The following is a 143,523-nucleotide window of genomic DNA, read 5'->3' on the forward strand; positions in this document are numbered from 1 at the left end:
TAACTGCCCCACCAACACATGTTATGGCCCCCCTATGTCACTTCCCCATCTCATGTCACAGTCCTCCCCATGTCAGGCCACCCCATCCTCACCCCACATGTCAATGTCCTACCCATGTCACACCCCCATCCTCCCCACACATCATTGTCCTCCCCATGTGACTGGCCCCCACATGTAACTGCCCCACCAACACATGTTATTGCCCCCCCCCCATGTCACTGATCCCCCCACATGTGACTGTACTCCCCATGTCATCGCCCCCCCACCATGTCACTGTCCTCCGCATGTCACTTACCCACACCTGTAGCAGCAAGATCAGTCCCCCATGAAGATCTGCCCCCCTTGTCATTCCCCCCCAGAAAGATCAGTCCCCCGTGAAGATCTGCCCCCCTTGTCATCCCCCTCCCCAAGATCAGTCCCCCGTGAAGATCTGCCCCCCTTGTCATTCCCCTCCCCAAGATCAGTCCCCCGTGAAGATCTGCCCCCCTTGTCATCCCCCTCCCCAAGATCAGTCCCCCGTGAAGATCTGCCCCCCTTGTCATTCCCCTCCCCAAGATCAGTCCCCCGTGAAGATCTGCCCCCCTTGTCATTCCCCTCCCCAAGATCAGTCCCCCGTGAAGATCTGCCCCCCTTGTCATCCCCCTCCCCAAGATCAGTCCCCCGTGAAGATCTGCCCCCCTTGTCATTCCCCTCCCCAAGATCAGTCCCCCGTGAAGATCTGCCCCCCTTGTCATTCCCCCCCAGAAAGATCAGTCCCTCGTGAAGATCTGCCCCCCTTGTCATTCCCCCCCAGCAAGATCAGTCCCCCCATGAAGATCTGCCCCCCCTTTTCATTCCCCCCAGAAAGATCAGTCCCCCGTGAAGATGTGCCCCCCTTGTCATTCCCCCCAGCAAGATCAGTCCCCTGTGAAGATCTGCCCCCCCTTTTCATTCCCCCCCAGAAAGATCAGTCCCCCGTGAATATCTGCCGCCCCTTTTCATTCCCCCCCAGAAAGATCAGTCCCCCGTGAAGATCTGCCCCCCCCCTTTTCATCCCCCCCCAGAAAGATCAGTCCCCCGTGAAGATGTGCCCCCCTTGTCATTATTCCCCAGCAAGATCAGTCCCCCGTGAAGATCTGCCCCCCTTGTCATTCACCCCCAGCAAGATCAGTCCCCTGTGAAGATCTGCACCCCTTGTCATTCCCCCCCCCCCCAAGATCAGTACCCTGTGAAGATCTGCACCCCTTGTCATTCCCCCCCCCCCCCAAGATCAGTACCCCGTGAAGATCTGCCCCTCTTGTCATTACCCCCCCCCCCCCCCAAGATCGGTACCCCGTGAAGATCTGCCCCCCTTGTCATTATTCCCTAGCAAAATCAGTCCCCCGTGAAGATCTGCCCCCCCTTGTCATTCCCCTCCCCAAGATCAGTCCCCCGTGAAGATCTGCCCCCCTTCTCATCCTCCCCCAAGATCAGTCCCCCGTGAAGATGTGCCCCCCTTGTCATTATTCCCCAGCAAGATCAGTCCCCCATGAAGATGTGCCCCCCTTGTCATTCCCCCCCTAGCAAAATCAGTCCCCCGTGAAGATCTGCCCCCCTTGTCTTTCCCCCCTAGCAAGATCAGTCCCCCATGAAGATCTGCCCCCCTTGTCACCCCCCCCCCAGCAAGATCAGTCCCCTGTGAAGATCTGCCCCCCTTGTCATTCCCCCCAGCAAGATCAGTCCCCCGTGAAGATCTGCCCCCCTTGTCATTCCCCCCCGGCAAGATTAGTCCCCTGTGAAGATATACCCTCCTTGTCACCCCCCCCCCCCCCAAGATCAGTCCCCCATGAAGATGTGCCCCCCTTGTCATTATTCCCCAGCAACATCAGTCCCCCGTGAAGATCTGCCCCCCTTCTCATCCTCCCCCAAGATCAGTCCCCCGTGAAGATCTGCCCCCCTCGTCATCCCCCCCGCAGGATCAGTCCCCCGTGCTGATGTGCCCCCCCTGTTATTATTCCCTAGCAAAATCATTCCCCGTGAAGATGTGCCCCCATAGTTATTACCCCCCAGCAAGATCAGTCCCCCGTGAAGATCTGCCCCCCTTGTCATTCCCCCCCAGAAAGATCAGTCCCGCGTGAAGATCTGCCCCCCTTGTCATTCCGTTCCCCAAGATCAGTCCCCCGTGAAGATCTGCCCCCCTTGTCATTCCCCTCCCCAAGATCAGTCCCCCGTGAAGATGTGCCCCCCTTGTCATTATTCCCCAGCAAAATCAGTCCCCCGTGAAGATGTGCCCCCTTTGTCATTACCCCCCAGCAAGCTCCGTCCCCCGTGAATATCTGCCCCCCTTGTCATCCCCCCCCCCCAAAATCAGTCCCCTGTGAAGATGTGCCCCCCTTGTCATTCCCCTCCCCAAAATCAGTCCCCCGTGAAGATGTGCCCCCCTTGTCATTCCCCTCCCCAAAATCAGTCCCCCGTGAAGATGTGCCCCCCCTTGTCACTCCCCCCCCCAAGATCAGTCCCCCGTGAAGATGTGCCCCCCTTGTCATTCCCCCCCCAGCAAGATCAGTCCCCCGTGAAGATATACCTTCCTTGTCATTCCCCCCCAGAAAGATCAGTCCCTCGTGAAGATCTGCCCCCCTTGTCATTCCCCCCCAGCAAGATCAGTCCCCCCATGAAGATCTGCCCCCCCTTTTCATTCCCCCCCAGAAAGATCAGTCCCCCGTGAAGATGTGCCCCCCTTGTCATTCCCCCCAGCAAGATCAGTCCCCTGTGAAGATCTGCTCCCCCTTTTCATTCCCCCCCAGAAAGATCAGTCCCCCGTGAAGATCTGCCCCCCCTTTTCATTCCCCCCCAGAAAGATCAGTCCCCCGTGAAGATCTGCCCCCCCTTTTCATTCCCCCCCAGAAAGATCAGTCCCCCGTGAAGATGTGCCCCCCTTGTCATTCCCCCCAGCAAGATCAGTCCCCTGTGAAGATCTGCTCCCCCTTTTCATTCCCCCCCAGAAAGATCAGTCCCCCGTGAAGATCTGCCCCCCCTTTTCATTCCCCCCCAGAAAGATCAGTCCCCCGTGAAGATCTGCCCCCCCTTTTCATTCCCCCCCAGAAAGATCAGTCCCCCGTGAAGATGTGCCCCCCTTGTCATTATTCCCTAGCAAGATCAGTCCCCCGTGAAGATCTGCCCCCCTTGTCATTCACCCCCAGCAAGATCAGTCCCCTGTGAAGATCTGCACCCCTTGTCATTCCCCCCCCCCCCAAGATCAGTACCCTGTGAAGATCTGCACCCCTTGTCATTCCCCCCCCCAAGATCAGTACCCCGTGAAGATCTGCCCCTCTTGTCATTACCCCCCCCCTCCCAAGATCGGTACCCCGTGAAGATCTGCCCCCCTTGTCATTCCCTAGCAAAATCAGTCCCCCGTGAAGATCTGCCCCCCCTTGTCATTCCCCTCCCCAAGATCAGTCCCCCGCGAAGATCTGCCCCCCTTCTCATCCTCCCCCAAGATCAGTCCCCCGTGAAGATGTGCCCCCCTTGTCATTATTCCCCAGCAAGATCAGTCCCCCATGAAGATGTGCCCCCCTTGTCATTCCCCCCCCTAGCAAAATCAGTCCCCCGTGAAGATCTGCCCCCCTTGTCTTTCCCCCCTAGCAAGATCAGTCCCCCATGAAGATCTGCCCCCCTTGTCATTCCCCCCCGGCAAAGATTAGTCCCCTGTGAAGATATACCCTCCTTGTCACCCCCCCCCCCAAGATCAGTCCCCCATGAAGATGTGCCCCCCTTGTCATTATTCCCCAGCAACATCAGTCCCCCGTGAAGATCTGCCCCCCTTCTCATCCTCCCCCAAGTTCAGTCCCCCGTGAAGATCTGCCCCCCTTGTCACCCCCCCCCCCCCCGCAGGATCAGTCCCCCGTGAAGATGTGCCCCCCCTGTTATTATTCCCTAGCAAAATCATTCCCCCGTGAAGATGTGCCCCCATAGTTATTACCCCCCAGCAAGATCAGTCCCCCGTGAAGATCTGCCCCCCTTGTCATTCCCCCCCAGAAAGATCAGTCCCACGTGAAGATCTGACCCCTTGTCATTCCGTTCCCCAAGATCAGTCCCCCGTGAAGATCTGCCCCCCTTGTCATTCCCCTCCCCAAGATCAGTCCCCGTGAAGATCTGCCCCCCTTGTCATTCCCCCCCAGAAAGATCAGTCCCCCGTGAAGATCTGCCCCCCTTGTCATTCCCCCCCAGCAAGATCAGTCCCCCGTGAAGATCTTCCCCCCTTGTCATTCCCCCCCCAGCAAGATCAGTCCCCCGTGAAGATCTGACCCCCCTTTTCATTCCCCCCAAGAAAGATCAGTCCCCTGTGAAGATCTGCCCCCCTTGTCATTCCCCCCCAGAAAGATCAGTCCCCCATGAAGATCTGCCCCCCTTGTCATTCCCCCCCAGCAAGATCAGTCCCCAGTGAAGATCTGCCCCCCCTTTTCATTCCCCCCCAGCAAGATCAGTCCCCAGTGAAGATCTGCCCCCCCCTTTTCATTCCCCCCCAGAAAGATCAGTCCCCCGTGAAGATGTGCCCCCCTTGTCATTCCCCCCAGAAAGATCAGTCCCCTGTGAAGATCTGCCCACCTTGTCATTCCCCCCAGAAAGATCAGTCCCCTGTGAAGATCTGCACCCCTTGTCATCCCCCCCCCCCCAAGATCAGTACCCCGTGAAGATCTGCCCCTCTTGTCATTACCCCCCCCCCCCCCCCCAAGATCGGTACCCCGTGAAGATCTGCCCCCCTTGTCATTCTCCTCCCCAAGATCAGTCCCCCGTGAAGATGTGCCCCCCTTCTCATCCTCCCCCAAGATCAGTCCCCCGTGAAGATGTGCCCCCCTTGTCATTATTCCCCAGCAAGATCAGTCCCCCGTTAAGATGTGCCCCCTTGTCATTCCCCCCCAGCAAGATCAGTCCCCCGTGAAGATCTGCCCCCCTTGTCATTCCCCCCCAGCAAAATCAGTCCCCCGTGAAGATCTGCCCCCCTTGTCTTTCCCCCCCCAGCAAGATCAGTCCCCCATGAAGATCTGCCCCCCTTGTCATCCCCCCCCCAGCAAGATCAGTCCCCTGTGAAGATCTGCACCCCTTGTCATCCCCCCCCCAAGATCAGTACCCCGTGAAGATCTGCCCCTCTTGTCATTACCCCCCCCAAGATCGGTACCCCGTGAAGATCTGCCCCCCTTGTCATTCCCCTCCCCAAGATCAGTCCCCCGTGAAGATGTGCCCCCCTTCTCATCCTCCCCCAAGATCAGTCCCCCGTGAAGATGTGCCCCCCTTGTCATTATTCCCCAGCAAGATCAGTCCCCCGTTAAGATGTGCCCCCTTGTCATTCCCCCCCAGCAAGATCAGTCCCCCGTGAAGATCTGCCCCCCTTGTCATTCCCCCCCAGCAAAATCAGTCCCCCGTGAAGATCTGCCCCCCTTGTTTTTCCCCCCCAGCAAGATCAGTCCCCCATGAAGATCTGCCCCCCTTGTCACCCCCCCCCCCCAGCAAGATCAGTCCCCTGTGAAGATCTGCCCCCCTTGTCATTCCCCTCCCCAAGATCAGTCCCCCGTGAAGATCTGCCCCCCTTGTCATTCCCCCCCCCCAGCAAGATCAGTCCCCTGTGAAGATATACTCTCCTTGTCACCCCCCCCAAGATCAGTCCCCCATGAAGATGTGCCCCCCTTGTCATTATTCCGCAGCAACATCAGTCCCCCGTGAAGATCTGCCCCCCTTCTCATCCTCCCCCAAGATCAGTCCCCCGTGAAGATCTGCCCCCCTTGTCATCCCCCCCCCCCCAGGATCAGTCCCCCGTGAAGATGTGCCCCCCTGTTACTATTCCCTAGCAAAATCATTCCCCCGTGAAGATGTGCCCCCATAGTTATTACCCCCCAGCAAGATCAGTCCCGCGTGAAGATCTGCCCCCCTTGTCATTCCGTTCCCCAAGATCAGTCCCCCGTGAAGATCTGCCCCCCTTGTCATTCCCCCCCAGCAAGATCAGTCCCCCGTGAAGATCTGCCCCCCCTTTTCATTCCCCCCCAGAAAGATCAGTCCCCCGTGAAGACGTGCCCCCCTTGTCATCCCCCCCCCCCCCCAGAAAGATCAGTCCCCTGTGAAGATCTGCACCCCTTGTCATTCCCCCCCCCCCCCAAGATCAGTACCCCGTGAAGATCTGCCCCTCTTGTCATTACCCCCCCCCCCAAAATCTGCCCCCCTTGTCATTACCACCCCCCCACCCCAGGATAAGTACCCCGTGAAGATCTGCCCCCCATTGACGCAAGCAACCCCCCCCCCCCCCCCAAGCAGCAGCCTCACATGCAGATCGCCCCCCCCCCCGCTTGACGCAAACACACACCCCCCTCAGTCCCCGTGAACATCTGCCTCAGTTGACGCAAATCCCCACCCCCATGTGACTGACCCCCATTTGTAACTGCACCACCAAAACATTTTATGACCCCCCCCCATGTCACTGATCCCCTCACATGTGAGTGTACTCGCCCTGTCACAACCCCCCCGCAGCTTGGCGACATGTTGCTGTAGGATCGTCATCGGCAGTGATCCCAGGGATGGGATTCAGTTGTTAGTGTAATTGCAATCCAGCATAAAAGGGGTTAACAGTGTGACAGAGCGAGATCCCCGATCGTTTGCTAATGCCTGAAACTAGCACATGCTCAGTTGTGTGAAGGGGGGCAGATCTTCACGGGGGACAGATCTTGCTGCAACACACCGGTGTAGCGGCAAGATGGGCAGCCTGTGAAATTATGTATCCCCTGAAGCAACTGCGCCTGTGCCGGTTTAGGCCGAAGAAGCCGATCACCGATCTCCGACTGTAGCACAGAGTTGCTACAGTTAACTCCTTACAGATGGCACACTGATGAAGCTGATCCCACGGAGCACTATGGGACAGTGACATGGGGGGGACAATGACAGTGGGGGTGGGTAGTGACATGGGGGGGGGGAGCGTGATATAGGGAGGACAGTGACATGGGGGAGGGGGCAGTCACCATGGGGAGGCCAGTGACATGGGGAGAACAATTACATGGGGGACAGTGACATTGGGGGGGGGGCAGTGACATGGGGAGGAGAGTGTCAGTGACATGGGGGGGCGCAGTGTCAGTGACATGGGGGGGAGGTAGTGACATGGGGAAGACCGTGACATGGGGAAGACCGTGACATGGGGAGCGCAGTGACATGGGGAGAACAATGACATGGGGGGTCGCAGTGTCAGTGACATGGGGAGGAGAGTGTCAGTGCCATGGGGGTGAGGTAGTGACATTGGGAAGACCGTGACATGGGGAGCGCAGTGACATGGGGGGCAGTGACATGGGGGCGCAGTGTCAGTGACATGGGGAGGAGAGTGTCAGTGACATGGGGGGGCGCAGTGTCAGTGACATGGGGGGGGTGGCAGGCACATGGGGAGGACAGTGACATGGGGGGGGGGCAGTGACATGGGGAAGACAGTGACATGGGGAGGGCAGTGACATGGGGGGGCATTGACATGGGGGGAGTCAGTGAAATTGGGGGGGCAGTGATAGTGACATCGGGGAGGACTGTCCTCCCCAATGTCACTATTACTGTCCTCCCCATGTCACTGTCCTCCCCCATGTCACTGACACTGCCCCCCCAAATCACTGACACTATCCTCCCCATGTCACTGACACTGTGCACTCCCCCCATGTCACTGACACACTGTCCTCTCCCCCCCCCCCATGTCACTGACACTGCCCCCCCCCCATGTCACGGACACTGTCCTCTCCCCCCCATATCACTGACACTGTGCTCCCCCATGTCACTGACACTGTCCTCTCCCCATGTCACTGACACTGTGCTCTCCCCCCATGTCACTGACACTGCCCCCACCATGTCACTGACACTGTGCTCTCCCCCCATGTCACTGACACTGCCCCCACCATGTCACTGTTCTTCCCATGTCACTGGCAAATGCGCAGTTGCTTCAGGGGATACTGCTTTTCATGGGATATTCATCTTGCCGCTACACCGGAAATCCTCCGTGTTCACCCGGATAGTATTCCCTGGCCGCCTGCCTCTCATCTCAGTGTATTGTAGGCAGTGGTGGTGTGTCTTGTGTTCTATATGGGTCTCTTCCTAAAAGATTCCTCTATATATACAGTGTTATATACGGGGGTCCTCCTTAGGTATAATGTGGTATGCATGGGGGTCCTCCATAGGTATAATGTGGTATGCATGGGGGTCCTCCATATGTACAATGTGTTATACAGTAAGGTAAATAAGTATTTGATCCCCTGCTGATTTTGAATGCCCACTCACAAAGAAATGATCAGTCTAAATATCGAATGGTAGGTGTATTGTAACACTGAGAGAATAGCAACAAAAAATTCAAAACAAATGCATGTCTAACAAATTATGCACTGATTTGCATGTTCTTGAGGGAAATAAGTATTTGATCCCCTATCGTTCAGCAGGATTTCTGGCTGCCAGGTGTCTTTCATACAGGTAACAAGCTGAGATTCAAAGCAGTCTCTTAAAGGGAGTGCTGCTAATCTCATTTTGTTAACTGTATAAAAGACACCTGTCCACGGGAGCAATCAAACAATCAGATTCCAAACTCTCCACCATGGCAAAGCCCAAAGAGCTGTCCAAGGATGTCAGGGACAAGATTGTAGACCTACACAGGGCTGGACTGGGCTTCAAAACGATCGCCAAGCAGCTTGGTGAGAAGGTGACAACAGTTGGTGCAATCAATCGCAAATGGAAGAAACACAAAACAACTGTCAGTCTCCCTAGGTCTGGTGTACCATGCAAGATCTCACCTCGTGGAGTGTCAATGATCATGAGAACAGTGAGGAATCATCCCAGAACTACACGTGAGGATCTTGTCAATGATCTCCAGGCAGCTGGGACCACAGTCCCCAAGAAAACAATTGGTAACACACTACGCAGACAAGGATTGAAATCCTGCAGTGCCTGCAAGGTCCCTCTGCTCAAGAAAGCACATATTGAGACCCGTCTGAAGTTTGCCACTGAACATCTGAATGATGCAGAGGAGGACTGGTTGAAAGTGTTGTGGTCAGATGAGACCAAAATTGAGCTCTTTGGCATCAACTCAACTTGTCGTGTTTAGAGGAGGAATGCTGCCTATGACCCCAAGAACACCATCCCAACTGTCAAACATGGTGGTGGAAACATTCTGCTTTGGGGGTGTTTTTCTGCTAAGGGGACAGGACAACTGCACCGCATCAAAGGGATGATGGACGGGGCAATGTACCATCAAATCTTGGGTGAGAACCTTCTTCCCTCAGCCAGGGCATTGAAAATGGGACATGGATGGGTGTTCCAGCATGACAGTGACCCAAAACACACAGTCAAGGCAACAAAGGAGTGGCTCAAGAAGAAGCACATTAAGGTCCTGGAGTGGCCTAGCCAGTCTCCAGACCTTAATCCGATTGAAAATCTGTGGAGGGAGCTGAAAATTTGAGTTGCCAAACGTCAGCCACCAAACCTTAATGACTTGGAAAGGATCTGCCAAGAGGAGTGGGCCAAAATCCCTCCTGAGATGCGTGCAAACCTGGTGGCCAACGACAGGAAACACCTGACCTCTGTGATTGATTTGCCACCAAGTACTAAGTCATGTTTTGTGAAGGAGATCAAATACTTATTTCCCTCATGAACATGCAAATCAGTGCATAATTTGTTAGACATGCATTTCTTTAGAATTTTTTGTTGCTAGTCTGTCTCTGTGTTACAGTACACCTACCATTCGATTTTTAGACTGATCATTTCTTTGTGAGTGGGCATTCAAAATCAGCAGGGGATCAAATACTTATTTCCTTCACTGTACATCTCAGATTAGTAATGCACCTGGCAATATTTCCCTGTCATTGCGAGACTTTGGCCTGTAGACTTGACTTGCAGGAAACTGTATACAAATCAGATCATAATGTATTTTGCTAGCAATGCATGCCCATCTAAAAAAAAAAGAACCATTACTACTCCTCTAGCAGCCTGAAATTGACAAGCTAAGGACAGCAGGAGTCTGGTTGCTGTACAATACAAATGTATCTCATACTAGTAATACTTAGGTTTCATTTTGACTTACATTCTTGTCCAACGCTGTGTTAGAATGGAAAATGCAGCGTTTGACAAGAATAGTCTGTTTGACTTGTTTTGTCTACAGTTCAATTGCACTTCAACAGGGCATGCTGCATCAAAAGAAAGGGGCAGAGCAGCACAATGCAGGTCAAATGCATCCCTTGAAATGCACCGCCACATGTAATGCTAGAGGAGCGGTAATGGTTCTCAAAGATTTGAATGGGCAATGGAATTTTGTTGAGTTGCAGTTAACATGTGTTGCAAGGCCTGGTTATGGAGTGCTTTTTTTTTTTAGGCGATTTTTACACTACTGTGGTTTCTGGAGGAGAATACTAGTTTGGGGGACACCTGAATTGCATATAAAATGCATACAGATGTAAATCTGTGAGGCACAAAATCGTACTGCATCCCACGAAAGTAACACAGGACCCTTCCCCAAAGTCGCACTACCCACTGTATAGCCCTACATGAATACTGATGTTCCCATTGCCGTTCTATATACATATATATGTCATTCTTTATACCAATTTGGCTATTCCCCACTGGAGTGCACTGTTCTTCTGTATCACAGTAGTTTTTACCCTATGTTCCTCCCTCCCCCCCTCCCTTTTTCACTCCCATTTGTCAGGGGGGTAGATGGTGGGCACACCACCTCTTTGCTGGAGGCACTCCATGGGTATCTGCGGCTGGAGTGCATCCCATAGCTGCTCTTCCAGTCCGGTTGTGTCAATGCGCACTCCAGCGGGGGATTGGAGGGCCGGGACGACGCTCGCAGTGCCGCCTCACGCATGCGCGGGGGCCCGTCGGACATGCGTTTTAAAGATGACTCCGACGAGCCGGTGTAGTGGCAAGATGAGTTCTCCCATGAAGATGTGTGTCCCTGACACATCTGCACATGTCACAGTTTCAGTCACGATCAATCGATTACTAAACTGCTGCATCCGACCTTCTTGAACTAACCCGTTCGTGCCAATTTCTTAACTAATTAATTCATAATTATAATAATTTGTGAACTGTGGCAGTTCTGTGCTATGGATGGTGATCGTTGATCGTCTACTGCTCCCGAAAACCGTGACATGCGCAGATGCGCCAAGGACACACATCTTCATGGGGAAACTGATCTTGCAGCTACACTGGCTTTCCTACTGCGCATGCGCCTTCACTACCACGCACCCATCGGCATGCGTTTCACCTACATTTGCTAGCAGAAGCCATATTTTGTAATGAATGCAGTAGAACTCCCTCTGCTGCTGGCCTGAAAACATTACCCAAGATCAATCAATCCTTCCATTTAAAGCCAAAAAGACAATGACATGCTGAATTACTTTAGACAGCCCTAAGTAAGCACATTCTGGGTGCTTGATGGAATGTAGGTATTTTTAATTTTATTAACATTAATATCCACTTTCCATTAAGAGATATACCTCTAAAAAGAGTTAAAAGTCAGGAGCTTTGTAGCAAATATCAACCCTGACTATTATTAGTTTTGAATCAATTCTATCCATAATCACGTCTGCTTATGTATTTATCATGCCATCCTTGGTGCACGTATCAATACTAATATGACGTACTATCTATATACATACTATACACATTTTATATGCTATTGTACATTTTTGCAATTATTAATGATCCTAATGTTTGTTTTTATATCTAAGGATATTTTAAATTATTCACTTCAACTACTTGTATTGTTAGTATGTTTTGATGACACCTTTGCCCCTCCTCCCAGCCGGAGACTGCCCAGCCCAGGTGGGATGGTTCAGTTCCAGTCCCAGGGTATATATGGTAGAGAGTACTCATTTAGTTAGCACTGATGAAGGGACCCCCTTTGAAACGCGTCAGCCGTACTTTGAGAGCCTACCCCTGCGATGTGACTCGCACTGGCTCTACACTCCTACAGTTCCTTTGAGGACTTAAATGCTTGATTTACTTCATAGTTTGTATTATTCTCAATTTAATAAAATCACGTTACTGAGGTAATGCATAAGGTTGGTGCGCTCTCTGTTTGTTTCACTTTGTAACATGTTGCGTTCAGACTGGAACCCACTCCCCCCCCACTTTGACAGCTAGCGGGGGGATCTTCTCCCCCTTGCTGTCAAATTTTTTAAAACGAGCCTGTGCGAGGCTCCGCCCACACAGCCGCGTCGTTCATTCGCAGTCCTCTGTGAATAAGACACTACAAGTCCCGACAGCCTGAGCGGCTGTCTGTTTGTAGTCCTCAATGAATTACCAGCATGAGGCGCCATGGTAGTTCATTCATTCTTCCTGTCAGAGTATCTGCTTGTTTGTACATCCCTGTATGGCAAACGGATATTCTGACAGGTCTTCACGGGACCTGCATGGCATCAGCAATCTACTGATCGCTGGTGCAATGCTTTCCAGGCTTTTGCAGACAAAAATAATACATTTTTTTTACCTGCAAAAAAATGTGCATTTATTATTTTTTTCTAAAAGGTGAACTTATCCTTTAAAGAAGGGAAAAAAAAACAACAACTTTCCATCCAGATCAATGGGTCAAAAAAAACCAAATGCTGCCACCACATTGAAGGATTGGTAAACTGCAATATGTTAACATTTTTTGGTTTCAATGCTGCTCTAAGATGTTGGTGTAATTTACTGAAAACAGTGGTCCCAATCAAATCACTGCAGTACCTACAGTCACTGGGTCCCATAGACACAAAAACTGGATCTTATAGTTAGAAACCACTTTTTATAGGTTTGCTAGACATTGCATGCATGTTGCAGAATTGTATTTAAAAGTAAAATTATTCTTTAAAGGATATCTAAACCCAAGAATCATGTTTTGCAACATACCGGTCCTAAGACGTGGTGGCTCCATTAGTGTTCATTTTTCAAGTTAGGGACATTTTCAGCAAGTACAGAAAATGCATGTAAATTATGCCAGAGATGCAGAAATGTATTTACCATAGGCAAATATAGGCTGATCATTTTGCAAGGGAATTTTCCCCCGAGTGAATGCGTTAAAAAACTTAATTTGCAAAATGATATCCAATTACATGCAAAAAAAACCCCAAACAGTATTTTTGCTTGCACATGATTGGATGACAGGAGTCAGCAAAGTTCTGGGGAAAATTCTCTTGCAATATGAACAGTCTATTTGCCTTTAGTAAATCAACCTCCGTGTCCATGTCACTTCTCCGAATTAAACTGAAATCACAAGTGTTACCTTCCTTCTAAGCTATCTTTTGTAAACTACACTCCCATGTAATGGAGATGGAGAAGTAGAAGTGTTTATAGTCCAAAACAGCAGAAAAGCCTAGTATTACACCATGGCCCTCCCCACAGAAGCAGTGAAGTGACCATAGCCACCCTGGAACATAAAGTGTGTTATTTGCAGGACCACCTGCAGGGAGAAAAAAAAAAAAAAAGGCCCAGTTACAGAAAATAAATTGCAGCCATCACATCTAAGGACTGTCAATCTACAATATTTCAAAAACTGTTTTGTGGATTTAGATACCCTTAAGTTTTCAACTATACATAGCTTTAAACCTCCCAACACATTTTCACTTTTTTTTTTTGAGCTGCAAAAAAAGAGACAGTGAAGCTTTTAGAAAATGTAAATTTTAATTTAATTTCCTAAAAATGAACACGAGTTATTTTTTTTTAATTAAAGAAAAGAGAAGTACTTTGTGTATTTATTATTAGCACACAGCAAATTAAGTACAGATTTTATCTGCAGATGATGAAATTGCCTCAGCAGTAATGAAGGCTTTTCATTCTTCCCACACATCTCCATATTTGTTCTTTTTTGCTGAAACACAGAAAATATCATTGATAAAACATTGATGAGGAAAATTATCTATCAACGCTCCTATCCAAACCCTGATCACTAAACCCCACCTGGTTCACAGAAAAGTGCTAAAAACATTTAGTCACCAGTCACAGTACTGTAATTTAAAATTGCGCGAATTGTGTGCAATTTCTGCGTGAGTTCTGAAGACTTTATTGTACTTGTGAAGATTTTCAAGGATTTTGTGCAGTTTGAAGTGCGATTTCCATTATATTATACGTATGTGAAATCGCAACAAAAAACTGCAGAAAAATTAATGCAAGAACTTCTTTAGAAATCACACTGCAGTAAATTGCAAATTTTAAGACACTGACATTCACATCTATTAGATGTGATATAAGGTGCAATTTTAAAATTCCCAAATCGCACCTGAAATCGCACTGGATGACCAGACACTAAGTCACCAGTCACACCACTGCGATTTAAAAATCGCATGATTTTTGTGCAATTTCAGCACGATTTCTGAAGACTATATTGCTACTTGTGAAGATTTTCAACGATTTCTTGAAACTTGCATTGCTATTTCCATTATATTGTACGTATGTGAAATCGCAACAAAACTACAAAAAAAGTCATGCAAGAACTACTTTAGAAATCACGCTGCAGCAAATCGCACACGTTAAGACAACAACATTCACATTCATTATGTGCGATTTCAATTCGCAAATTGCACCTGAAATTGTTCCGGTGTGGCCGGGCACCTAGTCCTTATGGACCACAGACATACCAATCCATTCACCCATGTCAGATGCACAGCTGTTCCATCAATGACAGTGTGTTCAAATCAATGACTAACAGGCAGCTGCACAGATATCAAAGCCTATACCGGAATGTACAGTGGGGAAAATAATGTTTTACCCTCTTACAAAGAAATGAAGAGTCTATAATTTTTTTTCATAAGTGTATTTTAAATGATAGAGACAGAATATCAACCAAAGATCCAGAAAAAACACATGATACAAATGTTATAAATTGAGTTGCAGTTCAGTGAGTAAAATAAGTATTTTATTCCCAAACAAAAACACAACTTGGTGGGAAAATCCTTGCTGGCAAGCAGAGGTAAGAGCGATCTTGATTGGTTACCAGTTTTGCACACCTCTCAGGAGGGATTTTGGTCCACTCTTCTTTTACAGATATTCTCTAAATCCTTAAGATTTCTTGGCTGTCACTTGGCAACTTGAAGTGTCAGCTCCCTCCATAAATTTCTTATAGGATCAAGTTCTGGAGACTAGCTAGGCCACTCCATAACCTTAATGTGCTTCTTCTTGAGATACTCCTTTGTTGCCTTGGCAGTATGTTTTGGGTCATTGTCATGCTGGAAGACCCATGCACAACCCATTTTCAGTGTTCTGGCTGAGGGAAAAGGGTTCTCTTCCAAGATTTTACAATACATGACCCCGTCCATTGGCCCCTCAATGCAGCAAAGTTGGCCTGTACCTTTAGAAGAGAAACAGCCCCAAAGCATAATGTTTCCACCTCTCTGCTTGACTGTAGGAATGGTGTTCTTGGGGTCATAGTCAGCATTATTCCTTCTCCAAACACAGCAAGGTAATTCCAAAAGAGCTCAGCATTTTCTCCCAAAGCTTCTCTGAATCATTTAGATGTTCGTTGACAAACTTCAGATGGGCCTGTACATGTGCCTTCTTGAGGAGGGGGACACTTGCAGGCGCTGCAGGATTTCAATCCATGGTGGCGTATGGTGCTACCAACAGTTTGTATGGGGACTGTAGTCCTAACTGCCTTGAGATCATTCACAAGCTCCTCCCATGTAGTTCTGAGCTAATCCATCACTTTTCTCATGATCATCCTTATCCCATGAGGCATAATCTTGCATGGAGCTCCAGACCGAGGGAGATTGATGGTTATTTTGTATTTCTTCCATTTGCGAATAATCACTCCAACAGTTGTCTCCTTCTCACCAAGCTTCTTCCTGATGGTCTTGCAGCCCATTCCAGCCTAGTGCAGGTCTACAATCTTGTCCCTGACGGCCTTTGACAGCTCTTTGGTCTTGCCCATGATGGTGAAGTTTGAATGAAAGAAGGAGATTCTGTGGACAGGTGTCTTTTATACACAAAACGAGTGTACCACATGAGTACATAGCCAGTCTATGGAAGCCAGAAATATTGTTGGTTGGTAGGGGATCAAATACTTATTTTACTCACTGAACTGCATCTTAATTTATAACATTTGTATTGTGTTTTTTTTCTAGATTTTTGGTTGATATTCTGTCTCTTATCATTTAAAATACACCTATGATGATAATTATAGACCCTTCATTTCTTTGTAAGCAGATAAACGTATAAAATCTGCAAGGGATCAATAATTATTTTTGCCACTGTACTTCCACGCCAGTCCGATGCATGGGTCAGGACTCAGTCTCTCTCTGTCTTGATCTGTGCATTGGACACAAAGGGATGTACATACCAAGATCCATGCAGCTGGTCGCTTATTATTGATTTGAAGAGGTGGTCAACACCGAACACCTATACATCCAACGTAGGTAAAGACGGCCATTCGTACAGGTGTACAGATCAGTACTCACATGTGAATGAGACCTTACAGGTATAACAGAACATCTACAGTCCCTGACATCTGAACAGAGATCCTTTGCCAAGCACAGGTGAGTTTTTCTGTCCCACAATCATACAAAATGGCAATGTGGTTACCCTACTCTTCAGTCTCAAATCTTAATATGCTGTAATGAATATATTCTTTACATAGTGAATGTGCATATTCTATTTAACTATCAAATTATGAGGAATCTACAGTGTATGGTTAAGTAGCTATATTCCAAGATGTAACAATTATCTAAAAGCATTTTTGTTGTGACAATAACATTTTCATACTGCTTCCCATTTCTCTATGACCATATTTCTTACACAGAGCTGTGACTCTTCCCTCTATTAGACTTGATGATACAGAATCGCTGAAACCATTTCCGAAATACAAAAATAGGCTCCAGAGAAAATTTCCTGAGCCAACATTGAGAAGCAAAGTAATGTACGACGACTATGTAGCACTACCAAGCATAAAATGCTCCCAGCGTATGTTTTATGTTGGCCACTCCTATTAATGTATATACAGTATGTATAAATGATAGACCTTAGCTGATCACAGCCTTATAGACTCCTTCAAAATGACAACCATCTGAATACCCATGGCCAAATGATCACCCTTAGCCGCCTTCTGCACTGAAGAGCCACTATGCACACCCTACTCCTAGGACAAAGTGTCACACATCTCTGGGACATTTTGGGTTTAATGGGCAGCACAGTAGCTTAGTGGGGAACACTTCAGCCTTGCAGCACTGGGGTCTTCAGTTCAAATCCTGGCCAGGAGTCTATCTGCATGGAGTTTGCATGTTTCCCTGTGCTTTGGTAGGTTTCCTCCCACACTCCATAGACATGCTGATAGATTAACTGGCTCCACAAAGCACAGCCAGTTGGATGATACCAATTACTTTATTACAATCATAGGCTGTAGCTTAGCTTCCACCCCTGCCCTCTCCTTCTCATAGTCTACTGCACAGGGGATTGCAAGCGGCTGATACCAAGTCAAATTCAGATATGTAAACTGGTTGCAAAAAAACAAACAAAAAAACACTTGGATAAAAAAAAAAAAAAAAATCACTGAATGATGTTTTGGGGTGCCCTTCACAATGAATTTCACTGTAATATACTGTTACCACATGCATTTTAGACATGCTTCTACCACATGCCACAACACACAAGTGGGAATGGGCTCTGACGATTTTGCACAATAGAGACATGGACGCTCTACGTGACAGCCATCTTGTTAGGCCTGAGCCATTGTGTCTCTTTTCTTCCCTCCTCCCTCTTGAAATGGAATTTGTGGCTGTAAGTTGTAACGGACTTCAAAAGGGCCTCTTATCTTAAATAAAACACAGATAGATGAAGCTCCAGCCTAAACCGCTAATTAGTATGGTGCAGGAGTTCTGCTTTGAAAACCACTTTCCTCTGCCCGATTGTAAAACAATAACTCTAGAATGCAGAGCATGCCATAAAACGTCCATTCCACATGTAACCATTTCACATACAATTCATAAAGTTCAGCAGGAACTGAGCACATTAATATTAGGTATATATTTGGATACGTCATTTTAATGCGAGTCAAACAAGGCCATGCATGACTATATTCGCACACAGGAGAGAGAAGAAAGCAGTCTCGACCCTCCTGGGTGACAAGGGTGCGCTGTGTTTGGTATCCCTGGATTTGAAATATAATTCTGAATATTAATCTGCCAGTTGCTAGGATACCACCTGCACATACTGGAAGTTATTAATATTAATATGAAACTGCAGTTGGGACTTGGTCATTAACTTGAGCGCAGCCTAGCACCCATCCCCAAACTGGATGATTGGTCATTTGTTCTCAGGCAACATCGCTTTAATATCATAGAAAAAGACTGAAAGGCCTGGAGAAGAGAGCTCAGCGTTTAACATCAATCAGGAAACATCTAATGGACTTGAGAGCGAAGGCAACCTTTTTGCTCGGACAATTGGACTCTGCTTAAACCAAGGACTTTGCAAGTATTTTGCCTTCTTAACTCCTCTCTTTTATTTCTCTGTTTTATTGCTCTCTTTATATCTTTGTAACATATTTTTCTAAATATTTTAATTGCACCATTTTTCCCTTTTTTAGTAATGAACCCTATTTTAAAAAAAAGTGTTGAAATTGTCTCTAAAGCTTTTAATGCAAACTAAAGAATCCCTGTCTCGAGTGCTACTGTATGTAATAATCCTCTGAACATACTTGTCTGTGGTGACAGTGTGTGTTACAGACACTTATGCTAATATCATAGTGTTATAGCTAGGATTTGTGAGTTTCCTCCTCTGTAAAAAGGTGGCTGTGGCAGTGTAAAGGGTTAATTGCATAATTAATCTAATCCAGTGACAATCACTCTCAGGCTGCTGGCACATAGAGTGTGGTCCCACGAGCTGCAAAATCTTTGTGCAGGGCGCAGCTGAGAGTGACATTGTTGCGCAAATGACAGTGCGGTGCGATATCGGCTGGTCCTTCGGTCACAAGTTGGTGAGAAGGGCAGAGGTTGGATTCCGCATTTCGTCACAGGCTGATAATGATTTGTTTAATGAATAATTAGCTGCATTCATGTGTCTGTTGTATCTGCCGGGAATTCTGCTTTAACTGTAGATCTTCATGGGAACACATTGATACATGGGTTTCCAGACATTTTTCACAGCACAATAGGAGATAGCCCATAGGAGGCAAGCATTAATCAGCTTTCATTGATCTGAATTAAATGCCTGAACACTAACTGGTTGGGTAGGAGAAAAGCAGGTTTTGTACACAGTGCTAACACAAGCCATAATGAGTTCTGAAAATTATTTTGCTAGGATAGAATAATAAATAGAAAACCTTCAATTGTCGGTGTTCTGCGCTGTATTGGCCTCTCTGGAGTTTGTGGTTTTAGTACATCATAGACACCCCTGTTTTTGTTCCTCAGCTCCTCGTAAGTCACAGATGGTGGTTTACCTTGTTTCTCCTCATAAAATTCAGGCCCTGCATACAATATTAAAACATGGAACATTCACTATAAAAAGGATTTCTACAGCATGTTTGCAGTACCATTTTCAGTAGTCTTACATAGGCATTGTATCCAAGCTATAGAGGACATTAAATATTCCAAAGGCTTATATATTTTAAGCCTAATATAACACTGTTCCCACACATGGTGGATCAGCAGAAGAGTACAGAAATTTTAGGTAGAAGAAGTCTCATTACCTTCACCTCCAATGAAAAAAGCCTTTCAAAATGAAGACCCAGGTCACTATCTCATATATACCAGCCAATTATTTCAGGATCGCAAATAACAATATTACCAGCAATGTTCTACTTTGAGAAACCGGTTTGTTTTCCCAGGAAGGACTATATGGAAGACATTTGATTAGGGCTGTGATTGTTTAGTATGCTTTATCCTGATTTTATGTTTTTATATTTTGAATGACTCCTATACCAGGACCTGTGTAGAAGTGATAAAATAAAATGGTACATGATCCTCCACAATCTTGGAAAGCTTTTTAATGTGTTAATGCTTTAAAATTGCCCACTAGAACGGAACCACTGCTTTAAATGAACTATATAGTGTATCGAAAGATACAGTAGGGATCTACCAATCTGATAGCAGGCATTTTAAACAAACCTTAGCATCATTTAGGAGGAAATAGTGTGGGGAAGGAGCAGACTAGCACCACCATAGCTGTAATACTCCAAATTGGCATTGTTACTAAACAATTTGAGTACACTGCTTCTGGTTAATTACTTTTTTCCCTCTCATTAACTAAATTTTAATGAATATGCTTAACAAAAATGTTCATGTACTCCTGACACCATACTGTAACTTGCAAATGGCTCTTTTGAAATACCTAAATTTATTAAAGTGTTACTAAACCCAAAATCAGTCTGTATATGCCGCCTGGCAGTACTAGGGTCGTTGGTTCGAATCCCAACCACGGCACCACCTGCCTGGAGTTTGCATGTTCTCCCTGTGCCTGCGTGGGTTTGCTCCGGGTACTCCCGTTTCCTCTCACACTCCAAAGACATGCTGGTAGGTGAATTGGCTCCTGTCTAAATTGGCCCTAGTACGTGTATGTATGGATGTGAGTTAGGGACCTTAGATTGTATGCCCCTTGAGGGTTAGGGACTGATGTGAATGTACAATATATATGTAAAGTGCTGCGTAAATTGACAGCGCTATATAAGTACCTGAAATAAAATAAAATAATAATATGCAAGTAAAGTACGCTTGTTATACTCACTGTGGATTTTAAGGGGTTATTCCTCTGCGTTGTATAAAAAGGATGTTTTATCCTGTCTTCTCGGATCCTCCCCTTCTTTTGCTGTCCCCACAATCTATCTGCCATAGTTAGAGCAGTGGCAAGTCTGCACATGCTCTGTTTGGTGTATATTGCTAGAGTTTTTTATTTTTGGTAGGGTGCATGTGATTGGCACAGGGCCAATCAGCCAATCCAGACAGAGGGTCAGGGGTTATGAAGCCCCATATGACAGAGGAAAATTAAAACACCTCCTACAAGATTAACTAGTGCTCACCTGGACACTGATAGAAGTCACAAGACTACTACATACTATATACTGTAAGAAAAGGTATTTAGCAGTTTAGATTTACTAAAATAATTGCATTTGCATGTTCTATGCACTGGGTGCAGGGTCCTGGGTTTAGTAACACTTTAAGAGCTGCATCTATGGATTAATGTTATTGCTTCACCTTAGTTACAGTTATGTACAGTATGCTGAATATGCAGTTTTTATACTTTTGCACACAGGGCAGGGTGTTCAAATATACAGTGGGGCAAAAAAGTATTTAGTCAGCCACCAATCGTGCAAGTTCTCCCACTTAAAAAGATGAGAGAGGCCTGTAATTGGCATCATAGGTAGACCTCAACTATGAGAGACAAAATGAGAAAAAAAATCCAGACAATCACATTGGCTGATTTGGAAAGAATTTATTTGCAAAGTATGGTGGAAAATAAGTATTTGGTCACCTACAAACAAGCAAGATTTCTGGCTCTCACAGACCTGTACTTTCTCCTTTAAGAGGCTCCTCTGTCCTGCACTCATTACCTGTATCAATGGCACCTGTTTGAACTTGTTATCAGTATAAAAGACACCTGTCCACAACCTCAAACAGTCACACTCCAAACTCCACTATGGTGAAGACCAAAGAGCTGTCGAAGGACACCAGAAACAAAATTGCAGACCTGCACCAGGCTGGGAAGACTGAATCTGCAATAGGCAAGTAGCTTGATGTGAACAAATCAACTGTGGGAGCAATAATTAGAAAATGGAAGACATACAAGACCACTGATAATCTCCCTCGATCTGGGGCTCCAAGCAAGATCTCACCCCGTAGGGTCAAAATGATCACAAGAACGGTGAGCAAAAATCCCAGGACCACACGGGGTGACCTAGTGAATGACCTGCAGAGAGCTGGGACCAACGTAACAAAGGCTACCATCAGTAACACACCATGCCGCCAGGGACTCAGATCCTGCAGTGCCAGACGTGTCCCCCTGCTTAAGCCAGTACATGTCCGGGCCCATCTGAAGTTTGCTAGAGAGCAATTGGATGATCCAGAAGAGAATTGGGAGAATGTCATATGGTCAGATGAAACCAAAATAGAACTGTTTGGTAGAAACACAACTCGTCGTGTTTGGAGGAGAGAGAATGCTGAGTTGCATCCAAAGAACACCATACCTACTGTGAAGCATGGAGGTGGCAACATCATGCTTTGGGGCTGTTTCTCCACAAAGGGACCAGGACGACTGATCCATGTACAGGACAGAATGAATGGGGCCATGTATCGTGAGATTTTGAGTGCAAACCTCCTTCCATCAGCAAGGGCATTGAAGATGAAACGTGGCTGGGTCTTCCAACATGACAATGATCCGAAACATACCGCCCGGGCAACGAAGGAGTGGCTTCATAAGAAGCACTTCAAGGTCCTGGAGTGGCCTACCCAGTCTCCAGATCTCAACCCCATAGAAAACCTTTGGAGGAAGTTGAAAGTCCGTGTTGCCCAGCGACAGCCCCAAAACATCGCTGCTCTAGAGGAGATCTGCATGAATGAATGGGCCAACATACCAGCAACAGTGTGTGCCAACCTTGTGAAGACTTACAGGAAACGTTTGACCTCTGTCATTGCCAACAAAGGATATATAACAAAGTATTGAGATGAACTTTTGATATTGACCAAATACTTATTTTCCACCATAATTTGCAAATAAATTCTTTCCAAATCAGCCAATGTGATGGTCTGGATTTTTTTTCTCATTTTATCTCTCATAGTTGAGGTCTACCTATGATGCCAATTACAGGCCTCTCTCATCTTTTTAAGTGGGAGAACTTGCACAATTGGTGGCTGACTAAATACTTTTTTGCCCCACTGTAGCTGTAGTTCTTTTTTACCCAAAGTCTTTTTTTTTAATAAAGAAAAAAAAACACATTCCTTTTTCCTGCAGTCTTCTAGTCAGTCCAGTGATGTTGCAGGAGAACCTTATCTTTATCAGCAATGGCAGCCATTCCTTCTGGACTATGCAGTGCTCAAGTAATGTGTGAACACTGCTTAGTCCTGAGTATGGTCAACCAAGTCTGAGTTATAATCACCCCTAAAAAAGGACTGTCAGTGACAGGCTGGACTGACAAGAAATGGGCAGAATTAATTGAGCCTCGTTCTGCCCAAAGAGGTGGCACTAGAGCAAGGAGGAACTGGGGACAGTACTGGAGCATGAAGAGGGGAAGTAAAGTCAAAGACATGCTAGCAGGTTAATTAGATCCTGTCTAAATTGTCCCTAGTATGTGTATGTATGAATGTGAGTTAGGGACCTTAGACTGTACACCCCTTGATGATTAGGGACTGATGTGAATGTACAATATATATGTAAAGCGCTGCGTAAATTGACGGCGCTATACAAGTACCTGAAATAAATAAAGCCTGGGTTCTTTTTAGAGACAGTAAAAATAAATAAATAAAAACTGTAAGATATACCTTAAAAGGGACTGTAAAGTCTCAAGGCTTTTTTTTTAACCTTCCATGCCTAGAGGTAAGAAACCTTGTGTGCAGCAGCAGTCCACCCCAATACCTACCTGAGCCCCATCTCAATCCAGCAATGTGCACTAGAGCCTCAGCTGTCCCAGGTCTCTCCCTCCTCCTTGGCTGAGAAAGCCATTAGCTCCCACTGTCAATCACAGCCAGGGAACCAATGAAAAGACAGCAGGGGGGGGGCCTGGGCCGAGATGCGTCTGTGTGTTAAAGGGAAACATGGAGCAGTGGCTTGGGTGCCCCCATAGCAAGTGGTTTGCTGTGGAGGAACTTGGCAGGAGGGAGGGGCCAGGAGCATCGACGGAGAACCAAGAAGTAGGAGCATCCGGTCTGGCCTGTGCAAAACCACTGCACTGCACTGGAGCAGGTGAGTATAACATGTTATTTTTAAAAAATGCCTTTACAATCACTTTAATAAAAGAGAATGTAATTACCTTGTGCAATGTTATCAGAGATCCCTGTGGGGGAAGATTCGCTCATGGAAGTACCAAATGGTACATCTACAGCACTGGATTCATACTGATTTGAATAAACACTGGAAGGAGATTCAGGCACAGGGGCTGAGGATCCATGGAGTGAGGATTGTTTGGTTGCAACATCATGGGAAAAACCTGAGCTATGCACATTTCTGAAAGCAAAAAAAAAAAAAAAAAAAAAAAAACAAAACACAAAATGTAAGGTCAAAATGCAAAACACTTTACAGACTAGGCTGCTACTTGGGGCACCAAACATTTTACCATACAGATTACACCTACTACATGTTATAATAAAATAAACTTGGCACATACCAAGGAAACTCAGAGTAAGCATACAATGGAAAAAAATAGGATATCAAACATACAGTACAGGACTCAGACAAACTTTGCTTTTACAATTAATTTTATTATAGACAGCACAGCAAGAAAGAAACAGTGAGAGACAAGCTCATTGACACAAAAAAGTAAGGTGTACAATTCTGTTAGTGAAGGACATAACAAATGCACTGAAATATTAACATGGAGAGAAACGGAGTACAAAAACACAATCTATAAAAGGATGGAATGAAATAAATTGCGTTAACAGCAAACAAGTAGTGACCAATGAACTAGCGGGCAAAGGCCAAGGATAGTCACTAAAGTCGCATACAGATGATAGGAAAAGCGGAGCATGAAGTCTCTCTGGACACACATCGGAGCTCTACACCAAAGGACTCTCAAGAAAGTCCGAACGGTGTATAAAACAGGCATGATTCTCTAGGGGCATCACAATCAGCGCATGTACCATAAAAACTGACAAACAAAAGAAAGAAAGGGAAAGAAAAGAGAAAAGCGGAGAAAGGAGAAACAAGAATAGTAAAGACAATAAAACGGGCTCCACGGGATCGCGCCAGGAGAGTCTTATAATGACAGGAGGGTGTGGTCAAATCTACACGGTTGAGCCACTTCAATCCAGGGACGCCAGATCTGCAGAAACTTAAGTGTGGATGTCTAACAGCATAGCCGTTAGCTTCTCATTAACCACTATAAAATTCATCTGATTCTTAACGGCTTCAAAGCTAAGAAAGGGGGTTTTCCAAGCTCTCGCGATCATCAATTTGGTAGCCATAAATAGATGCGATGCTAACTGCCACTCAGGACGGAGTAGGCCTACTAGTGGTTTAAATAATAGTGCCTCATATCGGTTACGCTTAATATCGGTGTGCAGCATAGTGCAGAGAAGGGCATAGACCCTAATCTATAGTCTGCATACCTTGGGGCAAGTCCACCAAATATGGGCCATGGTACCCATTTGTTGACAACCCCAAAAGCAAGTCGGAGAATATGAGGGAATAAAACGAGCCAGTCAGCAGGCGTATAATACCATCTAGAAAAAGGACCTTATAGGCATTTTCTAGTACAATAACATTTCTTGAGCATTTAGACAATGCTTGAGTCATGATCCGCCAGTCTTGCTGATCTAGACAACCCCCGAGTTCCGAATGCCAATGCGGATAAGAGCAAACCAGGGTTCTCCTATAAGAAATTACAACGGAGATCAAGCCTGGCACATGAGGCCTGTGCCTGCAAAGACTTTCTAAGGGGGTCAGCCTATAGGGGCCCGAATGGGCTTGTAATAATGTAGTAAGAAAGTGACGGAGTTGGAGGTAGCTAAAATGTTCCCTCAACGGGATATCATGAGAAGAACGCAAAGTCTCAAAAGTGAGTATCCGGGTAGGAGAGAGCAAGGAGTGTACATCATTGAAGCCATGGGCTGGCCACCATGCAAACTGCCCAGGATTGTCAAGGCCCGGGGGAAACAATGGGTTGTGGAATAGGTGCATCAAGGGTAAGTGAGCAGATATAAGACCAGCAGAATATTTAATGGAGTCCCAAAGTCAAAGCATATGTGTTAATGTCGGAAAAAAAGATGAAGGGCGATGAACAGGGGGGAGCCACAGCAAAAAAGAAAGTGGCATCGGGTGGGAGTCCATCAGATCCACTGTGGCCCACAGGGGAATATTGTGAGACGCATGAAGATGGGCGAGTGGAGCTATATTCGACGCTAAATAGTATGCATGAAGATTCGGAACAGAAAATCCACCTTCGTTCCTATGGGCAAATGAAATTATTTTATTAATTCTAGGGCGTGAGGAGCCCCAGATGAAACACAGAAGCTTCCGTTGATGAATGCGTAAGATATGCAAAGGTACAGTGATCGGTAAAACCCGAAACACAATTTTGGGAGATAAGTCATACGGATCGCATTAATTCTACCAAACCACGAAAGCGGAAGATGAGCCCAAGAAGACAACATTTCCGTCAAATCCTTAAAGACAGAGGGGAAATTAGCCTGATACAGTCCTTCGTAAAATGGGGTGATCTTAATCCCCAGGTATGGCAAGACCGAAAACCACTGAAAAGAAAACGATTGTTTCAGTGTTGCCAGCAGCATGTGGGAAAGGGTAATAGACATGGCTTTAGATCTAGCGGGATTGACAGAGGCCTGAAAGAGCAGCAAAGGAGTCCAGAACCGCCAGTAGGTTGGGCAGAGTAACCCCCAGATTAGTAACAGACAGCAATATATCGTCTGCAAACAACTACAGCTTATGCTGGGAACTGGCTATATACAAGCCCCTTAATATCAAGATGCACATGGATAGCTACTGCTAGGGGCTCCAAAGCCAAGATAAATAATATGGGAGAGAGCGGGCAGCCCTGTCTAGTTCCTCTACTAATCGGGAACGTCAAGGACTCAAAACCATAGTATTTAAAGTTTTGCTTGGGGGCACGTATATAGCGACGAAATCCAAGAAGGGACCAAAATGGTGAAAGACCGACATGAGGTAAGGCCAGGATAAGGTGTCGAAGGCCTTATTAACATCTAGGGATAAGAGCATCACTTCAATTTTGCGAGTGTGAGCCTGGTGTTGTAACTATTCGTCTGATGGTGTCCCCTGCTTGCCTATGGGGGACAAAGCCCACCTGGTCTTTTTTGATTAGATGAGAAAGGAAAGAGTTCAAAACGGGTAGCTCAAATATGTGTAAGCATTTTCAAATCGACGGTAATAAGAGAGATTGGTCTACAATTCGCCCAAGAAGAATGGTCCTGATCCGGTTTCGGAATCATAACCAAATTGTCAGTCAGCAAGTCGGGGAAAAGGATGAACCTCCTTTCACCGCATTAAACATGGCTGCGAGGTGAGACACCAGAACATCAGCCAGTTTTTTATAGTACAAGGCGGTGCGGCCATCAGGTCCTGAATGTTTGCTAGCATTCAAATTAGGCAAACTTTTCATAGACCCTGTGTTAAAGGCTCATACCTTCAGGTAACTGGACACTGGCAAAGTCATCCCCCATAACCCTGCCCCATTCTGTGAGTCCTGTTTGCCACTGTCCTAATGTGGTGAACCCACTCTTAGCTTAGAATCAACTCTTCAACCATCCCAAGCATGGTCTTCTTGTTACAAAAAAAGCAGTGCATCTGGATTGGAGCAATCTTTGCACTTACTGTGCATGTAGCCCTTCACTACTTTCTTCCATCAAATCAACCAAAAACTGCTCAATACAGTCAAATTTACATAAGGCCCTGAACCATCCCATGTCCCAGGGAGTAGTTCTGCCAGTACCCCCTCAAAACAGGTTCAAAGGTTTCTATTCAAACCTGTTCATGGTACCAGAGCCCAATGGGGGTATTCATCCTATTCTGGACTTAAAATCCCTCAATATTTTCAAATTCCCAAATTTTGCATGTAATCTGCAAGGTTGGTTATTGCCATTTTGAAACAGGGGAATACCTGGCATTTGTAGACATCAATATGTCTATCTTCATATCCCCATTTATCCACCTCATCAGTGGTTTCTACACTTTGCAGTAGGAGACAATCAATTCTAATTTGTCAAACTGCCTTTTGGCCTATCCTCTGCTCCCAAATTATTCCTAAAGGTCCTGTCACCTCTTCTCACCCTTTTAAAAATTTGGGCATCCAGGTCACAGTTCATCTAAATAATCATCTCTTAAAAAGGACTCATCTCCCTTTCACCTTTCTGCAAATGTCCACAGGACAATTCAGTCGCTTCATGCCTTTGGCTAGATGTCAAATTTTCAAAAATCTGCCCTCCAACAATCTTTTTCCCATGGAATACTTGGATCTGGTCCTAGACACGTCCTAAGCAAAGGTATTCCTTCCAGAGAAGAAAATTGCCTCTCTCAGATCCCATTACTTGAGAACTGAAGTCAAAGAGACACTTAACAATGACAGTCTCTTTGAGAGTTCTAGGCCTCAAGGTAGCCTTCTTCGAGGCTATATCGCTCGCCCAATTTCATTCAAGATCTCTCCAACATGAGATCTGGGACCTGGTACAAACATGCTTCTTCTCTCAACCTACTGATGCTCCTGTCCAACCAAGCAAGGAATTACCTAACTTGGTGGATCTCCAGTCCAGCCTTATATATAGGGAAGTCTTTCACTGGAAAGTGATAACAGATGTTAAATCGGCCATAGGCAGTTTGAATCTCAGCCGCTTCAGCAGGAACCAGTCGAGATTAGATCCATGTAGGGGCAGGCTGAATGTACCCAAGTGATCGATCAGCTGGTATAGCCGCCAGCAATAATCACGGTCTTCTCCTGGTAAGTGTGTGTGTGTGTGGGGGGGGGGGCAGGGGGAGAAACTGCTGGGAGAACACAGTGCCTTGGCGGGAGGGATTCCCCCGTCAACACTATCTGTTGGTTGCAGAAAATAAATTTGCTCGGTGTATGGCCTGCCCTAGGCATTCAGGAGATGGAGGAGTGTTCCAGTTCCTCATGGTCCAGGGAATATGGTCACCTGTGGAAGTTAACCTCCCCATTAACATCTTGGAGCTCAGAACAATAAGGATGGCTCTACAATACTGCACCCTTCTACAGACTCCAGTTGAGAGTGCAGTCAAACAATGCCATGGCTATGACCTACCTCAACCATCAAAGGGGCACCAGGAGTCATGCAGCCTTGCAGAAAGCATACCAGATAATCTCATGGATGGAGACTCACTGTCCAGCCATCTCTGCAGTTCACTTTCCAGGAGTTGATAACTGGAAAAATGTTTACCTCAGCGCTTTAGCACTAGTTTTGGATGCATTGATAATTCCCGGTCTAAGTTCAGGCTAATCTAAGTCTTCCCCTAGTGTGAATTCTACTTCATCTGTTCAAAAAGATATAGCGAGAGAAGAAAATGGTGATGTGCATTTCATCAAATTGGCCCAGAAGAACCTGGTACACAGTTACGAGCTCGGACATCTGGGAGAAGGCCACTGGCCTGTTTCCAACACTGGCCTGTTATCTTGGGACCCTCTATTCCAGGGCTTGAAATTTCCGCTCGCTTGCTAAATGCGAGGGGAAATCCCTTTGTGGCGAGCACAGATGGAGCGGATGGCTTGCAATGTGATCCCCAGGCCCCGGGGTTTGATTTGCGTTCCACTTGCGCTCCAAGCCTTGTTGTGAAGCCGACATCCGGTTTCTGACTTCCGGTTAATTCTCCGCCGCGGGGGACACAAGGAGAGGCCCGCTCTCCACCACCTTGGGGATACGAGGCCCGCTCTGCACCGCCTTGGGGGACACGAGGAGAGGCCCGCTCTGCATTACCTTGGGGGACACGAGGAGAGGCCCGCTCTGCACCGCCTTGGGGGACACGTGAAGGAGAGACCCGCCAACGGTGCACATCCCTACACCCACCAGCTTAAGGTAAATTACATTTTTTGTGCTGCGCTCTAGGCACTTTTTCTTATGATATACCTCTGTAAACTAAACTTCCATCTTTTAAAAGAGACTTTAGTTACTAAAGTCTCTTTTTAAAGATGCAGGAGATAAACAAAAAAATACAAAATGTTTACTACAGATTTAAAGCTGTAAAACTTGATATTTTGATTGCATCCTATTGCTATTAAGCTATTGCTGTTATGTTTAAATTGACATAATAAAGCTATGTTATAATTGCAGTCTTTATATTTTGGATTCTTTATTCTAAAGAAAAATGTAATTTCATAAGCTTTAAGGGGGGCGTGGTTGGGGGACAGGCCGGGGGTGGGGTTGGAGGCGAACCTGGGCAAGGTTGGGTGGGGCAACTGGTGGAGAGTAAGGTTTGTGCCTGGCTAGTAGGTCTAGACTCAAAATTTTAAGCCCTGCTCTATTCCATCCTGCTTCTCAGTCTCTGATGGCATGACTTTTGAAGATAGAGTCTTATGAGACAGGAGGTTTCAGCTTTGTCCATTCTTTTAAAAAAAAAACCTCTGGCTTTGCTCTCCCTTGTCAAAAACAGTACTGTCTGTGATACTTTTTTTTTTAATTTGCACTAACATACATTTTTCAGGACAAGCTTTTGGGGTATGTCCCCTTTTCAAGGTCCAAGCAGTACCACTTCAGAAAGTTTTAGGAGAATGTTAAAAGACAAAACAAAATCTCTGAGGGAAAAAAAAAAAGCAGAAAAAACACAAATGTACACAGCAATGGTTATAAAATTAGGATTAGACTAAAGATAAGACAGAGCAAAAGCAAAGACAATATGGTTTACAATCACCCCCCCTTGTCAAAACCTTTGTTTTTCAAGGTATATCTTGCATCAAGCCCCCTCTTGTAGCACCCTGTGTTTCCTTGGTTCTCTCTGACCTTCAAAACACACCCTTTGAAACCATCAGGGATATCCCATTAGATGACCTCTCCTACAAAGTGGCCTTTTTTGGTCGCTATCACATCTGGCAGATGGGTCAAGTTGGGGGCTCTCTTTTGTGAGGAGCCATTCCTCATCCATCAAAGCGACAAGGCAGTCCAACACCAAAGACCATATTTTCTTCCTAAAGGTGTTTACCGTGTTACACCTAAATGAAGAGATAGTCCTACCATCTTTATGCCCTGTTCCAAAGCATCAAATGAAAAAGGGACACCCTGCTTCTAAATCCACTATTGCCCAATGGATAGGAAATCTGATTATTAGAGCTTACAGTCTCAAGGACAAATCTCCTTCTGTGCTTTTACAAGCTCATTCTATCACATCGGTGGGCATTTCTGGTGCATTCCTGCACCTGGCTCTGTACCCAGATGTGTAAGGCCACCACCTGGGCATTTGTTAAAACCTTTTTAAAATTCTACCAGTTGCCGGTCTAATCTTCTATGGATGCAGCTTTTGGCTGCAGGGTTCTTGCTGCAGCATTCTGAAGTTGGGTCTTTTGACCTTTATTGTTGGACCTGTTAGCACACTTTTTTGCCTACCCTACTCATTCATTGCTTGGGGGCAATCCCAGGGTCTACAAAAACTTTGCCTTTGTCCTGTACTGCAGAATTAAGATAAGAGGAATTTCGACTTACTTGTAAATTCCACATCTTGGCGTACAGTACAGGACACAGGATACCTTTCCCTTCCATTCCTTGGCTACTCTGCATTGCTTGCTAAAAAAAAAACTGAGGACTGACAGAGTGAGGTAGGGTTATGGAGAGGTGCCCAGGGAGATTGTACTCAAAATCTTTGCTAGTGTCTAGTTACCTGAAAGTACAAGCCTATATCCCAGGTTCTATGAATACTTTGCCTGTGTCCTGTACTGTACTCCAATATGAAATTTACAGGCCAGTCAAAATTCCTCTTGACTTACTACTAAAATATCTTTCCTGTAGTACAATACAGGATTCCGGTTCATTAAATCATTACAAATGGGTTATATGCCACTACTTTCAGGTGATTAGACACTGGAAAAAGCAGGCTGCATAGAAATCCCCATATATACCCTCTCCCATTCTCAGCTAGATTCAGTTTTGTAACAAGCAATAGAGTGGTCATAAGGACATAGGGGAGAGCCCTATACTGTACTCCAGGAAAGAAACTTTACTGGCAAATGAAAAATCCTACCTTCGTGCTCATACAATACAGGACACAGGCTTCTTTTAATCATTGTAACTGGGATGTCCCAAAGCAGTACAACCGAGGTATGGGCAGCACAGCAAACAATGTCAACAAAACAACAAAATAAGACTCAGAGAGCAGCTTGTAGCACTTTAGGCTTGAAACTGGCATCAGAGGAGTTCCCATTTAGTTTGGGAACGGTGAAGAGGTATGAGCTAAAACCCTGAAAGCATTTTACTGTTGGTATAAGGGCATGACCCCTTAAAAAGCTGTTCAATAGCAGAAAGCAGATCTGTCCACTGGATCAGCTTTTCAAGTTAGAAACCATCAAGCAGGCAAGAGGTGGAATGCAAGAGAGTTTGTAGCCCCAGGAAACAACAGTCTGCACCCAGGTATCTGAGAATTTCTGGCACTAGAAGGCACAGAAGGCCAATAGACTTCTTTCTACTTGAGAGGTAGGGGCACCCTATCGCTCACGTTTTGGCTGATTTGGAAGGCCATGCCTGCTTGCAAATGCATGATCCTGTCTTAACATTGGAACACAGAAAGGGATGAAAGGAACCCTTCCTAACCTCAGGAGCAGAAGACTTGCTAACATGGGCAAAGGAGAGTACACTTACCACTTACAACTATCCATCATGGGGGCACCTTCTGAATCTGGTTAAGGTAAAAAACGACCAGATCTAGCAAAAGATTTGCCCATTTCTTATGGAAATTTCCTCAATAGGATACTGTTGGGCAAACCATTTTGAGTGAGGCCAGTCTCTATATAGGCTCAACCAGCACATGAATTGGAAACTTCTTGCTTGTGCAGGAACTCTGCAAACTTTTGGGCCCCCATAATAGAATTTTTTGGGCAAGCAGACTCAAGTTGGCTCAACGCCAAACAAGAGCTTACAACTTTAATACCCATAGCAATAGTTTCCTTGAGTTTTGGCAAGATCCTGATTAATGTCATTCTGATCAGATGTCTCAGATGTCTTCCTCAGCTGATGCTTCCTCCTCTGGCAGTGTCTGGATTCGAGCACAGACATATCTTATTTCCTTTGCAGTATAAGTCAGTGACCAGATCTGAGCTCTCCTACAATGGTGTCTTAATTGCCCTATATTGGCACTATATTCACTTAAGTATAAAATAAGCAGGAGCGTGGCCTAGTGCGACATGGAGTAGGTCTTGAGTAAGCAGAGCTCCGCCGAAGATTTATCGTTTCAGCTATCCTGTGCATCACACAGCAGCCTTCCTTATTATATCTTTAATTTAATTTTATTTTATAAAATGCATAAAACAACCATATATCTTTTATCACATCATAAATATCCACATTAAACCCCGTTCCTATCCCCCCTAGACCCTCTCCTCCCTATTCCTGTCCAATTGAATTTTATCATCTCTTTTCCTTTCCTGTTTATCTACCATATTTATGAACTTATTTTCTTAATTCTCCAACTCTACTACCAGGGCCCCCCTCACTTTTTTATATTTTTCAGACGTTTTAAGTTCATACCACCTACTCCATTCTTTTCTAAGTTCTTCCATTTTATCTTCCTCTATATGGCATAATTCCTCCATCCTATTAACAGTCAATTCTATCTATCCAATCCTTCATTGTTGGAGGGTCCTGGGCCTGCCAAATCTTAGGAATCAAACTCTTTGCCGCACTAATCAGATGGTATCATATACTATTTTTATATTGCTTCACTGACATCTGTCTTATAAAAAAAAAAAGACACACCCACAGGTCTTTCTGAATAGACATCTCCCAGATCTCCTTTATATACTGGATTATTTCTTGCCAGAACACCTGTATTTTTGGGCAATCCCACCATATGTGGCCCATTGTTCCTACTTCCCCTCCAACACAATGGTCATATTTATCCTCGTTGTCTGTGTGCCACACTCGGTGTACAGTACCATATAGACAAACATTTATAATTAATTTCAACTGTGTTCACATTCACTACACCGTGCATTAACCTAAACTTTTTAGTCTTCTCTTGATCATCTATTTTTGGACCCAATTCTTTTTCCCATTTATCCAGGAACGACGGAGGTTCAGCTCCCATCAAGTCACTTAGGATCTTATAAATCCTAGAGGTTATATGTTTACATGCTATCTTAGAGCTCAACATTTTTCAAAAGGAAGCATATCCTCCACCGTCCTCAATGGTTGGGGGAGCATTGAGACAAAAATGTCCTAATTGACAATATCTCAATTCATCTAACACTAAAAATAAATCCTTTTGACTCCTCAATTCATAAAAAGTGCATAACTTTCCTCTATCCACTATATCTTCCAAACGTGCATTTCTATCTTTAAACCATTTCCCCGAAACATTCCCTCTCCCTGGGGGAAAGAAATCTGTGTCCACCAATGGCAACAGTAGTGAGTTATACTTCCAGCCCATAGACTTGTGCAAACCATCCCAAATTCTCAAAAAACCTCCCGTGTCAATGTACTACTATTTGCATCTAAACCCTGAAACTTAGATGGGATCCATATGATCCTCTCTAATTGTGTATTGCTTAATATACCTTCCATTTTAACCCAACTTTTAGGTGAGTTATGTGTCCAGTCAACCACCATTGATAATAACACCGACATATAATACTTCCTCATATTTGGCAGATGTAATCCACCTCCTTGTTACAGCATAAGGTTTCATACCCAATTCTTGGTTTCTTATTAGCCTATATAAACCTCAATATCAATTTTCCTATTATCCTAAAGAAGGATCCGGGTAGATTTATTGGAAGCATTTGAAATTTATACATAATTTTTGGGACTATTACCATCTTAACAGATTAATACGTCCAATCCATGAGGCCCACCCCCCTGAGAGTCTTCTCAACTCATCTTTGATTTAATTTATTAATGGGATATAGTTGATTTGGTAGAGGTCCTTTATAATCGGGAGTTAACTTTATTCCCAAATAACCTAATTCCCTTTCCCACCAAATAACCAGATTTTGTAGGGTTTATCTTTAGATTTGATAACTCTCCATAATGTTTTAATAGCCCCATTAAATTAGGCAGTGTTAGTCTAGGATTTACGATCTAAAACAGCATATCGTCCACGTACGCTGCTACCTTATGTTCCACCCCTATCTTTATTCCTGTAATATCTATATTCTTTCTAACCAACGCCAGAAGTGGTTCCAGGGATAGTACAAATAGTAACGGGGATAGTGGACAACCCTGCCTGGTTCCCCTATACAATCTAAAGGTTCCAGACAGGGACCCATTAATCTTCACGGCTGCTTAAGGGCCATTATAGAGCTCTTTTATCTACTTCAACATTTTTTTCCCTTATTCCCACTCCCTCCAATGTATTTATCATGAACCCCCAATCTACCCAATCAAAGGCTTTTTCTGCGTCTATAGAATTGTCGGCTGCCTACCTCTTTTTGCATTTTGCAGAAGGAGCAGTGTTCTTAAACCGTTATCTCTTCCTGGGATAAATCCTACCTGATCTAAAACGTATCCATTCCGGCATAAATCCTTTCAACCGGGTAGCTAATACTTTTGCGAACAATTTAGTATCAGTATTTAGTAATGATATGGTTCTATAACTAGCACATTGTAAACTATCTTTCCCTTCTTTAAGAATTGCTATATGTGCATGCAATAACTCTTCTCTCATTTCCGTACCCTCTCCTAGCGTGTTCATATACAGTATCTACAAAGTTTAGGGACCAATAACACTTTGAATTATTTATAATACCCCACCGTAGAAGCATCAGGGCCAGGGCTCTGTTCTCCCACCGTACTCTTCAGTGCCAACCTGATTTTGTACTGGGAAATAACTTGTTCTAAAGATATTAATTTATCTTCTGCAATTTTTGGTAAATCTGCTGCCATTAAAAATTCTTGCCTTCTCCTCCTCTTCTCTTCCTCTGTTACTTTTGGATTTGTAGGGTTAACCTTGTACAGCCTGCTGTAAACCTTTTGAAACATATCGGCAATACCAGTGGTGGAGTAAACCAGTTCCCCATTTTCATCTCTAATTTTTTCTATATAATTTTCTGATTTATTTTCCTTCAGTCTCTTCATCATAAACTTCCCTGGTCTATTCCCCCACTAGTATCTCTCCTCTTTTGATACTCTATTGAAATTTTTCCTTGTTTCCTGTTCTAATAGGTCCTTCAATTCTTCTCTTTTAAGGATAATCTTCCTATACAAATCTGCATCTTGCTTTTATGTACCTGTTCTAATTTATGTAATTCTTCAGTAAGCTCTTAATTTCTTCTCTCGATCTCGCTTTCTTTTTTGATCTTGCTGCAATCAAAATGCCTTATGTGCTTCCCATATAGTCGCCACCGATAATTCCTCTGTTTCATTCACAGCAACAAAATTGCTCTAGATCTTCCTTTAACCCAGTGTTTCTCAACTCCAGTCCTCATGGACCCCCAACAGGTCATGTTTTCAGGATTTCCATTATTTTGCACAGGTGATTTGATCAGTTTCACTGCCTTAGTAATTACCACAGCTGTTTCATCTGAGGGAAATCCTGAAAACATGACCTGTTGGGGGTCCATGAGGACTGGAGTTGAGAAACACTGCTTTAACCTTTCCTCTATATCGGGATCTTGTATAAGTGTCTCATTTAATCTCCACATAGCCCTCTTATTTCCTTCCTCTCCCATTCGCAGTCTCACCTTGACAGGGGCATGATCCGATATGGTCATAACCTATTAGATTTAACCATGGATTCCAGCTGTCTGTGCTCTATTAATACATAGTCCAATCGTGAGTACGATCTGTGCGCAGAGGAGAAGGTGGTATAATCCCTTTCTCTGGGATGTTTTACTCTCCAAGTGTCTATTAGTTGATTTTGATGGAACCCCCTTTTCAATCTTCTTAGTTTTTTTCCTCCCTCCTTCTGCGCACCCAAAGACGCATCCATCCAAGGATCCAAACAGCAATTAAAGTCTCCTGCCACGATCCGACTGCCTAGCTTAAATTCCTTAATTTTCTCCAACAATTCTAGGAGGAAATCCTCTGGATTTTTATTTGGGCAATAAATGTTTACCAATGTATATTTATGTCCCTGCATTTTCCTTGTTAAACCTAAATATCGACCCTCTGGGTCCTCCAATTTTCTCTCAACCTCAAAATTTAGATTTTTAGCGAATCCTATTGCAACTCCTTTGGCCTTCTTTATTGGTGAATCCGCGTAATACCAGGTTGGATGGTACTTCAAATATAGCTACACATTTGTATCATAAGAGAGATGGGTCTCTTGTAAGAAAACCACCTCCATAGAATGTTGATGTACTCCCCCAAGTATCTTGTGCCTTTTAGTCCGAGAGTTTAAACCTTTCACATTATAAGTCATAATATTAATCAAACTCATATCTTATAACTATTTCTCTTATTTACAATTCCATTTACAGGTAGGGAAACAAACTATTCGACTCATGGACAACAACCTTACCCCATATTCCCCCACCACCCCGCTACCTTCCTCATCCCTCCTCCCATCCCACCCCACCCCATCCATAAAAACCACCTGGCCTATATATAGCCCTAAAATCTGACATGGGACCCCCCCCCACTAGAGATTCCTATTATGGGATATGACTTTGAATATGCACACCGTTCTTGGTCCCCTGTTCTCATTATAAAGGCTTCCCTTTTTCAATGAGAAAGTAAATGGGGATGGGCCAAGAGAGAAAGAAAGAAAGGAGAGAAAAAAAAGGTAAGAAGTGGAAAACCACTAATTAAGCTCCTTTTCCCTCTCCTCCCTCATCCCCCGACCCACCTCCAACTACTTTCCTCTTCTATTAACCTGCTGCCATTTCTCACTTCTTAACTCCGTCCTCTCCTTGGATCCCTCTGGCCCACTATATCAACACTCTGCAGTTCAAATTTTTCACAGAAGTCTCTTAATTCCTCCAGGAACTTCAATCTTGCCGACTTCCCATCTTTCCATCCGATCAGACATGCCAGGAACCCCCAGTTATATCATACTCCTTTTTCTCTCATCTGATCTAATAAAGGTTTCAGTACTCTTCTTCTAGATAGTCTCAGAAGCAATATCTGCAAAAATCTGTACGTTAGTTTCTCCAAATTTTATTTCAGGAGTCTCATGCAATTTTTTCCATATTCTCTCTCAGTCCTTGTAGTTATAGAAGCGGACAATCACGTCTCTTGGAAATTCTGATGTGATTCCTGGTTGGCATCTAATTCTGTGCACTCTCTCAATGTTTAGAGGATCTGTGTGTGATCTATGTAACAGGGGGTTAAATACAATCTTCATTTTTTCCCACAAGCCCTCTTCTCTTGTATCCTCTGGTAGGCCCCGGGTCCTCAGGTTATTTCTCCTCTCTCTATTTTCTTGGTCCTCTAATTTATATTACAATTTCCTCCGTTCCTTTTTCATCTCATCAATGCGTATTTCCAATTAAACAATATGCTGAGCCTGGGCCTCCATTTTCCCTTCTACTTTTTCAATTCTTGATAACATTCGACCTAAGTCTTTATGAATCACTGCCATTTCATTTTTTATGGAGCATTCCAGTTTTGCAAACATTTCCGCCAGCTAGTTTTTAGTAGGCATTTGAGATAATGTTCCCTGTTGATCCACCACATTTTGTTCTAACATACTTTCATTGTTTATGGATTCATTAGGCAGATTTCCCTCTCGAGTTCCAAATTACAATCTGGATTGCTCCCCATCCGACTTTCTATTTCTTTCCTTTTGATTCTCAGGTCCTTGTTTCTCAGGACTTTTTTCTTGTATTGGCCTATATTTCTTAATTGTACTCATATTTGCGTTCGACTGAGGGGTCTTTACCGCTCCTCCCTTTATTAGTTCTGCTCATGTTAATTGAACTTATCCACTCAAGTACAAACAAGAAAAGGAAATATCACTTATGTGTAAGACCCCTCCTCATAGTTGGTCATTATCATATATACAGTTCTGGATACTTTTGTGCAGATATGTGGTATTATCACCTTCCTTTAGGTGCACTTTCCTTGCCCTTCTGAGACCACCTAGCGCCTTCTTCCTCTACCCGTCCAGACCCCTTTCACAGATGTTAAAATGTCCTGTAAAAGCGATAAAACAAATATTGATATATATTTAGCCTTTGTCCACAGCAACTCACCATGTCCCTCCAATCACAGCTCTCCGGTTCCCTGTGAGGTGGCTTGGGTGGGAGGTCATTCAATTCAACAAATCCCGAAATCCTGTATTGGCGGCGGGTGTCTCTGGATCACAACTCATAAGATGATAGTCAACCTGTAATCCCTTCAGAGTCCCTCCAGAATTTATCCATTATCTTCCAGGAGCTCCAGGGATCACGGTGCCAGGCTGTGCTGTGCAGTACTGTGCAGAGCTACTTCTCCAGGATCAAGGTACTGGGCTGTGCAGTACTGTGCAGAGCTACTCCTCCAGGATCAAGGTGCTGGGCTGTGCCGTGCAGTACTGTGCAGAGCTACTCCTCCAGGATCAAGGTGCAGGGCTGTGCCGTGCAGTACTGTGCAGAGCTACTCCTCCAGGATCAAGGTGATGGGCTGTGCCGTGCAGTACTGTGTAGAGCTACTACTCCAGGATCAAGGTGCTGGGCTGTGCCGTGCAGTACTGTGCAGAGCTACTCCTCCAGGACCAAGGTGCCAGGCTATGCCATGCAGTACTGTGCACAGCTACTGCTCCAGGGATCAAGGTGCCGGGCTGTGCAGTACTGTACAGTGCTACTCCTCCAGGATCAAGATGCTGGGCTGTGCAGAACTGTGCAGAGCTACTCCTCCAGGGATCTCATCCACACAGGCACTCTTTGCATATCCTTAACCTGGAGAGCTCGACAGCTTTTCTCCACTGCAGAAAGCCCGGCTTCCTGTTCCCTCCACTGCTGGCAGATGTCCCCGGGATCCACCACCACCTTGGTACCTCTCTTCCTCCTTCCACTCTTCCTCCTTCCGACCACTGCTTCAGCGTGGAAAGAGAGCCAGTCCTCTCCCATCCACCTGGCGCCAGGTAAGAGGGCAACCCGGATGGGATGATAGTAGGATGTCAGTACAGTATCCACCCATTGGTCTATTAGCATCTCCACTGCTGGCATCCGGAGCTACTCTGCCTCACGGCGCCATGTTCAGGCCCCTCCCACAGTCACACACAGCAGCCTTCCTGACCAGATTTATCACTGAAGGGTCAACCTAATAGCACGAATCATGTCTCCCCCTTGGAAAACAGCAGATGCCTGTGTTAAGCTGGACAAATACAGACATAAAGAACAGGATGCGTCAGGGGAGGATAGCGGCTCCTCTACTGCTCTGGAATCCACATCAGCAGAGACGGCTAGGGTGTTGGAAGCTATCTCGACCTGCCAAACATCACTTACATCTAAAATAAAAGAAGTTAAGGTGGATATTTCCCTTATTCGGCAGGATCTTCAGAAGCTCTGGGCCCGTGTATCTGAACCAGAAGATAGGGTATGTCGTGTGGAGGATGCTCTCCCCCACTACAGGACTCCTCTGAACAGGCACGCCATCTTCTATTACAATTGCAACAGAAGCAAGATGACCTTGAAAATAGGATGAGGCGTAATAACCTCCGCTTCACTGGCCTTCCTGAAGGTGCAGAGTGAAACAATCCGGCAGAATTCCTGGAAAACCTTCTTATTTCCACCTATGGTAGTGAGGCCTACTCAGCTATGTTTGTAGTGGAGCGTGCCTACCGGCTAAACCACCCCCTCTGGGAGCCCCGCCACGGGCCTTCATTGCTAAATTACACAAATCGGGATGCTATACTGCGCCTTTCCAGGGAGATGGGTAATATACCTTTTGATAACACGAAAATTGCCATTTTTCTGGATTTCTCTACGGAGATAAAACGTTGTCGCAATAGATTTCTAACTGTTAACCCTTTGAGGACCGTAAGATTTTGGAACGCCAAAAGAATCAATTTTTTTGTTTTTAAAGTTTGTACACTTCAGTTGCTGTAACTAAGCCATTTCATGAAATAATTGGCAAAAAGCTAGATCCATTTGTTGTTTGTTGATAACTAATATTTTGACTCAAACCAAGAAAAAAAAAAAAGAAAAAAAAAAAAAGTTTTAAGTTCTTAATCAGATGATAAACGCAATTAAAAACATGGGACAAATACGTCCCTTGGTCCTCAAAGGGTTAAACAACGCCTTAGCATCCGCCATCTTAAGTATCCTATGTTGTACCCGTCACATTTCCGCGTGGTTGGAGAAGACCGTGTACACTTTTTTGAGGAACCGGAGGCTGCCAATGACGTGGCTGGATCAACTGGATCCCTCCTGAGATTTTTTTTTACCCACATTCTCTCTCATCTTCTGGAAGACATACATAGCCACCACGGGGCATCCTGCTTCACAACCTCTTGAATATTGGGGATAGCTCCTCATCTCTGCTATTTTGGGTGCTATATATGTTTATAGGACATTCGTCATCTGTCACCCACAAACATGGAACTACCCTCTCATACCCCTCCCTCATCTACACTTCCTAGAGGGGCACTCCAGGACCACCTTTGCGCTATATTTGATGCCGTAAGCTCCTTCCATGACCAGTGTTTCCTCCCATATGGGATGGATGCGTGCTTGTTGGCTCCTGAACCTACCACCTTGACTTGTTTTTCAGAGATTATTCATCTTCTTAGTTGTTTTTTCTAGTTTGCACATTCAGATTTTTGGTGCACTGTTTGGGAATAATGCTCGCACAAATTGGGGTATGGGCAGAGCTGGGAGGGCTAGGGTTTTTTACATTTTAGTGACAATGTATGAGATATGTATGATATGTTATTTTGTGTCTGTATGTGCTGCAGTGGTGGGGATATCCGCTGAGCGCATTTCAATATCTGCTTAACTCACTTTTGAGGGTCCTGGCATGAATACACTGGCTCTTGAATATTTCTATGGCATCTTTATGGCTCAACTAAAATGTCTCACTTGGAATGTCTGTGGTCTCTGTGATAAATTGAAACGAACTGCGGTGTTGACTTACCTTAAAAAACAAAGGGTTGATATAATGGCCCTAGTTGAAACTCACATACAGGTGAAACTCGAAAAATTAGAATATCGTGCAAAAGTTCATTTATTTCAGTAATGCAACTTAAAAGGTGAAAACTAATATATGAGATAGACTCATTACATGCAAAGCAAGATAGTTCAAGCAGTGATTTGTCATAATTGTGATGATTATGGATTACAGCTCATGAAAACCCCAAATCCACAATCTCAGAAAATTAGAATATTACATGCAATCAATAAAACAAGGATTGTACATAGAACAATAACAGACCTCTGAAAAGTATAAGCATGCATATGTACTCAGTACTTGGTTTGGGCCCCTTTTGCAGCAATTACTGCCTCAATGCGGCATGGCATGGAAGCTATCAGCCTGTGGCACTGCTGAGGTATTATGGAAGACCAGGATGCTTCAAATAGCAGCCTTCAGCTCTTCTGCATTGTTCAGTCTCATGTCTCTCATCTTTCTCTTGGCAATGCCCCATAGATTCTCTACGGGGTTCAAGTTAGGCGAGTTTGCTGGCCAATCAAGCACAGTAATCCCACGGTCATTGAACAAGGTTTTGGTGCTTTTGGTGGTGTGGGTAGGTGCCAAGTCCTGCTAGAAAATTAAGTCAGCATCCCCATAAAGCTTATCTGCGGAAGGAAGCATGAAGTTCTCCAAAATCTCCTGGTAGACAGCTGCAATGACCCTGGACTTAATGAAGCACAGTGGACCAACACCAGCAGATGACATGGCTCCCCAAATCAACACAGACTGTGGAAACTTCACACTGGACTTCAAGCATCTTGCCTCTCCATTCTTCCTCCAGACTCTGGGTCCTTGGATTCCAAATGAGATGCAAAAGTTGCTCTCATCAGAAAAGAGGACTTTGGACCACTGAGCAACAGACCAGGTCTGTTTTTCTTTAGCCCAGGTAAGATGCTTCTGACGTTGTTTGTTGTTCAGGAGCGGCTTGAAAAGAGTAATACAACACTTGAAGCCCATGTCCAGGATCCGTCTGTGTGTGGTGGCTCTTGATGCACTGACTCCAGCCTCAGTCCACTCCTTGTGAAAGTCCCCAACACTTTTGAATGGCCTTTTCCTGACAATCCTCTCCAGGCTGTGGTCATCCCTGCTGCTTGTGCGCCTTTTTCTTCCACACTTTTCCCTTCCACATAACTTTCTATTAATTTGCTTTGATACAGCACTTTGGGAACATCCAATTTCTTTTGCAATTACCTTTTGAGGCTTTCCCTCCTTATGGAGGGTGTCAATGATGGTTTTCTGCACAACTGTCAGGTCAGCAGTCTTTCCCATGATTGTGATTCCTACTGAACCAGACTGAGAGACCATTTAAAGGCTCAGGAACCCTTTGCAGGCGTTATGGCTTAATTAGCTGATTAGAGTGGGACACTTTGAGCCGAGAATATTGCACCTTTTCACAAAATTCTAATTTTCTGAGATTGTGGATTTGGGGTTTTCATGAGCTGTAAGCCATAATCATCACAAGTATGACAAATCATGGATTGAACTATCTTGCTTTGCATATAATGAGTCTATCTCATATATTAGTTTCACCTTTTAAGTTGCATTACTGAAATAAATGAACTTTTGCACGATATTCTAATTTTTTGAGTTTCACCTGTAGATGGTCACCTGCAGAAAGCTTTACGGAGGCCCTAGATAGGATGGACTTTTCATGCTACGCGCACTAGCTATTCTAGAGGAGTCTTTATACTGGTTGCTAAATCAGTACACTTTGAGCCATTGAATATTGTGTTGGACCCTGAGGGTCGATATGTTTTTTTACATGTGTGTAAATCTCGGATAATCCCCTGCTATTGTAAGCCTGGTATGTCCCTCCCCCTTTCAATTCTGCTGTACTCAGTGACGGTTTTAGTTTTATGTCTCAGTATGCCTCAATACCTGCGATTTGGATGGGGGACAAACACAGTCCTCAACCCTTCCCTGTATTGATTTAACCAACCAACACCCCCTCCTTCAAACACACGGGAAACGCAGTTCAGTCGTTTATTGACTTTGGTCGCTTTGATACCTGGAGACATCTATATCCCCTACGTAGGGAATACTCCTGTTTTTCCACCACACACTCCACTTTTTCCAGGATTGATTTTAATCGCTTTATCCACAATTTTAGGTTCCAGATGTAAGGAAGGTTTTTGTCCCAGACTATTGTCAGACCATGCCCCTTATTGGGTTACTCTACAGGTATACAATAGACAACCTATCCCAACATGGAGACTAAACCCTTCTGGCTTACAACCATATCTGATACTGATACACTTAGTAAGGAATGGACCCATTTTTTTTACAATAAATCATGATACCACCTCACCTCTAGTGGTATGGGAAACTTTCAAAAAAACTTGTAAAGCTTATCCTTACTACGTGTATATCTAGCATTAAATGTACTTCCAAACTAGTTCACATCTTGCTAGTCTCCAGGATCATTATCTTACGGATCCCAGGCCTGATCGGCTAACCAATTTGAAACTGCACACTAGATTAGTGGAGCAATTAACTTATGAAAAGGCCAAACAAAAATTCTCTTTTTCAAGCGTCAACGCATTTTTGAACATGGCGAGCGCCCCGGTAATGTGCTGGCATACTTGGCTCATATGGACTCCAGACCTCCTGTTGTGATCACATTGAAATATAAAATAAGTAAGTAATTTGCATTTTGCATAGAGCATGGACTGGCCAGAGAGGGATTACTTTGACACAGCTGACCAGCTTAAACATATACTGCAATGTATGTGAACCAAAAATCCCTGTTTTCATGCAAATTGTGCTAAAAATGTGTAAGGATGAATAGCAGTGTGCAGAGGGTTGACTCAGATATTTTGGAGTTCATGAGTACACACCCCATTAGCACCTAATGGGAGAGATTTATATGTATATTAAAACTCTTCCGTTCTCCCAGGATGTGATGTATAATTTCAAGCAGTGTACAGATGATCTTACGTTTTGAGGCGATTTCGACGAATGTGTTCACCCAGTTTGGAGTTCTCCAGTTTCATTAATTTGTCTTCACAGGTTTTAATGTATGACATTACTCCTGTCATGTACCCCAAATATCCGACAACTTTAAAACAAACACAAAATAGCTATCAATAGAGTGCACACACATCTATACAAAGAGATCCAAGGTAAATAGTTAAACTTGGCAGATAGTGAGAATCTTATAATTGAATGACCCTCCTGTGACACTGGCTGCGCTGTATTTCTCTCATTTGTATAGATCAGTGGTGGGCAACCTTTTTTTTCAACTGAGCCAAATCTCGCCAAAACCACGATTGAAATTTATTTTGAGAGCCACAATTTTAAAACTGAAAATACATAGGATGGTACACTGTTTTTTAGTTTCAATAAGTTTTTATAGTAATTCATCCCCCATATAGTAATTCATCCCCCATATAGTAATTCATCCCCCCTATAGTAATTCATCCCCCATATAGTAATTCATCCCCCCTATAGTAATTCATCCCCCATATAGTAAATTATCCCCCATAGTAATTCATCCCCCATATAGTAAATTATCCCCCATAGTAATTCATCCCCCATATTAATTCATCCCTCATATAGTAGTAGTAAGTAAGTAGCAAGTAGTAAGCCAAGTCCCCCCTGTGTCAAATCACTTACCTTTGCTCCGCACGTTCCTCTCGCCGTGTTCCCACGCCGTTCCGGTCTTCAGGGCGGACTGTGAGAGGAGCCTAGCTCCTCTCACGTTCGTCACGCTGCCCCGCCTACACACATCCTGACAGCCAATCACTGGCTATCAGGATGTGAGTGGCAGCGAGACTGGCCAATCATTGCATTTGAGCGCGCTGCCCTGGCTGGTTTTTTTTTGGATCACGCTGCAGAGTCCCTGCCGCCCGAGAGGAGGGAGGGGAGCGGCGCCCGGCACACAAGAGCCGCATTAAAGCGTGTAAAGAGCCGCATGTGGCTCGCGAGCCGCGGCTTGCCGACCACTGGTATAGATGATTGAGAATACAAAATGACCATAAGAGCCTTCCTGCCAGTATTCCAAAGTCAACCACACATGCGGTCTTCTGACCATACAATATCCTGTAAATCAGGGGTAGGCAACCTTAAAGAGGTGGAGATTTACCTGAACACTATGGGAGAAGACAAAGATCACTGGGCACAGTGTCGCTTCCGCACACCTGATTGAATCCATTAAATTGATGTACTACCATGTCACAATTGCGTGCATTGCACTGCAATCATGATGCGCGATATGTTGCCTCCTCACCACCTGTCAAACACACTTGGATCGCTTTTCAGAGGAGCAGCAATGCCTGCTGCACTTGTAAATGAGCCCTTAGTTGCAGTTTAATCGCAGTTTTAACACCCCCAATTCTTACCCCCTTTAGCTGCTGAGGCAGCAGCCAAAGGTGTACACATGCCCCAGCAAGAATTAAACCTCCTGCTGCTTTTGGTGGGTGCTACCGCCTGCCAGACGTGACCCATTCAAGTAAATGGAGCCACTATGCAAGCGCCCTGCAACTGCATGCTTCTGCAGAGTACAAGGGGTTAAAGCAGGTGGAGAGAAAGCAACACAACACTGCCTGCTTTTACCCCTTGATTCCTGTACTGCACAGGGTTGCAGGGCACTTGCAGAGCAGCCTCACTCACTTGAATAGGTCAAGCTTGGCAAGTGCTACACCCACCATGACAAGGTGTATAACTCCTGCTGTGACTGTGACATATGTACACCCCTGGCCACTGCAGCTAAATGGTTGCAGTAAAAACATGTCTTAACTATGGGGTTTTACCACCCTCCTAAACTACAAATGTAAAAGAAACCGTACTGTTCTGAGCCCCCTATAAAGCTGCTTTCACATGGATGTGCTGAAGTTTACCTGCACCCCGGGTACAGCACAGTGCATCTGCGACTTTCCTGGGCTAGCTTAGCTTTGTCATAGACTTCTATTATATCCTGCAGCTGTGGTGCACTTTCTGAAAGTGCACCAAAATTCCTGCATTCAGGAGTTTTGATGCGCTTTCAAAAAGTGCACCAAAACCGCAGGATATATTAGAAGTCTATGGCTAAGAGCAGTAAACCCACAGGTAAGCTGCAGAAACACTGAACTGCACCCACGGTACCGCAGCACATCAGTGTGAAAGCAGCCCTATACTATTATTCCCAGTGTATGGCTTCACACTGACCTGAAGATCTCTTCTTTCCTGCTGCTGGCACCACTCTGAAGACCATAGCCAGGATAAGAAGTGACGTGCTGTTGGTATCACTCCACATGGGACAGGAGCCAGCAATACAGAGGAGGCATCGGCTTATGTGGCACTTGCTCACTACTACAGCTCCAACAAGTAGTCCCTCTGCATTGCACTCTATTTCATACTCTGGCATGGCAGGTCAGCAAGCCCAGACCGCGATCTACCAGTCACCTGGCCACAATCTACAGGTTGCCTGTCTGGTTGGATGCAAATTCTTTGCATGGTTACAATACAAGTTGCTTTTTGTGGAATTTGCTTATACTGACTTTCCCAATACCCCTTTTAATATCACCGTGAGATGGGGCTGCAGGTAAAACTGAATGACGTTCTCATAGAATTAGAAAGTTGTAGGAGCACTGAATAAATCACTGCTTCAGAGGGACTTGTAGTTGTAGTTATCAATGGGACACAAATGTGGTGTGGTGTACTGCACTTGTAGTCCAATGACACTTCCTCCAGCTCTGCAACCAAAAGTCAACACTTCAGTACAGACATGGAACTGGAAGAAGAGTCAGCAACAGCCTCTGCATTGCACCTGTGATCCACAAATTGTGGCTGCAATGCTTTGCCGTCTCACATGCAAAAGAAATAACAAATGCATTTTTTTTTTCTGAAAATGTGAGTGCATTTATTTGCAAAAGGTGGACTTGGCCTTTAACAAACCTCTTTAAAGCAGCAACACATTTCACAATAAAACAAATCTTTTCATTTAAGGAACTTTATGCCCAATAATGACTGTATGATTTTGGACAATAGTAACTCCCCTTTTAATTTCTTACTGCAGCCTTAAAGTGGTTGCAAAGGCTGAAGTTTTTTTACCTTCATGTATTTATGCATGAAGGTAAAAAACCTTCTCTGTGCAGCATCCCCCCTCAGCCCCCCTAATACTCACGTAAGCCCCCTCTCGATCCAGCAATGTGCACTGGAGTCTCAGCGATTCTGGGACTCCCTCTTCTCATTAGCTGAGACAGCAGCAAGAACCAGTGGCTCCCGCTGCTGTCAATCACAGCCAGTGAGAAGAGAGAGGGGCGGGGCCAAGCCGCAGCTCTGTGAGTGAATGACCTCACAGCTGATCTTGTTCATTTTCATTGGCAGGGCAGATGCCAAATATGTACACTAAGCTGCACGTGCGCAGTGTACACAGCAGTCAGCCAAGTAAAAATCTTTAATGCATAAGAGACATATAAAGTTTCTTCTTCATTAAAAAGCCTGCAATTTAATTACTTTTTTTTAATTACAATTCCATTTTAAACACTCAGATACATAAATGTATATTGGGGCACTGCAAAGATAAAATATGATGTGCAAATATCACAAACCATTGCAGCCAAACAGAACTGAGCTCATATCAAAGTGTGTTGAGCACTTTTACTCACTACCAGGCCAACCCAAATAGATAAAGAGGGAATTCATAAAGAAATGGTGGTCACACACATCACTGTAAAAGAGGTGCACAAAAAATTCCTTTAAGAATGACTTACTTGCAATTTTAGGGAATGAACCTAATCTTGCCGATTTTGCAAAGATTCCTAAAACAGATTCGAGAAAAACAGAGAGTTATTTACCTTGTAACTACATTCCCTGGAAACTTTCAGGACAGTATATGAGAGAGAAAGGCTCGGGCCACCTGAAACACATTACCCATAATTATAAAACACCAGTACCAACTAATAACCTTAGTAATAGGCAACAACCAACGTTAACAAACCACAATGAAAATGTCATACCAAATAACTACCAAGAAAGTAAGAATAGGGCTGGAGTCCTGGAAGATTTCTGGAAATTGAGTTACCAGATAACTGACTGGTTTCCCCAATCATATTCCAGGATAGCATTATAAGATGACAAACAAGAACACCTTGGGGAAGTTAACAGCAGCCTGCAGAACCTTCATGCTGAATGTTTGGTGCTGGATAGAGAGAAGATCAATGTAGTAATGCTAAAGTAAGGTCTGAAAGTCCATCCAGGTGCCTGCTTTACAGATCTGCTCAGGAAAAGAATTAGCTTCTTCAGCCCGAGAGAAGGCCATGGCGCTAAGCTTTAATGCACTTTGAAGGTTTAATCAGATGAGCCCAATAGAATTCTGAAATAGCATTTTTAACCATTTAACTATTGCACTGTTTCCTTTCCTTGGTCCTGAAAATTGCACAAAAAGGTTGTTGGATTTTCTCTAAGCTTTGGTTACTTCAAGATGCCTCATAAGACAGAAGCAGTGCCCCTAAAAAAGCAATGATATGAACCAGCATCCAAAGAAGAGGACATTCCTTCCAAGGGTACCTCATACCTGTGCCACATTAGAGCCACTGGTGCACAAATCTGCAGGATCTGTTGTTGCCACAGTCAACCAGAGGGAGTCTGACAAAAATATGCCTGTGGATCCCAGCACCAAGGAATAATTCCCCCTCTGGTGCAGGTTCCCTCAAGTGCGAGGAAACATGTGGAGCAACAAGGCCACAACGCACCCCTGTAACATAGTATGTTGCCCAGAGGAAGATCACCATGCCCCAAGACTTGCCTGAACTCTTTATCCCACTATCTGATGGGCTTCCTTTTGGGTGAGAGGGGAACCAGGGCACAGCCGCTCACACTCTCTACGGTGGAGTCAGGGCCCACAAGAGAAGATGCAGCCTGGATTGCAAAGGGGACCAAGTTGGCTGCTGAGATCTCCCCCACTTGCCACCCACTGACCAGAGGTAGCAAAGGAGAGGAAAAATGGACAGTCTAGGAGGGAAGGGACGGTTCAACTAAAACCCTTGCGTCTACTAAGGCAGTTGCTTCTCAGGTGGAGAACAAACTTCGGGGCAAATGAAAAGTGGAGTCGGGTAAGATGCTCCTCACCAGATAAGCACAAAATACTGTATTTATTCAAGCAAATCCCAGCCATATAACCACCCAAGCCAACTGTCTCTGAGAACATGGACAAGCATATACTGGGAGGTCAAATATAACAAAATATGGATGTTCCAGTTAGGTCGAAGGAAATACAGATAACTGCATGTTGTCCCTCTGCCTGCGTGGGTTTCCTTCGGGTACTCCGGTTTCCTTCCAAACTCCAAAGACACGCTGGTAATTGGCTCCTGTCTAAAGTGTCAATTAGGGACCTTAGATTGTACGCTCCTTGAGGGTTAGGGACTGGTGTGCATGTAAAATATATTATAGCAAAGCTCTGTGTAAATTGACTGCGCTATAGAAGTGCCTTTATTAAATAAATAAAATAAATATCTGAGTTGACTAGTTGGTACTAGTTTTTATAATTGTGGATACTGTGTTACCTATATAGTAAACATATGTGATCGCACTCAAAGGTAAAGCAGCTATGTACAAAGGCAACCAAAGTAAAAACCTCAAAAGAAATAGTATAATGGTAGTGGAGCGCTAAAACAATATTAAGATCATAAAATTGTTAAGAATAGCAAAATGGTTATTGTAAAAATGCTGTGACAAAAGTTTGTAAAAACAATAGTAATAAAGTTCATAAAGTGACTTTCAGTGCTCTTAAAGGTGCTTGTTATTCTGGTACGTCTGTGCTTGTGCAGTGATATGAAGAGAATTGCGCACTCACCAGATAAACTGGTGCAGTAAATATGCACCAGTATAAATATATCCTGAAGTCATCAAGGTAGGTATGATGTTAGGGTAACTTCCCTCTGAAGGGTAGGGTGGTGGAACAATCAGATCCTGGGACTTTAAGTGCTGACCCAACACAGCCAGAGTTCCCCTTAAGGGATAGGTGGATGCTGCTTCCTGGATATGCAGGATGATCCCTCTGGGTACTGGGATGGATCATTATCATGTACATGGCAACTGAAAACTATTGCTCCAATCGGGAGCTCAGACACAGGAATATGCCCATAGTGTAGTAGGTTAAATCTTCAATCGGCGATCCCCTCTGATGACGTGTGGGTGCACCAAACGCGCAAGGAGGAGCGAATTACACCATGACATCACGCTGCCGGAGCAACGTGGAGCTCCGGTGGCCATCTTTACTGAAGGAAGGTTAGTCCTGTTTCTCATTGTGATTTTACCTTGTCTATCTGAACACAATTCTCAATAAATGAAGATTTAACCTACTACACTACGTCTGGTGAGTGCGCAATTCTCTTCATATCACTGCGCAAGCACAGACATCCCAGAATAACAAGCACCTTTAAGAGCACTGAAAGTCACTTCATGAACTTTATTACTATGGTTTTTACGAACTTTTAAAATGGCATTTTTACAATAACCATTTCGCTATTCTTAACAATTTTATGTTAATATTATTTTAGCACTGCACTACCATTATACTGATATTGTGTTACCTGTTTCAGGTGAGCGGACAATTCCATCCACCGGCTTTGGGGGAGAGGTGTTTAGTAAAGTAGATGTAAAAGTATTAAACTACAGTTATAAAACATGTCAAAGTCAAAAGTCTCACTCTAAGCACCTTATGACATTTGTATGAAAGCAATATTGTTGATTCAGCTGAAATACACTAAATAAAGACACAAAAATGGGTCAGTGATAAAACGAGCAAGGGTAATACTTTAGTGTTTGTCTTTTATAAAGAGGAAGGGTACAGTTGTGAGTACAGCGTTGTGTACAGCTGTATTTTATTTTTAGAACTGTACCATCAAAATTATAACAGAACACACTGAAGAAGATAACATATATAAAAGTGTAGAGGCCTAGAAGTCACTTGGGGCCCACTTTCACATACAGGTTCGTACTGTTCCACCATGATAGTTGATGTGGATGTAAATCCTAACAGAATTAGATTTTGTTTACCAAAGCGCTGTTTATCAAACAGTTGTCTCTTTTGCAATAAAATACATGCTTTTAAACTTTTTTCATCCTTTGTTAAATCTCAGTGCTGTTGGAGTCCTGCAGCCTCTTTGCAATGAATACCTGTCTACAAACATACACTCCAGTGATGGCTGCATGTCACTCCTCACAGAAACAACACTGGACCATGCTGGAGTATTGTGTGCTGAAGTAGCCATTTTCTGGTCTTCATTGGTAACTCCATATCTCAGAATGACAACACAGGAGCACAACTGGAAAACAGGGACAGAGTTGTTATCTATAAAAGGAATTTCTTGAGCAAGGTTTTTATTGAAGTTTGAAATACAGTACAGCTGCATGGATGCATTTTGAAGTTGAAGTTGTACAGAGTATTTCTCACCCCCTTTTTGAAACTTCCTTACCAGGTTGTATGGGAAACGGACCTGAACATATCCCCTGAGCTGGTGGATTGGCGGGTCTGGAACACTCGTATATACAAGGGTGTTATGAATATAGCCTTGGTGGAAGAAGGGTACAAAAAAGTATACGCTAGATGGTACCTAGTATCTGAATGACTAGCAAAAATGTACATGGGCACCTCTTCCTCCTGTTTCCGGGGTTGTGGTCAGGTGGGGTCAACCCTTCACATTTGGTGGACCTGTCCTAAAGTCAGGCCCTTTTGGATGGGTGTCCATTCACCAATTTATTCAGTAATCATGACAAACATCGTCAAAGATGCCCGGATAGCATTGTTAAATGAACCAGTTGAAAATATCCTTAGACACAAACAAACGCTGATCTATTTTATCTTTTTGGCGGCCAAAATCACAATACCACTGCAAAGAAAAGTCCAGTGCTGAATCTCACTTTGCTGAAGCAAAAGCTGACCTGGATTATGCCTCACGAAAAGATGGTGAGGGTCTTACAGGATAAACAATAACAATTTAAAAAAAAATATGGAACCCCCGGCTCTCTTATCTACAGGTACTGGATACCTAGAGGTGATCTCCTTGACAAGAGGACATTGGCCTCCTGGATGGACACTTGTCTCCCCTATTCCTTTTCTCTTCTTTTGCTCTTTTGAGACTTTCTTTCCAAACATCCCTCAATAATAGTGCCAGGTCCTCTATCTCAACTTCTGGTCTCATTAGTTGTTTACCATATGTTCTACATCACAGTACAGAATCTGCCATATCTTAGAAATTGCATTGTTAATAATGTTACTTATGGGAATCAGGATTTATTCAGGATTTATATAGCGCCAACAGTTTGCTCAGCACTTTACAATATAACGGGAGACGATACAGCCACAATACAGTTCAATACAAGAGGGTTAGGAGGGCCCTGCTCCTTGGAGCTTACAATCTAAGATGGAGGGGCTAGTGGTACAAAGGGTAGTAACTGTGGGGGATGGACTGGTAGGAGGAGTAGAAGATTCCATTATTAGCTGAGGGCAGGATAGGCTTCCCTGAAGAGGTAAGTTTTCAGAAATCGCATAAAAGTGAGCAGAGTAGGAGATAATCTGATAAATTGGGGTAGAGAGTTCCAGAGGATGGGGGTAGCTCTGGAGAAGTCCTGGAGACGAGAATGGGAGGAGGAGACGAGGGAGCTAGAGAGTAGGAGGTCGTGCAAGGAGCGAAGAGTACGGTTTGGGTGATATTTGGAGACAAGATTTGTGATGTAATTTGGGGCAGAGTTATAAATGGCTTTATATGTTATTGTTAATGTTTTGAATTTCATTGGTTGGGTAATGGGAAGCCAGTAGAGGGATTAGCAGAGAGGGGTGGCAGATACGAAACGGTTAGTAAGGTGGATGAGTCCGGCAGCAGCATTCATGATAGACTGAAGAGGGGATAGCCTGCGGTGAGGTAGCCCAATGAGGAGGGAGTTACAATAGTCAAGGCGAGAGATAACAAGGGAGTGAATAAGTTGCTTAGTAGTTTCCAAGGTTAAAAATGTCCGTATCTTGGAGATGTTGTGGAGGGGAAGTCTACATGATTTGGACATCAATTGGATTTGGGGCTGAAAGGACAGATGGGAGTCTAGGATGACGCCTAGTACACTGGCATGAGGGGAGGGACTGATGGTTGTATTATTGGTATTGATGGAGAAGTCAGGGGAGGGGGCACGGGCTGGAGGGAATACTAAGAGCTCAGTTTTGGAAAGATTTGGTTTGAGGAAGTGGAGTGACATCCATGCCGATATGTCACTTAGTAGGTTAGTAATGCGAGCGAAAAATGAAGGGGTGAGGTGAGGAGTAGAAAGATAGATTTGTGTGTCATCAGCATAGAGATGGTACTTAAAGCCATGGGAGTTTATCAAGTGACCAAGGGAGGAGGTGTAGATGGAGAAGGGAAGGGGTCCATGGACAGAAGCTTGAGGGACCCCTACAGAAAGAGGGAGTGGAGAGGAGGAGCCAGAGTTATAGGTAATGCTGAAGGAGTGCTGCGATAGGTAGGAGGAAAACCAGGAGAGAGCAGAGTCTTGCAGACCAAGAGAGAGTGGATTTTTTTTTTTTGAGGAGGAGGGGATGGTCAACAGTATCAAAAGCCTCGGAGAGGTCAAGCAATAAGAATACGGAGTAGTGGCCATTGGTTTTAGCAGTTAGTAGATCATCAGTGAGTTTTAGTAGGGCAGTTTCAGTGGAGTGGAGTGGAGTGAGCGAACTGTAAAGGGTCAAGAAGGTTGTTGTCAGTGAGGTAGGAGCTAAGGCAATTGGAGACTAAGTGTCCTAAGAGTTTAGAGGTAAACGGGAGCAGGGAGATGGGTCTTACGTTGTTCAGGTTGGTGGAGTCCAGGGAGGGCTTTTTAAGTATGGGAGTGATGTGCGCATGCTTTAGAGGGGTGGGGAAGGCACCGTTAGAGAGGGAGAGATTGAAGATATGAGTGAGGGAGCATAGGATGGAAGAAGAGGGTGACCGCTGTAGTTGTGAGGGGACAGGATCCATGGGGCAGGTGGTAAGACGGACTTCTGAGAAAACCTTAGTGCCCTCTTCAGTAGTAGCAAGGTCAAAAGAGGAAAGTGTTGAGGGAGGTTTAATACAAGGTATGCCAAGTGGGATGGATGTCTGTACAGTTGAGATGACCCTACGAATTGCATCAATCTTGTTTTTGAAATGATTTGCAATCTCGTAAGCAGTGAGTTACGGGGTGGAGGTGAAAATGAAGAAAGTAGAGAGTTAAAAGAAGAGACAACAAGGACTGGATGACAAGCTATTGATGAGAGTGACAAAGTAGGCTTGTTTGGCAGCATGGAGGGAGGAATTGTATGTTAAGAAAGCAGAGTTATATAGGGTGAAAGCTTGGTGTGATTTGGTTTTACGCCACATTTGCTCCAGCGCACGACTAGGTCTCAAGATTTCTGGTGTCGTCAGTCTGCCAAGGTTGTAATGGTTGGGGCCTGATGCTTCATGTGGTTAGAGGAGCAAGCGAGTCTAATGTGGATGAAAATTAACGGTTGTAGACAGCAGTGGCCAGGTCAGGGCAGGACAGGGGAGAGATTCTGTCATAGAGGTGGTGAGTTGCAGAGTAGAAAAGAGAAGGGTTAAAGTTGTGAAGGTTTCTGCGGGTAACTGTTTGCTGCTTGGAGGGATAAGCATTTGAAGACGAGGAGACTGTGCAGGTGATGAGATTGTGATCAGAGAGAGGAAAGGGGGTGTTTGTGAGGTTGTAGGGAGTGCAAAGAAAACAAGGTCTAATATATTCCCATCAGTGTGAGTGGGGGACTGTGTCCATTGTGTTAAGGCAAAAGATGAGGTTAGGTTGAAGAGTTGGGATGTAGCTGGGTTAACATTAATGGGGTTGTTAAAGTCTCCAAGAATGATAGTGGGTATTTCAGAGGAGAGAAAGTAGGGTAGCGAAGCAGAGAAGTCATCAAGAAAGCGGGACAGCGGTCCAGGAGGTCAGTAGATCACTGCAATCCTTAGAGAAATAGGTGAAAACAGCTGAATGCAGTGAGTCTCGAAAGAAGAGAAGCATAGAGCGGGAGAATTATGGAGGACTTGAAAGGTGCTCAGTGGGGATAGAAGCAAACCAACTCCACCACCTTTCCAGCAACTGGGCCTGGGTGAGAGAGTCCAAAGAAGGCCTCCAGAGGAAAGTGCTGTGGGAGAAGCAGAACCTGCTGCTTGAAGCCAGGTTTCTGTAATTGCTAGTAGATTAAGGGAGCAGGAGACAAAAAGATCATGGACAGAGGCGAGCTTATTAAGAGACAGAGTGGGCATTCCAGAGCGCACATGAACAAGGGAGGGTGGTTATTAGGAGCATGGGGATTGATATTAAATGAAGCGGATTGCGGCTATTTCCAAAGGAAAGAGGGTGCTTGGTGTGGGGGTGAGATACTGCAGGACCAGGGTTTGGGGAGATATCCCCAGAGGTTAGGAGAAGAAGGAGGGTGAGGAAAGTAAGGTGGGAGCGGGATGTATATGAGTGCACATGCCTTCCTGTCCTGGTGTTTGGGTCAGCAGGTAAGTAAAGCATCAGCAGGAGGTGATGAGAGCAATAGTAGAGAGATGGTAGCAGTGAGGGTGAGATGTATAAGCTATGGGGTGGAGCAGAGGGGTGAAGAAATGAGATTTTGGGAACACAGGATAGTAATATGAAAAGGAGGAGCATAGGTGGCATATTAAAAAGGTACATGGAGTGGGACTCAGACTTGTAGGAGATGTTTCCCAGGGTGTTTGCTTGCAGTCCATCCAGCGTGCAGTAGAGTTCTTTGTTGTATCTTACTGCTGCTTGAGTTATCCTGCTTTAGTTCAACTGCATCTTCACACTCCAGCATCAAACACACTCACGCAGAGAACTGTACCCCGTCTGACTGGGCCCCCCCCCCCCCCCCCGTCTGTGACCTCCCCCATGAGTTGGTCTAGATTTATAGGGAGATGGTCAAATGAGCAACTCTTCTCCGCCCCAATTAGGAACTGATAAGGATCACATGAATTGGGGGGGGGGGGGGTGTTTCTCAAAGACAGACAAGCCACAGGGTTAGTCCCTTGTTCTTATATGACTCCTGGAAGAGGGTCATACTAGCTGGATTGTGCACTGGAAAGACAGGTGCAGACCGGCCTGTCTCTTCTGCATAGAGCCCCAAATGGTCCTCATTTTAGTTCATTTGGTCTGCTTTTTAAATATATGCCTTCTTTTCCTTTTGAGTCAAGATTGGTTGATATTGCAACTGTGGACTGTTTACGGATAGCTCAGCAGTTGAGTGTTATTAGATGGAGATATGGGACTATGTTGGCATCTTTTGCCATTATTGTATGACTTTACTATTCTTGATAGTCTTAATGTAAAAACGCATACAATGTTATATTATCCTATTTTGTAAAACTAATAAAAATGATTGAAACAGAAATACAGTACAGCCATAAGCCTCTACTGGTAAAAGGCAAACAAAAAACAGAAAACTAATGTAGCCACCATACCCAAGGAGTGGTAGGCTGCAATAAGATTTTTGTTTTTTGGTTGAGATACGCTTTTATTCGTGCCACATAATGCATCCATCACATTATCCTATAACCAAAATAATAAAAAAATCCACAAAATATAATAATTTTCAAATTTAACAAGTAGGTAAGAAACAAAGTCAGTACCTTTAGAAATGAGGAAGTGTGTGGTAGCCATGCCTATTGCTGAGAAGGGAACAGCTAAGAGAAAAAAAAAAAGAAAGGAAATTGAGATATCAAATCCAACGCAAAAGATTATTTCCTTTCCTCCTTTGTAACCAATATCAACATCTATAACAGTTTTTTTTGGCCATGCTTTTCTTGTAGGTCACATGAGTGCACTTATTTTGCTCTCCTGCGACCCAGAAGCATCCGGCAGCTGTCAGGATCCACCAAGATGCCTGACAGCTGGATTGGCTTTCAGTGCACCGCTGAGAGCCCTAGCCAGCTACACCCTCCCCCCGGTGCTCAAGTGAGTGCTGGAGGGGCAGAGTGGAGCATGAACTGAGCAATCAGCAGTCATGTGATTGCTCATTTCCCAGTCTTAGAGCTGACATGGGACAGCTGCAACATCCCAGCAATGATGCAGCATAGTATTAAGCTTTTTATTTTGTTTGTTTTTTTTAAGATACCCCAAAACTTTCCTTAAAAGTGGCAGTAAACCTAAAATATCTCCGCTATAGAGGCTTGTTTATGCGTGTGCCTTGCTGCCCCTCCGAAAAGCATAACTTTTTATAGGCATTTGACAGGCAGTGAGGCGGTAACCACCCGTTTTAACCCTGAAAATGCTGACCCACTGCACCACAACTGCAGCCTCAAAGCAAGGCATTGTACGATGCGTATGCATACAGCCCAGAACAGCTGCATGCCCTTGTTTAGGTAAGTGGCCAGTGGGGGAGCGAGGGGGAACATGGGCACCACTCGTGCCCATGCTCTGGGTGTCTACAGCTTATTCTGCTCTCTGATCCAAACAGCCCGGGCAGTGGTTAGGACCTCTGCCCTGCTGTGAATTATAGCAATTATATCTGGAGAAGGCACTGTCAAAATACATGCCCCATCGGGAAGTGCTGCTGGTGACATAGGCAGCTGGAAGTCTAACAGGGCTGGCAAGAGTGTTTGAATGACAGAGGCTCCTCTTTTCGGAGCCCAGCCTACACCACTGTGATTGACAGCAACTACCGAAGTGTCTTCTGCATCTCCACCTCAGCCCTCCAAGCGGTGAAAAGAAGAGGTGATCGAGTGGTCACGTGACCGTAAATAAAAGTGCTAATAAAAAGAGAACATCAAAGGATTTAAATTATGAAAATGGGGCAAAATCCACAGTGATGGTGTCAGGTGTGTTTTCAACGGTTTAAGTATACACTATAATTCATAGCTAGGTAATAGTAATCCAAACAATCAGTTGATAAGCATTACTAGTATGTTTCACTTTGAAATCCTAAAATACAACCTGTCATAAATGTGGGCAATTCAAGATTAGCATGAGAAGATCCTCTCTGCAAACCAGATGATCAGAACAATTAGGTAGTGGAATCTATCTGCAAATTTGTCTGTAAAAGTCAAGCTTTTGATATCCACATTCTCCATAAAATGTGATGATTGGCCTTAATGGCCGATAGAAAGGCACAGAGGGTAGGTGTAGCTAGGCCTGAACAAACCTGGTACCTATGGTTGCTATTTGCGCTCTGGTGTTCGGAAACCTGAATGTGCAAGTTCTATGGATTGTGGTTAAATTTAGAAGGTGAAAACACCCACAGAACCAGAACCACCACAACAGAACAAACATATTATGAGATTTAGACAGTTACGTAGCAAAGTTATTGCAACAGTCAAGGCACACACGATTCAGTAAAGAACCCCATTTCCATGAATTAAATACCTATACCCTTACAAAAATAAATTGTTCAAAGTACAATAAATTGTTTTTTAAATTCAGGTCCTATGATCCTGCTGCTCTGCTTCCTATTTCAAAAGGTACAACCTGGGAGGACAGATGACTAAAACAAAATGGGGGAATGCTGCAGAAGATAGGACTAAAATATATTAAAAAAACAGCTTTTTTTTCCTTTTGTTATAAATATAAATATTATTTCCTATGAATATTATGTGATTATTTTATGCAGTCGGCAGGTGGCTCTATACTCCTTTTCACACAGTTGGTGTTCATCCACCTACTAGGAGTTGAAAAACAAAAGCCCATTTACAGTGATCAGCCCAAGACTAAATTTATAGATACTACAGTACTTATATACACCACTATACAATATATAGAGGGAACTAAATTTGTGATAAATGTGAAGACATGTTAAATGCAATACTTACATCTGTACCAAAAGCTATCATTACGACACTCCTTTAAGATTTTGGCCTCTTCTTCGGTGATTTCAATTTTATTCTGTGAAACAAACCTTCTGGTCACCAACATATCCTATAATCACACGGTTAGCTCTTCACTAAACTCTGGGTAACATGCAAAGAATGTAACCATTAAGCCACACTCACAGATATGCCAAATTCATTCAGAAGATTAAAAAAAGACAAACAAAGCAATAACAGAATGACCAAAGACCCTGGTGTCAAAGGTATGTGCACGTGCTAAGTGGGCGATGGCAAACGACAATCTAAAAAAAAAAAAAAAACCACACACACAACAGAGTTAGACTTACCGGTAACTCCTTTTCTATAAGTCTTCCAGGACAGCCCCCATGAGATGTAGAACTCCTCCCTCCGGGACAGGAAACAGGTAAGCATAGTACTTTAAAAGGCGGACCTCCAGGCCTCCCTCTTCAGTTTCACCCAAGAACCACAAGAAGACACTAAAAGACATAAACCATTTATGCATAAGCATACATTACCGTTAAATCTTAGGGTGGGAAATCCCAGCTGTTCTGGAAGACTTATAGAAAAGGAGTTACCAATAAGTCTAACTCTGGTTTTCTCAAAAACGTCTTCCAGGACAGCCCCTTTGAGACGATAATCAAGAACCTACGATAATCAAGAACCTACCCCTTAGGGCGGGGCTACTGCCTGGAGGACTTTGCGCCCAAATGCCTCATCCCATCAAGCAGATCCAGTCTATAATGCTTCACGAAGGTAGAAAAGCTAGACCAGGTGGCTGCCTTACAGATCTGTTCTGGCGAGGCCCCGGCTCTCTGCCCAGGACACGGACAAAGATCAGGCTGAGTGTGCATTAACAAACTGGGGCAGAATCTCTAATAAATTATAGGATTCCGCAATAGTCAGCCTAATCCATCTAGCGATGGTGGATTTGGAAGCCTTGGAACCCTTCTGCGGTCCTGCAAAAAACAGAGTCTGAATTTCTGAACTCTCTCTGGATCTACTAAGATAGGCCAAAAGGCTCCTTCTCACATCCAATAAACATAATCTTTCCTTTTTCTTGCTTGCGGGAGCAGAACAGAAGGTCGGCAATGCTATATCTTGAGAGCTATGAAAGGAGGAGGAAACCTTGGGAAGAAACCCAAGATCTGTTTTGAACACAATTCTATCCTCGAAAACCGCCAAAAAAGGGCTCCCTAATGGAAAGCGCCTGCAATTCACTCACCCTACAGGCTGATGTGATTGCTACCAAAAATACAGTTTTAAGGGTTAAGAACTTTATAGAAGATTTCTCCAGAGGTTCAAAGGACCAAAGCTTTTAGAACCAAAAGATAGATCCCAAACTGGACAGGACCTGACCGCTGCCGGCCTGGAAAAATCTGCTACAAAGGGATCTTGCTGGAGGGGGACCTGACAGAAAACACTAAGGGCCGAGGCCTGCACATTTAAAGTGTTAACCAAAAGACCCTGATCTGCCCCATCCTGGAAGAAATCCAACACTGTCGGGATATCTGGAGGGCTCCGACCTCTACCTAACAACCAAGAGTTGAATCTTTTCTAGACCTTAGTATATATAGCTCTGCTAACTGGTTTGTGGCAGATCACCAAAGTCCTAATTACTCCGTCAGAAAACCCCTGATCTTTCAGTTCTTCAGTAGCCACCCTGCCAACCTCAAAGTTCTTACTTGAGGGTGCAGCTCCAGACCATGAGAGACCAGATCTTCCCTCTCTGGAAGGGGGAACCAAGGCCTAGGATCCACAGCAGATGCCATGAGACCCACTACTCTCAAGATGTACCTTATTGTTGTGGACAAATTACTCTGCAACCCTGCCAGCACCTAATCTATCCTGAGAAACTTTTCTTGTGGAAGGAAGATCTTTCTCTCTACCAAGGAAATCTTGTACCCCAGATAGGTAACTCTCTGGGAGGGAGCCAAGCATGACCTCTCCCTGTTGACGAGCCACACCAGACTCTGAAGGAAGTCCTGAGCAACCTGCAGATCTTCTGTCTACTGTTGGCGAGAGCTGGCCACGAAGAGGAGATCATCCAGATAGGGAATGATCGTAATAAACCTCATTCTTAGGGGAGCTAAGGCCTCCACAAACACCTTCATAAAAATGCTTGGTGCTGAGGCCAGACTAAAAGGTAGAGCCCGACACTGCCAGTGGTGGATCTCTGAACCCATCCTTACTGCTATTCTCAGGTAATTCTGACACGCATGTTGAATGGGAATGTGCAAATAGCCATCCCTCAGATTCAGCGTAGCCATGAAACAACCTGGGTAAAGGATGTTCCTTACAGAGAAGATTCCATCTTGAAGTGTTTGCATCTTAAAGACTGATTGAGAGGGTGCAGGTTTAAGATAAGGAGAAACTTGCCCAAGGGCTTTTTCACTACAAAACATGGGAATAACACCCTCTCCCCTGCTCGTTCCAGGGAACTCGAGTAAGGACCTGCTGATCTACCAGCTCTCTAATTAGGCCACACAGAGCCTGTGCCTTTTCCCAATCCATGGGAAGGTTGGTTACCAGATAGCTCGTGGGGGGACTGGAGTTGAATGTACGGGTTTGAGAAGATTGAAGCCCACTGAGGGAGAAAGGTCCCCAGTCTTCCTCCCACTGGGACGCTCAAGTCATTGAGACTTGGCAGAGCCCTGAGGAGGATTGAATAAGATCTCCCCCCTTACCCTTGTTCTTGTGCCCTGCCCAATATTTCTTGGGCTGAACATCCTTAATTTGCTGGACCTGCGTTTTTTGGCAAAAAACCCTCCTGGAGTAAAATCTTTTTTTAACTCTCCGAAGATGCCCTCTTTTTATTGGCCGTACGCTCCAGAGCCTCTTCGAGACCTGGACCAAAAATGTTATCGCCTGTAAAGGGTAAGGCACAAAGGCACAGTTTGGAGGCTGAGTCCCCTGCCCAGGTCTTTAACCATAAAGCCCTTCTGGCTGAATTCACCAGGGCCGAAGTCCACACGGCTAGCTTAACTGATTTGAATGAGGCATCTGCAAGGAAACCTACCGCTTTAAACAGCAAAGGAAAGGATTGTAGAATTTGCTGCCTGGAAGTCCCTCCTGAGAGATGCGTTTATAACTGGGTTAGCCAGCACTCCAAATTTCTGGCGACACAGGTGGCCGATAAAGCCAGCTTAAAGCTAACAGAGGTGGAATCCCGGGCCCTGCGGAGTAAGATTTTCCCCTCTTTTATCCATAGGATCCTTTAAGGCACCCATATCTTCAAATGTGAAATCTGTCCTCTTAGAAACTTTAGATAAGGGGACGCCCAACTTTGGAACTTTGTTCCATTGCTGGGATCCATCATCCTCAAAAGAAAATCTCCTTTTAAGATTACCTGAAAAGAAGGGCTTCCTTTCAGTGTTTTCCCATTCCAGCTTAATGGTATCAACCGGGGAACTATGGACTGGAAAGACCCTAGTCTTTTTTGCATGTAGACGATGATACGAGATCATGCTTAGACAGACATACAGTTAGGTCCATATATAATTTGGACACAGGCACAATTTTAGTTTTTTTCCAGGTATTTACCAAAACAAATTCAAGCTATAGTTATATAATGGATATGGACTGAAAGTGCACTCTCTTAGGGTTAATTTGAGGGCATGTACATCCAAATTGGAGGAAGGGTTTAGGAATTACAGCTCTTAAGAGTAGCCATCTCCCCTTTTTCAAGGGACCAAAAGTAATTGGACAATTGAATCAAAAATTGTTTCATTGGCCAGGTGTGGGTTAATCCTTCGTTATGTCTTCATCAATTAAGCAGGTTAAAGGTCTGGAGTTGATTCTAAGTGTGGTATTTGCATTTGGAATCTATTACTGTGAACCTACATCATGCGTTCAAAGGAGCTGTCCATGCAAGTGAAACAGGCCATTGTAATGCTTCAAAAACAAAACAAATCCATCAGAGAGATAGCAGCAACATTAGGAGTGGCCAAATCAACAGTTTGGTACATTCTGAGCAAAGAAGAACGCACTAGTGAGCTCAGCAACATAAAAAGGCATGGAGGTCCACGGAAGACAACAGTGGTGGATGATCACAGGATCCTCTCTATGGTAAATGAAAACCCATTCACAACATCCAGACAAATGAAGGACACTTTCCAGGAGGTGGGTATATCATTGTCAAAGTCTAGAATCAAGAGAAGACTTCACGAGAGCAAATACAGAGGGTTCACCACAAGGTGCAAACCAGTCATAAGCCTGAAGAATAGAAAAGCCAGATTAGACTTTGCCAAAAAATATCTAAAAAAAAAGCCAGACCAGTTCTGGAAAAGCATTTTTCGGATGGATGAAACTAAAATTCATTTGTACCAGAATGACAGGAAGAAAAAAGTGTGGAGAAGGCTTGGAAGAGCTCATGATCCAAAGCACACAACATCATCTGAAAAACATGGTGGAGGCAGTGTGGTGGCATGGGCATGCATGGCTTCCAGTGGCACTGCGTCATTGGTGTTTATTGATGATGTGACAGAAGACAGAAGCAGCCGCATGAATTCTGCAGTGTTTAGAGATATACTGTCAGCCCAGATTCAGCCAAATGCAGCAAAGTTGATTGGACGCTGCTTCACAGTACAGATGGACAATGATCCAAAACACACTGCAAAAGCAACCCAGGAGCCTTTGAAGGAAAAGTGGAATATTCTGCAATGACCGAGTCAATGACCTGATCTCAACCCAACTGAGCATTCATTTCACGTGACGTCAGTACGCAGGCTCCTCCTGACACGTTTCATGTGCACATACGTTATCAAAGGGGTCAGGGAGGAGCCTGCATATTTACATCACGTCACCGTGTCCTCATGAAGGTCTGGTGGCCATCTTTGTAAGTGGAACACACTTGTTTTTATTGCTCCACGTGGATGCTTCTTGAATTTTCAATAAATTACTACACCATTCGCGTTTTCCTTTCTGGGCTCGTTTGTTGAGCTATTCCCTTCAAAGTGGAGCTCCTCTGGTGTGCTGAAAGTGGAACGTTTTACTGGATATAGTTCCTGCTCTAGTATATACCTGCTGTGGTTTTCCTTACACTGTGCATGAAGGTGGATGAGGCTGACCTGTTGGAGGAGCTAAAGTCACGCTTCACTTGACATCATGATTATTTCTGACTTTTTATTTGGAATATTTTATTTATTTAGTTTCCTACATTACATTTATTGGATTGTTCACCCATTTGTTACTTGTTTGTCAACTTTTGGCGCTGTCATTCCAGCGTGGCACGGTTTATTTGTGTACTACAGCGCTACTCCACGGCGCTTCACTGATAATATTTTTGTATATATTCACTTACAGTCACCTGTGATTAGTTTTATGCATTTATTTGCTATGGCATTGTATGTATGATTAGCATCGTAGAATTTATAAGCGCCGCACTTTCTTCTTTTCCATTCATCCTTTGAACATGTACCTATCCTTCCAGAGGAAACACTAAAAACTGAAGAGGGAGGTCTGCCTTTTAAAGTACTAAGCTTACGTGTTTCCTGTCCCGGAAGGAGGAGCTCTACGTCTCAAGGAACTGTCCTGGAAGACCTTTTGAGAAAAAAAAACAATGTAACAAAGGGTAGAGCTTGCCCAAGAAGACTAAGCAGGTTTCAACTCATTCAGTGATAATTAAACAGGAAATCTGTTTACCCACTATTGGTAAGTTTTCCGCATTTGTGGAAAACCTTTTTTCTTTTTTTCTAAGGAACATGCCCCTATATACTACTCCAGGGCTCGAAAAATCCAACGCACCAGGTCAACATGGCGACTAGAAATTACATCCTGGCATCTGGGTTCACAAAACGCTTCCCACTGACTTCAATGCAAAAACTCCTGTCAATAGCAACCCTGATGTGAACACTTATCTCCGTATGCCACTCTAATCTATCACTTGCAAGTCAGGAATACACTGCTACAAACTCGCACAGGTCCCTTTTCGTACTGGCACTCAAAACACAATCTGTGTGGATCACATCTGTATGAACAACCTCAAGAGAACACATAATATCTAGCCTGTCATTTGAATCTGTGAGTTTGAGAATGCATATAGAATTGCAAACGTTTGAACCAGGACAGCTCCATTCACACGTGTGTTTTGGGATTGCATCAGAATCGCTGCTATCGCAAAACGCAGGTTCAGGCGCCATTATTTTCAAAGGCACCTAAAACATGGTGCGCATTTTCCATGATTGTCGGGCGGCAAATTGCATCGTGTGAAGCTTGTCACCTAAAGATTGCCTTGCTCCGGGCGCTGACAACCCATGCTACACTAAAATAAAAACTGGCTCTTTTTTTTTTAGATGGCTTCTAGATTCAAAGTCAATTTGTCAAGCCCTGTACTACCCTCACTTCTCTACCACTCCAAAATCTACAGAAGGATAATTGTGCATGTAAGCCCCTGCCCCCTCCATTCCCTTTAATAGAAAGTCTGTCTTGTCATGCTGGGGACTGTCCTTTGAAGTGGATGGCAGTTGCAGCACACATGTGCAGGTACAGCTCTGTAGATTTCAAGGATTAGTTCACTTTTTTAAGAAGAAAGAAAAGTTGAACTAACACCATACACCTTGTGCAGCTGACCAAAATCTTATCCTTTTTTTCCTTGTAGCAGTGAACACTGCTATGAGCTGGGCCAGCACCCATTTGTGTGTTAGCAGTGGCAGATCAGTGAACTGACCTGGAGAGGTACTTGCCTTTTTTTGTCAGCTTGTAGTGTTGTAAAAGACAGCACTGAAGAGCAGCCCTGATCTTGAAATAAATAAAAAAAAAAAAGTAGGTGGCTCAAAGTTGTAGTGTGCTTGTGTTTTTGTGAATGTTCAGGGCTGCTCTCCAGCTCTGTCAGTCACAACAAGTGAAAAGCAAGTGGTGGGAAGCTTCGGACCTGGGCCTGGGTTTGGCTGTGTGATCAGCAGATTTTCTATTCTGTATAATAAAGGCAACAGATGAGCCACAGGGCTTCACAATAGTCAGAGGGCTCTGTGCGGACTGTCTGTGGCACCCCCTCTACTCTATGTCAGAGGCAATGATAGGTCTGTCTCCTTCGTACATCAAATCACACTGCTCACATTTAGTGGGATCACATGCACTGCATTCTCTGGGGGATTCAACAAGACTTCTGCATTTCTGCCTTTACTTCTTCATTGAAGGACAACTTCATCTTTACTGAAATTGTCCAGTGGGATGGAGGCACAGGGTCATAACTATAGAGATAGGACCACAATATACAGAGGAGACTTGGCAAGGCACTGTGGCCTTCACATATATTTGCAAACGTGTGCAACTAAACCTTGGTTTTTAAACATGACAAATGGTTGTAAAGGACTTGATTTTCTTTTTCTTTAAAATAATAAACACATCATACTTACCTGCTCTGTGTAAGGGGCACTCATGCATGCTCACTCCTGAGCCAGCTCTCTGTGTCAATGGGACATACAGGGCATGGCTCAGCTACACCCCCTCCTCACTGACTGTGATTGACAGCAGTGAGAGGCAATGGCTCCAGCTGCTGTGTCCCAGCCAATGAGGAGTGAGAGACCCAGGAGAGCCACTGCTATTGTGCACATTGCTGAATCGAGATCAGGCTCAGGTTTTGGGGTGGGAGCTGCATACTGAAGGTTTTTTTACCTTCATGCATAGAATGTTTGTAGGTAAAAAATCCTTCAGCCTTTAAAACCACTGAAACTGTTAGGGCTAATTTTTTTTTTTTTTGCAGGCAAGCTGGTAAGTGTGCTGGGAAATTTTCTGTTTTTATTGTCCTGAGCCCCTTCCATGTGCACTTTACTGCAAAGGATAGTTATAGATTGTGGTTGCCACTTATCTATACAGCTTGTTGGCTAAATGTTTTGCAGTAATGCACTGGATACCTTCAGCTGCCATTGTGCTTTTGCTGGGTGTCCAATGTGTCCCTATGTCTTTAAAGTGATATTAAAGGCAATTTAAAATTAATAAAAACAACAAACATGTCATACTTCCCTGCTGTGTGCAGTGGTTTTGCACAGAGCAGCCCTGATCCTCCTCTTCTCATGTCCCCTGCTAGCACTTCTGGGCCCTGCCGAGTGCCCTCAGAGCAAACAATTCGCTATGGGGGCACCTAAGCAGGCTTGCTCCCCAGCCACTGCTCTGTTTGTCCATTCACACAGTGCGCGGCTCAGCCCTGCCTCCTCTCTCACCTCATGGTCTCACTGGGAGTGATTGACAGTAGTGGGAGCCAATGGCTCCCACAGCGGTCTTAGCCAATGAGAAGGAAGAGTCCTGGGAGTGCTGCTGCATTCATGCACATTGCTGGATCCAGAGGGGTCTCAGGTACATATTAGGGGGAGCTGCTACACACAGGGTTTTCTTGCCTTAACGTATAGAATAATGAAGCCATTACAGCCACATTAAGGAGGGGTGGGCTCCATCCAGGCAAACCTGCCCTAATGTATGTGTATATACACGTATATATACGCATGATTCTGCATTTCTGGGTAGGGGAAGTACATGCCACCATTGGTGGCCTCAGCTGTCGATCACTGCGTCCCTCCCGGCGATCACCGAGTATCACTGACAGGGGAGAGGGCTGTATGTTATAAATGCAGATCTCCCCTGTCAGCTCCAGCACATTGCTTTGTATGGCTCTGCACAGCTATACAAAGCAGTGTGCTTACACAGCCACACACTGCACAGTCAGTACACCAGCACACAGCTAGTACACCAGCACACAGCTAACCCTTTCATCGCCCCAGATGTTCACATGAACTGCTAGACAGGGGCAGCTTTTTGTCTACAGGCCGGCTGGTGAGTGTGCTGAGCCACTGTGTGTGTCATAGATGGAGGAACCGACAATCAGCCCATTACAGATACAACCGGTCATCTTGGATCCACTACAGACTACATACAGGATTTCCTAACAAATCACACCTCTCCCTATAGAAATATTGTGGCTGCGAATGGAGACAAGACTGGGATCGGTGGATCGGTGCTCAGCCTTCCGCACCACACTCCCGTGATCGCTGCGACTCCTTGTCTGCTCTTCTCCGGGCTGTACATGGGATGTGTATGACGGCTCTGATCTGCAGCACGGCGTGTATGAATGACAGGAGGACTGATTATGGTAATGGGCAGCCCGGGCCCTACCGGAGACCCCCCGTCCCGGTGTCTGCACCCCGCCATCTACCTGTGCCTCATCCTGGCCGTATCCTTCCTGCGGAGCGTTCATCTCTCCGACATAAGAACCATGTGACAGCAATGACCTCTCCTCTACACGGAGGAGTACACCCAGCACACCGGAAATCCTCTGTGTTCACCGGATACTATTCCCCGGCTGCCTGCCTCTCATCGCAGTGTATTGTAGGCGGTGGTGGTGTGTCTGGTGTTCTGTATGGGTCTCTTCCCTATATGTACAATGTGTTATATATGTATGTGGGTCCTCCATAGGTACAATGTGTTATATATATATGTATGGGGGTCCTCCATAGGTACAATGTGTTATATATATATATGTATGGGGGTCCTCCATAGGTACAATGTTATCTATATATACATAACACATTGTACCTATGGAGGACCCCATACATATATATATAACACATTGTATCTATGGAGGACCCCCATACATATATATATACCATATTGTATCTGGAGGACCCCCATACATATATATATACCATATTGTATCTGGAGGACCCCCATACATATATATACCATATTGTATCTGGAGGACCCCCATACATATATACATATATAGTATCTGGAGGACCCCCATACATATATACATATATAGTATCTGGAGGACCCCCATACATATATACATATATAACACATTGTACCTATGGAGGACCCCCATACATATATATATATATAACACATTGTACCTATGGAGGACCCCCATACATATATATATATATATATATATATATATATATATATATATATATATATATAACACATTGTACCTATGGAGGACCCCCATACATATATATATATATATAACACATTGTACCTATGGAGGACCCCCATATATATATATATATATAACACATTGTACCTATGGAGGACCCCCATACATATATATATATGTATAACACATTGTACCTACGGAGGACCCCCATACATATATATATATATATAACACATTGTACCTACGGAGGACCCCCATACATATATATATATATATATATATATATATATATAACACATTGTACCTATGGAGGACCCCCATACATATATATTTATAACACATTGTACCTATGGAGGACCCCCATACATATATATGTATAACACATTGTACCTACGGAGGACCCCCATACATATATATATATAACACATTGTACCTACGGAGGACCCCCATACATATATATATATAACACATTGTACCTATGGAGGACCCCCATACATATATATATAACACATTGTACAACACATTGTACCTACGGAGGACCCCCATACATATATATATATATGTATAACACATTGTACCTACGGAGGACCCCCATACATATATATAACACATTGTACCTATGGAGGACCCCCATACATATATATTTATAACACATTGTACCTATGGAGGACCCCCATACATATATATATATGTATAACACATTGTACCTACGGAGGACCCCCATACATATATATATATGTATAACACATTGTACCTACGGAGGACCCCCATACATATATATATATGTATAACACATTGTACCTACGGAGGACCCCCATACATATATATATATAACACATTGTACCTACGGAGGACCCCCATACATATATATATATAACACATTGTACCTACGGAGGACCCCCATACATATATATATATAACACATTGTACCTACGGAGGACCCCCATACATATATATAACACATTGTACCTATGGAGGACCCCCATACATATATATATATATGTATAACACATTGTACCTACGGAGGACCCCCATACATATATATATATAACACATTGTACCTATGGAGGGCCCCCATACATATATATATATATATATATATATATATATATATATATATATATATATATATATATATATATATGTATGCCACCAGAATAAATTTAAAACGAAACAATCCAAATAAATTTGAAGTGTAGACTTTCAGCTTTAATTCAAGGGGTTGAACATAAATATCAAGTACACATTTTAGGAACGGCAACCATTTTTATACACAGTCTCCCCATTTTCAGGGGCTCAAATGTAATTGGACAAATGAATATAATTATAAATAAAATGTTCATTTTTAATATTTTGTTGAGAATCCTTTACTGAAAATGACTGCCTGAAGCCTGGAACCCATGGACATTACCAAGGACTGGGTTTCCTCCTTTCTGATACTTTGCCAGGCTCTAACTGCAGCTGTCTTCAGTTGTTCTTTGTTTGTAGGTCTTTCTGCCTTTAGTTTGCCTTCAGCAAGTGAAATGCATGCTCAATTGGGTTGAGATCAGGTGATTGACTCGGCCATTGCAGAATATTCCACTTCTTTTCCTTCAGAAGCTCCTGGGTTGCTTTGCAGTGTGTTTAGGATCATTGTCCTTCTGTACTGTGCTGCATTTGGCTGAATCTGGGCTGACAGTACAGGTGAAACTCAAAAAATTTGAATATCGTGCAAAATTCATTTATTTCAGTAATGCAACTTAAAAGGTGAAACTAATATATGAGATAGACACATTACATGCAAAGCAAGATAGTTCAAGCTGTGATTTGTCATAATTGTGATGATTAAGGCTTACAGCTCATGAAAACCCCAACTCCACAATCTCAGAAAATTAGAATATTACATGCAATCAATAAAACAAGGATTGTACATAGAACAATATCGGACCTCTGAAAAGTATAAGCATGCATATGTACTCAGTACTTGGTTTGGGCCCCTTTTGCAGCAATTACTGCCTCAATGCGGCGTGGCATGTAAGCTATCAGCCTGTGGCACTGCTGAGGTGTTATGGAAGACCAGGATGCTTCAATAACGGCCTTCAACTCTCCTGCACTGTTCGGTCTCATGTCTCTCATCTTTCTCTTGGCAATGCCCCATAGATTCTCTTTGGGGTTCAGGTCAGGCGAGTTTGCTGGCCAATCAAGCACAGTAATCCCACGGTCATTGAACCAGGTTTTGGTACTTTTGGCGGTGTGGGCAGATGCCAAGTCCTGCTGGAAAATGAAGTCAGCATCCCCATAAAGCTCGTCTGCGGAAGGAAGCATGAAGTGCTCCAAAATCTCCTGGTAGACGGCTGCATTGACCCTGGACTTAATGAAGCACAGTGGACCAACACCAGCAGATGACATGGCGGTTTGCTTCAGCTCCACATTGGAAAGGCACTAGACCAGCAATGGGCAAACTACGGCCCGGCGGACCTTTTAATCCGGCCCGCGGAGCTAGGCTCCTCTCACAGTCCGCCCTGAAGACCGGTGTAGCATGAAAATCTGTCTCCTATGAGGATCTGTCCCCCTCGAAGTATCTGCGCATGTGCCGGAGATCGCCGATCGGCTGCTAATGCCTGAAACTGGCACATGGGCAGATACGTCGAGGGGGACAGATCCTCATAGGAGACAGATTTTCATGCTACACCGGAACGGCGCGGGACACGGCGAGAGGAAAGGTAAGTGAATTGACACAGGGGGGACTTGGGGACTTAATATGGGGAATTAATTACTATAGGGGGGATGAATTACTATATGGGGGATGAATTACTATGGGGGGTGAATTACTATATGGGGGATGAATTACTATATGGGGGATGAATTACTATAGGGTGGATGAATTACTATAGGGTGGATGAATTACTATAGGGGGGATGAATTACTATATGGGGGATGAATTACTATGGTGGATGAATTACTATAGGGTGGATGAATTACTATAGGGTGGATGAATTACTATAGGGTGGATGAATTACTATAGGGGGGATGAATTACTATATGGGGGATGAATTACTATATGGGGGATGAATTACTATATGGGGGATGAATTACTATATGGGGGATGAATTACTATATGGGGGATGAATTACTATGGGGGATGAATTACTATGGGGGATGAATTACTATATGGGGGGTGAATTACTATGGGGGGTGAATTACTATGGGGGGTGAATTACTATGGGGGGATGAATTACTATGGGGGGATGAATTACTATATGGGGGATGAATTACTATGGGGGATGAATTACTATGCTTACTATGGGGGAATATTACTATACTTACTATGGATGACACATACACATCATTCATCTACTCTTGGTCCGGCCCCCGGGTCCAATATATGAACCCATTGCGGCCCTCAAGTCAAAAAGTTTGCCCACCCCTGCACTAGACACTCTAATTATGATGAGGACATCATTCAAAGCAGCCCGCACATGGCAATACTGAGTCACAGCCTACTTCCACCGGTGGCAAGTTTATAGCCGTTAGGCTAAATCAGGCGTTAGTGATATCAATACAAACGGGTTATATAACCCCACATTTTTGTGAAATCTTGTGTCTATTTACCCCCTTTGGGGGAATTTTTTGAACTCGTAGAGGAGGAATATCTATATACCATGCTTTATATGTGCTGTGGCATGCTTCTACAGTCCCATACATTTTTCTAGGAACCGCATTACTTTCTCATTATTGAGCAATTTTTGGAAACCCAGTTTTGGGTCTATATATTCATATATACATAGACTGTATTAATCAGTCGGGATTCTATATACCAGCTACCTGGCTGCCCACCCCCATATTCACTGGTTCATTCAGACCTGATCTTACTTCAAGAGAGGAGGAGTCCCCTTGATCTTTTTGTATGGTAAATTTTTTTGATTTTTACCCTTCCCTTTAAATTAATTCAGGTCTGTTGGTAGCCTTATTCATGTTTTATATTTATATATTTTTAGAATCACTTACTATTGTGGATACATTTCCATTTGGGGTGGCTATCCAGGAAGGCCATATATGCATCTTTTCATGATGGTCAAGTTTATGAGAAGGTAACAGAATAACATATATACCTGTTATGGGGTTGTTTTAATATTGCATAGGTTCAATGCATATACCCTATGTTTTTGTTCCCTCTACTATGATCTTTTTTTCTGGTTTTCCATTTTCAGGAGGTCATTCTATTCACTGTGGTGGTCACTAATACAATTTTTTAAGAATGTTCCCCTCATGCAGACACTATATGGAAACTATGGAAATCTTTTGATGTAGTAGTTAGGAACTTCATTGCCTTATGTGGATTTCTGATTGCCGAATACCAGTTGATCTGGAGACGCCGAACGCTTTTAATTCAGTGATTTTATAAAAATATGTTTACCATGTCTTTGTCTAACCTCAGTATGATCCATGTGATCGAATAAAACTTGTTTGCTAATACTAACTTCATTACTCCGCTTGGATTTTCTAATAACCACTTTGTGTGAGCAGTATTGCACTTGTCATGCTGCTATGTTCTACGTTAAGCTTTTGGGTTTATAAATCCACACTCATTATCAGTGAGACGGAGATATTTATATGACACATATTTACGTGTCATGTTAGGTGGCTACCCCCCCTTTTTTTCCACTGGAAGCCATGCATGCCCATGCCACCACACTGCCTACACCATGTTTTACAGATGACGTTGTGTGGTTTGAATCATGAGCTGTTCCAAGCCTTCTCTACACTTTTTTCTTCCTGTCATTCTGGTACAGATTAATCTTAGTTTCATCCGTCCAAAGAATGCTTTTCCAGAACTGGTCTGGCTTTTTTAGATGTTTTTTGGCAAAGTCTAATCTGGCTTTTCTATTCTTCAGGCTTATGAATGGTTTGCACTTTGTGGTGAACCCTCTGTATTTGCTCTCATGAAGTCTTCTCTTGATTGTTGACTTTAACAATGACACGCCCACCTCCTGGAAAGTGTCCTTCTCTTGTCTGGATCTTGTGAATGGGTTTTTATTTACCTTAGATAGGATCCTGCGATCATCCAACACTGTTGTCTTCTGTGGACCTCCATGCCTTTTTATGTTGCTGAGCTCACCAGTTCATTCTTCTTTCCTCAGAATGTACCAAACTGTTGATTTGGCCACTCCTAATGTTGCTGCTATCTCTCTGATGGATTTGTTTTGTTTTTGAAGCCTTACAATGGCCTGTTTCACTTTCATGGACAGCTCCTTTAAACGCATGATGTAGGTTCACAGCAATAGATTCCAAATGCAAATACCAGACTTAGAATCAACTCTAGACCTTTTACCTGCTTAATAGATGAAGAATTAACAAAGGAGTAGCCCACAACTGGCCAATGAAACAGCTTTTGATTCAATTGTCCAATTACTTTGGGTCTCTTGAAAAAGGGGGGGGGGTGGCTACTCTTAACAGCTGTAATTCCTAAACCCTTCCTCCAATTTGGATGTACATGCCCTCAAATTAAACCTGAGAGTGTGCACTTTCAGCCCATTATATAACTATAGCTTGAATGTGTTTTGGTAAATACCTGAAAAAATCTAAAATTGTTCCTGTGTCCAGATATATATGGACCTAACTGTATGCCCCCTCTCCTATTGTAGTTCCTCCTTATGTACATTGTATTATAAATGGGCCCTTTCCTGTTACAGTTCCTCCATATGTACATTGTATTATATATGGGCCCCATCCTGTTGCAATTCTGCTATATGTACATTGTATTATATATGGGGTCTTTCAAATGTGTAGTGTAGTATATATGTCCCCTTCCTGTTGTAATTCCTCCATAAGTATATTGTATTATATATGGGATCCTGCATATGTACAGTGTGTTACATATGGCCCCCTTCCTGTTGTAGTTCCTCCATATGTACATTGTATTATATGGGGTCCTTCATATGTACATTGCATTATATGGGGTCCTTCATATGTACATTGTATTACATATGGCCCCTTTCTGTTATGGCAACTCCACATGGGGAAGATTTGCTAAAACTGGTGCACACAGAATCTGATGCAGCTCTGCATAGAAACCAATTAGCTTCCAGTTTCTTTTGTCAACACTTAATTGAACAAGCTGAAGTTAGAAGCTGATTGGCTACCATGCACAGCTGCACCAGATTCCGAGTGCACCAGTTCTAGTAAATCTCTCCCATAGGATTTGATTTACTAAAACCAGAGTGCAAAATCTGGTGCAGCTGTGTAATGGTAGCCAATCAACTTCTAACTTCAGCTTGTTCAATTAAGCTTTGACTAAAAAAAAAAAAAAATGCAAAAACTGGTGGATGATTGGTTTCTGTGCAGAGCTGCACCAAATTTTGCACTCTCTAGTTTTAGTAAATCAGCCCCATATATTTAAAGCAGTAGTGATCACCTTAGTGATTATAAGGGGCTGACATGTCCAGGAGGCACACAATAGTTTCGGTTTCATAAATTTGTATTGCGTCAATGCGTGGTAAAATGTTCTGTTTGCTTTGCCATGCTTTATAAAATAAAAATCATGACCTCTGCACTCTTGTCCTTACTCATGACCCCTACACACTGTGTATTACTTACTCCTGAGCCCAGCATTTCCTACCCCTGTACTCTTGGCATTACTTAACCCTGACCTCTGTGCATTACATACTTTTACCTGTGCATCCTGTGTGTTATTTAACAGGTTCCTGCCCGGCCTATAGCCAGATGGCGGCCTGCAAAACTCCTCGTCCCTCCAGGTGGACACCATATGGCTTCCTTTCGGGCATGCGCAGTTTGCATGCCCGCAGAGCCGCGCAGCGGCGCGATCTGTCACCGGCCGTGTACCTCGAACACAGCCGATGGCAGATCTGGGTACCGACCCTGTTGCCGGTACCATGGGACCTGCTCTGACCAATCACAGCAGGTCACATAACAGTTGTATACAATGGATGGCTTCATTCATGCCATCCATTGTATACTAGTGTGTCTAGCTGTGAATGGTCACAGCAATCACATGCACAAGCTGGGCCAATCACAGCCCAGCTGTGTCATGTGATTAGCCGTGGCCAAATCACAGCTAAGCACAAAAAAGAAAACAAAAAAACCCTGACTGAATCGATGTCATTCAGGTAAATGCTTGCTTATAGCAAAGTAATTCTTTGCTATAAGCAAATTGTGTAAAAAAAAAAAAAATACTGATCACTTCCCCAAAGTAGTACAGTGTTACTATGGTAACATTGTACTACTTTGGTCATAGTGAAATATGAAAGAAAAATCAAAAAAAAAAAAAATTAACAATAATAAAAACATTTTTAAAAAATTATAATTGTTTTTTCATACTGTCACCAGTCAGTGTCTATGAAGACGCTGTACTGCACTGGTGACAGTATGTAAAAAACAAATAGTGATAATCATTTTTTTTATTTTTTCATTTTCCGAAAAATTATGACAAAAAAAAATACAACTTCAAAAAACTCGCCATGCCTCTTATGAAGTACGTCGGACTGTTTACTTTGCAAAAAGGGGTCATTTGGGGGATATTTCTACTGTTCTGACGGTCTTGGACCTCAAGAAATTAGATTGGCTGTCAGTACTTCAGGATTGATCAATATTCAGATCTATACCATAGTTTGTGAACTCTATAACTTTCCTACAAACTAAAAAATACATCCTAATTTTGGTTATTTTCACAAAAGACATGTAGTAGATACATCTTGGCCCAAATTTATGAAGAACAATTATTTGTTTGCAAACTTTAACAGAAACAAAGAAAACATTTTTTTTTTTTTTCCAAAAGTTTCGGTCTTTTTTTGTTAATTTAGCAAAAAATAAAAACCCCAGTGTTGATTAAATACCACCAAAAGAAAGCTCTAGTTGTGTGAATAAAATTATAAAATTTTAGTTTGGGTACAATGTTGTATGACCGCGCAATTGTCAAAGTGTGAGACCGCTGAAACCTGAAAAATGGCCTGGGCAGGAAGGGGGTAAAAGTGCCCTGTATGGAAGTGGTTAATGTTGAGCTTTGCACTTGCCATTACTTATTAATGACGTCTGCACTCTGTGTGTTACCTACTCCTGACCTCTACACTCTGTGTGCTTATTACTCCCAATCTCTGCACTCTGCAGTATTTACACCTGACCTCTGCACTTTCTGTGTTACAACTGACATCCGAACTCTACATTACTTACTCCTGGTCCCAAACTCAGTGGGTTACTCCTGACCTCTGTGTGTATGTGCACCTGACTTCTGAACTCTGCATTACTTACTCCTGGCTCCTGCACTCTGTGTATTACTCCTGACCTCTGCATTCTGTGGGTCACTCCTGACCACTGCACTCTGTGTGCTACTCACTCCTAACTTCTGCACTCTGTGCTACTTACTCCCAATTTCTGCATTCTGCAGTATTTACACCTGACCTCTGCACTTTCTGCGTTACACCTGACTTGTGAACTCTACATTACTTACTCCTGGCTCCCAAACTCTATGGGTTACTCCTGACCTCTGTATTCCTGATCTCTGCACTCTGCAGTATTTACACCTGTCCTCTGCACTTTGTGTGTTACTTAAACCTGACTTCTGAACTCTGCGTTACTTCTGGCTCCTGCACTCTGTGCATTACTCCTGACGTTTGTATTTTGTGGGCTACCTCTGATCTCTGAACTCTGTGTAATTCATATTCCTGACTTCTGCACTCTGTATTCTCATTATTCTTAACCTCTCCATTTTCTGCACTCTGTTTTTACACTAGACCCCTATACTCTGTGCATTACATGCTCCTGACCTCTGCACACTGTGTGTTACTTATTCTTGACCTTTGCACTGTGCATTACTTATTCCTAAATTCTGCACTCTGTGTGTTACTCCTGACCTCTGCACTCTGCAATATTTACACATGACCTCTGCACTTTGTGTGTTACTTTCACCTGACATTTGAACTCTGCATTACTAACTTCTGGCTCCTGCACTTTGTGGGTTACTCCTGACCTTCACAATCTGTGCGGTATTCCTGACCACTGCTCTACGTTACATACTCCTGACTTATGCACTGTATGTGCTACTTGCTACAGACCTCTGCTCTCTGTGGTTTACTTATTTCTAAACCCTGCACTCCATGCGTTACTCCTAACTCATGCACTTTGTGCATTACCTACTGCTAACGTCTGCTCTCTGTTTGTTACTTACTCTTGAATTCCACAATCTTTGTATCACTCCTGACCCCTACACTGTGTGTTAATTACTCCTGAGCTCTGTACACTGCAAGTTACTTACTCCAGATCTTTATAATTTGTGTGTTACTTACTCATGATCCCTGCACTCTGCGTGTTACTTACTTCTTACCCCTGCATTCTGAGCATTCTTCACGCCTGACCTGAGTTCTCAATGTCTCATGCACTTCAGAACTCAGACTTAGTTACTTATTCCCGACCCAGAGCAGAGTGAGCCATGATCTGATTTAACTATACCCCTTTAAGCCCCTCCTATTGTAACCACAATTTATCAACACTCACAATTTGCTAAGGCGCCCTATGCACTCTGCATAACTGTTTACTCAGGATGCCCAAGGCACCTTTGTTTTTGTAAATGTTTGAGGGTGTAACAAAAATGGGGGCAAATTTTTGTGAGTGTGGCTACAAATAGGAGTGTGATATTAAAAAAATATTAGTAATTAAAATTATTAGTAAGAAAAGAAAGTAAGTGAAGTGACATCTATGCCGATATGTCACTTATTACTAACCTACTAAGTGACATATCGGCATGGATGTCACTCCACTTCCTCAAACTCAGTCCTTCCAAAACTGAGCTCTTAGTATTCCCTCCAGCCTGTGCCCCCTCCCCTGACTTCTCCATCAAGACCAATAACACAAACATCAGTCCCTCCCCTCATGCCAGGGTGCTAGGTGTAATCCTAGACTCCCATCTGTCCTTTCAGCCCCAAATCCAATCGCTGTCCAAATCATGTAGACTTCACCTCCACAACATCTCCAAGATACGGCCGTTTTTAATTTCGGAAACTACTAAGCAACTTATTCACTTCCTTGTTATCTCTCGCCTTGACTATTGTAACTCCCTCCTCATTGGCCTACCTCATCGCAGGCTATCCCCTCTTCAGTCTATCGTGAATTCTGCTGCCAGACTCATTCACCTTACTAACCGTTTTGTACCTGCCATCCCTCTCTGCCAAACCCTCCACTGGCTTCCTGTTGCCCACCGGCTAAAATTCAAAACATTAACAATAGCATATAAACTCTGCCCCAAATTACATCTCCAATCTTGTCTCCAAATATCACCCAAACCGTCCTCTCCGCTCCTCGCATGACCTCCTGCTCTCTAGCTCCCTCGTCTCCTCCTCCCATGCTAGTCTCCAGGACATCTCCATTCTCTGGAATGCTCTACCCCAATTTATCAGACTATCACCTACTCTGCTCACTTTTAGGCAATCTCTGAAACCCTTTCTTTTTAGGGAAGCCTATCCTGCCCTCAGCTAATAATGGAATCTTCTACTCCTCCTACCAGTTCATCCCCTACAGTTACTACCTTTTGTACCACTAGCCCCTCCCTCTTGGATTGTAAACTCCAAGGAGCAGGGCCTCCTAACCCTCTTGTATTGAACTGTATTGTTGCTGTATTGTCTCCCGTTATATTGTAAAGCGCTGAGCAAACTGTTGGCGCTATATAAATCATGTATAATAATAATAAAAAAAAAATATTTTGTGGGCATGGTTGAAGGAAGATGTGGTCAGTATGGTGTCCCTGGTTTTAATTTTGATAATCTGGTTATTTCTCCATTTCGCCCTCGAAGTCGCTTTATAAATTGTTACCAATCTTTTAATTTTCATGCTTGGTAGTTACCCTTAAGCTATATGTGGTGTTATGGAACAGTATTTCACGGACAGCACCAGTGACTCTGTATTCTGGTATTGCTATTCTAGATGTGTAAGTTATTTTTTTATATTTTACAGTTAACTTAGCTTAAAACGGAAGAAACAGCTAACGCTAATCATAGAAACTCTCCTACATATTTTGCATATCCTGTATAAAACAAATCTGTGTACTTATGCATCTTTAATCCAATCAGGTTTGGTCATGTGATCCAGCAGCGCTGGCTCCCCTGTGTCAGTGAGCAGCTGCTGCAGGGCAGAGGAGGCAGCACTCCATTGTCAAGCGCTTCCTTACACAGGGAAGCAGGAGCTTCTGAATCATGTGACTGGATCAGTGGTCTTTACTACCACTTCATACACAGGAGAATCTGATTCACGTTGAAAAACAGGCTTTTTTAGGTAGTTTTGTCTGCAACACCTGATTTTGTTATCAAGCTGTAAAAGGCCTGATTGGAGCAGTGGAAGTGTCAGCCACATCACATCTAAACGCTGTAGGAAAGTTTACATTTAACAAAAATTAAGTTAAGTTAAAGCCTTCAACTTTGTGGAAGTTTGCCAGTGGCAAAATAGTTGAAAAAAAAAGTTTACAAACTATATCATTCACAGTACTATACTGCATTGTCCTAAAAGTTTAATAAAGTGTAAAGAGTACAATAAAAGCCACAGCTGTACTAGAAAAGCCATGTTTTCTGTATCCCTTCCCTTCCCTGTATTCCAAATTAGTTTCAAAATATAGACTTCAGGTATGTGTTTTGTAGCAATTGGCTAGTATCAGCACAATACATGAGCACTTGAATAGGCAGCAAATAGGAGATAAACAATATTAGAACATATTATTTAGAAGACAATAGTCACAAATATTCTACAGTAGCTGGACTGTATGTAAACATATGTTCGGTTGTAATATAAGAGGGGGAGATAAGATAGGCTTTATTTTGAAATAGAAATTAGAGTGTATTATTTGAGAGACAATAGCAATACATATTGTACAGTGGCTGGAGAGTATGTAAGCTGCTTGACAAGGTTGCAATTTAAGAAGGGGAAATTAGGCTTATTTTATCTTGAAATAAGCAATATAACATTATTTTAGCCACAAAAGCCACAAAAATGATACAGTGGCTGGACAACATGTAAGCAGCTTTATTATGTCGCAGTATAAGAGGAAGAGACAAGAAAGGTTTTATTTTGCAATAGAGATTAGAGAGAGTATTATATAAGAAACAATAGCAACAAATCTATGAATGTTAGAGAACAGCAACTGCCTACAAACTTTGAGGCTGAATGCAGGATTTATACTGCAGCAGCAAACCTTAGCAATTTGACAGCTGAGGTGCAGCTATGGAATCATTGTGTGGCACCATTACAGTGCCAGAGCTTCTCCAGCCTGGAGAGGTGGCAGGAGCTGGTGATGGTGGCTGTGATACCTTTTTTTTTTTTTTTTTTTTTTTTTTTTTTACGGATGGGGGGGGGGGGGGGGGATTGGATGGACAATAAAATCATTAGTCTGTAGCATCAGTAGCAGGGGGTTTGTGGTGGTCCCTGGTAATCCTAGACTGGTTTATTTTATTGAAAGTGAGGCATTCACTTATGTCTTCTGTAAGGCACTGCTACTTTGAGACAGAAAAAAAGCGGATCAGGACCTCTACTTTGTCCTGCAGAACCCTCCCCCCCACTTCCCCTGCATGCACAACCTCTGTCTCTCTCTTTAGGCTTGTCTACATTTATTGAGAGCTATGGCAATGGCAGGATAAATATGTGCCTTAAATAAAGCCTCTAGCAAAATAAAATATACCTCCCCTCAAAAAGCCCTGAAAGTGGATAAACATGAAATAAAAGAAAATAGCATTAAAGTAAATTAAATGACCACAATGAAACCATACCAAAAAACAACAACTAGTGTGTCTGTAAGTTTCTGCTGACAAACACAGAAAGGTAGTTCTAACTTCTAATACTCTGTAGTTATGTGAGGCTCCAGCTTCCATATCTTTGTTCCCACAGAGGAGGGATCTTCATTTGGTGTTCGTTTCCACTTTTCTGCAACCCTGAATCCACCAGTCACTACGACCAGAAAAAGCATCTAAAAGGTAGGGATATTCTTTAAATGCCTCTTTTATTTTTTTGAGAAAGATTATTTTAAACCTCCGTTTGCTTGCCTTATTTACTGGGTAGGTGTAGAAAATTACCCTGGGGCAGGTAAGTTGCACATAAACCCCATAGCTGCATTCCTGCACACTTTGTTGGGCATTATTGGTGCTAGGCCTGGAGCCTTCGCTTTATAGCATGAAGTTGATATCTTAAGAGGCTACACCATTTTTTTACACCCTGCTCCCAAAGTTGAACTTGCTTGAAAATAAAAGATTGGCATAGCTGGGAGCCCTCCACTTCCCAGATAAAAAAAACACCATGGGGTGATTTTATAAAGCAGCTGTATCATGTTCATACCTCCAGTTAAAACGAAAAAAAAAGCTCAGGACATTTATTGCACATAACTGGCTTTGGGAGTGCAATAGAAATTAATGAAATCAACCATCAATAGGACTTTATGGAGAATTAAAACAGAGAACAGAACATAGCAAGATAATGGCATCCCAGAAATTTGAGACCCCAAAAAAGAAGGGTAGGACCCAGGAGCGGACTGATCATTTGGAAACTCAGGCACTGCCCGAGGGCCCGGGGTCAGTAGGGGGCCCCATGAGATGCCCCTGGTACCTTTTTCATAGGCTTTTTTGAGTTTGGGCAAGGACACAGGGGCCCCATGATCCCCTATTGCCTGGGGGCCCCATGAGTCTGTCCGCCCCTGGTAGGACCTGAAAAGGATGTAGAGCAGCAGCAAGAAAGCAAAAGAAAAATAGGGATGCCAAAAAAAGATCTAGAACTTAGTTCAGTTGATCTAGATATTTTTTTATCTAGATTTTTGCTATTAAACATGACCATTAAAAAAAATGTCTTTGCTAAAAAAAATCCCAATACGTATAAATTAATTGGTTTGCGTTAAAGTTATAGCGTTTTTAAATGGCGGTATAGATACTTAAATTTTTTTTTTATTTTTACTAGTAATGGCGGCAATCAGCAACTTATAGCAGGACTTCGGTGGACATTCTGACACTGGGGGGAACTGACTTGGTGTCACTGTCATCCCCAGTGACACCAATACAGTGATCAGTGGTAAAAAAAAAAAAAAAAAAAAAAAAAGCACTGACACTGTACTAATGGCACTGGGCAGGAAGGGGTTAACATGAGGGGCAATCAAAAGGTGTACTGGGTGTGTTTTACTATGGGGCAGTGTCTGTGTGCTTCACTGGAAGCACACTGCTTTGGATGGCTGTGCACAGCCGTCCAAAGCAGTGTGTCAGAGATCCTTGGTAATCACTGGACGCCAGCGAGTAGTCAAAGGTTTAAAGGAGAAGTGCAGCCAAAGCTCTTTTAGCTGAACATTCCTTGTGGATCACAGGAGTGCAGTTTGTTCTGCACTCCTGTGACTCATTTTCAGCTGACAGTGGGCTGAAGCTCACTGTTGGTTGATCTCACTCAGCTGGGGAAAGATCCTGACTTCAAAGTGGGGATCCACCCCAGAGTCTGGTGCAGCACCTGCTCCCTCCCCCTCCACAGCTCAGTGCTCCAGTGATCGGGGGGGGGGGGGGGGCAAAGCAGACAGAGGTGACTGACAGCCACCGTTCTCTGCTCAGAGCGGCTGTGAGAAGTCCGCGAGCAGCATTCATGTGATTGCTGAGTTCTCACACTTGGAGCTGGCAGAGGACAGATGCAACATCATTCCTACCAACCACCTAGGTAAGTATGATTTAAAAAAAAAAAATTATATATTTATATACACACACATACCATGCGTCGCTTTTCACTTTGCTCCACCGAAACCTTTGGATACATTGAATATGCTTTTAGATCTTCACAAATACACCGTGTTCCAAATTATTATGCAAATGATTTTTTTCTCATTTACCTAAATAACTGGTGTAAATAACAGTCAGCATAATTCTCATGTTATCAACTATTAAGAGTACAATTCACATTTTATTGAACAAACCTCCTAAATGATAACAGTATTTTTGTTAAACATAAAACACTCCCAATGCACTGTTCCAAATTATTACGCACAGTAAGTTTCAAAACACTTTATAGGTTGTAAAGAACTGAAAATTGTCATGTGTTGTGTTTGCAGCATATTTACTGAAATCAAAAGCTATTTTAACCACTTGCCTACCAGGCACTTATACCCCCTTATTTACCAGGCCAATTTTCAGCTTTCAGCGCTGCCGCAATTTGATTGACAATTGCGCGGTCATGCAACATTGTACCCATATGAAATTTTGATAATTTTTTTCTCATAAATAGAGCTTTCTTTTGGTGGTATTTAATCGCCACTGGGCGCTTTACTTTTTGGCTATAAATAAAAAAAGTGCAAAAAATTTGAAAAAAAAAAAAAAAAAAAGTTTTTGTTTCTTTTATAGAATTTTTCAAACAGGTGTTTTTTCTCCTTCACTGATGTGCGTTGATGAGGCAGCACTGATGGGCACTGATAGGCGGCACTGATGGGCAGTACTAATGAGGTGGCACGGATAGGCGGCACTGATAGGCAGCACTAATTAGGGGTCACGGATAGGCGGCACTAAATGCAGCACTGATAGGTGACACTGATTATGGGTACTGATAGACGGTACTGACTGGCATCACTGCTGGGCACTGACTGGCGGCACTGACTGGCACAACCCCTGGGCACTGACTGGTGGCACGGACATCGCAGCATTGTTGGAACAAAGTGGCCATCCACCAACGATCCACTACTCCATCCATCTGGAGCATCCAGGGTTGCACGGCACTCATCAGTGAACAGGACTGTTTGAAAATTAGTCCATGTATTTTTCTGCCCAATGCAGCTGTTTCTGCTTGTGAGCATTGGTTATTGGTGGCCGAATAGAAGGTTTATGCACAGTTGCAAGACTCTGGAGGACTGTACACTTTGATGTCCGTGAGACTTCAGAGGCACCAGCAGCTTCAAATATCTGTTTGCTGCTATGTATGGTATTTTAGCAGCTGCTCTCTTGATCCGATGCATGGATCTGGCAGAAATTTTCCTCAATGTGCCTTTATCTGCACGAACCCGTCTGTGCTCTGAATCAGCCACAAATCTGTTACTAGTGCAATGATCACGCTTAAGTTTTTGTGAAATATCTAATGTTTTCATACCTCGTCCAAGGCATTGAACTATTTCACTCTTTTCGGCAGCAGAGAAATCCTTTTTCTTCCCCATATTGCTTGAAAATGGTGCTCTGCTTAATAATGTGGAACACCCTCCTTTAGTAGTTTTTCCTTAAATTGGGCTCACCTGCCAATCTAATTATCACAGGTGTCCGAGATTGTTTTCAGTGATCAAAAGAGCCCTGAGACACAATGCCATCCATGAGTTAAACTGAAAAACAAAATATTTCATCTTTGTGACACTTAAATAGAATTTGCATAATAATTTGGAACGCGGTATATATTAGGAAATTGTCATAAAAAAAATTTGCTGCAAAAATCAAGACCATATAATAAAATTAATGAAGTTTCTTTTCATGAAAGCAGTGTGCTTACTAGTTTGAGAAATCTGCCTACTATGAGTCCCCTACTAAATGAATATAAAAGTTATATGTGATCAATGTGGTATTCTTCAGCAGTTCCATTGCACACTATATCTCCTTATTCTTCCCAGGGATTGCCTCATCTGGGTAAATCACTGCAAATATACAGCTGAAGCACTCTAAGTTAAAGTCTGCAAGTCAGATTCAACCCTTTGCAAGCCTTTATATGGCCCTTGTAGCACTATTGCTACCATTGATTTGAGACATTATTCTTCCCCCTGGCACCAATAGTGGGGTATAGTTCTGCCATTGACACCAACAATGGGGCTTGAGGCACTATATTGTCCATTAATGTCAATGATGGGGCACTATTTCCTCCACTAATACCAATGATGGGGCACTATTTCCTCTCGTGTTGACCACAGGTACTGTGTAATTCATTTACTCCCACTGACCACCAAGTCTGAGGGTAATATGCAATTTTAGGTACCTTAGGGTGTATGAATAGCCATTCATTTTGTGCAACATAATGCAACAGTAGTGAGCTCTAAAACATTTCTACAAAAGAAAAAGCTGTTGAAAAGCTATTGATTTAGTACAAAAAAAACAAAAGTATCTCTTCTAAGACTCAAAATATATACAAGTATAAAACAGACAAAGAATTTGAAAGGAATGTATTGTTCTGAATAGCAGCTGCAGTTGTGAAGGGGTTAAACATTAGATGAGTTTATAAATCAGGTCGTTCTTCTTAGGATTCCCTCATCTTCTTTATCCCAGTAAAAAACATCTCCTTTCTGGACTGATGCTTTTATTATATAGGACATTGTTTTTTTTTCTTACGGCCATGCCATATGCTGTAGTCCAAGCAGTTGATTAATTCTTGGTGGCAGCAATGACAGAATGGTGCAGAGCAGGCTTTATTACACTTACTTTGCTCTCATACTTTTAAGATCTTCAAGTTTCTCTTCATTGTGGTCTTTCTAGACATAGACATCCGAAGCTCCTTATTAAACAGAAGTTATGGGCAACAGATTGAAAGTCAGTGAGCAAAGCAACATTGTACTCATGTTAAAGTCACGTAATCCAGTTTACATTAAAGGAAAACAGCTAAATACACAAATAAAATACAAATCTGAGAGCTGTTTACCTGGCAAAGGATTTGTATTTCTGTTTATCCAGTCCTAAGATTTATACAGCTCTGCCACACAGCTCTTTCAATGCTGCAGTTTCACTTTCTCTTACTCTGTCTTCCCACTTCTAGTTTTGACTGAACAATGAAAGAGAAGGCTCCTTTCACATGGGCATAGCCACTGACTCGAGATCTGCGGTGGATCATGTTGTCAGCAGCAGCCTCTCACCTGACCGAGAGATTTCACACTGAAATTCCTCTTTACCGCATCACAACTGTGTCCATTGGATGCGGCTGAGACACTGCCCCATTCACTTCTTTGGAGCACGGTGGAAGGCAGGATGGTCTGCCAAACACAATATGCCCTACTTTGTGGTCACGACAGTGTGGATGGGGACATCCAGTAGCCGTTGCCAAATTATGGCAGGCAGCTGAGGTGCATTAAAAATGTTTCTCAGTTACCTGCATTCACTGCACTGGCACTGCATCATACCTGACTGGTTCCTTGTACTACTTCTCCATCCCCTTCTCTGAGTCCTGCTGTAAAATAGACTGCAAGAGACTGATGCCAAGTCAAATTCAGGTACTTACAATTCTTGTATTTAAAAAATAAAATTGATGACATATTAATGCTTACAAAGATGCATTAATAAGGACTCACACTAGTTGCAGTCCTGGCCATCCCCTTGAAAAGCAATCTGTGGTGGATTGCTTTTCGGAGGGCAGTTGACAGGCAGCCTTGAGGCAATACATCACATCTTCACCACCCGTTTTAACCCCGAAAAACCTGCCGAACCATGCTGCAACCATTACATGTGGTTGCGGCATGGCCCTGTAGTGAACTAGTAAAGGGCTGCACTTGGTGATAGGACTGCCCACTGCAGACAATGACTGCATCACATGTTAGGTATCACTGCAAATGTCAGAGTGAGAGCGATCATTCTAGCAACAGGGCTCATGTTTAACTCTAAAATGATTACTTGTGAAGGCTTTTAAAGCGTTGCCTAGGGAAAATCAAATTGCACTGCAAAGAATCGCATGCGACTTGAATAGGAATGCGGTGCGCTCACATGTAGTGTCCTGCACCACACAAGTGTGAACCCAGGCTCACAGACCTCCTGTATAGTTACAGTTACAGCTGTACAAGCAGCAACACTATGCCTAGGTTCACGCTAATGTGGTGGTTCACACCGTGCGATACGTGCACATTTCCTGCACCGCTTTCCAATCGCACTGCCCTTGTGATCTGCTGCGGGTGTCAATACAAAGTTAATGACATCCAAAACACAGGTTGCAAACGCAGAGCGTTTGTCTGCACAGGATCGCACCAGATTGCAATCCGGTTGTGGTACGGCTTCAAAAAAGGTGCATGCACCTCTTTGGTGCGAAGTGGAGCAATTTGAGCCCATTCAGCCCAGGTTCACACTAATGCGGTGCTTAAAACGCTGTGATCCATGCGCGTTTCCTGCACTGCATTCCAATTGCACTGCTCTTGAGATCTGCTACTGGTGTCAATAACAAGTTAATGAAAACCAAAATGCAAGTCACAAATGCAGTGCATTTACTGGCACCGGATCGCATGCTACAAAACTACTATGCTATCCAGTTGTGGTGCGGCTCCAAAAAAGATGCACTCAAAATGAACGGGCTCAAATTGCACCATACTGAATTGCATGTGATTTGCACAGGATTGCAGTGTGGTTCCTGTACGATTCATATGTGGTGTAAACCGAGGCTGAAAATGAATGGACTCTAATTGCACCACACTGAATTGCATGTGATTTGCACAGGAATGCAGTGTCGTTCCTGTACGATTCATATGTGGTGTAAACCGAGGCTGAAAATGAATGGACTCAAATCGCACCACACTGAATTGCATGTGATTTGGACAGGAATGCAGTGTGGTTCCTGTACGATTCATATGTGGTGTAAACCGAGGCTGAAAATGAATGGACTCAAATCGCACCATACTGAATTGCATATGATTTGCACAGGATTGCAGTGTTGTTCCTGTACGATTCATATGCGGTGTACAGTGTAAACCGAGGCTGAAAATGAATGGACTCAAATCGCACAAACACTGAATTGCATGTGATTTGGACAGTAATGCAGTGTGGTTCCTGTACGATTCATATGTGGTGTAAACCAAGGCTGAAAATGAATGGACTCAAATCGCACCACACTGAATTGCATGTGAATTGCACCGGAATGCGGTGCAGCTCCTGTGAGAATCATAGGTGATGTACAGTGTAAACAGGCTAACACTCCATGTGTTTCTACTAGGGATGCACAGATACTGTTTTTTTTTTCAGCGAGCACAAGAACCGGAGAGTATCGATTAAGGTATCAGGAGTATTTTCACGAGTACAAGTATTCATGAAAATACTTGGCATCTGCACCGATACCAGCATCAGAATTGGTGGTTCCACTCACTGTATCTCCCTCAGTATTTTTGTAAGATGAGCTGTAAGTATATCTGCCCAAACATGGTAGGCCTCTATTAATTGTGTAATTATTTTTGTTTCTGTTTTTTAACAGGTTTGCTTTTGGTCTTCCCAGATATTCTTCAATCTGAGAAAAGGATAGTAAAATAGATGATGTTCAAAGTGCTTATTTTAATTGGCAAATTATTATTTTTTATATTATTATTATGATTATCAATAATAATCATAAAAATAATATTAGTAATCAGAACATGTGGGAGAGCAAAACAAGCAGCCATTTCAAACCCTATAAATGGCCCTTTATTGATAAAAACTTTCCGGCTTTCTTAGAAACCTCAGTTGGTTTTATTGCATGACATAAACTTACTTTGTGAGCTGCCAGAAAACTAGCAATCTTCTGATTCATTCCATTGCATCCATTCAGCTTACAACTTAGGAGAGATTTTATTCTAAAATCAATTTGTAATATATGATATGTTCCTAGTATGATTTTTTATTAGTCTGATATTGTTTTTTAAATATTCAATGAATAAGGATAATGAGATCACTATATATAGAATGCTTCTTAAAAGCTGTGAAAATATAAACTGAAGGTCATATTGATTCAACAATGTAATTTTATAGCTCAACAAAGATGTTCCTTCCAGTCAATGTTTTAGCTCCTGGGAGACCACAAAATACTGAGAATGCTTAAGTGTCATCATTGATTCACTGTAAATAGAATAAGTGCACTTAAAGTGCCTGAATACAATGTAGTGATTGAGCTAGGTATTGGGGACCAAATCTATTTATGAGGAAACTATAATGTTCTCAGGTAAATTTTTTTTATCTAGGTTTTAATTTTCCGAATGTAATGTTTTTACTGCATTTTTGAATGTATAATGTTATGCTTTACAATTTTTATCTATAAAAAGTAATATAGGGTGCACATGACTTGCATCAGAGCATTATGGGTTTTCTAATGAAAGAGGTCAGCAGAATGTGTTTCCTTTTAGCCTCCCTCTCTCTGACTGTAACTTTGTACAACGATGTGTAGAAAGGAAGGCGAGGGATGGAGGATGAGTCACTCCACTGACTTATTCACTCATGTAAATAATAGTGGCAACCACACAGATAAATGTATACCTAACATAAGTAACAAACAAAGTTGGCTTTAGGGCCAGTTCACACTACATACATTTCAGTGTGCTTTTTTTCTGCATCCAAAACACACAGAAAGTAGGTTGTATGGTTGTCAGTGTCATAGTTCACATCAGTGCTTGCAGTTCCAGTGTGTTCCAGTTGCAGAAAAAAAAGTAGAGCATGCTGTATTTTTCCTGCACAGAACTAGACTGGAACGTGGTAAAATGCATAAAAAATGCACCAAAACGCACCAAAAATGCTTTAAAGTGAAGAAGAAGAGAGGGGAAAAAATGAACCAGAGTACATAAAAAAACCCATCAAAAATGTGCATGCAGAAATGCACCCGGAACACATCTGGACTGCGTTTCTATCTATCTATTATATCTATATTTTATATCTATATTCTATGCATGAAGGTAAAAAACCTTCTGTGGGCTGCTGCCCCCAAAAACCCCCTAATACTCACCTGAGTCCCCTCTCAATCCAGTGATTTGCACGGTAGCCTTGGATGTCCCGGGTCTCTCTCTCCTTATTGGCTGAAACACAGCAGCAGGAGCCATTGGCCTCCACTGCTGTGAATCACAGTCAGTGAGCCAATGAAGAGAGTGAGGGGCGGGGCCAAACAGTGGCTTTATGTGTCTTATGGATGCATAGAGTTGGGCTCGGGAGTGAGCACGCACCAGTGCCGCCATAGCGAGCAGCTTGCTATTGGAGGCAGTGGTCAAGGGGGAGAAGCCAGGAGCACCGGCTGGGGATTTGAGAAGAAGAGGACCGGTTTTGCAGGTATGATGTGTTTTTATTGCAAACAAACCCCAAAAAATGGACCTTTAATTTAAGAATAGTGATATGGTGGAAGCCAAACATTTGGAGAGATTTGTCAGCCATTATAACATCCACACAATCCACAAAAAGAATGTACAAAAATAGATCCATGTTTTATATGTACAGTGGGGAATCGAAAGTTTGGGCACCCCAGCTAAAAATTTGTATTAATGTGCATAAAGAAGCCAAGGAAAGATGGAAAAATCTCCAAAAGGCATCAAATTACAGATTAGACATTCTTATAATATGTCAACAAAAGTTAGATTTTATTTCCATACTTTACACTTTCAAAATAACAGAAAACAAAAAAATGGCGTCTGCAAAAGTTTGGGCACCCTGCAGAAATTATAGCATGCACTGCCCCCTTTGCCAAGCTGAGACCTGCCAGTGTCATGTATTGTTCTCAATCATTGTCTGGGCAGACCAGGTGATGTCAATCTCAAAGGTTTTAAATGCCCAGACTCATCTGACCTTGCCCCAACAATCAGCACCATGGGTTCTTCTAAGCAGTTGTCTACAAAAATGAAACTGAAAATAGTTGACGCTCACAAAGCTGGAGAAGGCTATAAGAAGATAGCAAAGCGTTTTCAGATGTCAATATCCTCTGTTCGGAATGGAATTAAGAAATGGCAGTCATCAGGAACAGTGGAAGTTAAAGCAAGATCTGGAAGACCAAGAAAAATATCAGACAGAACAGCTCGCAGGATTGTGAGAAAATCAATTCAAAACCCATGTTTGACTGCACGATCCCTCCAGAAAGATCTGGCAGACACTGGAGTTGTGGTACACTATTCCACTATAAAGAGATACTTGTACAAATATGGTCTTCATGGAAGAGTCATCAGAAGAAAACCTCTTCTACGTCCTCACCACAAAAATCATCGTTTGAACTTTGCAAATGAACATATAGACAAGCCTGATGCATTTTGGAAACAAGTTCTGTGGACCGATGAGGTTAAAATTGAACTTTTTGGCCGGAATGAGCAAAGGTACGTTTGGAGAAGAAGGGGCACAGAATTTAATGAAAAGAACCTCTGTCCAACTGTTAAGCATGGGGTTGGATCAATCACGCTTTGGGGTTGTGTTGCAGCCAGTGTCACAGGGAACATCTCACGAGTAGAAGGAAAAATGGATTCAATAAAATTTCAGCAAATTTTGGATGGTAACTTGATGCCATCTGTGAAAAAGCTGAAGTTAAAGAGAGGATGGCTTCTACAAATGGATAATGATCCTAAACACACCTCAAAATCCACGGGGGATTACATCAAGAGGCGTAAACTGAAGGTTTTGCCATGGCCTTCACAATCTCCTGACCTCAACATAATTGAAAATCTATGGATAGACCTTAAAAGAGCCGTGCGTGACAGACAGCCCAGAAATCTCAAAGAACTGGAAGACTTTTGTAAGGAAGAATGGGCAAAGATACCTCAAACAGAAATTGAAAGACTCTTGGCTGGCTATAAAAAGTGTTTACAAGCTGTGATACTTGCCAAAGGGGGCAATACAAGATATTAACTCTGCAGGGTGCCCAAACTTTTGCAGACGCCATTTTTTTGTTTTCTGTTATTTTGAAAGTGTAAATGATGGAAATAAAATCTAACTTTTGTTGACATATTATAAGAATGTCTAATGTGTAATTTGATGCCTTTTGGAGATTTTTCCATTTTTCCTTGGCTTCTTTATGCACATTAATACACATTTTTAGCTGGGGTGCCCAAACTTTCGATCCCCACTGTACACAGGTCACACTTAAAAAAATCCAACACATACCGTATTTGCCGGCGTATAAGACGACTTTTTTGCCCTGAAAAACATGCCTCCAAGTGGGGGGGTCGTCTTATACGCCGGGTGCACTTCAGTTGGGATAGATCCAGCTGCCATAGTGGCCTCCCGATGCCCGCCCGCCCACCTCATTCTACATACCATTTAGTGCGGCCGCAGCGGGTCATCAGCGTGGCTGCGGCGAGCATCAGCAGCGATACAAGGGTGCCAGCCTTCTCTGCTCGGCGGAAAGCAGCAGCGCTCCAGCCCGCCCCTTGTCTATGCAGAGCTCGCACATGCACACTAGTGCCAATTACAGGGAGATGCAGGGACTGGCCGGAGGCGCTGCGGTCGCGTACAATGGTGACAATGACAGGTACTGTAGTGGCACTAATACTAATGGCACTCATGTGAAACCGGTAACAATAAATGCACACAGGGGTATACTGCGAATATAAATTAAGATGTTGAAATCAAATCTGATGTTCTTTTACGTTTTATTTGGTGTGTGGAAGGTGTGCGGAAGAGGGGGTAGTCTTATACGGCGAGTATATAACAAACTCTATATTTTGAGTGGAAATGTTGGGGGTCGTCTTATACGCCCAGTCGTCTTATATGCCGGCAAATACGGTAATTAATTAAAAGAATAGATTGTCAGTACGTTTTGTGTTACATGGACCTGGATCTCCTGCTGGTGGCACTGTGCTTCTTAGTGTGGAAGTTTGTAGTACCAGTGTCCACCAGCAGGAGCCTCCCAGGAGCCAGCAGATCTTAGCAGTTTTAATTTTGACATCAAATTTAAATTTTGTTTTAGTCATAGTCTTTTGACTAAAATGCCATTTTAGTTTTAGTAGTATTTTAGTCATCTGAATTGTTTTAGTCGTATTTTAGTCCTCCATCTCCAGTACATTTTAGTCGACTAAAATTTCCATTACATTTTAGTTGACTACAATTCAGTGGGTATAGTTAAATTGTAATGCATTGTTTAAGAATCTCTCTAAAATTCCCAAACTCATTATATAGCCCTAGAGTAAGAATATAATTCCATGTATTCATGGTATTGAGGTTTGAACATGCACTGCAGACAGATTTAGCCATTGAGATTGAGGTTTAATGTCTTTATAGAAAAAAAAAACAAAAAAACTTTTCATAAACAAACAAAATATTGCTTTTTGGCAAACAGAAGTGCAACTTTAAAATATAAAAAAACTCAAAAAACAGTAAACTCTATTGGCTGTAATTCCATTGCACATATTATCTGAATATATTACCAACATTAAATATTAAGAAAAAAAATAAGAAAAGCCTTTTTCTTATTTTTTTTTTCTTTCAGCAGCTTAGTAGATGCCCCCTGCTTATTCTTATGTGGTAGTGCAGTGTTCATTTTGATGCATAGGGGGGTATTTACTAAAGCTGGAGAATCTGATGCAGCTGTGCATGGTAGCCAATCTGCTTCTAACCTCATTTTGTTTAATTAAGCTTTGGCAATAAAATCTGGAAGCTAATTGGTTTCTATGCCGAGCTGCAATCTCCAATTTTAGTAAATAACCCCCATGGAGTTTTTGTCATAGTCTTTTGTCTAAAATGCCATTTTAATTTTACTCACATTTTAGTCATCTGAATTGTTTTAGTTTTAATCGTATTTTAGTCAGTTAAAACAGTGGAAATTTAGCACAGTGGCTAAATGGTTAGCCCTTCCGCCTGGCAGCACTAGGATCATTGGTTGAAATCACAGCATCACCTGCCTGGAGTCTGCAAGTTCTCCCTGTGCCTGTGAGGGTTTCCTCTGGGTTCTCCGGTTTCCTCCCACACTCCAAAGATGGTCAAAATGAGTAGAGGGATAAGCTCATCAATATACTGCTGCTCCTTCACTGTCCAGTCTCAGGTTGGTTGGGAAGATGACCAATCTGTTCTGTCTATTTACAGAAGAGAAAAGTGAGGTCACCAGCTTAGCTGTGCAGTCTGTCAGGGCTGTGTAAACGTCAGGACTGGATGGACAGAAATCCATATCCTTAGGTAGGTAAACAGCTCTCTTATATGTTTTACATTGTGTATTTAGCTGTTTGCCTGGAGTTCAGCTTTAAAACTGCCTTGAAAATCAGGCATATTGACAACAATGCTTTTAGAGGTGATAAAGTGTTTGTTTGAGGAAACAAGTCAAATGTTGTGCAAATCTCTCTCTAGAAAAGCTTACTTCATACAAGGAAATACCACACCTGCTTATCCTACCCTTTTCACTGTTTACCCATCAACTGGGTAAACAAGTCATCCATCTTCTGAAACAATTGTCATCCAACACAGACCATGCAAATGTGACTGTCCTGTCATGGAGATGAGAGTTTATCTTTGTTTGTTATGGGAACTGTGGATCTGCTTCCTGGCAACCCAAGTACTGTTCACTAGGATAATGTTTAAGACCTTTGTATGGAAAAAGAGGCACAGAGAGTGCAGGAGCAGGCTTTGCTGTTCAGAGATGGTGGGTAAACCGTAATCCAGTATTTGAAATATGGATTACATAGTCAGACAAAAGGCATTATATGGAGGTGTATTGGGCCGTATACATTCGGGAAAGTAAAGCTGCTCATACACAGATTGATGTTCAAAATGGCAATTGTTCCATATTTGAAAGTACCAACCAACTCAACATTGATATTGCAGTCTTCAGTAGGCACCGGAGAGTTAAACCACCTGATTTCCTATACCTCTCGAGTTCCTGAATCTGCATACCTTCTTTGACCATTATGAGAAGTTTCCCCTCTCTGTCAGATTTAGTTAATTTATAAGGAGAATACAACAGGGAGTCCTGGAGCATCCAAATGTTCCAGGTGGACAGGAACAAATATCCCTTTTTGGTGGACTTTTGAGGAAAGTGGAAAGATGGCTCTGGACCCTTAGGTTTATTTTACTGATATTGTTATCTTAAGGTATTAATATTGCTGTAAATGATCTGGTTCCTCGGCAGGCAGTTTCTACACCCCAGAGGATCTCTACAGTCTCCTTGGCTTGTAGCGTGATGTATAAAAGAGTTGAAATTGAAGTGCCACACCACTGCTAGGAGGTCCAGATACAACTTTATTCCATTAAAGGTCAGGGGTACAATTTAAAAAGTAGCCACTGTGTTTTGGGATCTAGGTGCCCCCTTCACCAGAAGTGAACTGGACCTACAATGGTATTTTTTCCAATGTAAATTAAAAGCGCAGGCCCAGGGGCGGACTGACCTTTCTAGCACTCGGGCACTGCCCGAGGGCCTGGGGTCAGTAGGGGGCCCCATGAGATGCCCCTGGTAGCTAACATTGGCTTTCTCATGAATCCCCTTGGCCCCTTGGCCCCTTGGCCCCATGATCCCCTATTGCCCGGGGTCCCATGAGTTGTCAGTCCGCCCCTGCACAGGCCCAATTAGCAGCTTGTTTGACAAGACCTTTAATGGAATAAAGTTGTATCTGGACCTCTTTGCAGTGATGTGGCGTTTCAATTTCAATTCTTTTTTTGGTGGACTTGTTCTGTAATGATTGTCTGTCATACTGAGATTTATAGACTCTCTGATTTGTTGCCCACTTTATCTTGGACTAAAAGAAAATTAGTGCATATGCTTTAGATCAGTGGTTCTCAACCTTTTTCAGTCAAGGCACCCTTTAAAATTGTGCACATATCTCGAGACACTCCATTCTAAAATGTAAATAACTAGCTAATCGTTTTACATAACGGAGCAATATCCACACACATAGGACACCTAAGAGAGGTGATTTATTCTTCCAAAGCAAATACACCTTTGCACACTGGTACTGACTAGTATTCCAATGTTTCTCTTCTTCAGTTTCTGTCCCTCACTCAGCTAATGTGACCCCAGTGCTGGCAGAGAGGGGCAGGGGAGGGCCAAGCAAGGATGCTGTGCAGGCACCTGATGTCCTCCTTATCAATTAAAGATGTCATTGGTTGCTAGTACTCTGGTGACTGGAAGACTGTAATTGTGGACAATGAAAACCTGTGGCTTTGTGTAACTAAAAGGCAGGCTTCATCTATCCACTGGCTAGTACTCTATTTGTGATAAATTTTTAGGCATTTTGCAAGAGCACCCCTGAAGAAACCTGAAGACACCCTGGTTGAAAAAGGCTTTTTTAGAGATTATTATGAACTCCAGCTATTAAATCTTTTGCATACTTAACTTGGTCCAGCTTGGCTTAATGTAAGTAGGCATATCTAATATTTAGGTAGCCACTAGGGATGCTGTGATAACTATTGTAGTCTAAACAGTGAGAACTGCAATCCAGGGTCTGTGTGAACCGCTTCTCCTCTGCATACTTGTTAGCATGGTTGATTGTATGCTGTTAGCAATGTTGCTGTCAATCATGTGAATCCAGCGCCCCCTCAAGGCCGGAGGCCATATAATCACACAGGGCCCCACATATGGAAGAACAGTGCTTTCTCACCTGCCAGTGATACCTGTCCCAGAGTCTTATAAGGTAAAGTGGTGTCTCTCTCTACCAGTACTTCACACTTAAAAGAGAAGTATGAGATTTCATTTTTTTTCCCCAATCATACTTAGGTATATGCAGCATTGGTCCAATCCTGTATCTGTCCCCTGCCAGCACTAAGTGTGAAAACTCAGTAATCACATGACCGCTGATCGCGGAGTTCTCACAGCCACTCTGAGCAGAGAGCAGTGACTGTCAGTCACTGTTGTCTGCTCTGCCCCCTATCACCCAACCACCACCACTCCTACTCTCTAGCTGGCTGCTCCTCCTTCCAGTTTCTTAACTCACTCCATCAAACATATGGTTAACCTAAAGTTACTTTGTCTAATACAGGGGTCCTCAAACTTTTTAAACAGGGGGCCAGTTCACTGTCCCTCAGACTGTTGGAGGACCGGACTATAGTTTAAAAAAGAAAAACTATGAACAAATGCGGACACAGTACAGGAGATGACCAGAGAAGTGCGGACATACAACGGCGGCGGGAAAACTGGGCCGGCCGCTCCATAAGACGCACATACATTTCCCCCCAAGTGTGTCTTATGGAGCAAAATAGTGCCCCATCATTGGTGTCAGTGGGAGGAATAGTGCCCCATCATTGGTGTCAGTGGGAAGAAACGTGCCCCATCATTGGTGTCAGGGGGAGGAATAGTGCCCCATCATTGGTGTCAGTGGGAGGAAATGTGCCCCATCATTGGTGTCAGTGGGAAGAATCGTGCCCCATCATTGGTGTCAGTGGGAAGAATTGTGCCCCATCATTGGTGTCAGTGGGAAGAATCGTGCCCCATCATTGGTGTCAGTGGGAGGAATCGTGCCCCATCATTGTTGTCAGTGGGAAGAATCGTGCCCCATCATTGGTGTCAGTGGGAAGAATCATGCCCCATCATTGGTGTCAGTGGGAGGAATCGTGCCCCATCATTGGTGTCAGTGGGAGGAATCGTGCCCCATCATTGGTGTCAGTGGGGGGAGGAATAGTGCCCCATCATTGGTGTCAGTGGGGGGAGGAATAGTGCCCCATCATTGGTGTCAGTGGGAGGAATAGTGCCACATCATTGGTGTCAGTGGGAGGAATAGTGTCCCATCATTAGTGTCAGTGGGAGGAATAGTGCCCCATCATTGGTGTCAGTGGGAAGAAATGTACCCCATCATTGGTGTCAGTAAGAGGAATAGTGCCCCATCATTGGTGTCAGTGGGAAGAATTGTGCCCCATCATTGTTGTCAGTGGGGGGAGGAATAGTGCCCCATCGTTGGTGTCAGTGGGGGGAGGAATAGTGCCCCATCGTTGGTGTCAGTGGGGGGAGGAATAGTGCCCCATCGTTGGTGTCAGTGGGGGGAGGAATAGTGCCCCATCGTTGGTGTCAGTGGGGGGGGGGGAATAGTGCCCCGTCATTGGTGTCAGTGGGGAAAGGGGATAGTGTCCCAACAATGGTGTCAGTAGGAAGAATAGTGCCCCATCTTTGGTGTCAGTGGGAGGAATAGTACGTCATTGATGTCAGTGGGGGGAATAGTGCCCCGTCATTGGTGTCAGTGGGGGGGGATAGTGTCCCAACATTGGTGTCAGTGGGAGGAATAGTACCCCATCATTGGTGTCATTGGGGGAAGGAATAGTGTTCCATCGTTGGTGTCAGTGGGTGGTGGAATAGTGCCCCATCGTTGGTGTCAGTGGGGGGGAGGAATAGTGCCCCATCGTTGGTGTCAGTAGGGGGGAAGAATAGTGCCCCATCAATGGTGTCAGTGGGGGGGAATAGTGCCCCGTCATTGGTGTCAGTGGGGGGGGGATAGTGTCCCAACATTGGTGTCAGTGGGAGGAATAGTACCCCATCATTGTTGTCATTGGGGGAAGGAATAGTGTTCCATCGTTGGTGTCAGTGGGTGGTGGAATAGTGCCCCATTGTTGGTGTCAGTGGGGGGGAGGAATAGTGCCCCATCGTTGGTGTCAGTAGGGGGGAAGAATAGTGCCCCATCAATGGTGTCAGTGGGGGGAGGAATAGTGCCCCATCATTGGTGTCAGTGGGGGGAGGAATAGTGCCCCATCATTGGTGTCAGTGGGAGTAATAATGCCCCATCATTAGTATCAGTGACACCAATGATGGGGCACTATTCCTCCCACTGACACCAATGACACTTAACTTGCTGACCCTTGTTCCAGCATGGTGCTGCTGCAGCCAGCATACCTGATTGCAGCAGCACCATCTGCACGGCACACTTACCTGTCAGCTGTCCTTCTTCACTCCGGCCTCTCCTCACTCGATGTTCGCAGGGCCGCTCAGCTCCGCCTCCTCGCAGGTGATTGGCCGCCTGTGTGCCTTTCCTGAGCTATAGTTCTGGCACCCAATCACCGGTGAGGAGGCAGAGCCGAGCGGCAGTGCAAACATCGAGTGAGGGAGTGGCCGGAGTGAATGAAGGAGCAGCGCTTCCTGGACTGGATCGTCGTGGGACTGGGACACGGAGCCAGGTAAGATACAGCAGCCCCGTGCCCGCCCCTGTACTTAGCGTCCCTTCCTCGCGGCAAATACGCCCCTGCCAGCGGGCCGGATAAATGTCCTCGGCGGGCCGCATGTAGCCCGCGGGCCGTAGTTTGAGGACCCCTGGTCTAATATATTTACTGTAGCTGCACACTATTCTTTGGATTCAGGCCAGACACTTCACCTTAACCAGTAACTTCTTTATTTGTGATTTCGCATTCTTCACAAACAGTTCTTACTCAACCGACAGAACACAAATCGATGCAACATACATTATGCCAAATGACATAAGTCCCCTTTTACTTAACCATTTCCCCTCTGTACTATAGCAGAAGTATTTCTACAGGGCAGCAAAAAATCACGTATATACAGTGCATCCAGAAAGTATTCAGTGTTTAACTTTTGACACATTTTGTTATGTCACAGTCTTTTTCCACAATGGATTAAATTCATTTTTTCCCTCAACATTCTACAAACAATACCCCATAATGAGAACGTGAAAGAAGTTAGTTTTGAAATCTTTGCAATTTATTAAAAATAAAAAACAAAAAAAACCACATACATAAGTATTCCCAGCCTTTGCTCAATACTTTGTTGAAGCACCTTTAGCACCAATTACAGCCTCAAGTTGTTTTGAGTATGATGCTACAAGCTTGGCACACCTATTTTTGGAAATTTCTCCCATTCTTCTTTTCAGTACCTCTCAAGCTCCATGAGGTTGGATGGGGAGCATCAGTGCACAGCCATTTTCAGATCTCTCCAGAGATGTTCAAGTGGGTTCAAGTCTGGGTTCTGGCTGGGCCACTCCAGGACATTCACAGAGTTGGCCCATAGCCACTCCTTTGTTATATGAGCTGTGTGCTTAGGGTTGTTGTCCTGTTGAAAGGTGAACTGTCGCCCCAGTCTAAGGTCCAGAGCGCCTGGAACAGGTTTTCATCAAGGACGTCTCTGTACATTGCTGCATTCATCTTTCCTTCGAACCGGACTAGTCTCCCAGTTCCTGCTGCTGAAAAACATTCCCACAGCATGATGCTGCCACCACCGTGCTTCACTGTAGGGATGGTATTGGCCAGAGAAATACACAGCAGCATGTTTCCCAAGTAAAACACACACATCACATAATGTAAAACAACACGCAGTTAACCCTTTGATCGCCCCAGATGTTAACCCCTTTCTGCCCAGTGCTATTGTTCTGTCTCCCATTGTAATGTAGGCGCTTTATAAATACTGTATAATAATAATAGTACAGTGTCAGTGTTTTTTATTAGCACTGATCACTGTATTAGTGTCATTGGGATGTCAGTGGCAGTTAGTCAGTTTCCCCCCAGTGTCAGAATGCTCACCGCAGTCCCGTAGTCCCGCTATAAGTTGCTGATCGCTGCCATTACTAGTATAAAAAAAAAAATTCCAGTATATATATACCGCTTTGTAGACACTATAACTTTTATGTAAACCAATTTGTTTACATGTATTGGGATTTTTTATAGCAAAGACATGTAGCAGAATACATTGTGGCCTAAATTTATGATGAAATTTGATTTTTAAAATTTTTTTACTGGATGTTTTATAGCAAAAAGTCAAAAAGAATTTTTTTTTTCCAAATTGTCGGTCTTCAAATACCACCAAAAGAAAGCTCTATTTGTGGGAAAAAAAGGACATAAATTTAATTCATGTACAACATTGTATGACCGCGCAATTGTCAGTTAAAGTAACGCAGCACCATATCGCAAAAAATGGCCTGATCAGGAAGGGGAGTAAATCCTCTGAAGGGCAAGTGGTTAAGAGCTGTGGTGCTCCATTCTAAACAGTCCAGGGGTGCCCCTAAAAGGTAATGTCAACAAAGTCCAGTCCTCAGTCCTGTGTGGGAGTCTCATTAAGGGGGTGCTCCACTGTAAAACAACAATCACATCTCTGTGTGTATGGTCACACTCCAGACTCACCAGACATCATAAGGTCCAGCCTCCTTCTGGAGGCTCCATCTCACCATTGGGTGCGTCTTGAGGGGGAGACTCCATTAGTCAAGCACCACATCACTACTGTCCATGGATGATGGGTATTCACCCCAGTCCCCAGCAACAAGTAGGCCAAGCAGAGAGGGGGGAAATGATGGCAGTTAGTAACCACAACAATCTCAATTGCCAAAGTAAACTTTAACTCTGAGAAAACTGCATATCTGCCAACGTCCACTCCAACTTCATTAGGCTAAGTCTGGCACTCTCAGTAGATTCCGGCGGATCCCCCAGGAACCTACTCAACCCCTAGCAGCTTGTGGGATTCAGAGTGCAGCCCAGCTGATCCATCCTGATGAGTGCCAGGGGATCAACAGTGGGCTTCTCTGTTGTCTGTGTTGTGGCATTCTTCAACATGCTTTTCAATGTACCCTCTGGGATACTCTTTGCTGCTCCACTCTTGTCCAGGTCTTGTGGTTTGTCTACCTCTTCCACCTTTTCAAACAGAAAAGAACAGCATCCTGAGCAGCACACCCATGCGGGCGCTTAGGTGGAAACCCTCTTACATCCATTGCATCTAGTATGGAGCACCTCTCTATCCCCAAGATAACAAAATACATAGCCCTCTTGGCTATAAAGACCCAAGTCAAGGGTACCGAGTACCTGTTTCAGCTCGGAGTTTGACAACTTTCTTTGTAACTGATGACATAGCATAGTGATGTAGCCCCAGCCTGCTCCAACCACTTGTAGTTGTAATACTTCCGCACCTCAGCATTTTATATTGTTTCTCATGTTACAGCCACCAATCATGAAAAGTTGCATCATCTGTACACACTCATTGATCATATACCAATCCTGTGCTCCCCATGCAGCATAGTGAATCCTGCCAACTATGCCAAGTGTTAGCATGGGTGAATGCATGCTGTTAGCAATGTTGCTAACAATCATGTGGGTTCAGCACCCCTCATGGCCACACCAGGTGAGGGAAGGACAGCATCTTCACACCTGCCATCGACACCTGTCCCAGTACTGACTACAGAGTAAATGTGAGAGGGATTACATAGAGCGCCATCTCTCTCCACCAGCTTCACTTTTAACTCTTCCTTACCTTCAGCCCATAGGCTTTGAGGGGAGCCACTGCACATATTTGCAAGGTCTTGCACATGTGGTGGTTTATGTAAGGATATATTTTACTTATAAAGGGCGTGTCCCTTTCCCTTAGATGAAATATTACAGTGCCTCCAGCCGTTAAAATACGGCAAATATTTAGTGAACCAATAATTTGGACACCTTGATAATTTGATCACCACTTATTATTATACCTTGAATTCTTTTAGCCAATATGATTTCGTACCATACACACAACATTTGCCTTATAATAGATAAATATAAAAATTTATTTATGTACAAAAATTATATATATATTAACACAAAACGCAAAAGACTGGTGATAAATGAATATTGGTACACACAATCAAGAATATATCCTACCAATGTAAGACACAATAATAAAGTTTCTAACTAATTATATCAATCACAATTTTTAAATGATCTGATTATTTATTAAATTTATTAATAATTAATAATTTCGAATATCTCAAAGGTTATATTCTCGCAAGCCGTGGCCATAGGATTGCAAGAAGCAAGCCCTTGATATATGATACTCTGGTTATTAATATTCAATAAATTATGAAATATGAAAAAATTTATAATATGGCAATAAACAATTTTTAACAGTAAAATAGGATTTCTCTACATATATCTAACTACCCAATATTGTTGTGATACACTAAGATAATTTTATGATTTCACACAACAGAGAAAATAGGTTAATACAAAATCAAATAAACATCTCACCACACCCGGAATTCAGACTAGGCAACTCTCCCGTGGATTTAGCTGGCAGTGGAACGCCTTTGGACTGATATATAGGGCAAGTGAAAGATTCTCAGTAGGGGAGAATGTAGGAAGTTATAAGATTAGAGGTTTAGGAATTTAGTTAAAGTTTTAGGAAGTTTTAAAAAGATGGAAGAGTAGTTGTTCAGCAGAGATCTTCCTCTTGATCAGGTCTTTCCATGAGGTTTTTATGAGGGTTTTTCTTTCTTAAAGCACAAGGGCTTTTATATCCACTAGTCCATTGTTCTAAGATACCTTCCCACCAGGCTTCCTGATTGGCTAGTTGAGAAATGTGTGTACATAAGCTATTTCTCACCTGCCCGCCAGGTGGCGGTCATGTATCATAGAACAATGTGAGTATTTGAGATGACTCATACCTTGGGTGGAATCTTCAGGTAATTTCAGGAATTAAATATACGGCTCTTTCCAGATATAGCAGTGATCATACCTATACTATTCTAAATAGGGACCATGGAATATAGGTGTATATTCAGTTATTCCTCCTTGAAGTACCATCCTGTTTGTTTCCTGATAAGACATGTAACTAATGCTAGTCTATAATACATCTTACTTCCCATCATCTCAATACTCAAATTAGTGATATATAGTTCCCATTGCTGAGTATTTAGTGGTGTTTAAAATCTATAACATCTTATTTATAATCTGTTTTTGTAGTATATTTTTGTAATTATATACAGTGAACTTTTAGACTTAAATGTCCTGAATTTCACCTTTTTGTTTCAGAATCAACATTTTCTCTGTGTAGGAAAAAAAAACTCTCTGTTTGCCTGGCCCTTGTATTGGACTCATGGTAAACAACTGTTAATGCTTTCACCCTTGGTGAACAATAGTATATTTTAATAGTTTCAGAGGTCTGTTAGTTTATCACACTCTACAAGGTTTGGGTAAGCTCTCAGACAATCAGTTTGGTTCCTCTATTGTCATGTCCAGACCTTGTATATGTTTACCTGCTTATTGAAGTCTGAATAATGGTGTTTGATCACCTGTAGAACTTCAAAATAGTATTGTCTCTAGGAGGAAAGAAAAACAATCCCTTCACCCATTACATTTCTCTAGCTAGATGGTCATTCGACTTTCCAACCAAGACAAATTAACCCCTTAACATCCGGCTATGCTGACTTGATGTTATATAGGATTATGTCTTGATAAATCATGTTTTTGAGACATAATTCAAAAGCCCACAACACACACCATGGTTCCAGACCAGGTCCTTAGAACCAGTTCTGTTTTGCAGCCGGCATCAAAATAAGGGCCCAGCTACTTGGCAGGGTGCAACACATGCCAGATCACCCCACCTATGGGACCTCCTTCACTCAATCACCACCGCTCCCACTTCCAAGTTAGATGCTCCTCCTTCCCATTGCTCAACTCACTCCATCACCCAAAGGGTTAACCTTACGTTATACACTTCGATCCCAAGTTTGTTCACTGTAGATGCACACTCTTCTTAAGAAACAGGCCAGACACTGTAACGCAACCAGTAATTTTCTTTACTTGTGATTTCACATCCTTCACAAACAGTTCATACTCATTTCCAACTGACAGAACACAAATCAGTGCAACATCTAGAATGCCTAATGACATAAATCCCCCCTTATTTAGGTGCTGTGGTGCTCCGGTCTGACCAGTCCAGTGGTGTCCCCAGTGGGCCTGCAGGGAAGGGGGGGTGTCCTGATAAGGGGGTGCTCAACTGTAAAACATTGATTACATCTTTATATGTATGGTCCAGCTCCAGAGTCCAAAAATACCACAAGGCCAAGCCTCCTCCTGTATTTATCCTCTCCAATGGCAGGAAGTGACACTTTCAGGGGGTAGGCACAACACAGCAAAAACTCCATTAACCCATGAAACACCTAACATTAACCTTTGTGTTTCAAAACTGATTTGACATTTGGGCACCTACATAAACACTAACTATAGAACACCTTTTTTTAATGAATAGAAGGTGCAATGTGATTGGACATCACCACCCCTCTTCTCCACCTCATCCAACTAGAGAATTACTTGTATTCACTAACAAGAATACTAGGTGTTCTATGAATGGCAGAGGCACTGAGCTAGTGACCCATGCACGCACAGAACTTGGAAGATTGTGACACTCATTTCACTGTCACTGTATGTAAAGCAAATTACTACAATTATTTACATCATCCCTACCGGCCCTTTATATATTAGATATGCATGCTGACATCAAGCCAAGCTGGCCCAATGGTAGCATATAAAAAATATAATTCCAGGAGTTCGGACAAAGGGCATGGTTTAGTACTTTAGCAAAAGATACTGGATACTGCTGACACCACTCAGTACATAAGTCCACAATAATGCTGCCTATTGTCAGCACACAATAGGAAGTTAAGATCTGAGTGCGTTTCTGGCAGATCAACAGGTATTTTCCATACTTGAAGGCTCTTTAAAAGGATAAAATACAGGAAAATGTGCATTTATTGCAGATATGCTCTGTACATTTTTTTTTTCTTTTTTGCATCAACATACATTTTAATGAGTAGAAGTGTTGAGTTAGCAAAGTGAATGTTCGCTTTCCAAAGTGTGTTAGTAAATGCCATATGTCACATGGCAGCAAAAATTCTATTTTTTTTATTTCCTTTTCATATGATTGGGTAAGCAAACTGTATACAAGTTCTCCTTTTTTGCTAACAATTTTTTTATCTATTTTATTACGCATTGTGATACTTAACACAAAATTATAGGGTATATAGAGGATGTAATATTTTATTGTACTTATATGAGCAGTTCTGTTAGTATCTCTTAACTGAATGGAGCCACTAGGTGGCATAATACACTGTTGTGATCAGCGTCTTTTTTATACACAGTCACCATGTAATTATGTAATTAGGGTTTAAAAAGAATCTGTCAGTAGAAACACTGGAAAAGCTGAATGGTTTTGAGGATTCATGTTCTTTCTTCACTTACTAGTAGTCAGAGACCTGAAACAAGCATGTGCATATTAACTGTCAATACACCTAATATGAAAATGGGCTCATTTGGGCTCCTTGCACACGGGGCCTCCTAGCTGCTGTGTGTCCCTCCTGGCATTTTAGTGCATCTAAGAGGGACAGGTGAAGCATCCAGCTCCGCTGCCTACAGCCTATGGCAGGCTATGACTAGATGGAACTTAACGTTGTACTGAGTGGTACCAGCATTTAGGGCACTATGCGATCAGGGATGAATGCACAGAACACAGGTCTCTACATTCTTTGACAGTCTACAGGCAGCTGGATTGGACACTGCACCTGTCCCACATAACTACACTAAAACGCCAGGAGGAATGCAGGGTAGGTAGGTGGCCCTGTATGCAAGGGGCCGTAAGGCCTCATTCACACCATGGTGCAGAGACATGATATTTTCTGCATGCGTTCTGCAAGGGAAGAAAAAATACAATTGTTCTCTGTGTGCCCTGTTCACACCACACCTATATCATGTGCGGGTTTTTTCTGTGCAGGAATCTGCAACGTGTATTAAAATCATTGCAGCACACATGAAAACTGATGTGAACTTGTGTCTCTGCAAGTGAAATCTGTGCGGCAGTTTCCACCAGTTTTTCTGCATTTATGGTGTGAATGAGGCCTAATAGTGAATGATAGCAGCACAGACCCTGCACCTTAAATGGAAACCTTTCTATTCCCCAAACATGAAAACATAACACCACCTTCCTAATCCTTACCATTAGTTGTGTAAAAATGAATTCCTCCTTCCAAAAGACTTAACAAATTATGTGAACCCTCACCTTGTAAAACAACCCATTCAGTTTAACCGCTTCCCGATCACCCTGTAGCAGATATACAGCTACAGGGCGGCACGGGTGCGCAAAATCCTGTAGATATATATACATGATTTTGCATTTCCGGGTAGGGGGCATGCATGCACCCTACCCACGCTGCCATTCGTGGCCGTCAGTCACCGGGTCCCGGCCGGTGCTTACTCACCAGCGCCCGGTGATTACCGAGGATCTCCGACAGGGAGGAGAACTGTATGTAAACAATACAGTTCTCTTCCCTGTCAGCTTTTGCACACTGCTTTGAATGGCTGTGCATAGCACAGCCATCCAAAGCAGTGTGATTACAGTGAAGCACACACACAGAGCTTACTGTGAAACAGTACACAGTTAACTCTTTGATCGCCCCTCATGTTAACCCATTTCTGCCCAGTGCCATTAGTACAGTGTCAGTGCTTTTTTTTAGGGCTGATCACTGTATTGGTGTCACTGGGGATGATTAGTGACACCAACTCAGTTCCCCCCCCAGTGCAGAATGTCCATTGCAGTCCTGCTATAAGCTGCTAATCCCCGCCATTACTATTAAAAATAGAAAAAAAAAATTCCAGTATCTATACCGCCATTTGAAAACACTATAACTTTCATGTAAACCAATTAATTTACACGTAGTGGCCGAATACATTGACGAATAAATTTTGGCCTAAATTTATGATGAAATTTGATTTTTCAAATTTTTTTACTGGACATGTTTAATAGCCAAAAATATAGTTTTTTTCTCAAAATTGTTGGTCTTTTTTTTTTATAGCATAAAAAATAAAAACCGCTCAGGCGATCAAATACCACCAAAAGAAAACTCAATTCATGGGGGAAAAAAAGGACGTAAATTTCATTTGGGTGCAGCATTGTGTGACAGCGCAATTGTCAGTTAAAATAACGCAGTGCCCTAACGCAAAAATGGCCTGGTCAGGAAGGGGGGTAAATCCTCAGGAGGACAAGTGGTTAAAGTAGAGATGAAAGATATAACATTTGTGTATACATATAAAAACAATTATAAATACCTTTTTTTTGCTCTGTTCTTAGCTGCATAACGATCTTAGAGAGCTGAAGGAGGAGAAGCGGCATCACACTGATCTTACCAGTGAATGGCTGTGTGAGTGAGTGTGTGTGTGTGGGGGGGGGGGGGGGGGGGGCATCAGCACAAAACTGATAATTGGAGGAGAGCAGGTTGAGTTTTCAGCACAGCTAGAAAACTGACCACACAGTGCTTTCATGCCTAGTGTGGCCAGTTTTTAATTGGAAAGCACAGGGACTGGAAGGAACACCAGGGATATCACACAAAGGAAGCAATACAAAGAGAACAGGACCTTTTCCATACAAGTACATGGTATAGTGGACACATATTAGGAATAAAACATTTTAGATTGACATTTTCTTTAACTGGTTCCCCACCCCCCTATAGCAGAACTACTGCTACAGGATGGCAGGGCTGCGCAAAATCATGTATATATGTGATTTTGCATTTCTGGGTAGGGGAGAGCACAAGCTGTAGCCGCCATTGGCGGCTACACCTGTCGATCACCAGGTCCTGCCCGGAGATTCCTCGTCAGCACCCGGCGATCACCAAGGAACAGTGACAGGGAGAGGTCTGTGTGTAAACAACACAGAACTCTTCCCTGTCAGCACCAACATGTTGCTTTTTAGAGCAATACAAAGCAGCATGCTTACATAGTAAAACAGCACACAGGCCACATAGTAAAACAGGACACAGTTAACCCTTTGATCGCCCCAGATGTTAACCCCTTCCTGCCCAGTGTCATTAGTACAGTGTCTGTGCTTTTTATTAGCACTGATCACTGCATTAGTGTCATTGGGATGTCAGTGGCAGTTAGTTCCTCCTCAGTGTCAGAATGTCTGCCGTGGTCCCGCAGTCCTTCTATAAGCCGCTAATCGCTGCCATTATTATATAAAAAAAAAATCCCAGTATATATACCCCCATTTGTAGATGCTATAACTTTCACGTATACCAATTAATTTACATGTATTTGGATTTTTTTTTTAGTAAGGACATGTAGCAGAATACATTTTGGCCTACATTTATGATGAATTTTTTACTGGATATGTTTTATAACAAAAAGTAAAAAATATTGTATTTTTTTGTTTATAGTGCAAAAAAAAAAAAAATCGCACAGGTGATCAAATACCACCAAAAGAAAGCTCAATTTGGACATACATTTCATTTGGGTGCAGCATTGCATGACCACACAATGGTCAGTTAAAGTAACACAGCGCCTTTTCACAAAAAATGGTTGGTCAGGAAGAGGAGTAAATCCTCTGGAGGGCAAGTGGTTAAGTTGTATGACAAATAATCTGATCACCCTATCAGTTTTTTTTATTTTGTTGTTATGGTTTCTCTTCCCTTCCTTTCCTGGGGATTCAACAGAAAATTTGAGAAAATCAATGCAATGTGAGTGGAATTCCCTTTGACTGATCACCAGAACAAATGTCCAGATGAGAAAATGTAGCCTTTTTGTATTTCCCCTCAATTTCTTTATCTGTGTCACTGGTCATGAAGAGAAACAGAGAGGGTGAATCTCCTTCGTGATGACCCACATAAACACCTAACAAATGGTCCAATCTTTCCCTACTCTATCTATAACAAAACACAATACTGCCTTTTACAAACCTGGGAAATTCTACACTAGTATTTTTTTTAATATTTATTCCAGGTATTTATAGTAAATACCTGTATTAAATATACAGAGGGTAAAATAAGTATCGAACACATCACCATTTTTCCCAGTAAATATATTTTTAAAGGCGACATTGACATGAAATTTTCACCACACGTTGGTAACAACCCATGCAATTTATACATAAAAAGAAGACAAAACAAATAAGTTCAGAAATTAAGTTATATGTAATAAAATGGAATAACACAAGGAAAAAGTATTGAACATGCTAACTGAAATGTATTGAATACTTTGTACAAAATTCTTTGTTGGTAATGACAGCTTCAAGATGCCTCCTGTATGGAGAAACAAAGGGAGGTGCAAAAAGGCACAGAAAAGCCAAGACACCAGCTGAAATCTATCAGTACTTAGAAAGCAATCCTGCCCCTTGTTCGTGCAAATTAATATCAGCTAGTTCAGTCTCAACTAATGGTCTATTAAAAGTTGTCTCGTTACCAAGGTGTCACACAAGAAACATCTCATGATGGGTAAAGGCAAAGAGCTCTATCAAGACCTTCACAACCTTATTGTTGCAAAACATAGTGATGGCATTGGTCACAGAAGGATTTATACACGTCTGAATGTTCCAGTTAGCACTATTGCGGCCATAATCTGGAAGCGGAAAGAACATCATTTCACCATAAACCGTCCACTACCAGGTGCTCCTCGCTCCTCTTCTGACAGAAGAGTGATAAGAATTCTCAGAAGAGTTGTCCAAGAACCAAAGACCACTTGTGGAGAGCTTCAGAAAGACCTAGAAATTGACAGGTACAATTGTTTCAAAGAAAACAATAAGTAAAGCACTCAACCGCCATGGCCTGTATGCACACTCACCACGCAAGACTCCATTGCTGAAGAAAAAGCATGTTGAAGCTTGTTTAAAGTTTGCTGCACAACATTTAGAAAAGCCTGTGAAATACTAGGAGAATGTAGTCTGGTCAGATGAGACCAAAATTGAACTCTTTGGATGCCATAATACACACCATGTTTGTAGGTCACAGGGTACTGCACATCACCCCAAAAACACCATACCAACAGTGAAGTTTGGAGGTGGGAACATCATGGTGTGGGGCTGTTTTTCAGCATACGGTACTGGCAAACTTATTGTGATTGAAGGATGAATTGGACAAATGTACCAAGACATTCTTGATAAAAATCTGTTGCCATCTACCAGGATGATGAAGATGAAATGAGGGTGGACATTTCAGCAAGGCAATGATGCCAAAGACAAAGCCAAGAAAACACTCAATCGGTTTCAAAGAAAGAAAATAAAGCTGCTAGAATGGCCCAGCCAATCACCTGAATTAATCCAATAGAAAATCTATTTTCTAAAATCTAAGAACTAAAGATCAGAGTTCATAGAAGAGGCCAACGGAGACTGTTTGTCTGGAAGAATGGGCCAAAATCACACCTGAGCAATGCATGCAACCAGGGGCGGACTGACAAGTCATGGGGCGCCCCGGGCAATAGGGGATCATGGGGCCCCTGTGTCCTTGCCCAAACTCAAAAAAGCCTATGAAAAAGGTACCAGGGGCATCTCATGGGGCCCCCTACTGACCCCGGGACCTCGGGCAGTGCCCGAGTTTCCAAATGGTCAGTCCGCCCCTGCATGCGACTAGTATCTCAATGCAGGAGGAGACTTGAAGCTGTCATTACCAACAAAGGATTTTGTGCAAAGTATTACATTTCAGTTAGCGTGTTCAATACGTTTTCCCTGTGTCATTCCATTTTATTACTCATAATTTAATTTCTGAATTTATTTGAGTTTTTTTTTGTATGTATAGATTGCATGGGTTGTTACCTAAAATTTCATGTCAGTTGCACCTTTAGAAATATATTTACCTAGAAAAATGCTGACATGTTCAATGCTTATTTTACTCGCTGTATACAGTGCCATCAATGTACTCAGTGCTTTGCATATATTGTAGGCAGCACAACCAAGCACATACATTGCAGGAATCTTCTGATTATCAGGTGCACATGTGTGCACCCCTTGCTGACCTGTGCTGTGATTAGATACAGCACAAATTTGACAGCAGGTTGCAGCCAATGATGGCTGTACACCTGCTGATCAGCTGTAGCCAATCACAGCACAGAGGTCTGGTTTACAAACACAAAAAACACTGAACAGCAATCTGTTTGTTTCTTCTGCCCAAAATAAACTGTGAGTTCAGGTAGAAAAGACAACCAGATCCTGTGAGTAAAAGCAGCACACATATACTTGTTAGGCATACAGATAACCCCTTTATTGCCCTTCTGATCACCCCTGTCACCCATTACTGTCAGTAATACCATGTACAGTTTACAGTATTGTCACTGATTGGTGTCACTAGTGACATCAATGTCAGTTAGTGAGTGTATAGCCGTGTAAATTCCAGTATATTTACCATAGTTTGTAGATGCTATTACTTTCACATAAACCAATTAATATACATATATTAGGATTATTTAAAATCAAAGACATGTTGAATACATTTTGGCTTACGTTCATGATGAAATTTTTTGGGGATATTTTTATAACAAAGTAAAAAAAAATTCTAGTTGTGTGAACAAAATTATATAAATGTCATTTGGGTACAGTGTAGCATGACCAAGCAAGTGCCAGTTAAAGTAGCACAGTGCTGAATAGTAGAAAATGCCTTGGTCATGAAGAGGGTAAAACGTTTTGGAAGTGGTTAAGGAGCTTACAATCTATGGTCCCTATATCACATGAATACTAGGACCAGTTTAGACAGAAGCCAATAAATCTACCAGCATGTCTTTGGAGTGTGGGCGATAACCCGAATACCCAGAGAAAACCCCTGCAAACGCAGGGAGAACATGCAAACGCCATGCAGGTAATATCATGGTTGGGATTTGTACAGATGACCCTAGTACTGCAAAGATGTTTCCAGTACTGTCACTCTTATTAAATTCTTGAATTTTAATTTTGCTGCCTATTGAGTTTAAAAATGTCATTTTAAAATTAAATCTTCTCCTATATACACTAAACAAGTTGTGTGATCGGTGTAGGGTTCCACTAATATATCCCATGGTCGACTCTAGCTTTTCCACCAGCCTGTCTCTGGGCAGAATTTGGCTGTTCCAACAGCCTGACTCATAGTTGGACTCCAACCTTTACATCAGCTGTACTAGGGTTGACTTGTATTGTCCCGAAAGCCTATCCTGCTGGAAAAATGTGCATTCCACAATCCTGTCCCGTAATTGACACCAGTCTCTCCAGTAGCCTGTCCAATGGTCAAGAGATGCTAATGTCAGAGTTGACTGTGGCACATGGTGGAAATGCCAGAGTCGAACCTGGGACACATGGGTGGAAGGATTGGAGTCAACTACAGAACATTCAGGTAGAATGAGCAGAGACGCCCATGGGGAATGCCACTAAAATATCATAGTAATTACTATCAGTTATTTGTAATACTAAATGGTGTTATCAATTTCTTTTTCATTTTTTTTTTATCATATGGATCAGCTGAATTTTTTTTACAAGCAGTTTATATTATCAGAACAATATGTAAGAGTAAATTCTCACATATCAGCGCTAGGTTTTCTTTGTGTCAGAAATTTGCTGTATTCTGGTACTGAAAGGTACTGCTTTGGAAAGCAGAAAATTGAGTGTTTGAGGTGGAAATAAAACTATTCATAATATAAAGTATCCATTCATGGGAAATAAAGGCTTTCAGTCGTTAAATAACTATCTGAATGTGTACAAAATAACAATTTCACACCAATGTTGGATATTGATTCGTGACTTGTTTTTATGAGAAAATGATAATGTGACAGAAAGACCTTTTCAACTAAAATAACTTATACAGCTTACAGCAAACTGACCCTAATTTTATTTGGCTTGGATTAACTAGGGCCTGATAAATATTCAGGCTGGTCATTTGCCTCTCCCAGTCCCATGTTCTGGAAACCTCTTCCAGAAGCAGGGGGAAGCAGACAAACTCTCAGGCTGTGAAACCCTGAACAGACCAGAGCAAACAATTACTGCTCCCTCACTACAGAAGGAGCAAACAACTAAATTTGCCTAGCATCTTACGCTAGGAGGGTGCTACATCGGTTTATCTGGTTATATGATCGATTAGAAATGAAATATGCATTCTGTTTAATCAGCTCGCAAACACTGTTTTGCACACACATTAATTTTTACTGAACTCATGATCTGTTTATATCTTGGGTTGGTCACCATAAAGAGCAGGAAGAAGGAGCAAGTAATGCTGCCAATCTGAAATTCCTCAGTGACAAACTGCATGAAAAGAATTTGTCCACGCATAAGGTCAAGGTTGTTCAAAGAAAAAATGTTATATAATGGCAGAGCATTTTTAAAGAGCCTATGGGTGGATACAAAGCTTAGACAAACTGTAAAAGGTCTGTCTTTTGGAGGTGAAGATCTGATGGTATCTTTTCAGCCTAAAAAAAAATTCCAGTGTTACTATTGATCATATTTAGGGGTACCTGTCACATCGGATGTTACTGGTCTAAGGGTCACATCCAGTGCTTCTGCGTGCCATTGCCTCCTCCTGGTAGTGGTAGAAGGTTTGGTGATGGAAGACTGCCATACAGGATACTGCAGAGGTGTTCGCTGCTCCAGAACTAGCACTAGAACTGTCCCTACGAACTGGGTAAAGATGGCCATTGGCACTAGATATTAGCTTTTGGTCGTGAAAGATTCATTTATTATACCCATTAACAAGTGGTAAATGGTCTCAGTGGAATTGGATTGGAAATGTCAGTGTATTTTAAAGTGGTAGTAAAGGTAACAAGAGAAAAAAAAAAAAAGGGACATTATGTCAGACTTACTTTTAGAACAGCTGCCACTGCTGGCAGGGAGTCCATCTTCACCCGGTCTTTTTCCAGGTTTGCTGGCTGTGGCCATTTAATTGGCTGAGCTGTGATGATGTAAGTCCCGGTCATGCGCATGGGAGGCCCTGGCACGGCACAGAGCTCTGAAGGAACTGCACGGGTATGCCGATCCTTCAGAGTGCATGCACCAGTGATGTCACTGGCTGCTGCTAGCTGGAATATCTCCAAGTAAGCTTTATTATAGGTTTAGCTGTAGGTAAAAGTTGCAAAGCGGACTTTACTACCACTTTAAAGCAGAGTTCCAGTTGAATAAAAAAAAAAAATAATAAAAGTCAGCGGCTACAAAAACTGTAGTTGCTGACTTTTAAAATACAGACACTTACCTGTCCCTTGGTCAAGCGGTGTCCTCACCACAGCTGGTTTCACCGGTCGTCTTCTCTCCCTGGCATTGGCATCTTCAGTGTGGGCACCCAGCTATGACAGTTTGCGGCTTCACAACCGAGTGCCCACTGCGCATGTGTGAGTAGCGCTGCGCTTTGTGAAAGGCCCCATAGTCTTCTGGGACCTGTCACATGTCCCAGAAGACTACAGGGAGGGAACAGGTAGGACAACTTCTGCTTCCAATTGCCTTAGGTGATCGCACTGAAAGCGGGAGCGGGTACCTGTCAAATTCGGGTACCTACTCCCCCCATTCCCCAAAGCCAATCCTTAACCGGGAGCAGGGGACAAAGCCTTAATACGGAACTTCCCTTTTTGGGTGGAGCTTCACTTTAACTATGCCTGCTGAATAGCTCAGCAGGTGGCTCTGCTTACTAAATCTGGGGTTGCAAGTATTCTTTCTTCTTAATTTCTGTGAATGTGCAAGTCTCTGTCCTGTTTTTATTTCACATGCACAGTGCCAGATACAGTAGCTAGCTATGTGCCACTGTATGTATGTTGTGTTTACCTTCCATTATATTAGTAGCTGAACTTGTTTATTGCAATAGAGATTATATAAAGCTCCTGTTATTTTAGTTAACCCTGTTTCTTCTGGTCTGAGATTCCATAGCTAGTTTTATCTTAGGGCTCAATAACAAGCATAGGCTAGAGCCATAGTAGGCATCCAAAGGTCAATTATGGTAGTTAGTGGTCTGGCTGCACGCAGAGTAGAAATTACTAGGGTGGGACTAAAGCTTAGAGTAGATAGGCCAACTCTGAGTTCCTGTACCACACCACGGTTCCTGCTGGTGAAAAGCTGCATTCCAGGCTGGTTGGACATCGTCTGGGTCTCCTCATCACCACAGAACCCAGATTCAGATCTCCAACACCAAGACAAACACTGCATCTCAGGGGCCCCTGCAACTGGACTGTGCTAGAACATTCATCTGGATGTAATGTATCTTGGTTAATAATGATATATAAATGGGTATGTGTGCACAATTCCACCAGGACTCTTGTTGGGTCCTTTGCTGATACCTTTTTTACTTTGTATGTAATACTATTAATGTTTTTTTATATAAAGCTTGTATTATCTTCATACTGGTGTACATCTATATACTGTACTTTGGTTAATGTTATATGCTGGTTCCAGTAGTTCCTGTGTTCCCAATTACTTTGATTAGATTACTGTTTAATGCCCCAGGAAGGGATATTCTTCTGTTCACAGAGGTCCTGTCCTGGGTGGAAGCACCAACAACTTAATTATTAAACCCACTCTTCCACTTTCCAAAGGTTCTGGTGCCCCTATTTACATACAGGTTCAGTGTAATATACTGTTTGGGGAGGGCTATTTCTCATAACCCCCCAAAAGAGAGCCACATATATAAATATGCAATCCCAAAATTTTTTTCAGGTATATTTGGCATTATGCATCAATGTATACAGTTTAAATAAATCAGAACTTTACTGCATCTGAGCACCACAAAACAAAAACGCTGTTTAATTCATTTTTCATATTCAAAGCAAACTCCCCCAAACAACACAGGTCTCTCTCCTGCTGGCAGCAACATGCTGCTGTGTATTTCTCTGCTTTTTATTAGCACTGATCACTGTATTAGTGTCATCGGGATGTCAGTCGCAGTTATTCAGTTCCCACCCAGTGTCAGAATGCCTGTTGCAGTCCCACAATCCCGCTATAAGTCGCTGATCAGTGCCATTACTAGTAAAAAAAATAAAAAATTACAGCGTATATATACTGCCATTTGTAAATGCTATAACTTTCACGTAAACCAATTAATTTACATGTACTGGGAATTGTTTTTAGCAAAGACATGTAGCAGAATACATTTTGGTCTAAATTTATGACAAAATGTGATTTTTAAAATTTTTTTACTGGATATGTTGTATAGAAAAAAGTAAAAAAAATTTTTTTTCAAAATGTTCAGTCTTTTGATGTTTATAGTGCCAAAAAAATGCACAGGTGATCAGTACCACCAAAAGAAAGCTCTATTTGTGGGGGAAAAAGGATATATATTTAATTTATGTACAACAATGCATGACTGCGCAGTTATCAGTTAAAGTAACACAGCGCCTTATCTAAAAAAAATGGCTTGGTCAGGAAGGGGGGTAAATCCTCTGGAGGGCAAGTGGTTAAAAACACTCCTGTGCATTTCTGGTCGTGGCCATCTTGAGTAAGGGCAGAAGATTCATGTAGCATTTACTTTCTGAAATCCATCTGCCGTTAGCTCAGGCATGCAGACAGGAGGATGTGCTTAACCACTTCCAGACCGGACACTTTTACCCCCTTCCTGACCAGGGCAATTTTCAGCTTTTAGCGCTATCACACTTTGAATGACAATTGCGCGGTCATGCAACACTGTACCCAAATTAATTTTTTACCATTTTTTTGAGATAGATAAAGCTTTATTTTGGTGGTATTTATTCACCGCTGGGATTTGTATTTTTTTTGCTATGTAAATGAAATGTCCAAAAATTTTGAAAAAAAGTGTTTTTTTTATAAAATTTTGCAAATAAATAATATTTCATCATAAATCTTAGCCAAAATTTATTCCGTTATCTTTTTAGTAAAAAAAAAAAAATCCAAATTAGTTTATAAGCAAAAATTATAATTTTTAAACATTTTTTTTTACATTTTTATTTTATTTTTTTATATTATTATTTTTTATTTTTATTTTTTACATACTGTCACCCTAGCAGTACAGTGTCACCATGGTGACACTGTACTACTTGTGAGGGGTGATGAAGATTTTTTTTTTTTTTTTTACACTGATTGCTTTTACACCCATATAGGATGTAAAAGCAATCATTTCTCTTTCTCTCTGTGTGCATTCATGCACTCATTGAGATGAACTGAGTGAGCTGTGATTGGTCACATCCTGTCACATGGTACAAGGCTTTTGTGAATAGCCTTGTACCATGTGACCTCTGTGATCATTCACAGATTTCACACATAGTAAGCAATGATGTCACAAGTGACATCTTGCTTACTACTTTGCATGTGATCACTGATTGGCCAATCAGTGATCACATGATCGGGACCTCGTACAGAGGTCCCGTCCGACGATCGGTGTTTCACTGTGTCCGGAGGACACAGCGGGCACCGGATCGCGGTGCTGCGCGCTCCCAGGGAGCGCGCACAAGCAGGGTGCGGGGAGGCCGTTTATTGACGGCCACCCGACCCTGCAGTGCCACCGTCCGGCCGTTTATATACAACGGCCGGTCGGCAAGTGGTTAACTAAGAAAATCCCTCCTCCCCGCCTGAAATATGGCATCATATGAGTAGGCATGGAAACTAGGAAATAACTGAAGAATGTAAAAAAAAGTTTAAAGTAAATATTTTATATACTTTTCTATTTACCAATGCTAGCAGCGTAAGGATTAAAAATAGTCAGTGTTGATTGAGAAGGTGAAGTTCCGCTTTAAGAAAATCATTTTTTGTGAACATCTTGCAAAATTTCCTGCCTGGAGATCCTGTCAGTAATTATACTTGTTGCAAGCTGACAAATCTGGCCATAGATGGATGAAAATTTATCTTGTATCTAATGAATGAATTCTCACAAAGAGGCCTGTTGAAAAATGTGTTTTTGAGCAGCGGCTGTAGGGCTGATCTGTGTATTATGAAAACAGAGGAGTTCCACTGTTAGAATAGAATAGCCCAGCAGGGAGGATTTACCCCATACACCCAACTTGTGGGAATGGGGGAATCCATTCAGTTTTTTTCAATCAGCCTGCTGGCTGATCAAAAAGAACCGATAAATGTGTGGCCAACTTAAACCACTGCCTTGAATTGGCGGCAGCGTTATCAGTCTGCCTGTGCACACCTGCAGTTGACGTTGATCTGCCTATCTCATAGACCTGATAAGCAGCCTAACTGCCAGCTGAAGATGCAGTATAAAGTGAGGCACGAATGCCCAAAAGACTGAAAAAAGATGTTGGATTTACATACACTTTTACAGGTAACATTCTTGGAGTATCTTTATTTAATAAAATAATACTGAACAACAAAACTGTATTTGACTATCTGATTGAGGGTTATTGCTTACAATGCACTGCCCTTTACTAGATAAACCCATACAACTAGCAGAACACTTGAAATAATTATACAGATCAGATGTCGACCTACATAATCATGTGTCACACTTCATTTGTGTACCATTCAGCATGACAATCCAACATTCTGCCAAGAATTTCTGTTATTCAGTGGTAAACATGTGGAACTGTAGAGAGGATTTTGTTATTCTGTCAACAGTTCAACAGCCAAAAATACAAAAAATTTCTAAAAATGAAGCAAAGAAAAGGGGTAAATAATGGATGATTCCTTATATAGGACGATGGACCAGCCTGGCTCATTTTATACTTTGGCTTACCTTGAAATACCCCCAAACAATGAATACCTGTGGAGACTCTGGAAATCCTGTGCAGCACAGTGGCTAAGTGGTTAGCACTTCTGCCTAGCAGCATTTGTAGTTCAATCCCAACCACAACACTACCTGCCTGGAGTTTGCATGTTCTCCCTGTGCGGGTTTCCTCCCACACTCCAAAGACATGCTGGTAGGTTAACTGACCCTGGTTTGTGTATGTATGAATGTAAGTTAGGGACCTTAGATAGTACGCCCCTTGAGCATTAGGGACTGATGTGAATGTATGTATGTAAAGCGCTGTGTGAATTGATGGTACTATATGGGTACCTATAATAAAACAAAACCCTCCATAGAGATGGAAGGAAGTTGCAGCTCTTGTTTGTGAAGCGTTGCATGTGGCCTGTTAGTAAGGGCTTCTTAAGAAAGAAAGGACTTCTGATATGTGGGTGTTGGGGGGTCACAAAGGCCAATCGCTAAAATTGACCATACACTAGCAGACCTTTGTTTAAAAAATAATCCTTTTAGGAATGAACATTGTCAGCGATGACAAGAACATTTGAAGGAGCAGGATTGTTCTGTTTCAAATGCCACTTTATGTATTGACATACCTCCTTAGACTGAATCTATCCGGACAGTATGGACACCTGCTGACTTAACACTATCCACGGGCAGTTTAACTCTTCAATAAGACACAGAAGTTGAATCCAGCACAATTTTACTTCAGCTGATTTCAGTACAAAGGATGATTTTCCAGTTTTCTAAAGCATAAGTGTAAGTCAGTGATTTTCCTGAGCCCTGTGTCTGCGAATAACTAACTTTGACTGAGGGAACATGAATGAAGAGGGGAGTGTCTAGCTAGGACTAAACTAACTAGCACTAAACAGAAGGGGAGGACAGAGGCAGATCACATTAGTAAGCATAAGTAAGTTGTGTAGCCTCCGGGAGTGACACAGCCAGCAGATGGATTGAGGACGGTGGAGGAAGGGGGGGATCGGAGAAGACAGAATCGAACGGCCTTTTTGCACAGTGCGGAGGATTAACCCCTTAGGTTCCACAGACCCTGGCTTGCCCATCTCCTGGTGGGGCATACTTAAGGACCTGGTACTAACACACAGCTAATTCCATCTGCACCATCAGGAGCTCTGAATAACACCAGTTAGTACTTAGACTCAGCACCTCAGACCATTTATCTTTCTGAGGACCTGGAAAATATTCTTAAAGAATATTTTTGGAGGATTACTGATCAATAATGTTGGTAGAGCTCTTATAACATTCACAGAGGGTAATAGTATTTGGTACTATTGTGTGGTGGTTGAAGGTATTCACTGTGTAGCAGTGATCACAGAGTGTGCACACTTTGGATTGATGTGTTTTATGCACTATTACAAAATAAGATTGGTAAAATTTAATTCAAATATATATATATTATTTTTTTTTTTTTTTTCACAAATTGATAATTTTTGCAGTGAAGTGTGGAGTTTCACGGGCTGATTTTCTTTAATTAATTGAATTGCACTAGATTGTTTATTTTTATTTCTCGAGGTACGTGTTTGGAGGAATAATTTTCATATTTGGAGAAAAAGATTGAAATTTGGACACTGTATTGGACTTATTTTGGACGTATTTTGGACATATTTTTGGATTTCACATTGGACTATTTTGATTTGGTGTATCTATATTATATTATTTGCTATATTTAGGATTTTGAATTTAATTTGGGAATTTATCGTATCACAAAAAGGTTTTTTTTTTATATATATAACACTTTCTAGGGTGGAAAGTATTAACTTTTTGAGGGTATAAGGAGGATATACATCTAATTAATTACACATTAGTAAGCAAGTTGTAGTGGTCAAAAAAATGTAGTACAATACAAGACATAAAAAATACATGAAAGTGGGGCAGAAGAAGGATTTTTTTTTGAATGAACGGATTTCTAACAGTGAATGTGGTTTTTGTATGGGAAATTTTAAAGCAAAGGAGATTTTGAAGTACCTTTAAATCACATTTGTCCTTTCATCCAATGTACTGAAAATTTTCATATTATATGATATATCATATTCGAAAGACTGTTAAAAAACCTATAGTGTGTAGCCAGCCTAATAGTCACTGTGTCAGGGATCACGGCCCATGGAGCCGCGATCGCGGCTCCGTCCCTCGCGCATGCGCGGTGGCGGCAGATCGCGCCGGGACACAGGCACCAGGGCCCGGCGAGCCGCGGCTGACAGGACGCCGCGCATGCGCAGTAGGAGCCGCGGGCGCGCCTCAGGCGTCCAATGACAGCCGGGGGCGCGTCCTAGCCGGCCAATGACAGTGCAGGGCGCACTATTTAAAGATGCCCTGCACTGTCACAAGTTGCCGCAAGGTCTTCCTGTGATCCTGAAGTTCCTGTACCTGCCTGAGACCCTGATTGACCCTGACTACGCTGCCTGCCCCTGTGATTGACCCGGATTGACCCTGACTATTCTGCCTGTCCCTGCGTTTTGACCTGGATTGACCCTGACTATTCTGCCTGCTCCTGCGTTTGACCCGGATTGCCCTGACCATTCTACGGATTGATACCCCCTGCTGACCCTGCGTGTGACCCGACTACTCTTGGCCTACTGATTCTGTACCCCGCTTACCCTCACGGGCTCACGATCAGTTGTTACCCTGCTAGGGCCGTTAGCCACTTCACATCTGGCTCTCCCGGTACCTGTCCCCAAAGGTCTCCTCGGCCACTGGGGGGCCTGCTCGGAGGTCGTGACCTGGCCCGGGACTGTTTTAAGTCCATCCCCACCATCAGGGGCCCTGGTGAAAGCACAGCCCGGGCTTAGACCCCACGCTCTGAGTAGGTCCGCCAGCTGGCAGCCTGAGGCACCACCGGCGGATCATAACAGTACCTTGCGGCCATGACAGAGCCAGGAAGTGTACCGGCGTCCCTAGAGGATATTTGTCAGCACCTGGCAACCTTGACCCAAGCTTTCCAGAACTTCCACAGTCGCTGCGCCCGACTGGAGGACCGCATGGATTCATTAGCTCCCCTGACTCCCCCTGCTCAGAGTCCTCCACCTGCAGAACCTCCCGCTAACCCGGGATCCGGAGCGGTTGCCACACCCCTAGCTCCCGAACCCCGCGTTCCCCTGCCAGAGCGATTCCGTGGTGACCGGAACCGCTTCCGAGCCTTCCGAAGTGCGTGTACCCTGTACTTTGACTTACAGCCCCGCACGTTCACCACCGAGTCCATCAAGGTGGGGTTTATAGTCTCTCTCCTGCAGGATGAGCCCCAGGATTGGGCTCATCGTCTGATGGAGGGGCACGACCCACATCTTGACTCCGTGACCGAGTTCTTTCGGGCCATGGCCGTCTTGTATGACGACCCTCAGCGGGCTGCATCCGCAGAGACTACCCTATACTCACTACGGCAGGGCCGCCGGGCAGCCGAGGAATATGCGGCCGACTTTAGACGTTGCATGGGAGACACCAGATGGAACGATGCGGCCTTATGTCACCAGTTCCGCATCGGGCTGTCTGAGTCTCTCAAAGACGAACTCGCACGAGTAGGTCTACCTGACACCCTGGAAAAACTGATCGAATTGGCCATACAAATTGACCGTAGACTAAGGGAACGTCGGCTGGAAAGGAGCAGCCAGGGTCAAAGGGTGGCATGGATTCCGTCCAGAGATACAGCTCCAACCCCAGGGAACCATCCGCGAAGCACGGAAACAGGGGACAACCCGGAACCCATGCAACTGGGATTGGCCCGTTCCCACTTATCGGTCGAGGAACGTCAGAGGAGACTATCACGGAACCTATGTCTGTACTGCGGGGAAGCTGGTCATCAGGTGCGCTCGTGTCCTGCTAAAATGAGTAAGTCCACGCCCGTTTCTCTTACTTTACCTGCAGGAAGGGATGATCAGTCGAGTTACCTGGCCATTCCTGTGTCTTTGCAGCTCCCCGGAGGAACATTGTCGGTGACCGCAATCGTTGACTCAGGAGCCTGTAGTTGCTTCATCGACCTGACCTTTGCCCACCGGCAAAAGATCCCACTCCAGACCAAAGAAAGGGGGTTCAACATCTTCTTGGCAGATGGGTCCCGTATAAAATCAGGGGTGGTGGACCAGGAGACACCACCCATTTTCACCACAATGGCAGACCATCACCAGGAGTTCCTCCGCCTGGATGCCATCGCGTCCCCCCTTTTTCCAGTCATTCTGGGGCTCCCTTGGCTGAGGGCCCATAACCCCCAGATTGACTGGGAAAAGGGGACAATTCAATTTCGCTCCCCTTATTGTTTGAGTCACTGCCACGTCACAGGACCCATGGTGCCCCGGTTCCTCCTGTGCTTGGATGGCGACACCAATCTATCCCAGGTTATTCCTCCGGCCTACCACGACTTCTTAGACGTCTTTAGTAAGCGAGGAGCAGATGTTCTCCCTCCGCACCGTTCCTACGACTGCCCCATAGACCTCCTACCCGGATCTGAAATCTCATTCGGCCGTATCTTCCCCTTGTCCGAAACAGAATCGGGTGTGCTGAGGGATTATATTGACGAAAACCTACGGAAGGGATTTATTCGTCCATCCACATCCCCAGCCGGGGCCGGATTATTCTTCGTAGAGAAGAAAGACAAATCGTTACGGCCTTGCATTGACTACCGTGACCTGAACAAAATAACAGTAAAAAATCGTTATCCTTTGCCCCTAGTCCCCGAGCTCCTCCAGAGATTGAGATCCGCAACGATATTTACTAAATTAGACCTGCGGGGGGCCTATAACCTAGTCCGTATCAGGGAAGGGGATGAGTGGAAGACGGCATTCCGTAAGAGATTCGGCCACTATGAATATTTGGTGATGCCGTTCGGGCTCTGTAATGCTCCGGCGACCTTTCAGCACTTTATCAACGATGTTTTTCGTGATTTTCTCGACATTTTCGTGGTGGTCTACTTGGATGACATCCTAATTTTTTCCCCCTCACGGGAGGTTCATCGGGGTCACGTAATACGGGTACTAGAACGGTTGCGTCTACACGGGCTATACGCGAAGGCAGAAAAATGCTGTTTTGAACAGCACGAGATAACGTTCTTGGGACTGGTTCTCTCTTCCGCGGGGGTCGCGATGGATCCCCAGAAGGTCACGGCGATCTTGGATTGGCCAATACCCGCCGACAAAAAAGGGGTACAGCGCTTCATTGGGTTCTCTAACTTTTACAGGAAGTTTATTAGGAACTTCTCCGGTCTGGTCTCCCCAATCACACAACTGACGAAACTAGGGGTCCGCTTTAAGTGGACTCCCGAAGCGCAGACGGCATTTGAAAGACTCAAAGAATTGTTCACCTCTGCTCCCATTCTCTGCCATCCAGATTCTTCCCTCCCATATGTTTTGGAAGTGGACGCCTCCGAAAATGCGGTAGGTGCGGTGTTATCCCAAAGGAATGGTACCAAGGAACTACTGCACCCCGTGGCGTTCTTCTCCAGGAAGTTGACACCAGCGGAACGTAACTATGACATTGGAGATCGGGAGCTTCTGGCCATAAAAACTGCTCTTGAAGAATGGAGGTATTTATTGGAGGGAGCCACGCACCCAATTCTAATATTCACAGATCACAAAAACCTTGAATATTTAAGAACGGCGAAACGACTGAGACCTCGCCAAGCAAGATGGGCCCTTTTCTTTTCTCGATTCTCATTCCATATAACGTACCGACCCGGGTCTAAGAACACTAAACCAGACGCTCTGTCCCGCATGTTCGAGGACCCCGACGACGCTGTGCTGCCGGACACCATCTTGCCTTCTGGGAGTTTCCTCGCTCTACAAACGGAACTTCGCTCCCGGCTTCTCGATGCTTCCGTAGGATTACCAGTTCCGTCTGGGTCACCCCTCCAGAGCCAGGGGGGGCTGTTTTGGAAGGAAAACCGGATCATGGTCCCAGAAGAAGTGCGAACCTTGGTCCTGGGGCACTGCCACGACCATCCAATGGCGGGCCACTTCGGGGTAACGAAAACTCTGGATCTATTACGGCGCTCGTTCTGGTGGCCAGACATGATCAAGGATTGTGAGCATTACGTCCGAACTTGTCCCACCTGTCAAAGGAACAAGCCCTCCAGAACTAGGGCATGGGGACTGTTACGTCCATTGCCCATACCCAAGCGGTCCTGGCAGATGATAGCCATGGATTTCGTGGTCGAACTTCCACCATCCCAGGGCTACACTGCAATAATGGTGGTCGTCGACCGCTTTTCAAAGATGGCACATTTCGTGCCCTTGGAGAAGACCCCATCAGCACCAGAAACGGCACGGATCTTCATCAAGGAAGTGGTGAGGCTTCATGGGGTTCCCGAAGATATAGTGTCCGATCGGGGGGTCCAATTCACCTCCAGATTCTGGAAAGCCTTATGTAAATCGCTGGGAATCAAGCTATCGCTTTCATCCGCCTACCATCCACAGACCAATGGCCAAACTGAGAGGACCAACCAGACGATGGAACAATACTTGCGGTGCTACACGTCTTACCTCCAGGATGACTGGCTGTCGTTGCTGCCTTCCGCGGAATTCTCGTACAATAACTCGAGTCATTCAGCTACGGGTCAATCCCCGTTCTATGCCAATTACGGGTATCATCCCACATTCCTCCCTGACCTTATGCCTGAGAATCCGGTACCGGCATCTCAAGACATCTTGGAATTCCTTTCAGTCAATAACAAGACAATTCAGGAAGCCATCGCTAAAGCCCAAGAGGACAGTAAACGAGCATTCGACGGTAAGAGAAGAGGAGAATTACTGCTTCGACCGGGAGATCGGGTTTGGCTAGCAACGACCAATTTGAAGATGCTGTGCCCTTCAAGGAAGCTGGGACCCAAGTACATTGGCCCGTTTCCTGTAAAACGAGTCATCAACAGGGTGGCCTACGAGCTCGAGCTTCCGCAGACACTCAGGATACATCCTGTGTTCCATGTGTCCCTCCTGAAGCCTTCTAGACCGGATCCCTTCCCGGACCGTGAATCTAGACCTCCCGAGGCAGTCACCATAGGTGACCAGGAGGAATATGAAGTGGAGACTGTCCTCAGTTGCCGAAGGAGGGGAGGCCAGACGCAGTTCCTGATAAAATGGAAGGGGTATGGTCCTGAGGAGAACTCATGGGAACCCGCCCGGAACGTTCACGCGCCCAGGCTCATCCGGGAGTTTTTTCGTGCTCACCCGCGGTGGAGAGATCAGTGGGGCTCCCGGAGGGTGCCCATTGGGGGGGGGCAATGTCAGGGATCACGGCCCATGGAGCCGCGATCGCGGCTCCGTCCCTCGCGCATGCGCGGTGGCGGCAGATCGCGCCGGGACACAGGCACCAGGGCCCGGCGAGCCGCGGCTGACAGGACGCCGCGCATGCGCAGTAGGAGCCGCGGGCGCGCCTCAGGCGTCCAATGACAGCCGGGGGCGCGTCCTAGCCAGCCAATGACAGTGCAGGGCGCACTATTTAAAGATGCCCTGCACTGTCACAAGTTGCCGCAAGGTCTTCCTGTGATCCTGAAGTTCCTGTACCTGCCTGAGACCCTGATTGACCCTGACTACGCTGCCTGCCCCTGTGATTGACCCGGATTGACCCTGACTATTCTGCCTGTCCCTGCGTTTTGACCTGGATTGACCCTGACTATTCTGCCTGCTCCTGCGTTTGACCCGGATTGCCCTGACCATTCTACGGATTGATACCCCCTGCTGACCCTGCGTGTGACCCGACTACTCTTGGCCTACTGATTCTGTACCCCGCTTACCCTCACGGGCTCACGATCAGTTGTTACCCTGCTAGGGCCGTTAGCCACTTCACATCTGGCTCTCCCGGTACCTGTCCCCAAAGGTCTCCTCGGCCACTGGGGGGCCTGCTCGGAGGTCGTGACCTGGCCCGGGACTGTTTTAAGTCCATCCCCACCATCAGGGGCCCTGGTGAAAGCACAGCCCGGGCTTAGACCCCACGCTCTGAGTAGGTCCGCCAGCTGGCAGCCTGAGGCACCACCGGCGGATCATAACACACTGCTCATGCTGAATTAGTGCCAAGCACACCAGGACACTGCTTACTGGCAGAGCAGGCGACTGTGAGACTACTATTATCATCCTGTATGTGCCGCAGAGTACTCAAATTGTGAAATTACAGTATTCCAGTGACATGGTGTGTGACAAGACAGGAGCAGTTCATGGAACTGTCACTAGTGTGACCACCTTGCCCCAAATTCGTCCCTCCAGTGAATGAACCTGGAAGCAACGAGCATTCCCTCACTTCCGGTTTCAGCACTGTCATCCCCCTACCTGGCCCAGAAAAAAGCCAATCAATCACAATCTCTGTGTTAAATGTATCAAGGTATGAAACTGATGACTAGGTTACACATGTTGGGTATCACTGGGCAACCTGAAGTGATAGAAATAATTCTAGGGTCATCATTCACGGTTAACTCTAAACTGATGACAGTAAAGGCTTTTAAAAGGGAAGTATGACCAGAGCTTTTTAGCCATACTTCTCTTCTGGGTCACAGGAACGCCCTCAATTTTGCACTCCTGTGACCCAGAACCAGCTGACAGTGGGATACAGCTTGCTGCTGGCTGATGTTACAGAGCTGCTCCAGGCTCTGGAAGGATCTCAACAATAATGTTGGGATCCATCCAGATACCTGATCAGCAGCTGGCTCAGCCTCTCAGGCTGAGCCAGCTGCTACTGTCCCCATCCACAGCCTAGCGTTCCAGTGAGCTCTGAAGGGGAAAAGCACAGACCACTCTCTGCCCAGAACTGACTGAGAGCAGAGTGATCAGCGGTCATATAATCTCTCAGATCTCAGGCCTAGAGCCAGCGTCGGAAGCTGCAGCATTACAGTGAAGCTACAGCTATAGCTGTTTGTTTTTTTATTGTCACACTTCTCCTATAAAGCATTGCCTATGGACAATTTTGGGTACTGTTCTTTGTCACCACATCATAGGTGCTGTGCAATTTTAAGAATTGACATGTTTCTTATCTAAGTATTCGATGCAACCTCATCTTTTACACTCACCGGCCACTTTATTAGGTATACCTATTCAATTGCTTAGTAACACAAATTGCTAATCAGCCAATCACATAGCAACAACTCAATGCATTTAGGCATGTAGACAAGGTGAAGATGACTTGCTGAAGTTCAAATTGAGCATCAGAATGGGGAAGAAAGGGGATTTAAGTGACTTTGAACGTGGCATGGTTGTTGGTGTCAGACAAGCTGGTCTGAGTATTTCAGAAGCTGCTGATCTACTGGGATTTTCATGCACAACCATTTCCAGGGTTAACAGAGAACAGTCCAAAAAAGAGAAAATATCTAGTGAGTGGCAGTTGTGTGGACAGAAATGCCTTGTTGACGTCAGAGAAGAATGGGCAGACTGGTTCAAGATGATAGAAAGACAACTGTAACTCATGTCAATATGGACCAAAATCTCTGAGGAATGTTTCCAACACCGTGTTGAATCTCTACCACGAAGAATTAAGGCAGTTCTGAAGGCAAAAAGGTGTTTCTACCCGGTACTAGCAAGGTGTACCTAATAAAGTGGCTAGTGAGTGTATATTCTACCAAAAATTGTGTTTGTGGGCACTAACAATGTATTTGTAATGAAAATAAGGGATTGATAAACATTGTGCTAATATTGTGTGACATAAAAAATTGCAACTATGATAATTTTTTACAGGTCCTTTACTTTCAGCTGAAACATTTTTGGTTCTGGCAGCAAATCATGCACCATATTTCCACTTTTACATTGTGGAGCAATAAATGCACCAAATTCAACATAAAATGTAGTAGTATGATTATTGGGCCTGGTCAGTGCTCTGGTGTTCACCAGGGCAACTAGATCATTGCTGGGTTTATTACTCTTTTATGCCAGGAAGGCTATAGTCTTAAAATGGAAAGCTGACCAACCCCCATCACTGAATTCTTGGAAAGTTCTATTTAATTTAGTAATATCATTCTATGAAATGACATATATGTCTAGGGGGTGTCCGAAAAACTTCCGCAAAATATGGGATATCTGGCTGGAAGCATCCTCCACTGTCAATGCTAATGTGGCATAAGAGGAAGAAGGGACATCTTAAAATAAGAAACCCTGTTTTTGCCCTGGGAAGTTTAGGTGGTATCTAGTCAATAGTTTAACCAATTCAATACCGGGCACTTTTACCCCTTCCTGCCCAGGCCATTTTTCACATTTCAGCGCTCTCACACTTTGAATGACAATTGCGCGGTCATACAAAATTGTACCCAAACTAAAATTTTATCATTTTCTTCACACAACTAGAGCTTTCTTTTGGTGGTATTTAATCACCGCCGGGGTTTTTATTTTTTGCTAAATAACAAAAAAAGACCAAAAATTTTGAAAAAAAACACGTTTTTCTTTGTTTCTGTTATAAAAGTTTACAAATAAATAATTGTTCTTCATAAATTTAGGCCGAGATGTATTCTGCTACATGTCTTTGGTGAAAATAACTCAAATTAGGATGTATTATTTAGTTTGTAGGAAAGTTATAGAGTTCACAAACTATGGTATAGATCTGAATATTGATCAATCCTGAAGTACTGACAGCCAATCTAATTTCTTGAGGTCCAAGAATGTCAGAATAGTACAGATATCCCCCAAATGACCACTTTTTGCAGAGTAGACAGTCCGACGTACTTCATAAGAGGCATGGCGAGTTTTTTGAAGTTGTATTTTTTTGTCATAATTTTTCGGAAAATGAAAAAATTATTTTCACTATTTTGTTTTTACATACTGTCACCAGTGCAGTACAGCATCATCATATAACTGGCATGGCGGTAAACAGGGACACTGACTGGTGACAGTATGAAAAAAAAAAAATATATATTTTTTTATTTTTTTATTATTTTTAATTTTTTATTACATTTTTTACTATGACCAAAGTAGTACAATGTTACCATAGTAACATTGTACTACTTTGGGGAAGTGATCAGTATTTTTTTTTTTTTTACACAATTTGCTTATAGCAAAGAATTACTTTGCTATAAGCAAGCATTTACCTGAATGAAATCGATTCATTCAGGTTTTTTTTTTTTTTTTTTTTTTTTTGTGCTTAGCTGTGATTTGGCCACAGCTAATCACATGACATGTGCATGTGACCTGCTGTGACCATTCACAGCTAGGCACTAGTACACAATGGATGGCATGAATGAAGCCATCCATTGTATACAACTGTCATGTGACCTGCTGTGATTGGTCACAGCAGGTCACATGGTACCGGCAACGGGGGCCGGTACTCAGATCTGTCATCGACCGCGTCCGAGGTATATGGCCGGTGACAGATCGCGCCGCTGAGCGGCTCTGCAACCGCGCAAACTGTGCATGTGCCAAATGGCGTACACCCTGGAAAGCTAAAGCATTTTTGCGGCCGCCAAACAGCTATAGGCCGGGCGGCAAATGGTTAATGACCCTCTAACGCTGCTTTATTGTGTAGAGGTAATATGGTTACTTTTGCTGGGGACCTATAATGCAATGCCCCCTCCCTTCATCACATTTGTTCTCTTGAGATACTAAGAATGCTATAGTCCCTGACCGTCCTCGTGTGTCACCTGAGGTGGTTTGAAGATGTTGAGTGCACTACTGGTTTATTTTTTCTTGTTTATGTTTTAATTGTGTTGTGTCGAGCCAGGGAATGTCCAGAGGCTCTGTTTTGTACCCTTTCTTCTTCAAAAACCAATAAAAATATTTTTTTAGTTTTGTTTTAATTTGTCTTAGCTAGTCTTTATGAATTCCATGGATAGTGTTTGTGGGGTTTTAGAGTGTTACTTTTTGTATACAGGTGCATCTCAATAAATTAGAATATCATCAAAAAGTTAATTTATTTCACTAATTAAATAAAAAAAACTGAAACTCATACATTATACAGATTCATTACACACAGCGATATATTTCAAGCACTTTTCTTTTAATTTTGATGATTATGGCTTACAGCTAGTGAAACCCCAAAATTCAATAACTCAATAAATTAGAATATTACATAAGACCAATAAAAAAGGATTTTTAATATAGAAATGTTGGCTTAGCTCAGGTAAGATGCTTCTGACGTTGTCTCTGTTTCAGGTGTGGCTTGACACAAGGAATGTGACAGTTGTAGCTCATATCCTGGATAAGTCTGTGTGTGGTGGCTCTTGAAGCATTGACACCAGCCATAGTCCACAAATTCTTGAATGGTCTTGCTTCACAATCCTCTCAAGGCTGTGGTTATTCCTGTTGCTTGTGCACCTTTTTCTACCACACTTTTTCCTTCCACTCAACTTTCCATTAGTATGCTTGGATACAGCACTGTGAACAGCCAGCTTTAGCAATTACCTTTTGTGACTTACCCTCCTTGTGGAGGGTGTCAATGACTGTCTTCTGGACAACGGTCAAGGCAGCAGTCTTCTCCATGATTGTGTAACCTACTGAACCAGACTGAGAGACCATTTAACCACTTTACAACTGCACTATAGCAGGATGATGGATACAGCACAGTTGGCCAGTTCTGGGAGGGCATCATATGATGTCCTCCCAGAACGCCCCTCCAGCGCGCCTTTGGTGCTGTCCATTAATGCTGTGTCCCACGGACACAGCTGATCACGACAAGGTAAAAGGCCAATCACAGCAGCCTTTTACCACATGATTGGACACAGCTGATCACAAAGTAAATACAGTTGCCGGTTGTCAGCAGCACTTTCCTCACGTTTGTCACAGTGTGAGGAAAGTACTGCTGATAACCGGCAAGTGTCACAGAGGAAATCTGCACTGATTATCAGTGCAGCCCCAAAAGTGCCCATCAGTGCCACCCAACAGCACCACCAGTTAGTGCTGTCAGTCAGTGCCCATCAGTGCCACCTATTAGTGCCCATCATTGCCGCCTATCAGTGCCCATCAGTGTAGCATCATCAGTGCCTCATCAATTCCCACCAGTGTAGCCTATCAGTGCCCATCAGTGCTGCCTAAACAATGCACACTGGTGAAGGAGAAAATTTACCTGTTTGCAAAATTTTATAATAGAAACAAAGAAAAACTTTTTTTTTCAAGTTTTTTGCTCTTTTTTCTTTATAGTGCAAAAAAATAAAAAACCCAGTGGCAGTTAAATACCACCAAAAGAAAGCTCTTTTTGTGTGAAAAAAATGTGATAAAATTTTTATATGGGTACAGTGTTGCATGACTACGCAATTGTCATTAAAAGTGCAACAGCTCTGAAAGCTGGAAATTGGTATGGGCAGGAAGGAGATAAAAGTGCCCGGTAGGCAAGTGCTTAAAGGCTCAAAAAAACTTTACAGGTGTTTTGAGTTAATTAGCTGATTAGTGTGACATCATGAGCCTACAATATTGAACTTTTTCACAATATTCAAATTTTCTGATATACTGAAAATTAAAAGAAATACATGCTTGAAATATATCATTCTGTGTGTAATCAATCTATATAATATATGAGTTTAAGTTTTTGAATTGAATTACTGAAATAAATTAACTTTTTGATGATATTCTAATTTATTGAGATGCACCTGTATGCAGTAAAACATGCTTGTTATACTCACATACTAACCTAAGAGGTCAATCCTCCACATTGTGTAAAAAGGCTGTTTGATCCTGTCTTTTCTAATCCTCCCCTTCTACTGTCCCCAATCCATACCCTGATAGAACAGAGCCTTGGGGGCAAGCTGCACCTGCTCAGTTTGGTGTGTATTATTAGTTTTTTTTTTTTGGGAGAGTGCATGTGATCAACACAGGGTCAATCAGCGCTGTCCAGAGGGTCAGGGGTTATGCAGACTCATAGGACAATCAGGGAAGAATGAAAACTCCTCCTACAAGCTTTAACATGTGTTTGCCTGGACACTGATAGAAGTCACAAGACTGCTCTAACTGCTGATGAGAAAAGGTATTTAGCAGTTTATATCTACAAAAATAATTGCATTTCCTTCTGTGTACTGTGAGAGCCCAGATATAGTGAATGTAGTAACACTTTATGTAATCTTTAGGTCTAAAATGTGAATTTTGTACATTATTTATAAAGTGCCCAGAAACTTGCATACAGAAAAACATACAATATTATCAATGGTTATAAGTGATATAGGCATTTATAAGGCAATAGTAGTTTTTACATTCCAGTATACAATGTACAAATAGAAGAGGAAGGAATCTGAAAAATCTCCTTTTCATGTTGTGCGTTCTGCATGTCTTTCCACAACTTCCTGGATTCCCTGCATGCTTTGCAGCTTCTCCCTTCGGTTTACTTTTTATTTCTAAGGACTACATATCCTATGGTACCTTTCTGCTTGCACACAGTGATTCCTGTACTGACTCGGCTTCCTGAGACTCCTCCTCTCAGCACCTCTGTAGTGCAGAAGGCAGACTCTGTGAAATGTATGGCACAGCAGTGCCTATGCACAGAGCATAGGGAATACATGTCACAGAAAGTGACATCTTCATAAAAGTAAGTTTACGAACTTCAGGGTTGTTTAGATTATTAGGAGTAGGGTAGAAATAATTGAAATATAACGTGGAAATGAATATACGATTTTACAGTGTGACCATAGATTAATTTTACATGCTGTATTTTATTTTAAGCAAAATAAATAAAATGTACTTTAAGTGATGTTAAAGCAATATTTAAACCCCCCCCCCAAAAAAAAACATAAAACAAACATGTCATACGTATCATCTCTGTGCAATGGTTTTGAACAGAGCAGCCCCAATCCTCCTCCTTCCCAGGTCCCCCGCCGGCACTCCTGACCCCTCCCTCCTGCCAAGTGCCCCCACAGCAAGCAGCTTGCTATAGCGGTGCCCAAGCAGGCACGCTCCCGAGCCACTCCTCGGTATGTCTATTCACACACACAGCTGCAAATAGGCCCCACCCCCTCTTTCTTCTCATTGGTTCACTGGCTGTGACTTACAGCAGCTGGAGTCAATGAGGAAGGAGAGTCCCCAGAGAGCTGAAGCTCTCATGCACCTTGCTGGATCGTGATCAGGCTCAAGTAAGTATTGGGGTGGGGGGCTGCACACAGTTTTTTTTACCTTCATGCATAGAATTGTCTTTACAACCACTTTAAATCTAAAGAGTTAATTTCTGGCTAAGAGCTAACATGTAAAATGTTATTTGCTATAGGCAGTACCCTAAAAGGTTTACCTATTTTTTTAAATTCTGGGTGAAGAATAGCAGCACACTTTCTGTGCCTTGAGGCTCCTAGCTGTATATCTGCAGTATGAGATCTTCTAAGACACTCTGCCTGTGACTGATAGTCTCATGAGATCTGGAGATGTCACTCCTATGCTACGTGTTCTCCGTGTTGGTGATAAAGCTGTACATGTAGACCTGTGGTGCATGGCTCTCCCTGCTTCTAATTCCTCCATTTTGTGGATTAGTACTGTCTGCACTAAAGCCTCTATGAATGGAGGACATGCAGTTGATTGGAAAGTCTTTAGGCTGTTTTACTGCTTCTATAAATAGAGGCTAGGAGGAAATGGTGGGCATAGTCTGTACTCTTGATGAGTGCCTGTCACTGCTCCCTTACTTCTAACCCCTGCCGCAATGGAGGAGGAAGATTTCTGTTAAATGGGGATACAGCAGCACAACAGACAGATCACACTGAAAGTAAGCAATGGCCCTTCTGCTTATTTATTAAGTAAACGTAGGCTTTACACACAAATGTACCAAGCCCTGATCTCGTCAAGGCTGAGAACCTCCAGTCCAGTATAAATGCATAATTAAAAAATATATAAAATGAAGTATTGATTTACCCCAAAACATTGTTTCCTCTTTAAATTAAATGTACCACTCCAAGCCTGGATTATCTTGCCTTTCCACAAACCACAGGCTCTCTATGTTGCACAAAGCAACCAACCAACTTGCTTTTCATGTTCTAAACTTGTGCATAAGAATTAAAAGGGACAAAGAGTTCAGAAAGTTCTACCCATTAGGTTTCACGTTGTTGCTGCCTTGAATGATCTATGAATGAGGAACCCCCCCCCCCCCCCCAATATATCTCCTATCCCTTGTTTGATACATTACTTCCCATATTTCTTCACTGTAGTTGGGCTGTCCTAAATGCCTCATATTGCTTCAGGCATCCCACATAATGGGCAAGATATGGCCTGATGTTGGTCACTTCCGCGGATCTCCTTGGCTTGGTCCAGAACATGATAAAACAACAAAGGATAATAGCTCTGTTTGTACAGTTACAGGCTAATCTATCAGTGTAAAATAGTAATTTGTTTTCAGAACATCCTGGGAATTGCAAAACTGTTGGATTTATTTTCTTCCAGTGACACCACCAACAAAGGTACTTTATTTCCTTCCAGTGACAACACATACACATGGGCATTTCATCCCTCCAGTGACACTACTGCACAGACATTGTTTTCTTCCAGTGACTCCACCAACATAAAGGCACGATTTCCTTCCAGTGATACCACTGATGCAGGGACATTTTTTTCTTCCAGTGACACCACAGATGCAGATCTATCAAAGATCTATCAGGGGTAAAGAAGCAAAAATGGCATATAATTTGTTTTCATACCATACTGGGAATTACAAAACTGTTGATTCTCTATTTGCCAATAGTGAAGCTTTGATAGCCATGGTTGGACCTTTGTACAAGTCCATGTGGAGAAGATATAATCAAAGTAAACTGGTGAAACACACACACTGCTCAAAAAAATTAAAGAAACACATCAGATCTCAATGGGGAAAAATCTCATGCTGGATATCTATACTGATATGGACTGGGTAATGTGTTAGGAACGTAAGGATACCCCATCATTTGATGGAAATGAAAATGATCAACCTACAGAGGACTGAATTCAAAGACAACCCAAAAATCAAAGTGAAAAAATGATGCAGCAGGCTAGTCCATTTTGCTGAAATTTAATTGCAGCAACTCAAAATGGTACTCCGTTTGTATGGCCCCCACGTGCTTGTATGCATGCTTGACAACATTGGGGCATGCTCCTAATGAGATGACAGATGGTATCCTGGTGTATTTCCTCTCAGATCTAGACCAGGGCATCACTGAGCTCCTGGACAGTCTGAGGTGCAACCTGGCGGTGTCTGATGGACCAAAACATGTTAGCCCAGAGGTGTTCTATTGGATTTAGGTCAGGCGAGCGTGGGGGCCATTTATTAGTATCAATTCCTTCATCCTCCAGGAATTGCCTGCATTCTCTCACCACATGAGGTCAGGCATTGTCATGCACCAGGAGGAACCCAGGACCCACTGCACCAGCGTAGGGTCTGACAATGGGTCCAAAGATTGCATCCCAATATCTGACAGTCAGGGTGCCATTGTCTAGCCTGTAGAGGTCTGTGCGTCCCTCCATGGATATGCCTCCCCAGACCATCACTGACCCACCACCAAAACAGTCATGCTGAACGATGTAGCAGGCAGCATAACAGTCTCCACTGCTTTTCCAGACCCTTTCTTGTCTGTCACATGTGCTCAGGGTGAACCTGCTCTCATCTGTGAAAAGCACAGGGTGCCAGTGGAGGACCTGCCAATTCTGGTGTTAAATGGCAAATGCCAATCAAGCTCTATGATGCCAGGCAGTGCGCACATGGCCCACTAGAGGACATTGGGCCCTCGTGCCACCCTCATTTTTGAGCAGTGTATATGGAAGTGTGGTGGAGCGTATCCTTCCCTCAGCAGCTCAGAAAGGTCACACCTGATGAGACAGAGGCAGCTGGATAAATATTCTGTAGCCAGGGGAGAGGCCCTCCACAGTCAGAACCGGAATGTGGCTATCCAGGAAGAAGCCTAATAGCACACAGCTTCTCTAGAACAGTGGCTCTCAACCTGTGGCGGACTGACCATTGGGAAACTCGGGCACTGCCCGAGGGCCCAGGGTCAGTAGGGGGCCCCATGAGATGCCCCTGGTACCTTTTTCATAGGCTTTTTTGAGTTTGGGCAAGGACACAGGGGCCCCATGATCCCCTATTGCCCAGGGGCCCCATGAGTTGTCAGTCCGCCCCTGCTCGAGACCCATATTTTTTTTTGGTCATTAAGTCACAACTCAAAAATAATTTAATTTCTGAAACATAATTTATTCCACAAAACAACTTGTGAAGTATCCTGCAATTTATGTGTACTTTTTAAAACAGTAAGCAGCTTCCTTCCAAAATTGATAGTACAGGAATCACAGCACTAGTGTAAATGAAAGTGCTGTTGAGGTAAAAACCCAGTAAAATAAATGGCAATAGAAACATATTAAATTAATTAGAACTAATGGGAAAGCTGGGGATGCTTCTTGCTCTTGATAAGTGTCTCAAAGTCTGGGGTGATGGTAGACAAAGCAACTGAGGTCGTGTTCAATGTTCCTGGGATTTTACACCCATCATACCATAAGAACATACCTAAATAATACAATAATCACACAACAAGGATTGTGGAAAAGTTTAGGCTGCAGCCCCTTTATTGGGTTTAAATCAATTTTAATTATGAAATGAACTTCAACACCAAACAGAGCCACTGTTAACCGATAACAGACCAACATGCTTAGTCAGCAAGACTCAAGCAGCAATATCTTATACCAACCAAATAACAGTGTACCAACCACTGGACACCCACAAAGTGGGCGACATTATCCCACATAAAGATGGACTGCAACGAGGGAAACATTAACAAAAGAGAAGGAGGGTGGAAGAACAGGTCAAAAGATCCAGAAGGAAGGCTGAGGAGAATCCAGAGGTGAGTCCAGCTGACAGACCTGAGGTAAATGCTGACTCCGCCCAGTGACAGGAGGAGGATAGAAGTGAAAGGTTACACTCATTGGCTAGATGTTTCCCGCCTAAAGATTTGTCACCAATCCAGTGCTCAGCAGCTGCGGTAAATTTTCCTAGCAACAGCAGGCAGTTTGTTACCTGAAACACAAAGCAGAAAAAAAAAAACAGCACAGCAGCCATAGAGAGACATGGAATAACAATCATCACAGCCCTCTATTAAGAGTGAAATTTATATAAAAAACAAAATGGGTGACAGGGGTGACAATCCCATGGGCCACTTCTCTATTTTTTAACCTTTCATGGCCCTAACATTCTGTTCCTATTTTTTGTCTTCAGCTGAACCAGAACTGAGAAGCCACTCTCACAGATAGGTTGTGCTAAATGGTAGCATGGTTTTGACAGCATGGGTTGTGATGATATTCAGTCATGACACTACATCAGAGCAGAGAGAGGGTTATTTTTTGGCATCTGATCACATGAGAGCTTCACAAGCTCTTTGTTGCTTGGCAACATGATGCTTTCTAAAATTGATTCCAAAAGGGGCCCCTCCCTTCCCATTAAAAAAAAAACATGGCAAGAAAATTACATAAAACACTTTGGACTTTTAAAATAATTATTTTAAGCATAAAATATAACAAAAAAAAAAAACCCACCAATACCCCCTAAGTTCAAGCAATGCCCCATCTACCTCACACTAACAGCCCATTATGCTAAGCAATGCCTCCTCTACCTCTCACTCTGCCAAAGGCACACTAAGCTAAGAGTATTAAAGTGTTACTAAACCCACAACAGTAAAATCAGTCCGTATATGCAGTAAAGCATGCTTGTTATACTCACTGTGGAACCTAAGGGGTTAATCCTCTGCATTGTGTAAAAAGGCCGGTTGATCCAGTCTTCTCTGCTCCTCCTCTTGTTCAAATGTCTCCCCACTGAGCAAGCAGATGACAGGGCTGTGTCCGCTCCACTGCTGCAGAGCAGACACAGAGCAGCTTGCTCTCTTCAATAGACGGTTGGATGAAAATGGACCGCCTGTCCGGTTTCATCCGATAGACGGAAACGGAATTGGATCTCCATCCATCCCTTTTGGGCACATGTCCGTTTACTCCCGCTGCTCCATAGAGAAGAATGGAGCTTCCAATTGGGTCCACCTGAAAAACAGGCAGAACGTTCGTGTGAAAGCCTTTCATGTCTTCAGTGGCTTTTTAACCACCTCCCACCCGCCATATAGTCCAATGACGGGCGCAAGGTGGTTCTCTCATTCAGGGAGGACGTCATATGACGTCCTCCCATTCCCACCATGCATGCGGGGCTCCGGGAGCGCGGTGATCGGCAGTGCTCTGTGTCCCACCGACACAGCAGATCACCGATCCACGGAAAGATCCGAAGATGTCGGCTCTGTCATGTGATCAGTTGTGTCCAATCACAACTGATCGCATGTAAACAGGGAAATGCTGGTTATCGGCATTTCTCTCCTCTTGAGCTGTCATGTTGACAGCTTGTGAGGAGAGGAGAGCCAGTAATCGGCATTCCGTGGAGGGACATGTACACTGATCATCAGTGTGCCCTGATGATCAGTGTGGCCCCAGAAGTGCCACATGTCAGTGCTCATCCATGCCACCTACCAGTGCCCATCAGTGCCACATATCAGTGCCTACCAGTGCACATCAATGCCACATATCAGTGCCCATCTGAGCTGCCTTTCAGCGTCACCCATCAGTGCCAGTCAGTGCCACCTATCAGTGCCTCCTCATCAGTGTCCATCAGTGCAGCCTATCAGTGCCCATCACTGCAGCCTCATTAGCGCACATCAGTGAAGGAGAAAAATCACTTATTTACAAAATTTTATAACAAAAACTAAGAAAAAACTTTTTTTTTTTTTTCAAAATTTTTAGTGGTTTTTGGTTTAAAAAATAAAAAACCCAGGAGGTGATTAAATACCACCAAAATAAAGCTCTGTCACAAAAAAAAAAATTATAAAAATGTCATATGGGTACAGTGTTGCACGACCGTGCAATTGTCATTCAAAGTGTGACAGCACTGAGAGCTGGAAATTGGCCTGGGCAGGAAGGGGGTATAAGTGCCCTGTAGGCTAGCGGTTAAATAAACAATTTAGTTTCTGCATTATTTGTGTGGGGGTTTTCAGTCCCAAATTTCATGCACTCCAGTGCCCCCTTTCATGCCCTGCTTTAGCCCCTCTTATGCTCTCTGTATCCCCCTTTCGCACCCACCTTTACCCCCTTTTCATGCCCTCCCCTTTCATGGGTTCCTTCAGTCCTGCCCTTTCAGTCTCTCCCCTCCACTTCCATCGCTTTCATATTTTCTTTCACTCCTTTCAAAATGTGCGCTCCATCACCCAGCCACAACCCAGGAGAAGTACCTAGCGGAGTCATTCCCTGGCGTCCATTGGTGCTTTTCTTCCCTCTTGCGCAGGTGGCTGGCTAGAAGGGAGTGTAGTTATAGATTTCTTCCTCCCAGCACTGCAGCGGAGGAAGGAGGAATGAGCATGAGGGCCGTGGGACCACTTTGTAAGGGCACCATCTTAATGGGACCGGTTGGCCGCAATAATACAAATATTAAGGCCGGCCGTAGTTCTGGTCCTGGCTGTCTTAACACGTACATCTGTGAGGCTGGCGATTACTAAGTTATGTTGTCAGGGCACCGGATGTTTTAGAGGGGCAGTAGAAAGGCCTGGTGGGCACTTCCCCCGCAGCCCAGTCCACCCCTGGCAATGACCCATTCCTTGAGAAACATGGCTCTAGAAGATCCAGCCACAGGGAGGCCATCCCCGATTGCTGAGTACTGTACTTCCAATCGGCTGCCCCACGCACACTGTGCTGTTGAAGGGGAGATCTTGCCAGCGATTTGTTTTCTAGATGCCTGACAGGAGTGATGGCTCTCTCTCTCTAGCAGCCTACAATGGGCAGAAGACAGCAGGGAGTGGGTGGCCACCACAACACAGCATTATTTCCTTCCAGTGACACCACTGACATAGTGGCATTTTTTACTTTGAGTGACAACACTAAAACGGGAGCATTTGTTTTTCTTCCACTGACACCATCGATGCATGGGCATTTTTTCCTTCCAGTGCACCATGACAGAGAGGCGTTTTTTTCCCTTCCAGTGACACCACTGAAGCAGGTGCATTTTTTCCTTCCACTGTCACCATCAAAGCTGACATTTTTCCTTCCAGTGACACCAACACAGGGGCATTTTTTCCGTTCATTGACACCACCAACACAATAACATTTTTCTTCCAACACCACGAATGTAGGGACATTTTTTTGCCCTTCGGGGACACCACCAGCACAGTGGAATTATTTTCTTATAGTGTCCCCACCAGCAGACAGACATTTTATTCCAGTGACACCACCACAGGGGCTTTTTATTACTTCCAGTGACACCACCTACACGTGGGCATTTTTTCCCTCCGGTGACACTAAAAGCACAGGGACATGGTTTTCTTCCAGTGACTCCACCAACATAGGGGCAATATTTTCTTCCAGTGACACCTCTGACGCAGGGACAATTTTTCTTCCAGTGACACCACCAAAAACATGTTGTCCTCACACTGATGCTAGGGCAGTTCTTCCTTCACCATGGTTAGCCTCCTTTCAAAGCATGAGCACTCTGATCGATCTGCAGCTATGCAGACCCATACATAACAAACTGTGCTGCCCATTTTTTCTGCTTTCAATACATAAACTTCAAAGCCAACATGTTCACATGCTGCCCAGTATATCCCACCCACTTTCAGAAGTCATTGGGGTTTATTTACTAGAACTGGAGAGTGCAAAATCTGGTGCAGCTGTAACCAGTCAGCTTCTAACTGCAGCTTGGTCAATTAAAGTGTTACTAAACCCAGGACCCTGCATTCACTATATCCAGTCTTCCACAGTACACACAACATGGAAATGCAATTATATAAACTGCTAAATACCTTTTCTCATCAGCAGATAGAGCAGTCTTGTGACTTCTATCAGTGTCTGACCGAGCACTTGTAAAAGCTTTTAGGAGGAGTTTTCATTCTCTCCGATTGCCCTATGAGGCTGCATAACCCCTAACCCTCCGTATGGACAGCGCTGATTGGTCCTGTGACAATCACATGTACCCTCCCAAAACTCTCTAGCAATACATACTAAACTGAGCATGTGCAGACTTGACACTTCTGCTCTGTACTATGGCAGATGGATTGGGGACAGTAGGTCACAGAAGTCAGGATCAGATTACCTTTTACACAATGCAGAGGATTAACCCCTTAGGTTCCACAGTGAGTATATCAAGCATGCTTTACTGCATATACAGACTGATTTTACTGTTGTGGCTTTAGTAACACTTTAACCACTTGCCTGCCAGAGGATTTACCCCCCCTTCCTGACCAGGCCATTTTTTTGCGTTACATCGCTGCGTTACTTTAACTGACAATTGTGCGGTCATGCAACGCTGCACCCAAATGAAATTTACGTCCTTTTCTTCCCCTCACAAATGGATCTTTCTTTTGGTGGTATTCGACTGCCTGTGCATTTTTTATTTTTGCGTTATAAAACAAAACAATTTTGAAGAAAACCCCAATATTTTTGACCTTCTGCTATAAAACATATCCAGTAAAGAAAAAAAAAACATTTAAAAAATCAAATTTCGTCATAAATTTAAGCCACAATGTATTCTGTGACATGTTTTTGCTAAAAAAAAATCCCAATACAAGTAAATTAATTGGTTGACGTGAAAATTTTAACATCTACAAATGGCGGTATATATACTGGAATTTGTTTTTTTTAAATACTAGTAATGGGAGCGATCAGCGTCTTATAGGGGGACTGCAGCGGGCATTCC

General features: G+C 43.6%; 1 protein-coding gene across 4 annotated transcripts; it reads right to left on the reverse strand.

Annotated features, from left to right (window-relative positions):
* Positions 1-13,595: 13,595 nt before the first annotated feature.
* Positions 13,596-68,841, reverse strand: LOC149451829 (OCIA domain-containing protein 1-like). 4 transcript variants are annotated; one of them, XM_089690105.1, is made up of 8 exons: positions 68,691-68,841; positions 59,531-59,603; positions 57,356-57,409; positions 48,482-48,529; positions 44,727-44,847; positions 23,873-24,066; positions 19,238-19,381; positions 13,596-13,801 (listed from the first exon to the last, which is right to left on the reverse strand). In XM_089690105.1, the coding sequence occupies exons 1-8, from the start codon at positions 68,730-68,732 to the stop codon at positions 13,764-13,766; spliced, it is 714 nt and encodes a 237-aa protein (XP_089546231.1). In that variant the 5' UTR covers positions 68,733-68,841; the 3' UTR covers positions 13,596-13,763. The 4 variants fall into 4 exon arrangements, with proteins under 4 accessions (XP_089546231.1, XP_089546233.1, XP_089546232.1 ...); XM_089690107.1 differs by lacking the exon at positions 68,691-68,841 and adding an exon at positions 59,875-60,004; XM_089690106.1 differs by lacking the exon at positions 48,482-48,529.
* Positions 68,842-143,523: the final 74,682 nt, after the last annotated feature.

The sequence above is a fragment of the Staurois parvus genome, unplaced genomic scaffold, assembly GCF_062004578.1.
Source record: "Staurois parvus isolate SC_StPar_1 unplaced genomic scaffold, SC_StPar_1.0 ptg000517l, whole genome shotgun sequence".
In the NCBI taxonomy this organism is placed as follows: Eukaryota; Metazoa; Chordata; class Amphibia; order Anura; family Ranidae; genus Staurois; species Staurois parvus.

What these genes read in the sequence shown, in the direction of transcription:
- LOC149451829 (XM_089690105.1), bottom strand. Translation starts at nt 68,732, where the DNA reads ATGAACGCTCCGCAGGAAGGATACGGCCAGGATGAGGCACAG. An exon ending in CTCTGATAACATTGCACAAG is followed by an intron (nt 19,382 to 23,872) that starts GTAATTACATTC and finishes TATTGTATGCAG; the next exon opens with GGCCTGAATTTTATGAGGAG. An exon ending in CAGAACACCGACAATTGAAG is followed by an intron (nt 13,802 to 19,237) that starts GTTTTCTATTTA and finishes TCTGTGTTTCAG; the next exon opens with CAAAAAAGAACAAATATGGA.